Here is a 129,701-nt window from a genome sequence, read left to right as displayed (position 1 = left end):
AATATTTAAGAAAATGAAAATTTGAGGATTTAAGTAGAAGGAAAACTATGGCAAAACCAAATTAGTTTAGATTTTTTTTTTAAATTAATTGATTCATAAATATTTAAGAGACAAAAATCCTACAATTCAAATTAAATATACTAAAAACATAATACGCCTTATTTTTTTATATGTTGATAGAGTTTTTCCTAAGTTAAAAATTTTATTCTTTTCTTTGTGATTAATAATTATTGTCTAAGTTTTTCGAGAGTTGATCTATTACCTACGTTTATGTTTTTTACTTATACATTTAAGAAATTAACTGGGTTAAAAATTTAGACCAACTTACATATTACGTTGCTTATCGGTCAAAATTCTGGGTCGCACCTTTTTGTCATAACGATAAATGTCAACTGTAACTATGAATAGACTTAGGGTAATAATAAGAACCTAAAACACATGGCACTATCTTCAGTATTAACATTAACCACTACTTGTGGTAGTGATGAAGTCAAGGAGCTAGGATATATATATATAACACAGTGATATATAGCTAGCTAGTAAAACACAGTCATGCAGAGGTCGGAAAATGCTCCCACGATGTAGGATACATTTTGAGAAATTAATGAGAATTGTTTTGACATTGAAAATGCTTTGTCACACACACCTTTAGACTAAGTCTATAATTTTCTGTTATTTATTTTTATGATCTACAGAACTGTCATCAGACAAGGCATGTTCATTCAATTCGCTAAACATGACGTAAACAACATGTTAATCTGCAATAGAAATAAAGTTGAAGAATTGTACAAGGACTAAATTATCAAACAGAATGAAAGTAATGGCCACAGAAACTTTTACCACTTCCATAATTGTCAAATCAGTATCTTCAAATGTGATCGTCTCTCTCTCTCTCTCTCTCTCTCTTTTTAAGATTAACCTATCCACATCTTCTTAGATAGTCGGTGCTGATTTTTCAACGAAGAAACAAAAGGTGAATCTAATGTTCAGGAACTTCTATGACCTTATCAATCTTCTACTACTAGTTAACTACAAGGATGAAACACTGCTTTAACTACCAAAACCATCTTCTTTACTTAATTTTCAATTGTAGTTTCACCACCCCTCAAAAAATAAGGGAAAAAAAGAAACTATTGGAAGATAAAAATCGTGGGTCCCGTCTCAATTCTCATAGTTCACAGAAAATCATGAATCCAATCTGAAAAAATCATCACAAACAGATATGATCTACCGACTTTACGTTTTCAATGATATTTTAATGCTGTAATTATTGGCCAAGATAGATTTTCCATTTCTAATTGGCTGAACTATCAATCTTTTTTTTAAGGTAGGGGGGTGCATCTATCAAGTGTACATATCAATCTTTGATTAAGAATTAACGCTAAATGGGTCTGAAATTGTATTTTTTTGTCTTTAATTATTTCAGATAGGCAAGGGTTGAATCAATTAGTACTTAGGTAGCCGCAACATGACAAAAAGGGTAATTATACTGGACAATTAATAATCAAGAGGAGCAAAACAAATGTCATTATTATTATGGACGCGTGTGGTGGAGCTTAACATCTTCGGATCTTATGCTAGATGCTGTTGTTGTTGTTGGTTGATTTAACTCAAACTGTCTGAAAGTGACCGTAGCCCTCTGAAAGTACCTCTGCTATAGCTATAGCAATTGCTTCAAGTACAGACTCTACTATTGAGGTGGGACAACCATTGCTCTATATGTAAACATTTCTACTTCCACATCAAGCTTGTTAGAGAAACCTTGCTCATCAAATACTATGATGCAGACACTGCATGTGCAGGACTATAATATTTTTCTACCCAATGTACATGACCTTCTTTATTATATATATGTATATAAATTTCAAGTCCATGGTAAATATATCAATTTATGGAGTTAAAATTCACACACCAATCAATTAATTTTCCTAATATTATATGCATTTTAAGCTAGGCTTTGTCAGAAAAAAAAAGTGATACATAATTCCATGTCATATGATCATATATTCATATGTATATTTTAAAAATTATATATAGTCTATGTCTCTTATGGATTATGATTGTAGTCATCTCAATCTCATGAGGGTATTTTGCAAAAGCAATTATGAACAAAATGGCCTTGAGGTGCCCACCAGGTCCACCACTAGATATTTTTGTTAAATGAGTATAGCTATAATTCTGAGTTGGGGAGAAGGGAAAAGGAAAGGGAAAAAAAAATCCAGAATCTAGGTTTCAGTGCAAGCACCATGAGACTTGCGTGTGAAAGAGATGCAAAATTCACTGGCTGAAAGAGAAAAGGCCCATTATTATTTTAGCATGCAACATAAGGAAGAAAGGATAATCATTGTGATATGTGTATGTATCCTGTTCCCTGATTTTATTCGTTATATGTAGTGTAACAACAGAAAACATCTTACGTTTTTCACTTTTGTTATTTCTCTCTTCCACTTTTTCATAGACATGATCAGTTTTCTTGCAATAAATTCAGTCATATATTGTGGCCAAAAGCATGTAACGTACTATTCACACTAATTTGAAAGCTGCAGTTTGTCCCGCTTAAATTTTTGTTGTAGCTAGCTAGGTGTAATGTAAGTCATATATACCAAATGAAAAGAGCTAAGACAATAAGTTTTTAATTCAGGAAGCATAAAATTAACCTCAGTTCAAAAGGGTGGAATAATTAAAAACCCATCTCTGTTCATATATATATTTAGTCAACTTCAGCCAGTAAGCAAAAATGAGATCGATTGAAGTCAAAATCTGTAGTAAGTGAGATTGATCATCAATTGGTCACTATCATGGCCGGTAACCAAGTTGTGTCTATGGTGACCGGACGGCACCAGTGAGGCAGTGACCACTGACCAGTGATATGTCACCAGAGTGGTCTTAATAGGAACTAGCAATATTAACCTTCCTTCAACTCAATTTTGACTTTATTCAATTTGCTTGACATTGCTTATTTAGGGTAAAAATATCATTTTGGCAATGATGATCATGCTCGGTATGATTGTAATCTGTAAAAATATGGGGCTGGCTTTAATTAGCACTGACACAAATATTAAAATGTCATATATAGTTTCTGATCATGAACATATGGTAGCTAATTATAGTAATTAGCACTGACACAAATATTAAAATGTCATATATAGTTTCTGATCATGAACATATGGTAGCTAATTATAGATTTGTATGATATTGACAACTTTTGTATGCTTGATATTGAAATATATATAGTACTAATTTTTTGAAATATAAGATATTGTGTGACCCTTACAAATAGAGCAAAATTCTTGCGACAAATTTCAAGTAAAAGACAAACACAAACCTAAGTAGCTAATACTTTTTTCTCATCACGTCCTTTTTTAAACTGAACAAAGGAGAATCATTCTCTTTAGTCTTTTACCATCTTCTCTTGTTTTAGAGTAGTAGTAGGGAACCAAACCTTTGTGAACAACTATTTGGGGTCTCTTTCACTGAAGCTGAGACTATTGGAAGGTGAAATGGGGGATGATGGACCCTACTATATTACAATGCAATTCTCATCATTTTGATAAGGGGTGTGTGGTGGGGTTGCTTCATCAAACAAAGAAATAGTGCAAATCAAGCAAGTGGTGTGAGAGAGAGAGGTATTTGGGGCGGTTTGTGGGACTGCAGAGGAGGTTGGGCTGCTGAGTCCCACATACACATTAAATGTATTTATAAAGCATACATTTTCAACTCTTTTCATTGTGTGTATATATATATATATATAGAATGAGGACATACAAGAGAAAAATATCTTATATCAGAATGAGATGATTAAATCTAAATCGTATAATTAAATATAGATGGTTAAAATTTAATGTTATATGATTACTTAAAAGTCCTATATTTTTTTAATATTAAATCTTAATTCTACATATATAATTATACAAATTAGATTTAATCATCTCATTTTCATATAAATATTTCTTTTTATAAGATATATTTTCTATGTACCGATTTATCTATGTGCTTTTCTTGTTTTATTGTATTCTTTTTTTTTTCTTTGATCACACTACGTGCTTCTCTTTAAGAGCAAACCTTCTAGATAGGAAATTTGAAGCTTAAACCAAGTTTGATAACGACATGCCTTGTGTCGCAACCCAAGTTGTCTCCCTTAATAAATTTCTCCTAAGAATATTGTGTCAATAGAAGAATTGATGATTAGTTTTGGTGATTATGCCTTTTGTCTATTGTGAACCTATAGGCTATGGCTCTAGATAATATTTAATAAATAGCTTGGGACAAGTTTTATTTATTTTTATTTTGGGTTGTTCTATGGCCACCAAGCTACCTGGATTGTGTTCTATATATGCTATTTTCATTTGGTGACACACAAAAGACAACAGAGTTTTAAATCAGGGAGAGCTCTAGGATAAGACGCTTGAAAGCCTGCCTTCTACTTTTTTTTTTTAACTAATTGATGTACCCGTGCGATCAGAAGAATAAATTATGTGTGGGGAAGTAATTTTTTATTATTTTAAAAATTAAATCTAAAACTTGAAAAATATAAAAAAATAAATATATTTTTATAAAATTTAATATATATGAGTTTATAATGGAAATTTATTTTAGTTTCCCATGATCAAGCAACCTCCAATTCTAAGTATACATTATTATCTCAAAATTTATTTATTTTTCAAACCTTCTCTTCGCCAAATTTACTTCTTGACAATGCCAATAATTTATTTTGAAGCAAAGAGAACATTAAAGAAGAAGCAAAATTAAAATATAAAAAATGTAATTTTACATATATATCGATTAACTTGTGGAGTGATCAAGTTGGTTAAGTGAAAAAAAAATAGAAGAATTATAAAATATTCACGTTTGATGATTTTAATATTTTTTTAAAATAATAATAAATAAAAAGAGTGAATAAATAAATTTATCGTTTAATTATTTCATCATACTAAATTTTATTATTCTCACTTTATTATTTTTCAATAACATGAAGAAACCTTATTGTGAGTAACAATTTGAATTCATTTATTGTTTAATGTTTTTCAATAATTATTTACATAAATTATTGACAGGGTAATTCCTTTTTTATAAATCTTTTCAGTAATTAATAGTAAAAAGATATAATTATGATACTTTAGACTAGACTCTTTAAACTATGTTTTTTTAGATTATATAAATAACTAGATTTTATAATAAATTATAAAAAAATATGAAATGTTTCGATCTCAAGTATAAATGTTAGAACTAAGTGATGTGGTAATAACTCACAGTAAGTGCAATTTTATTTAAAATTTCTACAACTGTAGAATGTTGAATTGGAAAAAAAATATTTATCATATATATTACGCGAATTTATATATCAACTTTTTAAATATTTACAGAAAATAATCTTATTTTAAAGATTACTGGTTTTATGTTAAAAGCCAATACTATGTAGTATTATATAAATATTTGTGTCTTAAATGTACCTTGGTTTATTTAATTTAAATTGTGTTTGGTCTACAATTTTCTTACCCAATTTAATATTTTTTTTATTTAAATCAAGTAAACTTAGTTACAACATCGTTTTTCTTTCACTTAAAACTCCCAAATTTTAAATTTTTCCATGAAAATCTCTATCTCCAAACCTTTTGAAACTAAGTGGATTCATATGGTATTCAATAGAATGACATTACAGAGACAATAAAAGCTGAGTCTGGAATTCAGGGTGGAACTTTGTAGGTGGGAACGAATTCTCTCCCATTTTGAAGGCAATTGTAGGTACAGTTAAAGAAATTATAGTCGTTGAATTATATATAAATCATTATGCTTATGTAAGGTGTCTTTTTTTTTTCATCTCGGACTTCTCTATCTTCTCTCTTTACGTTCTTGAAAGTAAATTTTTTGGAGATTTTTTTTATCGATAAATGTTTATTGTTAAAATATTAATTTTGTTAATTGAAAGATTTAAATTTATGAATTTTTTTTTCTTTTTTAACCCTCCAACACGTCTTATATCTCCAAAGTCTTGGGAGAATGATCAGCCTTCACCGAAAACCTTGTTCTCCTCCACCATGCCCCCCACCCTTCCAAGTGATAGAAATTGTTATAGATTTGGTCAGAATTGAATATCCAGTAGATGCAATAATAGATCAAAACTCCAACGATGTGGAGACAATTGTGTTTATATATAAGCAAACGGGCTAAATAGAAGATAAACTAAAATTAATTTGTATGTTAGTCTTAAACTGAATGGAAAAAGATTAAACATGATGGAACTGAAGTTCAGTAACATGTTCACAAACTCCTCATAGCATTAGACTTAACTTGATTGCACTTCAAATATTTTGTAAGCTCTGCTTATAAATTAAATACTTCTATGCAACCTAAACAATATTGAAGAGAGAAAGGAAGAAATTTTGTAATTTCAGCTTGTCTTCCACAAGGTTCTGGAGCCATTCCAATTCGTATTGCTACAAGATCCATTGGATCAGGGCTTGGCCCAACTGTGAAACAAGAGTTCGGCCCAAGTTTTTTTTTCAAGAACTACTTCCTTACAATGTCAACAACACAACATTCATATCAACAACAAGGAAAAAAAAGTATTTGTCCCACTTTTCTGATTATACAATTCCGATATTATGACTTGTTATGATTATAATTTTTCATTTCAAGTTTTTTTTATATTGTGTTTTAGATATTATTTTCTTCATTTATGTTCTTTTTTGCGTATGTATTAGATTTTTATTTTTTGCTGAGTGCATATGTACTAGATATTATTTTAGGATATTGTGTTTTAGATATTATTTTAGATAATATTGTGTAATTTTTCATTTTAAGTAAAAAAAGTGAAACTTACGTTCTATACTTCTAGGTGACAATCCCCAAGTTAAGAGTGTCCACCTCCCTCTCGATCTTAAGGTAGAATCTTGAATTTAACAACATTGACTGAGACAATAAAACTGACTCCATGGTAATATGAAAGGTTATTGGTTTACATAAGCTGCCACTCAACTTTGTCATTTTTTGTGGGTTTATGAGTTGACTTGTTGAGTCAAACTTGTTTTTGCCATCTCTAGTAAAATCCATGGAAAAGATAGACACCAATCCAAAATTTTGGACCGTGAAATAAAAGATGAGGGTGAAAAAGCAAAGGTGGAAAGTATGCATTGAAGACATTGATTTCATTGACACTGCTAATTTCGAGGCATTAAACCCATTTATAGGAATGAGGTCTATTGTGAAAAAAAAAATCCAATTATCTTTGGCAAATTCTCCTTCAAATCAATGAGTGTGTCTACTGTCTAGAAAGAAAGTAATTGTGATTTGTGAGGAAGACTCTTATTACAGAAATTGATAGTGAAGGAGTTCAGGATATTAAAACAATAACCAAGGAAATTGCACAAGTCATCTAAAGTAGTAGCAACCTAAAACCAATTGTCAAATATCAACATTGAAAAACAAGTTGTGATTTGTGAAGATTCTAAAACCAATCATGGAAATGTTCAGTTCAGTGGATATTTAAGAAAGTTTGATGTTTCGTTTTCTAGAAGCAATATTTGATGCTCAGTTGTTGAAGCAAAAAACTTGCTTAATGCTGTGAAAAATAGATGGCCCTTATCTGGTCTTTTATGGAGTCGTAATGTCTAATATTCAAATTTCTTCCTGCTCCAGGATTTCTCTGTTTGGTTAAAAAATATGTTTATGAAGTATCCAAAATTGTATTCTTATGAGAGGATATTTATGTTTTGGTATGACATTCTGTTTTTAACTTGATTAATAATATAGTAATCTTTTCTCCAATATAGATTCTGAATTCTTGCCACTGCCCTATTTTTTTCCCTGTTTGAGAAGAAAATCATATACAACAGCCTTTAGTAGTTTAATGTGATTTCTATATATAAAAAAAGTAGTTTAGTGTGTTATTCATAATAATTTTGAGCTATGAGGAAAAAGCATGTATGTAATGTAATATATATACATTTACATGCAAAGTGCCTAGTATTGTTAGGCTGTTAGCCAAGAAGATATAGAGTACTTACATATAAACACAAGTTGATGAATCTCTTACTGCAAGGGTGAAACTGTAAAAATATAACATGATATTACATAAATTCATTTTTTAATAAGTTCCAAACATAGAAAGATTTGATTTCCAACTTCACTTCACCAGATCTCACTCTCACTCTCACTCTGTTTTGCTCAGTGCAGAGAAGAGAAGAAAATATGGCGGTGATGGCAGTTCACCAATTCGCGCAATGCATCACTTGCCACGCTTGGAGCCCCGATCAATCCAGTAATTACTTTCTCCTATTTTTTTTTTCTGTTTGGATTCCGAGAAAATTGTTACTGTTTCCAGAGAGAATAGAATAGGCCTTTCGATTCTTCTTTTTTCTTTTACGAATTTTAGGAAATTTGATTCGACGGTGGTTTCAATTTTTTTATTTCTTCCGTTCCTTGATGGATTGTGGAAGTTGCTCGCTTTTGTAGATGCGATTTTGATTGGATCTAATTTTTTGTTTCCTTCTATGCGTTTTAAGTTTTTCACTTGTAATCGAGCGAAGCTGTGGCGAAGTTGGCAATCTCTATGTGTTATTGCTTTGAATTATGAATCGTTTGGATTCCTAAAATTCGGAAAATTGTTGATGCTGGTGTGTTTAATCGTCTATTAAAGATTTGTAACTTGTTTGATTGTTTTGATAATCAGTTTGAGTAATTTCGTTTCTGTTTTGAATCTGATTTGAATTTCGTCTAGGAAATATTGTAATATATTTATCTCCTTCTGTAGTGGTTGCTTTATGTCCAAACAATAATGAAGTGCACATCTATAGGTTGGTTGAAGACAAATGGGAAAAGTTGTATGTTCTTCAAAAGGTACTCTGCTAGTATTCCTCCTTTTTTTCTCTCAATTAAAACAATGCTATTAATTCTGTACTCTTGCTTCTGTATGTGATCACAGTAGAAGATATTCAAAATTGGTGCTTTTGGTGCTTATAAAGTTAATTTAGATTGTCAAAAGTGATTGGGCAGACTGTGAGAATGAATGCAATTTTTTCTGCAATAAGTTATATTATAATTTTACTTTATATGATACTGTTATATGAATATCTGAGTCTAGTAGCAATTGATTCTTTGTCCATGAACTCATGTACTCATGTGATCAATTGCTGAAGTTGCTTAGGGATTTGTTTGTTATATTCAGATAATGGTTTTGTTATATAGTGAGTTGAGTCAAGAGCTTATATAATGCACTTGTGTGAAACTCACCTAGTTTTTCAATTTACTTCAAAATACATAAATTAACCTATTTCCACGGTTCTCCCTCTTTGGAATTTCTCTCAATTTTCATACTTCCTTTCACCATATACCAAAGTCTACAAATTCAACAGAATTGATTTCTGAAAAAAGCTTCTGATTTGTTTTTTTGGATTGCTCTGCAATCTCTCTTCTATGGAATAATTTCTTTGGTGTTTTTGGCATCCAAGTAAAGCAATCTATTCCTTGATAAGAAAAATATAAAGCGCGAATGGTGATTGGATTGATGATAAAATAGAATCCTGGGTCTTGAACAGTGATTCGATTGATGATAAAGAAAGAGAATAGATTGGGTTTGCCCCAAAGGATCCCCACAACCTTGATAAGAATAATATAATGATTTATTTTCTTTTTCTAATGCATTTCTGTGTATAATGGATTAACTAATTTGGTTGGAGAATTTATGAATAGTTTCTAAGTCATTTCTTGGCTTTTTTCTCAGCATGACCAGGTAATTTCTGGGATAGACTGGAGTGCAAGATCAAATAGAATAGTTACTGCATCCCATGATCGGAATTCGTGAGTGCCTATGTGATTTAGAACATTATACTTATCACCCTAGATCTTGGTGAATTTTTAGCATTGCCTTTATATATATACACTATACAAAATAACAAATTAAAAGACAAACCATGTGGTCTTTGTAGATATGTCTGGAACCTGGAAGGATCAGAATGGGTGCCAACTCTTGTGATTCTTAGACTAAACCGTGCTGCTCTTTGTGTTCAATGGAGTCCAAAAGGTTTGAAACATGTTGCCATGTTTCAGTTTCTCTATGCTTCTCTTCTTAAGTGAGGATATGTTTATATATTCATGAACCTTTGTGTAGGGCAAATAAAGTTGAGTTGTGTCTGCCTTCTAGAATTAGATAAGCATATTTTTGGTGTCTGAGTCATCTCAGAATTTAAACCAAATGTGTAGGAGTGAAATCTCTGCTTCCTTCTCCACCCTCTGCACTGTTGGATTACACTTAGTGCCTGTGTTGGAAGATGTTATGATGGCTAAGATGCTATAGTATATAAGCTAACTCTAGTCATGCCCTTGTCATGCATGTCTGGTGCAATTTTATATTTGTCATATTTTTGCCAACCCAAGTCTTCCTAGTCTTGGGTGTAATGTTAATATTGGAGGTTTGATCCTCCACTGGGCCACTTTTGCCCTTCACTACTCAGGTGCTTGCTCACCTTCTTTGTAATATCCTTTTTCTTATTTTGGTTTTTCTAGAATAGTTGTCTAAATATTTTTTGTTAATTATTCTGTGAAATTGTTGTTAAAAGTTATATGGTTCTGATGCATTTCCAAATTCTGTTTTGGCAGAAAACAAATTTGCAGTGGGAAGTGGAGCCAAAACTGTTTGTATATGCTACTATGAGCAGGAGAACAACTGGTCTGTCAGTGTTCCCTTGCACTTTATTTCCCAAGTTCATTTGCATCCTGGCAATATAATGGTTATGTCTAGTTTTTGTATTATAGATTCACCTTAGATCTGCTTAGACTGTAGTTTTAGACTTGGCTGTTTAAAGGTGTGTTTAGAGTTTAGACAATAGTTTGTTGAGTAAAATAACCTAACATGTGAAGGATTGTTTTAATTGGTTTACAAGGCATCTAGTTCCCCGCTATATAAATCTTCTATTACTGGAATAGCCGCCAGTTCATGTCCTTGACACGTTCATAAATGTTGACCTTGATAATGTTTAATAATTCAAATTGATGGGGTGTGCTACTTTGTAGTTAATTTGGGATTTATGTTGACTTTAGTTAGAGTTGTTATGTGTAAAATGTGTAATCAATTTTCCATTTTGTATTCAGTTAGAGTTCACTCATGAGTGGGTTGGTTGGATTAGGTTGAAGGAAAAAAGTATTTCCTTAATGGCCTATCCTTAACTTGACCGAATCCAATCCACTGCTTTCATGAGCAAGTTGGGTCCAAAAAATCCCAAACCCAACCTTACCCATGGACACCCATAGTCGATATATTTGGAACCTTAAAATTTCAAAAAATTTCATGGATCTTTCTTTTCTTTTCATTGGTTATTTTATATATTTGTATCTACTTTGCAGGTGGGTCAGCAAACTTATCAGGAAAAGACATGATTCTTCTGTGACAAGTGTTTCTTGGCATCCCGATAATGTTAGTCTGATTTTCTCATATACATGCATCCTTGCATACATACTTATGTAAATACATATATAGATAGATATATATTCCAAGTGTTCTTATTATAGTAGTTATTAAAAGCCTTTCTTGTATACCAAGTCAGCTCCAGGTTAGGTTGCACTTCCTTGGCTTGTTGAGAAATTCTCTGAAATGATTTTTTTTATATGGCTATATTTGTGGATTACTATTATGATTTATTTGTAATCATCAATATTTTAAATATATTATTCACCCTCTTTTTTCTAAATTGTTTCCTCTATTGTTTCACCCAAATAATGTCTTGGTCTGTTAGATCATTTTGCTTTCAGAATCAAATTTTAGATAATTGTGTTTTGAAATATATTTGTTATGTGATGTAAAAATCCCTATGCACATCATCTTTGTTTTTCGTTTAACTGCAGATTCTTCTTGCTACAACATCCACAGATGGGAAATGCAGAGTATTCTCCACCTTTATAAAAGGCGTTGATGCAAGGTATGATAAAAGAAACTCTGAATGTGGCTGACTTTTTCTGTTTATTTTTTAAATCATTCAAGTTTAAATGTTGAATTGGCACAGGGATTCGAAAAAGGGTACTTCACCAGATTCAAAATTTGGAGAGGTTCAATTTTAACTCTTATTCCTCATATGATTTTTTTTTTATATTTATGATCAGCTTAATGTATAATAAATTTTCACACATGTTGCAATACATTGCTTGTGAAGCTTGTTTATGGATATATTATTCACCTGTTGTTGATTGTAAAGTTGAAACTGATATTATTTATAAAAAAAAATTGTCAAGGTCTTGATGTCTGTATTTATATATTTCAACATTTTTAGCATATCGATCAATGACTGAATGTGGCTGAAAGAATTGATTTGAATAAGATTATAATTATAATAATGAACTGAATAATGGTTTCTAAGTAGTTTTCTTGCTAACAATTTTTCTTCCATCTCCTCAAAAACCACAGAAAATAGAGAAATAACATGAAAAGACCTGTTGGATAAGTGTAGCATCTGCTTATAATATTTTTCTTGTCTAACAGCAAATTGTTCAGCTTGATCTCTCATCGTCTTGGACATTCGGAGTCAAGTGGTCACCAAGTGGCAATACTCTAGCGTATGTAGGTGTGAAAATTCTCTCCTCTGGCTGGTTTGTGCACTTTGCTAGCTTATATTATGGCAGCAGGCTAAATGTTTCCTTTTGTTTGTTTTCATTTTTCTTCTTTCTGATGTCAAGAGTTATTAAAGATAAACATGTTGGTACTATTAGGTATTTAGGTTTTCATGGTGCTCAAAAGATTTGATTTATTTATCTTGACCCATTGTAATAAAATGTATTTATTTATCAGGCTCTTCTATTAAATCATGGGAGCTTGTGAAGTCATTATACGTTATTAAGTCTGTGTCTTTTGACCAACTGTATTTGTTGATATTACACAGGTCATAATTCTATGATATATTTTGTTGATGATGTTGGTCCTTCTCCTTTGGCCCAAAATGTTGTGTTCCGTGATTTGCCGCTCCGTGATGTGGGTCAGCATCCACTCTGTCTAACCATTTTTAGTTTCCCATGGCTTTTTTTGTGGATAATTTACTGATATATTTTTGGAATTGGTGGATCATTGTATGACATGTTTTCAGGTATTATTTGTTTCTGAGAGAAAAGTGATAGGTGTGGGATTTGATTGTAACCCAATGGTTTTTGCTGCAGATGAAAGGGGAATTTGGTACGTGCAAATTCAGATATTTTTGTTTCCTAAGATTGTCCTTATCAATGTGACTTGGCCAATTTGTGTGCAATCATTCTACTTTCTAGTAGAGCTAGAATTATTGAGGCTTTTCATCTCTAAATAACGATGCTTTTAATTATCTTTCTAGGTGGAAGAAAAGTGATTATTTTGGTTCCTCATTTATTTTTCCTTCTCTTTTGATGTGTTTTTATTCTAGGAGTTTTGTCAGATATTTGGCAGAACGGAAAGCAGTATCTTCTGGATCAAGATATGGCTCACAGGTAACTGAATTTCTTGCAAAAGATTCTTTAATATTGATTAAGCTATGAGAAACATGAATCTCCTGCCGGAAAACAATTTCATTAATCTTAATGTCTAACATGGAAATACTGATGGAGTTGTAGCATGGCTAGCTTGATATAGAGAGAATTCCTGATCCTCCTAAATCCTTAACACATTTAGATTAGACCAATTAGAAAGATCAAAGAGAAATGTCAGGGAAAAATAATGCTGTTAGCTCAAGGGGACATAACTCCATTTTGATGTCTAATGAAGATACTTTTGTCATGACTACATTTAGTTGAACCCCACAAATTATTAAAAAAGAGTTACTAAGGTACAAGGATAAGACACTATGGTTGAGATTTTTAAAAGAAAACTAAATTTTTTTTAGGAAAAAGGGGAAAATACAATTAGCAGAGGATATATATCCTCTAAAATGGAAGGGTTAAGTTACTGCTGAAAATTAGAACAATACAGTATGTAGTTATTGTTAATTGTAACACAAGCTGAAAGGTTTCCATAGCACTTCCTTTTTAATCTCATAAAAGCAAAATCACTGGTTCTAAAGAAATTGTCAAATGGAAAATGAACTGATCCATCGTTGACTAAAGCATCCCTTTGCCTTTCTAGCTACCTCATTGTCAAAAGAACAATCATAATCTTTTTTCTGAACTTCAGTAGCACACATGACATAGCATGATTCAATTGGTGGTTAGCATTGTCTAGGCTCTAAACTTGAAACACGCCTTTACGGATTATCAATGTTAATCTTATTCTGTTTCCTCTAAATCAAAGATAATATCCCTATAAACTGTAATTAATACTAGAATCAGAATATCAATTATGATTTTCAAAAATATCCTTTCTTGTGGCTAAGCACATTCTTGATGTGTTCATTACATGGCTAATTGTTTGAATTGGTGCCGTTTCATTTGTGTCCTTATTTACTTGTTGCTTGATGACTTGTTTTTCTTAGGCTTAATTGTACTTTTAATTTTTTGGTCAACAAGTCCCTCATTTTTGTTTTTATATTGCTAAAAAACAAGTCCTTCAACATTTTTGATTGCTACAATCAAGTTCATTAGTCAACTTTCTTCTACATACAACACTTGAGTTCACATTTTTTTCATCAAAATCTCCACAAACTGAACCCATTGAACCATTTTAAAATCTCATTCAAAATCTACCAATCAAAACATCATATTAACCCTAAGTTGAAAAAGTCCTAGATTTTCCCTTTTCAATATATTAAGCTCACACCCTACAAAATCTTTCAAATTTCAACAAAAATTTACTTTCTGAACCTTTTAAATAATTTTCTATTTCAAATTCATCCAAGACCTCTAATTTAAGTGAAAAACAAGGATTTGAGGGTTTTGTGTAAAGAAAAAGTGATAAAAGGATTTTGATTGTAGCAATTAAAATATTGAGGGACTAACAACAACAACAACAATAGTCTTATTTCATTAGGTAAGGTCAACTACATGAATCAAAACAAGGTCGTTAGGTAATGTTGATTTGTCGATGGTCTTAACATAGCCCTCCCTTTTTACTGAGGCTTCGGAACAAAAAATTAGTGAGGGACAAAAATTGCACACTAGACAAAAAATGCAATTAAGTATATTTTCTTATTATCTAAAACTCATATTGTGATGTGAAATTTGACAGCTAAATCAAGCTTTAGATAGGTTGGCACGAGGTCATTAGTTGGCATAGCTAAATCATGTAGTATTACTCTTTATGTTGTTAACTGGAGGTTTACTCTTTCCTTCATTTGTCAAATTGTGTCTTTTAATCAGTTCTCTGAAGCATTTGGAAAGTTTTATGGCCAATCGAAGCATGGAGTGAGCAATGATACAGTTGAAACTTCAAGAACTCGTGGAACTGTTCACGAAAACTGTATAAAGTATATATCTCCTTTCATGACCTCCGTACTTTTTCCAAATGTTATTGGTTATGTTACATATTTCTAAAATGCTGAGATTTTCAATTATATGGTAGCGGTTTCCATTGTTCGGCTCAATTTATTATGCTCCTACCCACAACACAATGGATGGATATTCCATTAACAGTGGGATTCAGGCAACTTAAAGTTCATATAAACTGTTAATGGCTGGTTGATTTTTTGGCTTGTAGTTGTATTATGCCTCTTGGGGATCATGGCACATTGCTAAGGCGTTTCAGCACATCAGGTTAGTGGAGGGTGGATGGTCATCTGAATATTTGTTATTTTTTGTGCTGATAATGTTCTTTGCTAGGCTGCTTTTGCTAATGCCTACTCATTGAATCTGCAGGATTGGATGGAAGAATTGTTGTATGGGATTTGGAAAATGAGCAAGACCTGTTGGAATTATAAGCTCATCTTCGTGGTAAAGTGTCTGAAACTGATTGTCTCATGCAGCATTATACCTTGTAAATTAATTTGGTTATGAGTGATTGAAGTGATCTCTAATCATTATAATCAAGGCTTGAAAGTGTCAGATATCAGCCCCTTGAATGTTTATAAACTGTACCTGGATATTAATGTTAATGTATTCTCTTTCTCTATATTTTGGCTGTTTTTTTTCCCATGCAACGACTCTGTCGGGAAAAGATATATAACCAATAATATATATTCTGACAATAAAATAGAAGTGTTTATCTTTAGACGACTTAAATGTCAATACCAAAAAAAAAGAAAGAAAGAAGACGACTTAAATGTTGTTCCTTTTCTCTATACATGACATTTTTTTCATTCGGTCCTTCGTTTTCCAGTTGTTAAAATTTAGCCATTGTAAAACTTTATTTCTCGTATAATTCTTGTGTTAGTTTAAGTTGTCCATTAAGTACAATTTTTTATTTACTTTTTTGGTCCTTTTAAATATAACAAATTTTCATTTGACTTTTCTAAATACTAGTTTTCATTTACTATATTTTATAGAATATGCAACATAAAAGTCAATTTTAAAGAACTAAATTGTTTTTTCAAAAATCTTGAATGACAAGAGTATAACTTTCCTTAATTTTATATATCTTCGATTATATTTTTGAATTTTACTCGTTGAGAACATTTCTTTTATACTTTAATTATCAAAGGGGGATTGAATTTTTTTTATACTTTAATTATTTAAATATCTAATTTCTAACAAATAAATATTTAATAAATAATAAATTTTATAAAATTATTTATTAGTTTTACCGATAAAGTTAAAAAAATAAAATTATTTCAAATAATGCAAGAAGGAAATACGTGTGATTATAACTTGAACAATTTTTTTCAAATTTTAAAATATCTTTTTGTCCCACAAGCACAATAACTATCAAACATCACTTACACTAATAATCTCACTAAAAAGCTCATCAAATATAATAATACCTAAAAGCATAGTTATAAAATCCGATTCGGCTCGACTGGTCAGACTGGTCAAATCGAGACCTGGTGGCATAACTAGGTTGGTTTTACTATTGGATCGGTCACGCAATTGATTTGGTCGGACCGGTCCAACCGAGACCTAGTTGGTTAGGTCACCAGATCTTGGTTGGACCGATCTGACTCGGTTGGTTTTACAAAAAAAATAATAAATAGATCATCTTTACGACATCATTTTGATATCTCATTATTATCAATTATTATTTTGAATTTTGGTGTATGGATGAACTTTTCTTACACAAATAATGTTAGTTATATACTTATATATAATAAATACATATATAATTTTAAAATTTTAATATAAATCGGGTCAAACCAAGTCAGCGACTGGCCTATCGGTTGAATCACTAATCCACTATTTCAACTGGGATCAATGATGGGATTGGGTTTCACAACTATGCCTAAAAGTCATCAAAATTTATAACAATTATATATAAATATATTTATCATAATTAATGTTAACAATTAGATATATAGATAGATAAATGAGACTTATAATAATATACAAAGCATAATTAGCCTAGATAATAAAAATTAAAAAAACCATAAAAATGTCATTCTTATCATACATATATATATTTGAGTTAAATTATAATATGTGATAATATATATTATATTTTTCAGTATTAAAAAGATTATTATATAATCAGTGCTAACATATATTAATTAATATATATATTTATTTTATTTTTACTGTAAGTAGTATTTAATTATTAGTTAGTATATATCATTACTGAAAATAGTATATTTATTATTAATTAATATTATATATTATTGTTCAAATTTGAGGGAGGGGGGCTAAAGCCCCTCACTGCCCCCACCAGATCCGTCCTTGCTTATTCCCAAAAGTATCATGCACTTGATATTCTTGAATCAAATTATTTTCGAAAATAAAATAATTAAATGTTATGATGCCATGACATCTTATAGAATTATTCAAGGAGGAATATTCCCGTAACAAAGTTTTATCAAAATCGGTGAGAATCTAACAAAATTATTCTTATTGAATTTTTTGTCTTTCTTTCTAATTTAATTTACAAACCATTGTGGTTTCCCTTAATTCTGATTACTTGTATTTAATTTATACATGACAATTAAATTTGAACTACACGTATTTGTTTGATCTCAACTCAAACTTTATATGAAAAATATATTTTGATTAGTTTTAAGTTTGTATTTTTTAGGTTTAATTAATCATTTTTTTTATATTTGTGCCAATTTTTTTAGCCCTTAAACCTAAAACCTCAATGTTTAAATTGTTATATATGAACATTTTTTTAAGTCTTATTTCTTATTAATTTTCTTGGAATTCTTTGATGCGCACATTACATTACACAAGATAAAGAGAACACAATAAATACTTGAATTATAGGAAATTTTTTTATCATGTATATTATTTGACAAACAATGAACAACATAAATAAAATAATATAAATTATACTAAAATAACTTTTAAATATTAATTATCTTATATAATTTACATTATTATTATACTGTGTGAATTCAAAATACAGAATATAATAAGATAACTAATAGATAATGTGAAAAAAAATACATGATAAGATTATTGCAATTAGTAAATAATGTGAATTCAAAATACATAATAATACAAATTATAGTTAAAAAACAATGTAAATTCAAAATTCATAACATAATAAGATGTATATAGTTAAATATACAAAATAAATGGGTACTATTACACCATTTAATAACTCTTAACTGAATCATATTTTTTTAAAAATTCACAGTCAGGTTAAAAGTTATTTCCACATGGATAGAAGCTAATTCTCAAACTTTAACCGTAGATGCCGTACTATATGAATCACGTGTGCAACAAACATAAATACTTCGGATAAACAAGCTTGGTAGATAATTAGATATACACCTGTATAAGTTATAAAATCAGTTAGCCTATGATATAGTTGATCAAGAAAAGAAAATCAACATAATATACGTGAAGAATGACAGAAACTAACCATCAGGAAAAAGAAAAATTCAATTTCTCAAAGAAGCTCATCAAAGATCAAACAGATGTGTCCAGGCAAAAGGGCTCATCATATGAAACGTAAACTCAATCAAATCAAAGGAAGTTCCTCTGAAAATTTCCAGAAGAAAACCTTGAAGATAAGTTCTTAGTCATGCTTTCTGAATCAAAATTTACAGTTTTCCTTCCAGCTGTCAGATCCTTTTCACGGTCCCATGGCTTCCATGGATGTTGACCCACCCAGTCTTCCTTCTCCGGCTGTTGCTTCACTTCCTTCAGTTCCTTGGACTTTTTCTTGGATTTGCTAGCAACCTCTTCTTGATACTTCTGCACCAATGTTTTTGACCGTTTTGCTTTATTGTATTTGTCCACCAATTCTGCATCCGCACTAGCCCTTTTCTTATCCTCTTCATTTGAAGCTAGTGCAGTAGCTTCATTGTATGCTTCCAAATAACTGCCATGTAAATGTCATTTTGGCTTTAAAGCTCTTGATTTCAAGGAGTAAACTAGATAGGTTGTAAGAAAGAGAAATTGTCCAACCAAAGCATTTCTAGAATGAAAGAGGATACATACTTCATCTTTGCTTTCTGGGCCCTGTCCAAAGGGGTGTCTGTCCAAACACTAGTATCACCTCTACCTTCCTTTGGGCCCCGGCTAAAAGTGGTTGATTGCATAGTCATACCACCAGGCTGAAACACAAATACATTAAATAAGTGGGTATTATTTAGAAGAAAAACTGAATTCTTTCTTTATTAAATAAGTCTCAAGCAATTTTTTAAAATTAGAATCAAATTTAATTAAGAGAATATTAAAACAGATTTTAATAATGAGAATTATACTATACTAAAAAAACTAACAAAAAAAGTCATAGTGTGGGTCTGAAACAGTAGGAGACATTCTGCAGGTCTAAAATTCCCCCCTCCTATTCAGTGTTTGAATAATTCTATTAACAGCAACCAGAAAGTCAAGCATATAACTGTTAAAGAAAACATGAAAGCTCCCCATGTAGATATGTCCCAATGTAGATTTAGAATTACAAGACATGTTAGATATGGTTGAGCTGTGATAATTATTGTGGGGTAGGAGAGCAAAGCACCCAGAAATTGAACAAGGAACCAGGGACTATGCTAAGGACTTGAGGCCTACGTAGGATGCAAGAAATTAGGGTTCATTCGAGAGCAAAGGAAAGTTAATAAAAAAATCCAATCAAAATCCTTCTACAATTTTAAACAGAATTCACAAAATGTGGCTTTATAGTTTCAATATGTTAAAAAGCAGGATGGATTAGTGGCTTCTACTTTCTAGAATTACTTCAGATGTATGCCCCAAAAAAGAGGTCCAGACTTGCTTGAACAAATTATCAGAAAAGCAAGGAGATGTGAGATCCTAAGCATCAGACCTAATTCTTTAGGCATCACAACTTAAGATGAAACTGTATCATATAACCCAAAGAAAATGGCTTTGCAGTTTCTTAAAATGCTTAGAAATTCATTTCAAGGATTTAGAAACATCCCACTACCAAAAACCTCAACCCACAAAGAAAACTAAATATATATGAACACTAAGCCCCAATATAACATAACCCAAGCCAGTTTAAAACTTCTAATTGGTAAGTGGTAACTACAAATTACAAAATCAACTAAAATATATCCAAGATCATATATATAAAGCTAAAGTGACTCTATATTATATCATAATCATAATTAAACCATGTTTCAAAGTTACTATATATTATACCATATAGATGGGTTACACAGGACTTACTTTCCTTTCTGGAGGTAGTGTTGTCATCCACTCATCCCTTTTTGGTTCTACTTTAACCTCTGTTTGTGCCAGAAGCTCTTCATCACCCTCCATGGAAATACCTGCCACAGATTTCCTAGCAATAAGATAACAAAGTTCACAAGTAATAGCAACCAACTGCACGTCCTCTCATTTCAAGAAAGAAAAGTAAAACCTTAAAAATATGGGGGGGGGGGGGGGGGAACATGTTTGTTCATGCCAGACCAATTTTCCAACCTCAAATGTCACAAGACAACTATTCAATACCAGCAAGAAGCAAAAGTACATCCCACTAAAGTCATTCCAAAGACCACAAATTAAGCACACTATCACCAAATTATCTGGCACTAACACTTTGTGTTGGTTTATTGACATATGACAGTAAAGTACCTTCTCCCAGCAAAAGGATGGATCATTAGAATTAAGAAGAAAATAATAATAAAATAGGCTTACAAAATGAGTGTAATCATAATGTAAAGTAAAACTAGGACATGAGGTATGACTTGAAACAACCATAAAAAATTTCTCCTTTAGTTCATGTATTACAACCTTTAAATACCAAAATATTAATACATTTTTCTTTCGTTTACATAAAAGAGGCAATATGCTTTATGAATGTCAGAAAATGTAATCCCCACCACCATTAAGCCCCAATGGAATGGACAGATTTGAATTTTGCTCTTAATTTTCCTCCACACCCACTCCAACAACCTTCTTTTCATGTTTTACTTGGGGGGACTGGTGCTACAAGTATCTCTATCACAAGATAACCCTTTCAGTTTTTCCATCCTCTTTCCAACTCTTTCCCTTATCAAAGTTAAGTTCATATCACTCATTGATATATTAAGCATGTTATGCAGAAAAGTGACCTGAACTAACTTAACAAGAATGCTCTACAATATGGAACTCACCTTGAGATCTTCTCCACAGTGCAGCCTCACGCATGGTTTTAAGTTCAGCCTGCAGTCAAACGAAGATATTAAGATTTTCAATCACCACTATTACAGCCACACAAATAAGTTCAAGGTACCTGAAATTGCTCTTGTTCTTGTTTGAGTTTGATTTTCTCATCCATTGCTTTCCTCTACAAAAACCACACAACATCTTCTTGTTAACAAAAAGCATTCAAATATATCAGAAAGGAAAAGTATCTAACTTATATGCCAAATGCCCAAACTTGAGAACAAAAAATCTTTTGAAAAAAAAATACATGCCAAAACAAAACAGCAATTTTAATTGAAGAAATTCTATAGGGAAAAACCAGAGGTAAAGGAAATATATGAGAAATAAATTAAGCAACAATCAACCAAAAAGAAAAGAAAAAAACAAAAGAAAACCCAGTCCCAGATATAGATAAAGCAATTAATCAAATATGTCACAAAAAGAAAGAGCTGTAAGCATGTCCCACAAAAAGCACCATTAACTTCAGTAATAAACCATCCTTCTAGCAGGCTCACCTTTTCTGGATCTTGTAACTCTTTGAAAGCTTTATTTAACTTAATAAAAGCCTGGTGAGCTTGTGGATGAGAGCATTTATCTGGATGAACCAATAGTGACATCTTCCAGTACCTAAGGGGAATTAATCAAGAAAACATTAGCCAACCAAATAATCTTGCTTATATGTAGTCGTTATAATGGGATAAGGTTTGGATTTCTTTTCAATTATTGCATAGAATACAAAAAATATATTTTAGTAGCTTTTCCTTTTCAGTTCCCAGTATAGACATAGAATGCCTTGAGTACATCCTTAAAAGTTAAAGAAAATCAGTTCTTTCTCATCACATCTTTAATATATTATTTACCATGATAAATTATGTTTTGAGTTCAAGACAGGCTGTTATAGTCTACATTTTGTACGTAACATGATAATACAATGATTTGGATCATGAAGATTTCCAAAAGAACTTAATAACTTCTTTGGAGCAGTAGGCGGCAAAATACTGAATAATCATCCAGGCAATGCTTTTTTAACTAATTCTGCTGTGGGGGCAACAAAGTTGAATCAGTTTTTAAAATAATTAATTCAAAAACAAAATTAACCCGAAACTTTTATTACTTAAAGAAGCAAATGAGAGAACATACTTTTTCTTCATGTTGTCACTGGACATATTATGGTTAGCTCCAAGAACATCATACGGGCTGTCTGCCTCAACTTCCATGATCCTGGTTACCTGAGAAATAAATAGGTGATGACTTGTGCCTCCACATTCAATTACAAATAAATAATTAAATATCCAAAATCTATTTCTGTAATAAATTAACAAGTAATCTAAGAATTGAACAGTTTTCCCTCCCCCATACCTTCGCATAGCGAAGAGCCTCTGGGCAATGGGGTACGAAGTTTTTTTTTTTTATAAGAAACTATTTACAAAAAGAAAAGATAGAAATTACAAAAACGCAAATGACAAATTGTGTAAAACAAAAAGATTAAATAAAAAAATATAAAGATTCCCATCTTCAAAGAGCCAAACTACCACCACTGCCACTCAAAATAATCCCGCTAAAGATGAACAGATGGAACTCCCCAAGAGACTCCACGACCAAAGGAAATCAAACTATCTTATCCCATAACAAAACTGATCATTAAAGATTAATCCAAATACAGCAATTTATGACTCATCGAATTCAGAGGACTGATTGTTCAGTTTAGCTGAAGGAGGCTATATAATCAAAGGAGACAGTAGAAGCATATGCCACCAAATTGAAGTTCTTTCTCATGTTCCCCAAATAAAATCTTTATCTTATAAGTGGAATACCATACATCAATCACTAAATCTGATTATTTTATTTTAATAATTGAAGAAACAACAAATAATCCTGATTAACGACTATTGGGATTAAATACCTCTTCAAAGCGTTCTGCTTCATTAGCTGATTCTGCTTCAGAAACTAGAGCTGGTGGTGGAGGTCCTACAAATAGTTCAGAATCGTCGTCCAATTCGGCATCTCTAAAGACATTAGTATCAAAGTATCATCATTGCCGTTGTCAGATGTGAATTGACTCAATTGAGCCAGGAAACATAATCAACAAGAACTTAAATGGGGTGGTACCTGAGCTCAGTCTGTGCCTCTGTTAATTTCGCAGCAGCAGCGAGTAATTCAGCTGATGGCATTGCAGGGCCAATCACCCTGCACAATAAAGTAAGTGATAATTTCGAAAAATAAAAAATAAATATCAACAAAATGACAAAAAAAATTATCACTCATCACCTTCTTCGAGGACCAACAGAATGATCCTCTGGAGCTGCCGTTGCATGGTCATCCACCATCTGTTCATTTCCAGAATCTATTGGAACTGAACTTGATTCAGGCAATGGTGCCGAAGTATCAGCTAGCTCATTCATGGGATTCATATTCATATAGGATTGAATCAGAGGGCCAACAACATCCAAAGTAGGGCGAGCTTTAGAACGCAGCAAGAAAACCCTATCTCCATTCTCCTTAAGGTTTAACGAAAGGAACAGCTTTTTCAAACGCTTCGCTAAAGATTTTTCTGATATACCCTTTATGTCAACAGCTTGTCCATCATCAATCATTTGCAAGAGCTAAACCCAAACACAACAGCAACAAGACCATTAAAAACCAAATGAATCAAGCATATGTATATATATGCATCATACAATACTTTCATTGACCTAAGAGCGTGCAATAATAACCAATTTCAATTTCAAATAGTGGTCACCAAAAAAACACTTAACAATGGAATTGACATAGTGTGAGAGTAGACATTAAAGTGAAACCTGTTTCAAATCGTTGCCGACATCGGGAAACTCTTTCATCATTTCGGTTAAGACAGTTTCAGGCTGAACCCTAGGTTGTTCGTGTTCCCCCTCCTCCGAAGAGTAGGAGTCATCGGAATCGTGGAGCCTCCTCTTCTTCTTTTTGCGCTCTTTGTCTCTCTTCTTACTCCTTCGCTCATCCTTTCCCTCGCTCTTTCTGCGCCGCTCCTTCTCGCGCCGCCTCAGCCGCCGCCGCCGCCGCGAAGAGTGGTCGGAGTCCGAGGACGAAGAGGATGAAGAAGACGGCGAGTCTTGCACACGACGGTGCTTCTTTCTGCTGTTACCCATTTTGGGGATTCACCGATTCGGACCAAAATCCGCACTGCATATGATTCAGGAGAAGAGAGGAACAACGAATCAAAATCAATTCAATCGATTTTTCATGGCTGATTTATTTATTTGTCTATTTATTTTTTAGAACTTTAGAATCTTTACTCGTATTTTACCGCTTTTCCCATTAATTTTCTAAATTCCCAACCCCCCCCCCCCCCCTCCTAAACGTGTGATTCAATTCAACTGTTCACAGATTAATGATGATAAGAAAATAAAAGTTTTTAGTAAAAAATATTTGTTATGGGTAAAATATGATTTCCTTTTTTTCAATGATTAATTTTTGTTACTGGACACACATACCTTATAGCAAAACGAACAAAAATTATTGATTTATAAAATTACAAACCAATATTATAATTAAAAATAAAATGAATTAAAATTATGAATTCGAGAAATTAGATCAATCAAAAATTATAATTTAATCTTCTTTTGTTTGTAATTTGTGGTAGTTTTTATGGAAGTTGTATTGATTTTTAACTCCAACAAATTTTCATGTAGGCTCAGATACAATTGATTATATTTCAAAACAAAAAACGATGTAGAATTTAATTATTTTAATATTATTAATGTTATTTTTTGTTCATGCTAATTTTATAAATTGATCTCACTCACTTCAAATTTTTAATGTAATCATTTTTTTCTATTATTTGTTAATTTCTTTCTTATGTTTTTTCTGTTATACTTAATGAGTTAGACATTTTATTTTATAGGGTATAATATATTTTTTGTCTTTATAAAAAAAATTAAGTTTTTTATTATTCTTTCTAAAATTTTCTATCCATTTTTATCCCTTTAATTTTAAAATATAGCACTTTTGCTTGTTAATGATTTAAATAACTCTTAACAGAGATCAAAAGTTATTATGCTTTCAACAAAATTGTTTAGCACTCTTCATCAAGTCTTGATAATAAAAATTGTCAACAAACCTTAGATGTAAGTATTAGAAAAGATATACTTAAAAAAAGTACTATTGTTTTTGAAACGTAAGAAAAAAAATATTAGAAGAGACTTGAGTAAGTATTTATTTATTTATTATCAGTGGCCAGTAAGTATTTATTTAAATTATTTATTCAAGGCACATTATTGCATGACTAGATATATAAGTAAAAAAATTGTATTTACAATAATTTATAATTTTTTATTTTAAAAAGTATACGATATCATTTTAAAAAAAATAAATATTAGAGAGGATATATGCACAAAATCAAACTTATTTATATATATATATATGATAAAGGAAATTTTTATGCTAATTAAAGAAGCAAACTAGTACTAACATTGACTAACATTATTATTAAGCCTCAAATTAACATCATACATTCGCTTTATCATATATATATATATATATATATATATATATGATAAAGGAAATATAGTGCAGCATAAAAATTAAAAACAACATCAAGATCTTAGTCATCCATTTTCCCACTTTGCTGGCCAAGGAGCTCGTTAATTTGGTGCTATCTATGTTCTTCCCTCGGTGCCTCATTCCTCGATCGACGACCATATTACCACGTAGTTACGTTCAGACAAAATATTATTAATTGCATTTATTTAACTGCATGCATGCATATGGTGCTAGTCTTAGCTAGACGTCTCTGATCGAGTCATCATTTCATGGGCACTTGAGCTTTCCTCCATGTGTGGTGAGTCTAGCATAGCAAGGGCACAAATCTCGGTTCCCAGAAGTGCCGGGTGGCACGCACCTGCACTTCTTGCAGCAACTATTGCATGCCCTAATGCACATTTTTTGCCTCCTAGCCTTACTGCACCTGGAATTGCACTTGCCACCGCAATCTGCACCATATATATATAATTAAATTCATACATAAGCATAATTCTTCACCCAAGTTGGGAAGATTGTGAAAGAGAATAAAAGGGCATAAAAGTTCAAAATTTTCTTTGAATAAGTGAAAAGAACATTACAATTTATATATAACACAAAATCCAATTATATATTATTATATTACTCTCAATCTTACCTATCTTCTTGGCAGCATCCATGTGTGGATCTTCACCATAGATCCCCAACTGAAATTTTTTCCACAAAGAAGAAAAATGGAAAAGAGAATATTAGCAATCTTCATATATATATATATATATATATATCAGTCAGAAAAATAGCAACAATATACTATAGTAGAAAGGTTCAAATTTAAGTTCTGTCGAGCTAGGCAAGGTCAAGAGAAAGATAGGAGGGTAAAAAGTAAAAAAATAAACAACACTGAATTCATAGCTATTCCGCATAAATTAAATAACAGTAGTATACATGAAAAACGTTTTCGGAAATTAAAATCATACCAAGATTATAATTCAAGATTTCATGACATATGAAAAATTTGTTCCCTGAATGATTTTGGTCTTTTGGCTGGTTGGTATGATATATGTTGGTTTTTGGAAAGGTTTCATGGGAGGGTCGTTGATCATTTATAGTAATGGCTGCTGAAATTTGTCTGTTGCCATGTTCTGTTACATACCAGGCTATAAGAAATCACTTGCAGGTGTTTATTTCATGTCAGAAAATTCTAGTCATATATATAGGCGTGTAGCTTATTAGGCTATTGCAACAAATCATTAGTATACTGGTTTTGCCTCCTTTTTCTCAATAATAGTTTTGTCTTATAAGAAAAATTAATGAAAAGTTGCATGAATCGGAAATAAAATAATGGAGGAAATTAATCCAAGAAAAACTCATCATGAACTGGATAGATATATAGATATCATAAAAACATAGGAACATATATAACAATGAAAAACACATAATTTGAATGAACCACTTTTTTTTGGTGGAGGTATGAATGAACTACTTTATACCTCTTGTATAAGGATGAAGCAGAGAATAACTACGACCACTGTGCTTTTTGAGATGGCCATAGTTAATTAGTGGCAAAGCAAAAACAAAGGTTTTAAGACAAAGAGAGAGTGACAGATATAATTCTGGGTCTGAAGCCATGAAGCTCTCATCACTATTATTTATATGGGAAAAGAAAGGTAATTTCTCAGAGTACAGGTTACACCTGTAGCAAGAAAACGTGATCCCCAACAAACTACCCGATTCATATGCATGCACACTTTGAAAGTTTTCTAGCCGTACGTGAATGAATGTGACTAAGCAAATTATCTATGTTATTAATTTGCCTGAAATATTTGTTTGCCTTTGTCCGAGGACACAGAAACATATTGGCATGGGTAAGGTATTTACCATTAATGGAATTTATTTTAATAATTAATTATTACAACACCGCCCTTTTCTTCATGGCCATGCATGATTTTAGTTCAATAAAGCATTGAAAAGCCTTAAAATCTTAAATATAACGCCCACTATGCTAGGTAACACACTTGTAGTCACAATAGGACAACTATGAAGAAAAATGACATTATAACTTTGACATTGAATTCTAATTTGTCTTCACTGAATGTATAACCCTAAATAATTTATTAGTAGTTTGGTAAAGTTGCACTAATATACGAGTCCCTTTTTTCTTTACAAGACCAATATATGATTCTTAAATAGGAGTACTATAAGGGTATTGGAGAGTATTTAATATATTTCAATAAATATTTTTAATTGTTAAAAGATAAATATTGATGATATGTTGTTTTTGTCATCACATTAATTATTAGTGTGAAGTATCAACAAGATCTAATTTTAGCTTTATTCAAACTAACAATATTTGTTGGTGATATGTTATGTTTCAATAAATATGTTGTTTTCATTAAATATATCTTTTATTTCTTTAATTAACCAATGTTTCAATTCTAAGAACACTCATTATATTTCTTTTCTCATAATTTCAAGAATAAGTGTCATATTTGAAAAAATAATTTGTTCCAAAATAAATGTTATATCTAACCCATTTTTATTAATACTCCTAATAAATATTACTTTAATATTTTAATCTAATATTAATACTATTCTTTTATATCTATTTAACAAGTTCAGTTTTGTAAAACTAATTATCTCTTCCATTTATTTATTAATTTGTATAAAAATAACCTAAAATAATGCTTATTTTTAGACGGAGAAATATTATACTAAGATATATTTTACATCAGCAAAATATATAAAAGAAAAATAAGACATGTAATAATAATGTAAAATGTTTTTACATAATTACTTAATCATATTATATATATATATATATATATATATATATATATATATATATGGTGATAACTGATGAATATTTTGAATATTTAATACTAGTTTGCTATAGCCTCATACACTCATCAGCTACATAAATTATGTTGTTCATGGGCACTTGAGATGTCCTCCATGTGTGGTGAGTCTAGCATAGCAAGGACACAAATCTCGGTTACCAGAAGTGCCTGGTGGCACGCAGTTGCACCTCTGGCAGCAAGCATTGCATGCCCTTAGGCACATTACGTTCCTCCCAGCCTTGCTGCACCTGTAATTGCACTTTCCAACACAATCTGCATCATATATATTCATATATAAGCATATACTATATAGTTGTTCCCTAAGTTGGGATGATTAAGTCAAAGAGAATAAATTTACACGGACATAAAAGTTCAAAATTGTTGTTCAATAAGTGATCAAAAGATTATCAATAGTAGAATTTATATATATCACATATAAAATTGTTTTTTAATTAATGAATTGCTTTCCAGATAATTAATTACTCGATCAAATGTTTAGTGTGTTTTTTGTTGAGCGATCAAATGTTTAGTTAGTTTTTTTTAGCACAATTTTTAGTTACTTATAATCACTAATAATTGTATAAACAAGAATTGTGAGTCCAATTGTATAGAACTCGCAGGTTATATTATATAGAATAAAATTGTATTTCAATCAATTATTGTATGTTTTCAGGAGTTTGATTTTAGACGAAAATAGAGAAGAGGAAAAATTTTCATTTCTAATAAATATTCTGCAATTTGATCATTTTTAAACTAAAATAATATATTGACATAAATTTAATGTCCTAATCTTTTTCTTTAAAAAAATGTACCAAACTTTTATTTGTTTTATTAACATATAACTTTCTAAATTTAAAAACAAATATTCCCCCTTCTCTTTTCTATAAAACAATATATATCCTTAGATTATTCAAACGCAGTTTAATTACATTAAATTAATATTATTATTCAATTTTGAAAAATATAAATTAAAATTTATCTCTTTTTTAGCCCTTTTCAATGATTCATTAGGCTATTAACCGATTCATATATAAACAATTGTTTTAATTATTATTAGATAATTAATGATTTAGTTGATTTAAAGTAAAATATATTAAGTTATAGATTTGTTACAATCTTCTTTATTTTTTAAAAGCAAACTATTATTTTAGTGGAGAAATTAAATCCAAATATATACATATATATATATATATATATATATATATATATATATATATATATATATATTATACCGACTAATTACTAGATTAATTTTGGTTTAATTGATCCATTTAAACATACTTTATCATCAGTAAACTAACAAATTAAACTTCAAACAATAAAATGCTCAGAATATGTAAAATATTACTCTCAATCTTACCTATCTTATTGGAAGCAACCCTGTGCGAATCTCCACCATAGATCCCCAACTGAAAATTTTCCATAATTAAGAAAAATGGAAAAGATAAAATTAGCAATCTTTTAATTTTTTTTACCAGTCAGAAAATCAGCAAACTGAGTACTATACTTGAAAGGTTCAAAAGTTCTGTCGAGCTAGGCAAGATCAAGAAAGACAGGAGATCAGTAAAAAGCAAATAAATAAGACAACATTGAATTAACGACTTTTCCACATAAATACCAACCGTATACAAGAAATTTGCTTGCTGTCAAGAAATTTAAACAATGTTATGCTATATGTTGTAGGTTTGGAAATTTGTCATGTGGGTGGGTTGATCACTGCATTTAGAGTAATATAATGGCTGCTGGAATTTGTTTGTTGTCATGTTGTGTTACCACGTGCTATATAAGAAATCACTTGCAGCATGTGCTTATTTCTTATCAGTAAATTCTAATCATCATATATAGCATGTTTCATAAAATTCTAGAGGGAGTGTTGCTTGTACATTTTGCAGGAGGAAAGCTCGCTCTAACAAGTTGGAATAGTTCTTGTAAAGTATACACGAAAGTTATTTGGAAAGGTTGATAATAAAAAACAAGTGTCATCCTCTGCTATGCATTTTAAAGTTGTCTGGAAAGGCTTCACAGGCTACATGCTTTATCTAGGAGTTTTTTGGTTTTTTAATGTGTCAAACATGGTGGGAGTGTATTTTAATTGTTATAATATGCATTCTATCTTTGGTATGTGAGGGACCTTTTTTTATTTCTATCTCATGATGATGGTGTTATTTATTAATCAGGCTATTGTAACAAAACATTAGTATTTGCCGAACTTTGTACATCTTGTACTTGCCTCATTTTTGTCATCAAAATTATGTTTTCTTACAAGAAAAATGAAAAAAGATGGGGGAATAATATAATGGCCAATAATCCAGGAAAAACTCACCATGAACTAGATAGATAATAAAAAACACATCATGAATGAACACTACTGTAATTAATTACCTCTTGTATAAGGATGAAGCAGAGAAGAGCCAATACCACTGTGCTTCTAGTGAGGGCCATAGCTAATTACCTGCTTTCTTGAATCACAAGCAAAACAAAGGTTTTAAGACAAAGAGACAGTGACAGAGATAATTCTGTGACTGAAGCTTTGAGGCTCTCGATCATAAATATTTATAAGGGAAAAAAAAGGTCATTTTTCAAAGAACAGGTTCTAGCTATAAGATAATGTGATCCCCAACAAACAACCCGATTCATATGAATGCACTTGGAAAGTTTAATTTTCTAGCCGTGAACGAATAAGATTAAGTAAATTATGATATATTACCTGAGCTTTTTGTTTGCCTTTGTCTGAGGACATAGAAACCTATTGGCTAATGTATTTACCTTAAGTGGAATTTATTTTAATAATTAATTATTACAACGCCGCCCTCTCTTGTACATATAGACTTGCATTTTAGTTCAATATATAAAACATTAAAAAGCCTGGAGTATTATAAGGCCACTATGCTAGGTAACACTTGTCGTCACAATAGGACAACTATGAAGAAAAATGACATTATAACTTTGACACCGAATTCTAGTTTGTCTTTACCGAATGTAAAGCCTAAATATCAAAATTACTATAATAAACACTTTGAAGGTATCGGAGAACATTTAAAATATTTTATTTAATACCAAAAAATACTGTTCTAAGAGCATTCATTAGAATTTTCCTCATAATATTATTCTTAAGATTTTACATTAGTAGAATATATATAATGGCAAAAAAATGTTATTTGTCACGACTTAGGCAATTAACCAATTCAACTAGTTTTAGGAGTTGAATTAGATCCCACCAATCCTAATGTTGGTTCCTGTTTTCAAATTTGATTTATTGATAAATGATCATTCTTTTGTTATTTGAATACCCTTTCGATACTTGTTGGGGTTTAATAGCATCATGTTTGAACAAAGCCTAACCGATTCAATGTATTATTCTGTGGACAGAGATAAGAATGCTAATTATTTCGGTGCCCAGGTATTCCAGACCTATGAAAATTAATCTAAGAGACATATATTTCCTAACATATATATATAGATACACACATAAGAATGACAATCAAATTCTTAATCATGTATTTTAAAAAAATATTATCTATCAACTACATCACCCCATATAAATATATTAGAATATATATATATATATTGAATGCTAATTGTTAATCATGCATGAATGGAGCAAAATGTTAATTAAACGCCCAAGCAATCACACGTGTAGAGTCACATGATACACTTTAAATAGGATTTAGATTGCCTCATATTACTTTTTTTTAATAGATTGCTTCATATTACTAACATGATAATGTTATATAATAAGAAAAAATATACAAATTAAGAAAAATCAAATAAATGAATATAACCAATTACACTGAAGAATCGAAATAACTTACTATATAGTATATGACAAATCCTAGTCACCGTGCCCAAAGTAGCTTTTGGAATTAGGGAAGTTTACTGCAAACTCTCAAGAGCAGATTTATAAGGCCAACATGCATATATGCACCGAAAAACTCAAAAGAATTGAATGAAAGAGTTACGTCAATGCAGCTAATTAAATTATGCTCCCTGTACGAAAAGTTTGGTATAAATAAATGTTCTCCCTCAAAGATGTGCCGTGATTGATGATGTGTTTGGATTGCAAAAAAACAGCGGATGCTATGACCCAACGAAATCTGCATGCAAGGTTTCAGTTTGGTTTGTGCATTGTATGTGCCAATTTTTTAAGCTTGAAAGATGAATGGAATATATTCCATTTAATAAATCTCACTTGTGATTTTATAGTTTTTAAGATTGAAATAATAAATGAAATATATTAAAAAATGTTAGAGAATATGCTTCTTTTATCACTTCTTTTAGTTCTTTATCTATGTTGCAAATATATTCTTTTTACACAAATTAAACGTGACAACCCTGCTGACAAAAAAAAAGTTGTAAACCATTCCCTTTATGCTATCTTTTAATATTTAATTATGAATAAAATCAAAATAAAAAGGAAATAAAATTAAGTTACCATCCATTATTTGCAAATATTATCATGAGAATGAAAACAAAGATAAAAAAAAAAAAATCCACCTAATACCATTGGAAGAAAAGAAAAAGAGAGGCATGAAACAGAATGAAATGCCTTACACCATGTACCATTTTATTTCACCTTAAGCAATACAAACAACAAAGACCTATAATCATTTTATTTTATTCTAATATATTCCCTTTCATAGGGAGAGGAGATCTGCATTATAGTTACAATTATATCAAGATAAGATCAAATATTAAGATTTACTTCATTCCATGGTCTGGATACTACAGCAATAATCATAATTGCAAAATCAACCTCTGTAACTTGAGAATAAATTAGTATTTCTTGCCACTTTGCATCCAAGAAAATGAGAACCTTTCTTCACATACAACTCTGCCTTCTATTTAAGTTGAAGAGTGTGTATGAATGAACAAAGAAATTGTGCAGCAGTTAAACAGTTTGCAAAAAGATACATCTCATTCAATCATCTAGAAGCGAGCCCAGCATCTAGTGCATGGTGCAATATAGTCTCCCTTACAATCAATATTGTAACCCAAAACTTTTGGATTTCTAAGGAGAAGTTTCCTAAGAGAATTTCCCTTAATACTCCACTGCTCCTCCAGGATCTTTACATTACCTTTCAACTCTTCCTCCAAATTACATCCAAGAACTTCTGGAAACTTTTTAAGCAACTTGGACAGATCATTATCAGAAAGATTTAAACTCCTCATGTAGTCTAATATTCCATTTACGGTCTTGAATTTCAAAACTTCCTTATTACGTTCTTCTCTCCAATAAGGGGAATGAATAAGACCAAATGCTTTTCCAAGTATCTAGTCCTTTTCTTCATCACTGAAGTTAAATGCAGAAAGAGCTTGTTTACAAGCTTCCCACATACTTTGATCCTAACTACTTGTGATTATATCTTCTATCTGTGCAGTTGAGTGCAATATCCATTGTTTGGGAGGAAGATTTGAGGTCCATGTTGCTGTTGCTACACTTGGCGAAAATCTACTAGAAAATCTGATATTTGGCAGTGGAATACTTGATGATGCAGCAGCAATATCAGCCTGCATGATCATTACAATTTTCAGACTCGGACAACCATTATTAGCCTTGTGTATGAAACTTTTACACAAGTTTAGGATAAAAAACACAGAAATGTAAGTTGAAATACATTTTATGAATGCGTAATAATATTGTCTGTGAAGACAGAATAAATAGCCCAACTGCCCCGTAGCTAAATTCAAACGTCTACACTGTTGTAACTCAAGGAGAATTGTCAAAACATGACTTTTGTACAGTTTAAGAAAGGTTCAGATATACAGTGTATAAATTTTAAAAAATAAAATAAAATATGGGAGCTCAATACTTAGGCCTTCAACTCTGATATTTAACTCTTAAAGAAGCAAGATGAGGATGAGACGCCATAGAACAAAGAACAGTGAATTTTACTTTTCTGAAGCTCCTACACAGAATATTTTAAAAACTGATATTAATAATTAAGTTGTGAAAAGACTAGTATTCTCTAACAACATTTCAAAGTCTTGGATTTTCAGTTCTGGATCTTGATCTATTTCTGAATGTGCAAAATATGAAATAAAGTTCCTTGCTAGCCGTTATACGACAGGGAGTAAGAAATGTAACATATGTTGGGTAATCTAAGCATTTTGTGCAAAGCCTGAAATTCCACCAACAAAAGTGCCAAACCATGAAAGCATTCTTATACACTTCAATCCTAGAAGAAAGACATCTGGATATCAAAATTCGCCTTATGGGAAGTCAAACATGTCAGCACACTATTCAATACAAAATCTCCATGATGATAGAATGAATGCATACTGACGGATTCCTCTTTTAGGAATTAGGACCAAATAGAATCCACTCTTTGGTTTATAGCATAAAGTAGTACCCATTCTCTGAATAAATAACCATCCGAAAACAGTGAGACACCCATCATTCAGCCAGCTTCATGGATTATGGACAATGAAAAGGCTAACATAGTCCTATCCAAAGCAAAGATGGCAAACTTTACACCCTTGACTTGCCAACGGCAAGCATTTTCCATCAATCGACTTCTCTCCCATTTCCACATGGCAATATCAAGCAAACACATACAGATACACAATAACCAGCTGGAGAAAACTTACATACAGTTTCTTAGGTGCTTTTGGTGTTGTTCTCCAATCAGAATTGGAGTTTCACTTTAGTAATCTATGTTAACCTTTAATGCAAATCTTTATTTCACGGAGAATTTCGATTGAAGAACAGCACCAAAAATGCGTATAGAACTGCATCTAAGTTTTGTCCTGGCAAAAATTGAAAGAAGCTGTCTTCTATACTTGCCTACATCATTACTACTTACATTTTTACTGATGACAGAACAAAAGAATCCCCCAAAACTTCCTAATTATAACACACTTTTTACTGATTAACATCCATTCTTAACTTTTTACAAAACCGTTTTCAATCTCTCCCTTGAAAGACCCATAAAGAGAAATCTAAATCTAAATTTTGTTTTATCCATCATCCCAGATAAATTTAACCAACCGTTTCCTAGCAAACATACACATAAAACTAGCCAAAAAAAAAAAAAGAAAGATGTTATAAAATGCATTTACCTTGCAATAGCAAAACTGTGCTGCAGAATCAATAGTAAGTAAAGGGGAATTCTACCGCTTTCCTAGCATCCCTGCACTAGCAAAATAACACATAAATATCTGATTATAGTAAACAATAGTAAATTGCAACATGGAAGAGATAAGAAAGTGAAAAGCAAAAACAATTTCTCCCACCTACGCTACACCGTTAAGATTAAAGCAAAGTCAACTCTTTAAAAGAGTCACAAAAAATCAATGACACCCAAAAAAAGCAAATTCAAAGGAAATTTAGTGGGGATTCAAAGACATGTTGAATTGTAGAGCTTTCACTCTGCCTTAGTGGGGATTCAAAGGAAATTTTTGTGGGAAGGGAATGAGGCAAATAAAAAATTATTTGGGTGAGTCGGAAGGATATTTGCAAGAGTAAGAAAAGGGGTGGGCTAGGAGTAAAGAATTTGAAAGATTTTAAAGAGGCCTTATTAGGGAAATGGAGGTGGTCACTTTTTCATGAAGAGGGTAGTTTGTGGTGTGAGGTGTTAAAATCAAAATATGATAGTTGGCATGGGCTTTTGAGGGAGGGTGAGCTTTTGCCGAAATCCTTGTGGTGGAAGGATTTGAAGAAAATTTGTGGTGGTAATGGGAGAGCGAGATGGTTTGATGAAGGAATTGATTGGAAAGTAGGTAGCAGAGAAAAAACAAGATTTTGGTTGGATGAATGGTTATAATTGTTTGGTTCATAGTTTTCCTAGACTATATCTTCTATCAAATAATAAAGATGTTATTGGTGATATGGGGATGTGGCGGGAGGATAGGTGGAATTGGGAGTTTAATTGGAGAAGGGTGACTTTCGAGTGGGAAAATGAACTAATACATCAATTAAATTTTACTTTTAAATCTTGTATAGGTACAAAGGAATGGATTGGATTCTTGGATTTGGAAAAGCTGCCCCTCGGGGAGTATACCACAAAATCGGCATACAAGTTGGTAATTGAAGATGCTGGAACTTTGCCACCTTCAGATTTATTCTCCTTGTTATGGCAAATAAAGATTCCCAACAAAGTAGCGTTCCTATTGTGAGATTCCTGAGGATCGTTTGGCAACAAAGGAAAATCTTTTACACAGGAATATCATCGCTAATCATCAAGATTCTCTTTGTTGTTTATGTCAGCTTCATAGTGAGTCAGTTCAACATCTTTTCCTCACGTGCCTAGTGGTGTGGCAAGTATGGACGGTCTGTTTTTCCTGGCTATCCCCATCTTCGTTATCAGTTTTTCCAGGATCTCTTGAGTCTCATTTCAACATGTTCATGAGGTTGGCATAGAATGGTCGTGATTATCAATTCTTTCAGGTATTGTGGAGTGCAGTCACTTATTGTATTTGGAAGTGTAGAAATGATTGCATTTTTAGACAAATCCAACTTGATATGGCTGCTCTGGTTGAAGATATTAAATTCCACACTTGGTTTTGGCTTCATAATAAGCACCCTGGTCACTTGGTTTTGGCTTCATAATAAGCACCCTGGTTTTCATTATTCTTTTGCTATGTGGACAAGTAATATAGTGGCTTGTTTTGGTGGTGAGGATTGATCATCACAAGTTGGCTTACAATTTGATGATTATAGTCTGGGATATGGAGATTCACCTATGCACGTGGGGTTAGTTTGCTAAATGACAGCAAGTTTAAAGTGGTGACTAATTCATATGGGTGAGGGGCACATAAATGTAAGCAGGATATTGGAAGAGGAAATTGTTGTTGCAGTTCCAATTAGTATGGAGATATAATATTGTTTGGAGTCAAAGTAGGTTATCAAATATTTGATCTTGTTATGATCTAAATATAGCATAATCAACTTTTGACTTGTGTCGTTTGTTTTTGGTACCACTGGTATCTTCTCTCTCAAATAATTTTAACTTTTTTTGTCGATTTTAAACAAAACAATACCTATGATGTTAATTTTTATCTATAAATTAAAATATGTTTTAAAGTCAAGTATTTATTTTACACATCTCTTGGACTAACTATTATCTTTAACAAGTCTCTTTAGACTCAATCTCTAAATATGTATTTTTTGAACAAGTCTTTTCTAGCTTAAACAAACTTTTCAAGTTCTTATGAAGGTTAAATATTACTTTTTGTTCATTTATATTTTAGTTTTTTTATTTATTTTGATATATTATATTTTTAAAATTTTATTTTGATTATCATTTATGTTTATAAAAAGTAAGAAGTCTATGTGATTTATGATGAGCTTCAACGTGTTCTTAGTTTGAGACCTAGGGTGAATATGTGATGTTGTTCATGAGATTGTTGGTTAGAAGATGAGAAGATAATGATTATGGTACTTGGTTAGGGTGATGTTAACCAATAATCCTTAGGATAATGATAAAGAATCAAAAGCATAAATTATTTTGGGCCTATTTTTTAAGATTTTTTAAATAAAATACTTTTTAAACAAAATAGAATTCTATTTTGTGTGCTTATCTAAATTTTTTTTTATAAAAAAAAGTAGTTTCTTGCTTTTTTTTATTTTTAAAAAGCAATTGCTATTTAGTTATTGAAATATCATATTTTTTAATAATTTTTTGATGTTTAAATAAATGGACACATTATTAGAAAATATATCAATAAATCTTTTTTTAATGTAACTTGTTAGTGAAAGAATTATATTTATTGATTCTTTAATCAATGTTCTAAGATATTAGTTAGTGATGAAAACAATATGCTCGCACAAGAGTAAGAACCTCATGCAATAGTATCGTGAACTCAAAAGTTCTGTTATCGTACCCTACAAAGAGACTGATTGTGTTATTAAATAATTCAAATCACATAAACTAAATAATTTGGGTTTTTATCTTGAGTTAGGAATTGTTTATCAATTATGTCAAAGAAATAAATTAAAGATAAATAATAGTTTCTAAGAAAGAGATGTATGCGTAGAGATAAACTTGAATTATGAGTTTGCATCTACTCGTTTTTCCTCTAATTCCTACTACAATCAAGAATCCTTGGTTAACAATCAATTGCCTATTACCTCTTAATTTAATGGTAGCCTATGGTCAAGGTATGAAAATACTCTTCTTAAATTAATCCTCAATTGATCATTTGAGACTTAATATAGGGTTAAGGATGAATTACATAGAAGTTTGTAAAAATGAATTCATGCCACCAATTTATTCATGCAAGTTTTATAAACCCTATCATTTTACATGTCAGTTAATTATGAGTAGATGACCATTAAGACATCATTAACTATGAATGGAGTCATCAATTTCAACATAGAAGAGAAAACAATAAAACAACACAATCAATTGAATAACTTTGAAAAACTTGTGACGTTAATTTCCAAATTTGGCTCTTAAGTAATACAAATGATGTTAGGTCAACATGATTGTGCTTAAATGCGTGACGCTGATTGAGAAAATTCTTAAGAAATTGGCATAGACCATGTTGGAATAGCTTGACATGCAAGCCTAGCACAGGAAGGACATGCTCATTGAAAATGCTCAAAAATTTACTTTTCTTCTATCTTTTGGTTCTTTTATCACTTTATCCACTTTCATGCTGAATTATTTACACTTAACATGTATCTATAAGCTCTAGTAATAAAGTGAAGTTAAAAACAAGATAAAATAAGATAAAAATTGGAATTCAAATATAATCAAATAATGATTTATCAATTATATTTTCTTATATGTATATAAAAAAGAGAAATATATTTGTTAGAACAACCCAAATCTTTTTTATTAGTACTAAATCCAAAGATTTAATAATTTTTTTTTATTAAAAAAATTAGATGAGTTAGGTTTCAAAAATTTATGTAGACCATGTAAAATTGTTTATCAACAAAGTTTTCACAAGATTTAATAAATTCATGCTCTTATAATATAAATATACGAGTCTAATCTTTATTAAACTTTTTTAGGAGACTAATCTTTATTAACTTGATCTACCTACGTTAGTAATATTTTTTTATTACACCGTCGGTAATACATTTTGTACTTTAAAGTTTAAACTTGACGAATGGAATATTTTTAAATAACAATAAATGACATTACTCGTGACAGTATTATGTTAAAATTATTTATCGCGTATGGTACGTCATATCTTTTTATTTTTAAGGAAAATGATGCTTTCCAGGAGTTGCTTCATTTATTATTTTACATCATTTTCAAGATTTGAGTAGAGTAAAATCCCTTCTCTTTCCGCAACTAAAATTCATCTTTGTTTAATCAAATAAAACTTTATTATGCGAGATCTTCCAAAACTGGATCAAACCAAACCATGATTAAAAAAATTAAACCACGATCTATTTTCCGAAACTAGAAATTGTTCTACTATGTGAGATCTTCTTCTAAAACTAGATCAAAACACAATATATTTAATTGAACCGAACAAACAATTACTAATAATTAACAGATTAATCAAATCACACATATTTCTCTCTGGTATATCAATCTTTGAATCCCAATCATTAAAAGATTATACCCTTTATTGGCCTCTTATTTCAGGGGAAAAATAAAACCCGTTTCCGCCCAAGTCCCCGGCGGCACGCCGTCGCCGGCCTCCCTTTCTCTCTCTTATTTACTCTTCCTCTGCTTGCTCATTCATATATATTCATTTTTGTTTGCATCAATAAAAAATTGAAAACTCAACCATTTTTTTTTCTTCTCATAATAAAAAAACACACAAATCAAGCTTCGTCTTCCATCGCTTGCTTCACACTCTTCTTCACCTCACACCCACCGAAATCCACACCACCCCATCACACCAAAGTATCCAAGTTTGAATCTTTGAGGAAAACGAGCACGTGGGTAAGTGGTGCTTGTTAGAGAGAGAGAGAGAAAAAAAAAAAAAAACAGCGTATGGGTGTGTGTGAAACTGTGAATCATTGTTATGGTATGGCTCAGCAGAGGCAATCGGGAATGGAGAGGTTTGGGGTGAGAGATCTGCACCACACCAACGGCGCTGGCGATCACGTCGCCGTCGGGATTCGCGGTTGCGCAGCCCTCAAGCAGCCGCGGCTCCGGCGATCGGCGCGATCCGACAGGGCCACGCACCTTTCGGTGGCGGCAATCCTCGTTTTCCTCTTGCTCGTACTTGTCGTCACTTTGCTCGTGTTCTCTTACATTTCTAGAGACGGTGAAGTTCTGCTTTCAATTAGTCTTTTTCCTTCTCTTTATTTATTTCTTTCTTTGATCACAATGCCTTTGTTTTTTTGGGGTTCTTGAGCACGTATGTGAGTCAACATTGTGGCTTTTGCATGAACTTGAGTGTGGCTTCTAGTTTGATTGCCGGGGTGGGGGAGAGTTGCTGAGTGGGACAGAGTTTTTGAATCTGTGATTTTTCTTGTTTCATGTTTTAGTTTGGGTTTTTCAGTTGGTTGAATTGGGGCTAGGTTTATTTGGGGAAGTAATAGATTGAGTTCTATGGTTTCATTTGTTGTGTCGGTGACCAAATGTTTGTTTTTGCTTCATCACCATAGTTCATTTTGTTGTTACTATTTTCTAGATTAGGTTTTTTTTTTTCCTGGGTTTTTAAGATTGTCAATCTTTGGTTGCAGAAATAAGTAACAATGGCGATGATAGTGATGATTTAAAGAGTGATTCTGATTTTCTTACAAATGTACCACGGATACAGAGGAAGAAAGTCCTTGACTTTGGGCATGGCTCTGGGGGACATGGCCGGGATTCGAGATATTGGGATAGGGATGATAGGAGAAGGGATGGTGATTACGACGAGGATATGATGGAGCAGACAAGTAAGGATCCTGAAGATGAAAATGCTGAAGATGATGCTTCTGTAAAGACGGACCACGATACAAAGTCTTCTCAGGATGGTTTAAAGCGGAGAGGTGATGGCTTGTATAATGAAGCTGGACGTCATGAGTTGAAAAGGTATGAGGCAGAATATGAGGCTTCTTTGAAGAATTTGGGACACTCAACTGAAGATGATGGGAAAGTGTTGCATGATACCGATCTGGAAAAGAAGAATGCAGCTGATGATATTGATGATGAATATGATGATTTTTTTGATTTTCATGATGCTCAAATGGAAGATTCTGGTGATAGCAAAAATATGAGAGCAAAACATTCTAATTCCAGTGTGCTAAGCTTGGACAATGAGGTTCAGAAACAGAAATCATCTAATGATTCTTTTGATGAGGAAAACGATGATGATGTTACTTCTGAAGATGTTGAAGAGGCATCTTCCTTGAATAAAAAAAATTCTCATGATGGAAAAACAAATTCTAAACATGCAAATCATTCTAATGGACAATCAATTAGAAAATCACATCCTGAAACAAAGAAGAAAGCCAAACGACACAAATTTTCAGGTGAATTTCATTCTTTCTGATGGTTTTTTAGTAGATCATGCAAGTTATATATGTTGTATTGAATTCCTTTCAAAAGTTATTTGTATCCGTATTCATTATCACTATTTATTTGTTACCCATATTACTTGCATGGGACTTGACTGAACCATTGAACTTTACAATTGGAAGTGATTTATCTCCAAACCAGTGAATACTTGGAATCTTTTTAGTCGAAATACATCTCATTTCTTGGATTTGTTCAACCGTAGAATTAGAGTGTGGCAGCATCATAAACTACCTTGAGTTATATATCAAAATATGCTGAAATAATTGGTCAACTGTTCTGATTAAAAATGGAACAGTCTTCAATTATAGTTGGTTTGAATTCTTATTATTTGGTTCAGTGGTTACAAATTTTGTAAGTGAATTTGTATTATGCTTCCACAATTGTTCTTCTGCTTCATTGATTACCTGCTTTATGCCATTTGGTGAGCTACAGCGAATATTGGTCCATTGATTATTTGTCTAATCTTCAGCTTATGATGTACTATGTACTATTAAATTAATGTAATACTCATGGTCTACTAATGTAGTGGTTCTGAATTTGTTGATCACTCCATCTGAACACTGGAGGCAAATATTTTAGGCTGATTATCAGTAGAAAAGTGGCAAGTTTCTGGGTCTATTTGAAGTCTAAAGACAAAACATGCGAATACTCTATTTATTAGTGCCTTTATAAGAAGTGTTTATGATTTCTTTCATTTCTAGTCTGTCAAGCAGGAGATGATTATCTAGATATGGAAGTTAAAATGAAATCACAGGCGAACACAAGTTTAAATTATATCTTACATGTGCAATATTTTGAGGACAGGACGGCATGTTCATTATATTAAAAATAACAGATAAATTGGTCTTATATATACAAGGTTTACTGAATGTGTGTTTGAACAAGATCACACAGCTCTGATACGAAAACCCACATTCTAAAATGGTATCAGAGTCTATCTTAGATCCACTTACGGGCCACCTACCATATTATCCACACACCAAGTCCAAGAGTGCTAAGCATGAGGATGTGTATTGGGAAAAACCCAAGTCCTATATCGGCTAGAGATAGTGTCAAGATAGAGTGTATAAGTTGGGGGCAATCCTCACCTTACAAGCCAGTTTTGTAGGGTTGAGTTAGGGTCAAACCCACATTCTAAGAGGTCTAATCAAGATGGTTTCTAACTTGTTAAGTATTATACAATATTTAAAAACTATGATGTTTTTCTTATTTAAATAGATCTCTGGTTTAAATTGATTGCATAGGAATGTGTACAAATATGATTTATGTGTGATTAGATTAGTTTTTTCTTTTCACTTCCTGCTGTCACCTTTTTTTCTCATATAACTAAGTTTGACAAAATTTACTAAATTACGTTCTTAAAATTGATTTAAAACCACTTTTTAGACAAATTAATATAGTTCCAATTTTACATAGCTATATCTAATTGGTTTTATTTTAGTCTGTTTTAAGGCCACTTTTAGATTTTCCAAACACTCCTAGAGGTGGTTTTGTTCATGATATCTCCATTTTTTCCTCTAAAGTATAAAACGAAGAAAAGAAAGAAGCTCTTTTTGACATATTATCTATTTTACAGGATCCTGTGATATGAAATTGTTAAACTCGACTTCACAGCTTGTAGAACCACTAGAAAGTCGAAAATTTTCAAGATTTAACTTACAGTACACAGAGACAGAAGAGAAGCCCCAGGGAGATGAACAATGGGTGCCCAGATTTGCTGGTCATCAGAGCTTAGAAGAGAGAGAAAGTTCATTTTTGGCACGTGACCAGCAAATAAACTGTGGTTTTGTTAAAGGTCCTGAAGGGTTTCAAAGCACTGGATTTGACTTGACAGAAGATGATGCAAATTACATCAGCAGGTGCCACATTGCTGTGATTTCATGCATATTTGGAAATTCTGATCGCTTGAGGACCCCAACCACCAAAACGGTAATTCGTCTACTTTATCTTTTATTTCAGTTTGTGGGCTTGGAGAGATTTTTGGGCTTCGGAGGTGAAAAATCATGTGTGAATTTTCCAGTAAAATATTAATTTTTTGTTGGTTTAGTAAAATATTTATTCCAAGTTCCATTCACATAAAAATGACAATGTTTTATTCTCTGTGCTGCATCTATAATTATTCTGATCTAAATCTGTTGTGATTTTTTATTATAAGATTGCCCAAATGTCTCTGTAGTCTGTAGGAATTGGACACCAACTGTTTGTGTTTTGGCATGGTTTTAAGCATATGCCTGTGTTTGTTGCTTGGATTATTCCTCCCCAAGGAATTTCGCTGGTCCTGACATTTGACATGATAGGTCATAGGTTGTAATTAGTAGGTTCTGTCCTTAACTTCTGGGCTAAACATTGTTTTGACTTTTGAGGATTCTGTAGTAAGCTGTTGGGATCCAATTGCAAGGTATGGGACTTGAGTTCCATGTTGGAAGTCTGGGATTTTAGTGTGAGGTGTATATGGCCTTGGACTCTCCAACAGTCCAACTATAACGGCTAACTATTGCAGTGTGGTTCTCCTAATGTTCTTATCAATTGGTAATTTTGTATCAATAGTTTTTCACCATATGTCCAACTGCAAACAAATGGTGTGGATGGCGACACTGGCATTACAATGCTAGCCCAAAACTAATAAAAGGGAAAGTGCACAGCTGGCCTGCATAGGCTCCAAGGCTGCAATGTGTGGTGGGATGTTAGGATCCCATTTCAAGGTATAGAATCCCACATTGGAAGTATGGGATTCTAGTGTGGATATAATATAAGGCCCTGAGCTCTCCAACTCTAACGAATAACTTTTGTGGTGTGGTCCTCCCAAGTTTCTTATCATAGGCCAACAAAGACACATGAATTTTTCAACAATAAGATAATAAGCAGATTTTTGGAAATTGATTGGAATGCTATAATTGCTTGCAGAAACTGAAAGGCATTCAGCATTAACATTTAGCAACACTTAACATGCAGTAGGAGAAAAATAGGTTTCCCTGTAAGAGTTGGGTATTAGATGCTGGGCTTCACAGATGGGAAAAAATGGATACTCTCATACTCCAAATTTGTAAATCGCCTAGTTTTAAGGTACAAAAGATTTTATCCTCACTCCAGGAATATTTTAAGCATCACCAACTGATATAATAATTACTTATCTTTCCCAAAATTGATTTTTTTTTTATTAGCATTGAGTGTTTTGGTTTTGAAAGTTGTTTGTTAGAACTAATGAAATCTTAAGGACAAAGCTTCTTACATGTGGCTAACCATAAACTTTTGATGTAATTACCACAAAACATGTTTAATTGCATTGATATAAGTCATCATGATTTCAGGTGACTCGATTGTCAAGGAAGAATGTCTGCTTTGTGATGTTTACTGATGAAGTTACAATACGGACCCTTTCTTCAGAAGGTCATGTGCCTGATAGAATGGGTTTCATTGGTTTTTGGAAATTAGTGGTAGTGAAGAATCTACCCTATGATGATATGCGGAGAGTGGGCAAAATACCTAAGCTATTGCCGCATCGACTTTTTCCTTTTGCAAGGTGAGACTGATATGATAAAACATGTGTTCTTTTGAATTTGCCAGAGTATGCTTTAATCATGGTAACTGCTAAGTGGCATTAAACACCAAGACAGATATGTATTTGATGTATCACTAAAAGATAAAATGGTGAAAAATTGATTTAGATGGTTTTGACATTTGATTCTTTACTATGTATGTAGACCAAACTGTTACTGTTAGTGTTGGAAGTTGGAAGGTAAAGTAGAAACTAAAGAGTGTGACAGTAGTATAGATGTAACTGTTAGGTTTTACTACTGAGGAAGTACCTTATACTTGCACAAAGCTAAAAGGTTATTGCATGATGAATGAATCCTTGATGGGATTGAATGATGAAAGAGATTTATGTAGAGGATTATGTCTATTTTGATTAATGATTTTTTGCTTGAATATACTTGGATTTATGGGTTCATTATACTTGGGGATGCTACTGTGTATTCCAATGTTTTAAAAGTTGGAGGTGTTTCTATGAAAATTCCAGACTGCCTTGGTATGTAATTACAAATTTACAATTAATGCTTAAATTTTATTGATTCTTTAAGTTCCCCAACCTTTCTAGCCTAAACTGACTTAGAAAATGAATCTTTGTGCATTTCCTAATTTTAGAATCTTGTTTTTTGGAGCAGTCAAGTCCTTATTTCACTGGGGATTAACAAAATTACAAATCCATTTTTATGTAGTGTTCTGTACATGGGTATCTGAAATCTTTAGATAGGTTTCTTATTGATTTTCTTTGTTATAAGTTGATTATTTAGTTACTTACTGTCATTTTGTATACAATTTTATTTTTTACATTTTCTTATGTGTTCTATATATGACTTTTTTTTTCTTTCAAATTTCTTTTCAGGTATTCGATTTGGTTGGATAGCAAGTTACGGCTGCAGCTTGATCCTTTACTTATCTTGGAGTACTTTTTGTGGCGAAAGGGTTATGAATTTGCAATATCCAATCACTACGATCGGCATTGCGTGTGGGAAGAAGTAGCACAGAACAAGAAATTGAACAAGTATAATCATACAGTCATAGATGAACAATTTGCATTTTACCGGGCCGATGGACTGGAAAGATTTGATGCATCAGATCCCAACAAACTTCTTCCAAGCAGTATGTTCTGTTAAGGATTTATTTTCTGTCAATTCTTCAAACTTGTTGATCAAATGTACTGAAATGACTTAATATCTTTTGACAGATGTACCCGAAGGTTCTTTTATTATCAGAGCACACACTCCGATGTCAAATTTGTTTTCCTGTCTTTGGTTCAATGAGGTTGACCGGTTTACCCCTCGTGATCAGCTGAGTTTTGCACATACTTATCAGAAGCTGAGAAGGATGAATCCAGACAAACCTTTTCATCTGAATATGTTCAAGGTGAGGAATCTTAAACACAGCTACATGTAGATAATTTCTTTGAGTTGCGTTGTAACAGTAGATGCTCTAGTGGTAGTGAGGAAAGTAGCATTTAATGGTTTTTCTTGTCTTTTTATGTCCAGGACTGTGAAAGAAGGCACATAGCCAAGTTGTTCCATCATAGGTTGGATGAGAAGAGGATAAATCGTCAAAAAACACCAGAATAACGCGAGTTTTTATTAACATTTTTATTGCTATTGAGCTTGATATGATGTACTTGGTCACGAGTCTTTTCTATATCTGTTGAAGTTGTGATTCCCTGCTGGCCATCTGCTGCAGAGTTTGTCACAATTCACTTGATGATTCAGTGACTTATGCTTCAGCACAGGTGTTTACCATGGAAGTGAAGTGAAGTGTTTCTCAAAGTATGATCTACTACAGTGCTGCTGTGTCATCCATGGAAACATAATTTTGTGGTTATGCTTTTAATCATATCCCCTTCTCTTGTATCCATCCATTAGTGACATAATTCATTTATGCCTGGGGAGACAAGCAAAGCTCCCTCACCATCACTTCCACGACTATGGCCCCAGCTCGTATTTCCTCTCTAAATTGGGATTGTTTGTATGTAGAAATTTTTGATAGGCCATTCATACGTTAGAAATCTGTCTCGTGATTCTTATTGATTTTATTACTTAAATATTTCATTATACTAGCACGGATGAGTTGTTAAATTAAATGTGTACCACTTTCTACTAATGCCTAATTCAAACTCTTTCCCTCCCCAAATTTTCCACCTTCTCTCTATCTTCCCTTGTTTTTGGGTTACTACTTGGTGCCATGCAGATAGTCTTAGTTTGCACTTTGCATCTCTCCATTTCTTTATAGAGAAGAGAATTTAATTTTCTTAAACTTTATACCTCTAATAATTTATTTGACTTTAGTTTTATTTCAATTATTTAACTTTATTCTTTTAATAAATAAATGTCTTGAATTTTAATATTATATTGATTGCTTCTTTTTTTTGTAAATAGGCATATAAGGATTTAATTTCAATAGCGATTGATTCCTAAACTTTATTTTTCTTGCAAAAAATTCGTTTTATTAAGTTAGAATTCAATTACAAACAAAATAAATTCGTACCTTTAATTTATCTTAAATATGAGTCATTCTTTATTCATTTTTAAAAAAATTACATTTTCATACATCAAGGCTATGAAAAATCTTTATTTGATTTTTTCACTTGGGGATTTTATTACGTTTTAAAATGAATTATAACTAAATGTATAATGCATAATTAAAATTTAAGGTAAATAAATAGTTTATTTTTGCCCTTATTAATCAATTACATACATAGATAGATAGATGTGGAAAGAGAGAGGTCCAAATAGATAATAGATAGGTATAAGCTTTGGTTATCACGATAATAGCTTACATATGAACGTTTACATCACATCTAAGTAGAAAGTACAACAAGGTGGTAAACTTGACCTCACATGAAGGTCTTTATTGTTACTTTGCTCTTAATACTTCTATCTTAAAATTCTAAGCTATTTGTAAAATTCCATCACTCCCAGACTAGAGAAGGCACGACAAGCAACTTGAAATTTTGAAAATCCAGAGAGCTTGCACAAATTCTCATATTGTTTCTGAGTTCTTTCCCTTCCACCAACAGTGATAAACATGAGGTTGTCAAGAGTGGAAACAAGTCGAGATGCTTCAGTTGGTTCTGGTTCTTCTGGCAATATGAACTCCACCACAATCACCTTCCCATTTGGAGACAATGCTTTGTGACAATTGCTTAAAAATTCTAAGCACTTTTCATCTAACCAATTGTGGCATACAGCCTACAAAAATATCATCAAGGACAGAAAAAGAGTTACCACTTACCACCTTAACAATTAAATAATTAGATTAATATATCAATTATCAAGTATTAAGTGATGATCATATAGAAATATGGGTGTTTACTATATGTGTACTAACCTTTAGTATTATGGCATCCCCCTGTGGAACTCTTACAAACATATCTCCTCCAACATGCTCAATCCCTACACAATTTGGTTATTTGCTGATTAGTATTTGACAAAGTTTAAAGCTGAAATTAGAAGTATGTTTATATCATTTAATATTTGTGATGAAAATAAAACACTACTATATAATAGGCTACCTGGAAGGGGTGGTGCATTTTCAATCACCTGGGGCAAATCAAAATTAATTCCTTTAATTAAAGGGTATTTGGACAATATCATTTTTAGATTTTGTCCATTTCCACCTCCTACGTCAACCAATGTTGATATTCCCTCAAACCCAGTGTATATTTCAAGTATTCTGGTCATCTCTGTTGCACACACGTCGGCCATTGACTTGTTAAAAATTTGGTTCATTTTTGGATCCTTTTCCATGTACTGGTACTTTGTTACTCCATGAAGTTTCTTGAACAAGTCAATGTCTGCATCAACCACTGCTTCCTTGAAGTTCAACCTGAAAAGAAGTTGAACAGTGGAGCAAAGTAAGATTCTTTCCTTCTTTTTTTGGAAAAAATGTAAATTAGAACCTAAATTTTGGGTCATATGGACTAAATATATGAAATTTACAAAAAAAAATGTGTATTTTAGTCTTTAACTTTTTTCCCCAAAAAAAGAACTTTTTTTTAGACCACGATATCTATTATGTTTATGGGAAGCAGTCTTGTTCATGTGGATACTTATTGTATGTACTTAAGATCATTAATTATACTGAAACAACCTCATACGAATTGATCTGATCCACACGATCAATCAATCATAATTTAAACTTTCAAACTTACTGTCCGTAATCTTTCTTATTAAAAGTTTAGGTATTAATTTTCATTTTAAAATTTACCAAAGACAATTATGATTAAATTTGTCAAATATATATATGATATATGCATGTATAGGAATTAAAATCACTTACCAAACTTGTAAGAGTGGTGGATAACAGACAAATGCTGTGAATGAAGCCAAATAGCCACTACTTCCATTTGGAACAAAGTATTGTCCAACTTGTGAGAGTCCATAAACTGTCTCAGAGGCTGCATGTTGTGTGGTGCGAGTGGAAGTAGTAAGAACAGAATAACTAGCAAGCAAACGCAGCATGCGGTCAAGCCTATTAGGCAAGTCAGGGTGTTGTGTTGGGAGCTTAGAAGCAATTTCATGGGATGATATAAAAGTACCAGCTGGTGTTGCCTTAGCTATGATCTCAAACAAGTTTAACTCAATAGCAGCATTCAGTACTGCAGGGTACACTAGATTAGTGCAAAGCAGCATTGCAGATAGGCAAGCATCATCCTCAGTTTGTTGAGGAGAAGTTGCAAACAGGTGATTCTTGGTGACATTGGAATCCCCCATGCTTGTTTCTTTTAATTTTGATGATCTTTTTTTTGTTTTGATCAATGATGTGTTTGTTTGCTTAGTTGCTCTCCAGTGTGTCCTTTTTATAGGCACAGTTTACCTAAGATGTTATGCAACTTAATTTGGTGGATAGTCCTAGTGGGGGGCTTTACCCACTCCTTATGATTTTTTCATTTTAATCTTATTTGATTGGTTTTCTGTGTGCGGTGTTGGAATAACTAGCTAGTAACCAAGTCAAGGACTCTCTATGTTATTAATTTCATGTAATCAACAATGAATAAAAAGAGACTAGACTTAATTATTATTAATGTTCTTTGACAGATAAATTGATTTTTTTTTACCAAATAGATATATTAGCCCAACAAAAATGATTTTTTGACATCTCAATTTCTCAAGATTGGATATGGAATAACGGGTATCAGAAGAGAGAAATATATAAATGAAAAGAAAAAGAAAAAAAATAGAGCGGGAGATGAGATGAAAAATAAAAAGAAATGAAAAAGGAGCTAGATAAAACAATGTGAGTATATTAAATTTGTGTAGTCTTGTTAGTTTAAAAAAGAGATCCATTAATGAAATATAAGACTTACATTTTTTGTGAAACTTATATAAATTTCATCTAATAAAAAAGTGTACAAAACGAAAATAATAAAGACTATTATTTCTCAATAACATTTAATGTTCCTGTATAGCCTCTTATGATTCCCTTGGGCGCTAATACTATGTCCTAGTCGTCGTATCACTTTAAAACCTATATACTCTCAGAATGATAGAATACTAAAGCATAACCGAGAAAAAACATGTATATTGTGTTTGACTAGAAGAAGGACATTAGGTTTGATGCTTTATTGATTGCGGCTTGTCTTAGGTTTTCTTTCTGTGTTTAATTTGAATATTGCTATGCGTCTTTGATTTATGTACCATGTTTTTCTTTCAGGGAAGAGGTTAAAATAATTATAAAATAAAAAATAGCTGTCCCCTGTGGAGCAGAGGCGGCATCCATTCAACAAAACAGCCCTATTAACTTGGGAGAAAGAAAGGTATTGCTGCTTGATTTGTGATTCTAATTTCCTTGATTCTATGGGTCAGGTTAAACAGCAACAACAAGTTCTTTTTAGGGATTAGGTGATTAAATAAGAGGGGGGTACAATGCTTCTTCTATCTACCCCAACATTATTTGCTTCCATTTAATGAATTGATATATGAAAACAATCATGACACAAAATAAGCTTCCAACCGTATTAAGGCGGAAAAAGAAAAAAAATTAAAATAATAAAAGCATCAATTTCTAACTGAAATTACATAAACAGACTTAATAAAATATAATATAACCATACAAATAGGCAGATATATTATCTCAGAAGCATGAGGTGGTGACTAGTGCTTGGGGCATGAGAACACTTAACTTTTGGTGACTAGTATACATACATGTAATTAGGTGATTGCTGCCCAAGTGCCCAACTAAAGGAACAACAATGTTAATTGAAAATAGTCCAAGCTGAAATTCAACGTTTTTTTTTTTTTTTTAAAAAAAGTTAAGCTGCAAAGGATAGAAACATCTTATTGGTAGTTTTGTTGGCTTCATACAAGGCAGTTTTTGAACTAGCCAGCTAGCTTTGTTTATTAATCTAAAGTAAATTTGTATCAAGTTGTTGCTGCTTGATCGTGTGGATTAATTCCCTCTGTTGTTACCATGAAGATAGCTGATATTAGTACCAATATTCTCGTTCTTGGGGTTCTGTGGATATGTTCCCACGTTTTTTTCATGGGTTGGCATGCAGAGGACATGGATATAAATGTTTGGCAGGAGTGCTTAAGGGAGATTCAAAATAAATTTAAAAATGAGATTTTTTATTTATTTATAAAATAATTTATTAAAATTATTATTATTTTATTTAAAATTAATTTTTTGGGTTTTTTATGATACAAAATTATTGATTAAATTGTTGTAATTAATTTTATTTAACATTTTTTTTGGTGAAAAATGGTATCAATAAAAAAATTAACAGTTACTTATAATATTTTAATTAAAATTTATTTTTAAATATAATTTTATAATAAATTTTTTTGAGATATATTAGACCTTTTTTTTGGGGTCTAAAGCCCCTGTTTAGACTGTTTGGGCCTTAAGCTGGCCCTATACAATATATATCTGAATTCTATGGATATTTATAAAAATATCTACAAATGGATAAGATAATTATATGTCTATTAAGGATGGATCGAGGGTGAGTATTTACTCATAAAAATTGAATGGGGATGGTGCGGGTATGAAATATTATAGTACCCAACCTGTCCATCCGGTACTTATTAGTTTATTTAAGATATATATATATATATATATGAGAATTGCTAGGAAACCTAAGCTTTTATTGATGCACAAATAAATATCATGCCTTTAAGTGAGTTATGGATCAATACATTTAAAAAATATTGTAGATTAAATTAGGTTTAATCTTAAATTACCACTATTTTCGTAGTACTACACAAAGTATCATATGGATTTACCTATAATATAATTTTTTATGCCTCAAATTTTAAAAAAAATCATATTTTATTTGATGTTTTTTTCTTTATTTTCTTATTAGTGAGTGAGCGTGTAGTTAAAAATTGATCTTAATCAATTAATCATCATAATTTTTGGTTTTTTAACCGTCAATAAACTACGTATATAAAATTTAGGTTATATTTAAATATTTTTAATATTATGTTTGGATGTGAATTTTTAATTTAATCGTAATATTTTTTTTGTTGATATGCTAATTTTTTATAAAAATAAAAGTGCAAGTTACGAGTGCAGATATAAATATATAGATACCTAATAAATATGAAAATAAAATTAAAGTTACAATCCACACAAATAAATATAAATATAAGGCTGAATACGGATATAGAAATAATACTACATTACTCTATCTAGACTCTTCCCATTGTCTTCCATGGACGTGTGTGAAAACGCTGGTAATGCAATACAGCTATACAATATATTTACTGTTTTTTCTTTGAGTTTTCGTGTCACGACAATTTTATAAGCTTTGGGCGCTAAACAGAATATGAAAAAATCCGGAACACGCATTTATTATTATTCAACAAAAGGTGGCAGAGAGGGGGGCAATAATACAGATGCCAAAACAAGATAACATCCTTTTTTTTTCTCTCTCTTTTTTCTTGTTTGTGACCAAATCTGCAATTGTTTTGCTTTTTCATAAAAAGGAAGGGCTGTCGTACGTGCCTAGATGGCAAAGTTTGCGCCTTAGCCTGCCAAATATGAAGCAAGGAAGGATAACCACCACATAAAAAGGACAAAGAAAAATTCCTAAGGTGGTCTAATTACACCGCATCTTTGTCTTCAAAATTCAAATAATGTCAAATATCAGATTTTCCTTTTTCATCCTTCCAATTTAGGGTCAAGTTCTTTTGAAATTAGTCAACCACAAAATGTATGGATCAAGTATTATATATATATATATATAAATTAATCAATCACAAAATGTATGGATCAAGGAGAACAAGCTTATTTCAATTTTATTAGAGATTTCAACTTCAATATTTTTTCATTAATGAATATTAATTGTTAACTCTTTTTTTTTAGTGCAATGGATTCAACTCATGTCTTCTTTATTCTTGTATCTCTTCCATCATCAAAACAATCTTATAATTCCATGTACTCAAGGCCTTTGAAGAATTTTCTTAAATGTGACGAGCAAAAGCAAAGTATTAGACATCAATATCATAGTAACATAGCTTTAAAAAAAATCATGATAAAATTATAATATTTTTAAATTTGGACATAATATTTGCAAATATACTTTGTAATGCACAAGTTTTCTGTTATTAAAAAAAAGGTAATATTCTTTAGAAAAAGAGAGGTAATATTCGAAGTTCACATTATTCATTTTCACCTTAAATTAATAAGACCAAAACATATACTTTTTTTTGTGTGAATACAATCATATACTGCAGTTCTTATGCGCATATATATATATATATATATATATATATATATATATATATATATATATATATATATATATATTCTTAAGAATAATTTCAATTCTTTTTTATAATATTTATCTATAAATGTGTTGTTATTTGTGCTATTATATAATTTTTTATAGTTTTAATTATTTTCTTATTTATTAGATAAAGAAAATATAAAATATTTTTTTATATGTTTAAAGTATTAAAAATATTTACTTTTTTATTTATTGAATACTTATTATTTTATAAGAAATAAAATAAATAAATATTTTTCTTGGACCTTAAATCGTGGATTCAAATATATTAGTTGCAAATCCAATTGCATGTCTATCTAGTGTGGATGACAAAAGTAAAGTGTTATTTTTATAAAAAATTTAAGTCTTACATTAACTAAAAATAAAATCAAATTAGAATATATAAATGAGGGACAATCCTCACTCCTGGAATTAGCGCTTTTTAAATTGAGTTAGGCCTAAACTCACGATATAAGATCTAAAAGACATAACATAATACATACACACAAATAGAAATTTTTTAACTAAATAAAAAAAACTAGCATATAATAAAATATTTAAATTAATGATAAATTTATTTTTTTAAACCAATCTTTTATATTTTTTAAGTGTTTTTTTAAACCAGCAAAATGAAAATATATTTATGAGTGTAAGGCACAAAGGATACCCAAAACTATATATAAGTATATCAATTATGTAAAAATGATTACTTCACTGTTTAAATCAATAAAAGGTAATTTTTCAATCACTAACCTAAGAAAAAATGTGAAAGAAGTATCTTAATATATTGATAAGGTGTCCAACTCGACAAAGAAATATACGTGCTTTGTATAGAAACAGTAGTGCTGAGGTCTTATTAATTTCTAGATGAATGTGTATGCAGCAATTGATTTCATGTCAGCAGAATCGCCTCCCTAATCAGAATCACAGAAGGGCCTTAGGAGAAGATATGTTGAGTGACGGAGAAGGCGTTTTGCTGCCTGCATATGAACGATTGTTGGAGCATAAATTGAGATAACTTGGAAACACAATAAGCAACATCAGGCCGAGTTAGAGCTAGATATTGAAGGGACCCAACAATTTGGCGATACTCATGCTCATAACAAGAGGGTGTGGAAACTGGTTTTGCATCATGCATGTTGTGTTTGTGCAGTAGATCACGAATTCAATGCCAAGAAAGTGACTTGGTGACCCGAGATCTTTAAGAGAGAACTTGTTTGCAAGCTAGACCTTGAAAGAATTGATGAGTTTGGGATCGTTACCTGTGAATGTATGGGAGAAGTGGGACCCGAAATGGTGGAGAAGTTGAAATTGGATCAGATATGGGTGGAGAAGGGTAAGTGTAGATAATGGTGAGGGGTTGAATAGTTTGACATATATCAGTGGGATTTGACACTTTTGAATTATCATGAGAAGGTAGATAAGTCGGTTGAAGGAGCATTTATCGTTGATGTCCAACTCTGAGATGCTATTCTCACTAACATATTTTGGAGGTTTAACCTTTCAAATTGGGAGCAGAGCCCATTTCTTCCGACAATAAATGAATAAGCTTTTTGGAGCACTTTATCGAAAGCAATTTCTACATATAAATAAGTAATTACTTCATCTTATTTATCACAAACCTTAAGAACCATATTTCCACATACAAGCTGTAATTACATAAATATTTTAACCTTATAAGCAATAGATGTCAAAAGAATCCATAATAGAATATAAAGCATAGAATTGCTTAATCAAAAGGTACTCATAATATTAAATCAAAGAAAGATTCTCCGTGATTTATATTTACTCTTATATACAACATTACATTGGAAGAGACAGCATTAGCCCACTAGGCTCCTCATGGAATTAAAACAGTTTAAAACTTCCAATTAACCAAACAATTCTGTTCTTGAAAAAGAGAAGGATCACAATCAATCTTGCCCAAAAGCCATTAGTCTGATTGCCAAAATAACTTTACATGAGAATTGTTGAGAGAAAAGAACTTCTTTAAGACTTTTACAATCACCACCATACCGGGCCTATTCTTTGTTTGAAGAAGAGCCTTGTTGGTCTTGACAACTGTTAAGGCTGTAGTAGCGCATCTGAATTCAACCATCTCCCTTGAAGAAGAGGAAGAAAACTTTACTGCTGAAGACAGGTCCTCATTGAAAGCCTCCCACAACAAGTCCATTGGAGCCGCTTCATCGGTTAATCTTGTTATTTTCTTTCGATCTTCGACACATGAAAAGCTCTTCTTGTGGCCCTTAGAGACCACTTTTGCTTCAAAGTAATCCTTTTCATCTGCTTTGCTTCCTTCTCTAGGGACTTGATTTGGATTAGAAGGGTCTTTTGGTGATATATTCCACAGAGGAGGCGAATCAATGCTATATGCACAAGTGCCACCATTTTTGGGGAAGCTGAAGTCCTCTGTATCCATTGGCTTTGGCTGGCAAATCAGAACTGTTTTCAGATATTAGAGAGATGAGAATGATGTGTGACTTTTGGGTGAGGTTTGTGGGGTGGACTTGGAGCAGGTTTTTGTTTTGGGGAGAGTTTTAGTTCAACTGCTGCACAAAGGTACACTTATTTTTTCACTACATATTAAGAATGGGGTTCATTCATCTGTTATGAAAGGCTAAACCAATTCACCCATTTTATTCAAGATTCATCTACTATAAAAACAATTATTGGCTGTTGAAACACTAAAAAAGAAAGGTAAAAGTTTTAAAAAAATTGATAACCAGGAATTTGGTTTCACTAAGTATTTGAGATCATACTTGTTCCGACCAACATCGAATAGGAATCAAGGCTAATTAACGAACTTCCCATAATTTACTGAGACATTTTTTAAAGGAGAAAATCATAAAGATCTACAAGAGTCCAAACAAACAATACCTTAAATGCAATATACATAATAACACTGCAGCAGACATAAGCAGAATAATGCTATATCTGCCTTTAATATGTGATATTTGATGTAATAATGCTAGCAGCCTAAACCTTTCGAGATTGATAACAGCAAGTGATTTCTATGCTAGTTATTTTTCAAACAGTGGTGTTGACAAAATGAATCATGAAGGGGTGTTGCATAATTAAGTCCAAGACATTTATTATTCAATCTCTATAGAACTGTGTTATGTTATCTCAACTCTCAAGTGTAGTTGGGGCAGGGCTCCACACGCCCAATGGGTCCTCAGATACACGGTTCAATTTGATCTGGTGCGTACCAAACAAGCCATATTGAATGCATGAATATCAGTATTGACAACAAACATAGTTAAATTGAGAAACTTTATTTAGCCTATGCTTGGGTGGAGAGTTAAAAAAACACATTTTTTTACATAACTAGAAAATACAGAGAAAATGAAAGAAACAAAGTTTTAAAAAAAATATTTTCAATTTTTTTTCTTTATTTTTAACTTAACTTTTTTCTTTTCTCCTTTTCCACGTTTTACTCCCTCTTATCTAAAATAAGGGAGTGTTTGGTTTGATTGTTTTCTATTTTCATTTTCACTGAAAACAAAAAATGGTGATGAAAATGTGATTGTTTGGATTTCTGAAAACATTTTTAGTAAAGATGAAAACAGGAAACAACCAGAAAATAAAAAATAATAAATTCTTGTTTCCAGTGTTTTTCAGTTGAGAACAGAAACCTCATCGGGTAAAATGAAATTACGGTGACAAAAAATGTAATTTTAAACAAATCTAAAAATACAAAAAAACAAGAAATCAATATATCATAAATTTTCAGTATTTTTATTTCATGAAAACAGAAAACAAGAAGTCAAACTAAACATGTTTTCAGAATTCTAATTTTTTAAAAATGAAAACAATTTTCAAAAAATAAAAACAAAAATTGAAAATACAAACCAAATACATCCAAATCAATTTGTTAAGTACAAATTATTCTAAGAGTTTTGGCTTTTTTTTCTATTCTCAAAATTTGTTGCCATAAAACAGTATAATTATTGGAATTTGGCTCCTCCCAATAACTCAAGGCAGCAAATCACACTTTACGCACAACCAAATTTGTGGCCATAAAACAGTGTAATTATTAGAATAATTATTAGAATAAATCATGTTGGTGACTAATCCTCGGACGCATACAGGTAGACATTTCCTTCCAACATTTATTCTATATTAAAGATCAATTAGAATTTAAATTCTAGACTACTTAATTAAGTAACATAAACTTGTGCCAAATGTGATTAGTACTCAACGCACCTTTATACAACAACAAAAACTTGGGCCAACGGCGTTAGAGTGTAAAGACTGGGCCTCCTTTCAAATTAAGTCATCTTCATGCAGGTCTGATTTTTCAAGAGACTGACCTTTCTCTTTGATGAATTGAGATCAAATTATTTAATATAATATTATTAAATAGTGTAAAAGTTAATATAATTTATATTGATCTAAATTAATTTCTCTTTTATATAAAATATTAGATTGAATTTAAAATTATATATTTAAAATATCCGATTCTCTTCCACTTAAATCAACATACGGTGACTTTATCTCTATGTATTTTTGAACAATAATATGTGCATCATCTTAGAAGTCATGTCAGGTGATTGTCAAGCCTTATTCCTGCACTTGTTAGGAAACAATCTCACTGGTTCTATATATCGATTGGCAACTTGAAGACGGGAAATCATGAGAAAAATTTACGTGTAGGTTCTTATGTACTTCTTTTATTGTTTTTGAAAAGCAAAATTGGAACACAACATAAGTGTCCAAGATTGTCGTCCAGAATGTACAAGAAAAGACAGAGCCAAAAATATGGCTAACCATCCCAAGGCAAGCACGATAGGAAATATAAGACATGTATGTACTGCAAAATGCTTCCTTTCCACCGAAGCTTCCCTTAATATGTCATATATCCCGTACAAGGAGCCACACCCCAGATAAAGCTCCTAGTGAAGACTCAAAACTCTCCATATTACACAATTCAGCACAGTTACTAATTGCCTTAATAAAATTGAAATTTACGTGTGGGTTCTTTATTGGTAAAGTACACGTAATTTGATCATGCTATAAAAAGAAACTTAATTTGGATATATACTAGAGTCTAGAGATGTCTAGGTAGCCATTATTATTATTATTATTAGAGATAAAAAAGTAATGACATTTTAAAATTTGGTGTTCATGAATCATGCTGAAATTGAACATGTCATGGTAAAGTTAAATATGATCATGCTAAAGTTAGCATGGTCATCCAGAATTGTATGTCCACACAAATTAATACGGTTTATTGTCATACATATTTGCTATGTCTGTGTAACTCATGCGGATGGCAATGGGAGCATCTAGTGTGGTTGTACATCTTATTGCGCTTCTTATCTGATGTGAGTTGGGTTTAGACTCTGCATCCTGCTTATGGTCCCGTTAACCATAGTACCAGATCTGTTTTTTTGAAAGGAATTCCTTTCATTACCATAGATTTATGTTAGTGTTATCTGTTCATAACTATGTATAACTAAAATCAATACAGGTGTTATGGTGGATCTTTGTGTTGAACTATATGTTTCTCAATTTTAATAAAATTCGTATTTTTCCTTTTATTGGGTTTGTTTTATTGTTTTTGAATTATATGTTGTGAGTCTACTACTCTCAATATATTCTTGGTTAGTTAATTGATTAACTATAATATTACAGTTGTTTGATGAAATTATACGACAGTGAAAGTTAAGGGCTGAAGAGGATATTATTACATTTTCTTTCAATCAATTATTAAGAAGTGTGATAGTTCTTTGTGTGTTTCCCGATTGTTGCTTTCGATAATCATCAACCTAGAAATATGGGATAAATAATATCAACAATGCATAATAATTGAATACTAATGCATTGGAAACATCTAATTGACATTAAATAAAAGTTTAAACAATCTTAGTAACATGGTTAAATCCAAATGCCTTGGACTTTCCATACTTAAAATATAATCTTTTTTGTTACCTATAATTTACTCTTAGAATATGTTCATATTTTTTCATTTATTTCTTTATTCCTTTCTTTATATCTTTTTTATGACCCATATTTAATCATACTCTTTTCATTTTTTTTTTTAATTTAGACTTAAGATTTAACTCAATCATGTAGAATTTTACTTATAATGTGATTATTGCTCAAGTTTTATAAACTTTATTTTATTATCTTTGTTTAATACATACCTGCAGTTGATATTGGATTAAACACCACCCTTAAGATTGGCCCTGAAAAGGTTGCAATTAAGGTGAGTTAGAAAATCCACCTTAGGACTACCAACCTGAAGTGTGGCAATGCATGTGAGACAACATTGGATTAATATAGGATTAATATCATCTTAAGATTTGGACTTACTCTTAGTTACGTGGGTTGTCTAATCTTGTTGAAAAAGTGTGTAAATCTCTACATTCTATCATTCATGATGATATGCTTTTGTGGGGATATCATGTTGATCACCTTTAGATGATAAAATCATTGATTATGCTTTCTTGCAATTGACCAGTGGGGTTCAAGGTAATCTTTAGTGCTTGGACCTTATCAAGCATAATATTAACATGATGGTTTGGTTTGAAGTGTGTTATTAAAGACAAACTCAAGTACAAATAAGTAAAGTATTCCTGGATGTAAAAACTTACAACTCTATGTGAGATGAAGCATTTACTAGGTAGTTCTTATAAAAACAAAAAAACATTTTGAAGAGACAAGGCTTTTGGGTGTTAATGGTAAGTTCCTACAACACTCTCAAACCACACTGTGCTAGATCGACTGGAAGTTTATTTCAAGTTATGTAATTTTATCTTTGGGAATAACATTCATATTTCTAAGTGTTTTAAAAATTTGTGTTTGATCAATTGTTAAGATTAAAACAGAGTTGTCAAGGAGACACATCACTCGGGTGTGCAAGGTATGCATGCTAGGCTATCCCACGATAACCAGTGTGGTTGATACATCAAGCGATGATGAATATAAGAAAAAAATGTTGAAATATATTATTTGATACATTATTATTTACTATTGGTATTTATTACAAAATACAAAATTTTTCAAGTCTCACCTCCTAATTAATAAACTATTTCATGATTGTGTAGTTTTCAATCAATGCTAATCAATGAAGAATGACGTCGAAAGGAGTGTGTTAAACCAATAACTTAGCACTCATCGATGATGAAACATTACTTTGTCCTTCTTGTTCTAAAGAGTTGTATGAAATGTTGGATTTGTGTGATATTCTTGGAACGTGATCTTGACAGTGGAATGCATCCTATGGAAATCATTGTAGAAAGATAGTCTCTTATTTGTGTGATATTCCTGGTATGCGATCTTGAAAGTGGAATGCATCCAATGGAGATTTTCTGATGGTAGAAAAAGTGGAAAATGACAAGATTTGTTACACAACGCATTACGAGGCCTACAATTAGAAAGTTGTGTTTTGTAATGTTACATTATGTTATTGTTGTAACGAATAATCAATTTGAAAGTTTGATGCTTAGACTTACTGTATATGATATTTTGAAAATCATCAGCAACTTTTTTATTAAGAACACTTTTTTCAAATAAATTTAATAAACCGGCCAAAACTCAACTTTTAAGATATCTAACATTAAAAAAAATAATTAAATTAACTACTGGCTAATAATCCCTGTAAGACGAATGTCCATCTTTATCACGTATCCTACATTGTTCAGTTGCAACACAAATTACTTGTCACTTTAGCCGATAAATACTACTATAGTATACTGGATAATTTTTCTATTTATGCAAATCAGTCCAGAAAAAAAAAAAAAAAAAAAAACTTGTGAACGAGTTAACAATTCCCATGGGATAAACTTATTAGCAAATTAAAATCTTAAATACAATATTTTTATTATATAGACAAAATAATAGAGTATACCAAAAGTATAGTGATAGTATAGTCATGTATATGAATACTTGTATGAATACCTTGTACAATGTAGGTATAGTAGTATATGCTGAGCTGTCATGCTGTTAGGCTTAGCTGTGGCAGTTACATTGCAGTTAGGAATCAAGGCTATATATAAGAGCCTTCCATCACAAGATTGAAAAGCTTGTATAATTCATTCTATGAAATGAAAGTAAAGGAAAACAGAATTTCAACATGGTATCACTGAGTCTCTAAGATTCAGTTACAAGTTTGTTACGTTTTCGGGCCAGAAACTCTTCGTCTTCCATGGAAGAACCTCCATTAATGGCGGACGATGAGCACCAGAATGTGAATTCGCTTGCTGATCTACCAGCTACAACGAAAGCATCCACCAAATCTGGGCTCACACATTCTCTCACAATCAAGCTTGATGAGAAGAATTTTCTCCTGTGGAGTCAACAGGTAAATGGAGTAATCACTGCGCATAATCTTCATCGATTTGTTGTAAATCCGCAGATTCCGTTGCAATTTGCGTCGATTGAAGATTGCGCACTTGGAATCAACTCCGATGAGTATCAACAATGGCTAATCAAAGATCAGACACTCTTCACTTGGTTGCTATCCACCCTCTCCGATGGTGTACTTCCTCGTGTGCTGAGTTGTAGACACGCACATGAAGTCTGGGACAAGATCCACAAATACTTCAACTCTGTACTTAAATCTCGTGCTCGTCAATTGAGATCTGAACTCAAGAACACGAAGAAACTCTCAAGATCCGTCAATGAATACCTTCTGCGCATCAAATCGATTGTGAACTCACTCGTTGCGGTTGGTGACATGGTTTCTGAACAAGAACAAGTTGATTCAATCCTTGAGGGACTACCAGAAGAGTTCAATTCGTTTGTCATGATGGTGTATAGTCGATTTGACACACCAACTGTCGAAGATGTTGAAGCATTGCTCCTTCTTCAAGAAGCACAGTTTGAAAAGTTCAAGCAAGAACTTACGAGTCCAAGTGTGTCAGCAAATGTGGCACATACTGAAACCAATGCCAGTGATTCAAATTCTGAGCATGAGAGTCAAGAACTGGGAACAGAGCACTACAATGTCAATACCAATCGTGGAAGAGGTCGTGGTAAAGGTCGTGGCCGAGGTCGTGGAAAAGGTCAAGCTCAAAATCAAGGCAAAGTCAAGTGCCAGATCTGTGCTAAACCAAATCATGATGCCATTAACTGCTGGTACAGGTATGATCCTCAAGCCATGAATCAAAACTCACGCGGTGGTTACCAAGTAGGACCCTCCAATAGGCCTCAGAACTTCAACCCTTACATGAGGCCTACTGCACACTTGGCCATGCCTCAGCCCTATGCCATGCCTAATATGGATCAGTTCTCCAATGGAGCTTGGTACCCTGATTCTGGTGCCTCACATCACCTCACCTATAATCCCAACAACCTGTCCTACAGCTCTCCCTACACTGGTCAGGACCAAGTTGTGATGGGAAATGGTCAAGGTGTGTCAATTCACTCTCTAGGTCAATCTCAATTTCATTCACCTAATGAACCTAATGTGAAGCTCACTCTTAAAGATTTACTCCATGTGCCTAATATCTCTAAAAATTCTGTTATCCGTTAGCAAATTTGCCCAAGATAACAATGTCATATTTGAGTTTCATCCTTATCATTGTTTTGTCAAATATCAGGATTCTAAACAAGTTCTCCTTGAAGGCACTGTTGGAGCTGATGGCCTTTATCAGTTCAAGCCTTTCAAGTTTCTCACCAACAGTGGTGCTGCCTCAAACTCAGATTCAAGCTCAATGTCTAGTTCCAGTCAATTTTCTGTTTTCAATAATCCTGTCAGTTGTAATAACACTGTTTCTGTTATGCAAAATGGCAATGTATTTCAAATGTGGCACCTTCGGCTGGACCATGCCCACACCAGTGCTGTTAAGAACATTCTAAATCTGTGTAATATACCTTTTTCTAATAAAACTGCAACTCTTCCTTGCACTTTCTGTTGTATGGGCAAATCTCATAGACTGCACTCTCCTTTATCCAATACTGTTTACACTAAACCGTTTGAAGTCATTCACTGTGACTTATGGGGGCCAGCTCCCTTTGTATCCTACTATGGCTACAGTTACTATATCACCTTTGTGGATACTTATACCAAGTTTACTTGGATATACTTCCTAAAAGCCAAAAGTGATGCACTTAAAGCCTTTACTCAATTTAAAGCACTTATCCAAAACCAATTTCAAGCATCTATTAAGGCCATACAATCTGATTGGGGAGGTGAATTCAGAGCCTTCACAGCCCTGCTCAATGAGTTAGGAATCCAACACAGACTTACCTGTCCACATACCTCTCATCAAAATGGGACTGTTGAAAGGAAGCACAGACACATTGTTGAAATGGGACTTACACTACTCTCACATGCAGCTTTACCTCTAAAATTCTGGGATCACAGTTTCACTCAAGCTGTATATCTCATTAACAGGTTACCCTCCAGTGCTATCCCACTGTTTCAGTCACCTTACCATGCATTGCATCAATCTCAACCTGATTATTCTCAGATCAAAGTGTTTGGTTGTCTCTGTTTTCCTCACTTGAGACCCTATAACAACCACAAACTTCAATATAGGTCCAGTCCATGTGTCTATCTAGGAGTATCACCTCAACATAAAGGTCACAAGTGCCTTGATGCAACTGGTCGAATTTACATCTCCAAGGATGTGATATTTCATGAGTCTAAATTTCCCTACTTGTCTCTATTTGCTTCATCATCCAGTAATTCACACATGTCTCACACTTACCCTGCACAAATTCTGTTTCCCTCAGTAAACACAAACACAAATCTGCACCCTGAGACATCATCAGCTCCTGACACTGATCCACCTGATCCAGTCTCACCATTACCAGGATCAGTGTCACCATCATCTTCCACACCTCTAACTATATCTCAAATCAACTCCCTCATATCTCAACCAATATCTACTACTTCACCAAGTGTCCCTACACCTCCTGCAGATCCTGTGCCAGCAATCAGACCTGCTTCTCAAAACATATCTCACCACAATGCTCACCCCATGATCACTAGGGCCAAAACTGGTAATCTCAAGCCTAAAGTATTTGTGGTTGCTCTTGAACCCAAATCTGTCAAAAGTGCTCTCAATGATCCTGCCTGGCTGCAAGCTATGCAGGCAGAATATAAAGCTCTCATGGACAACCAAACCTGGACACTGGTGCCTCTTCCACAACATAGAAAGGCAATTGGATGTAAATGGATATTTCGGGTAAAAGAAAATCCTGATGGTACTGTTAACAAGTTCAAAGCCCGACTTGTAGCTAAGGGCTTCCTGCAAACTGCTGGCTTTGATTTCACAGAAACTTTCTCCCCTGTCATCAAGCCCATCACCATCAGAATTATTCTAACTCTGGCTGTTACCTTCAAGTGGTCTGTGCAACAGATTGATGTGAATAATGCCTTCCTCAATGGCATACTACAAGAGGAAGTATATATGACCCAACCTGCTGGCTTTGAGGCTTCAGACAAGTCCCTAGTCTGCAAACTTCACAAGTCTTTATATGGCCTAAAACAGGCTCCTCGAGCCTGGTATGACAGATTGACACAAGCCTTACTGCAATTGGGATTTGTCAAGAGCAAATGTGATCCATCCCTGCTTATTCACACTCAAAATGGTGCATGTACTTATGTACTGATTTATGTTGATGACATTCTAATCACAGGCTCAGCACCACACCTCATTAGTGATCTCATTCACAAGCTAAATATGAAGTTTGCATTAAAGCAACTGGGCCAGATTGACTACTTCTTAGGCATTGAGGTTCATCACTTACCCTCAGGAGCTCTTCTACTTAATCAAACTAAGTACATCAGAGACTTGTTATGCAAGGCACATATGGAAGACTCTGCACCAATTGGCTCACCCATGGTAAGCAGCTGCAGACTTAGCAAATACGGCTCAGACACCATGACTGATCCCACTCTCTACAGATCCATTGTTGGAGCTCTCCAATATGCTACATTGACAAGGCCTGACATTGCTTTCAGTGTTAACAAAGTGTGTCAATTCATGGCACATCCTCTGGAGTCTCATTGGAAAGCTGTCAAAAGAATACTTAGGTACCTCAATGGCACCCTCAGTCATGGCCTACTGCTCACTCCATCACCCACCAGTCCTCCATTCTCTTTAAGAGCTTACAGTGATGCAGATTGGGCCACTGATCAAGATGACAGACGTTCAACATCTGGTTCATGTATCTATTTTGGCCCTAATCTCATCTCATGGGGATCAAAGAAACAACAACTAGTAGCTAGATCAAGCACTGAGGCTGAGTATCGCAGCATGGCAAACACCACTGCAGATTTACTCTGGATTCAGTCCCTTCTCCGTGAACTCCAAGTGCCATTTCTTACTCCTACCTTACTGTGTGATAACCTCAGTGCAGTTTCCCTATCTCACAATCCCATCTTACACTCCAAAACCAAGCACATTGAGCTTGATATTCATTTTGTACGAGAAAAAGTGCTCTCCAAACAACTCAATATACTACATGTGCCTGCCCAAGATCAACTGGCTGATCCTCTAACTAAGCCTCTGTCACCTTCTCAGCATACTGCAATTCGTACCAAACTCAAGGTGTTTCCTTTGGCATGAATCTCCTTGAGTTTGTGGGGGGAATAATAGAGTATACCAAAAGTATAGTGATAGTATAGTCATGTATATGAATACTTGTATGAATACCTTGTACAATGTAGGTATAGTAGTATATGCTGAGCTGTCATGCTGTTAGGCTTAGCTGTGGCAGTTACATTGCAGTTAGGAATCAAGGCTATATATAAGAGCCTTCCATCACAAGATTGAAAAGCTTGTATAATTCATTCTATGAAATGAAAGTAAAGGAAAACAGAATTTCAACACAAAAAATTTCAAAAACCAAAATAACATAAATAACATTTTTTAAGTAACCAAATTGAATGATTTACTCTTTCACATTTTTCTACTAACCTTCGACATTTCTGGACAAGTAACTCAGACTACAGAGGTTTTTCCATTGAAAAATGTTCAGTACTGAAACAATACCAAGTTTCCCTCGATTAAGTGCAACCAGATTGAATGCGTATTTACTCTTTTATTAGTCTTTGCCATCGAATTAATATGTTTTGACAATCATATTGGAGCACCAATTTTCTTTATCACTAACCTTTCCTGGTTCCATAACAGAATCAACGTTCATTGAGTTTCACTTTTCAAGATTTAGAATCCAAAAATAAGCTTACATAAATAATGGACATTATTAGACAATAATGAACATCCCAAAAAACAAAATAAAAAAAATCAGGCAGCATTAAAGAAAAATGTAAATGACATATTCGACTAAAAATATCATTTTAAGAAACTATAGCTCAGCTTTTCCTATTCAAAACTCTTCCGTTCTTCGCAAAATCCCGAGTGAATATCAATTGAGTCCTCGATTTCTTCTTGTCAACAATTAATAATCCCACAACCATGATGAGAGGAATCATACCCAGAAAAGGAACGCATTTTCACTGTTAGGAAAATGAGACTAGAAAGTAAGATCTTTGGGGTCCTCAATAATCTGGGTCAGGGTTTGCAAGAATGAAGCCAAATCAGCACCATAGATTACTCGATGATCAGCGGTAACATTGACCTGCAAATTTGCATTTCTTCAGTTATGGTAAACAGAAGTCTGGAACTGGATTTACATTTTTCTAACAATAAATAAGTCATACTCCTAGATACACAAATGTCTGGACTCTCATACCTGCATTTGGTTCTTCATTCCAATGCGACCATCCTTTGTAGCCACAACAGTGGGCTCCGATGCTCCAACAGCCATTATTGCTCCCTACAGAAATATATCCAGAGAAGGATCATATTCGTGTTTCCCATCACTGTTCTAAACTTCTAATTGGAACAACTAGTCAATCTCTTGCCATATTTGAGCACGAGTAAAACACTCACAGTTCCAGGTGGCAGAATAGCATCAAAGCGATCAACACCAAACATTCCCAGATTGGACAGAGTGAAAGTACCTATAAAAAATAAAAAGCAATCAGTGGGGCCTGGAAAATATCAGAATCAGACTCCTTAACTTGGCCCAATTGGATTCAACCATAACAAGGAGATATTTTCTCTGGGTAAATATCATATATCTGTATCCTGCTTCTTCAAGAGATCCACATGACAGGAACAATACAAGCAAATATATCAGGGAGAACTGAACTAGTCAACACTTATAGTCCACACAAGATGGACCAAGGCAACAACAGCACCATGAGTTCCAGTGGTTCCATTAAATTGCAAACAATGTCACAGAATAATAAGAGAAAGAGTGGGCAATAATTCTATATAGTGGTAAAAGGAGCAGTTAGTGGGCAATAATTCTATGTAGTGGTAAAAGGAGCAGTTAGAAATCCAATTTTAATTAAACTGAATTTGAAATTTCAAATGCCAAAAGAACTGATAGAATGTAGAACATCAATTACAGTTGTATAATACTATAATGTCTGATTAGGAGGGGGGGGCGCGGGAACTCCCAAAGTTTATAAATATGTTTCTTGTACTCAAGTAAAGTCAGACCTAAGATTTTAAGATGGTTTAATAACTCTGCGGGTCCCTGGACTTTTACCAATTGTTTTATTGGGTCCTATTTCTTTTTTGTTTTGATTGAGTCCTTGAACTTGCATTTGAACCTAATTAAAAAATAAATACAAGTTCAGGGATCCAATTGAAGAATAAAGAATACTTCAGGGATCTAGTTAAAAATGAAAAATAATTCAGGGATATAATTAAAAAATTACCAACCTTTGCAAGCCAGTATTCTCACCTTTGCAAGCTAGTATTCTCACTTCTAAAGGTTCTAAACTCAGTATTCTTAGGTTCTCTGACTAGTTTAGAACCTGCAGGGGTGAGGATACTGGCCTGCAGAGATTCATATTTTTTTAATAAGGTCCTGAAACTGTGTCATTTTTAAATAGGTCCCTAAATTTTTATTTTTTTTTGTTTCAATAGGGTCCTTGAACTTGAACTCCACTACTTTCATTCATTTTTTAAAGCGCTGAGCTATTCTTTTCTTTTGGACAACGATACCCTGTTAAGATAATTAATATCAAATCAACTATCAATATCCCTAGTGCCTACCTACAATTTTTAAGGATTCAATTTTAAATTGGAAAATTCATTCATTAATATACAACAGAAACCCAATAAAATACAAGTATGTAATTACTATACCAGTGTTGTATTCATGAGGTTGAAGCTGCTTCGCTCTGGCCTTGTCAACCAACTCCTTCCACTTTCTTGACAATGAATAGACATCAATCTACAATATACATCAAATAAATATACCATTTTACAATAAAGAACCATCTTATATTAGAAAAGCAGGAGGTGGGGAGATTAGAAGCTGCTTAAATTAGAGTATTGGTAAACCTTATCAGCACCCTGAAGCACTGGTGTAATCAATCCGCCATCTATAGCCACAGCAACAGCAATATTGATGCTGCTATTATATGTAAAGCTATTACCATCTCTACAACTAGAGTTCATAACAGGGTGTTTAACCAGCGCAAGTGCAGTAGCCTTAGCAAGCAATGCTGTCATTGTGACTCCCTTTGACTTGATCTGAAATTTTATAAAATAGAATCAATCAATAGACATATATTAACAGTTTGGGTATGAATCCGGAAGTCCAAGGTACTCATAGAAATCGTTTGAAAAACTGAAGATATCAAATTATCATAAACTGCCAGCAGCATGTTCAAATAACATGTGATATTAGACACAAAGTTTACTGAAATCTCAAAAGAACCAATGTGATATTCATCTAACAACAATCACAATCATATGACATGATATTGTCTTTGTGATAGGATATTCACATATAGTACTACATACAAACTACAAAGTTTGTGAATTCCTTTTTCACTTCACCAATATTTTCAGGTGAGTGTTAATCTCTAAAGGTACCAATGTGATTGCAACATCAAACAACAACACAGGAAAAAAAAAACAAGCATTGAAAAGAAAACCAACATTATCCATGTGATTTAGTCAACTAGTACGGCAACTAAAAACAAACACCCTCAAAGGAGTCAATGCATTGCACATTCAAAGCTCACCTTCTTGTACAAGGCATCGAGTGCATCCGTGGTGATGGTGTAACCAACTCTGAAAGTGGGAACCGCCAAACTCTCCAGCATGTTCCTACTCACAGCACTCTGCATTGTGGTGAAAGGCACCACGGATCCCAACTCCATCCCGGCAGGTGCTGCACTCTTCCCCGGTGCCGGTGCTGCCGCTGCAACATTACCTGCCGCCGCAAATGCCTCAACATCTTTAGCCACAATCCTCCCCATCGGTCCAGTCCCCACAATCCTCCCCAACTCCACCTGTTGGGAAACAAGTGAAGAGCCCAAACAAGCAGAGAGAATTGAAAAGAATCAGAAAAAGTATAAAATGTCCGTGTGATACAATGAGAAAAATTGTAACTAAGATCTTGTTTGGATAATTTTCTTCGTAAACACTTACGGGAGAAGAAAATAAGAAGGCAAAATAAATTAAACTTGTCGTACAAGTTAAAACCAACTTCTCCTCTCCAACTTTTAAAAAAGTTCTCCTGTTTAAATGCTAAGGTGCATACGTTAATTTTAACTTAATAAAAAAGGTTTGGTTCATTTAACTTTATAAATGTTCATGGAGAGACCTAACTAACTATAAAACTACCTTCAACTCCTTGGCAAGCTTCTTCGCATAAGGTGAAGCAACAGTCCTCTTCCCTCCCTCCGAAGCAGGATGACTGGACGCAATGACCGGAGCTGAAACCGCAGCTGCGACTGGCGCCGCAACCTTTTCCGGTTGAGATTCCACTGGCGGTGCTTGTGCTGGTGCTGGTGCTGGTGCTGGTGCTGGTGCAGGTGCGGAAGAGGAAGAGGAAGAAGAAGAGGCTTTGGACTTGGCTTGAGGAATCTCGTCCTCGGTCTCGGCAAGGAATGCGATGGGGGATCCGACGGCGGCGACGCCGCCTTCCTCGACGACGATGGCGGCGAGGTAGCCGTCGTAGAAGGTCTCGACGTCCATGTCGGCCTTGTCGGACTCGACGACGACGACGCTGTCGCCCTTGGAGAGCTTGTCGCCTTCGGATTTGGTCCAGGAGACGATTTTGCCCTCGGTCATGGTGGAGCTCAGTGCCGGCATGAAAATCTCCCGGATCTTGGCCCGAACGACGAGGCGAGAGGTCGTTTTGCGGTGGGGAATGGTGGCGGCGCGGCGGAGCGCGGAGGAGGAGGAAGGGATGAAGGGAGTGTGGAGAAGCTGAGCCATCATTGATTGAATGTGAATGTGAATGCGTTTGGATTGAAGAGAAACAAAATGAGATTGTGTGTTTGTTAAGTGTTAATTAAGTAGAAAAGGATTTCCTCGAATTCATCGAAAGAAGACGGAGGTTCCAACTCCAACCATCATAGCGCTCAATGTAACTAACGTCTATTCACTGTTCTGGACCATAGTCCATAATGGGTCATCTCTAACATTTTGATTTGGATCCTGTTACTCTCTCACTAATACTATTATTTCCTTCACTAAATTTGTTCTTATAGAAGAAAAAGAGAAATTTGTATCGAAAAAAAGAAAAGAAAAAGAGAAATATGAGAGTATAAATTATAAGAGTTTAATTATCTGTATTAAAAAAGAAATTAAGAAACTAATAATATAAGATTTTAATTATCATACATTCGAGAGTATACGAATTTATTGTATTGTATGTATAAAAAAATGTAAGAATTATTGTAATAAATAAATAAATAAATAGTTTATTTAAATGAAAAACTTTTTTAAAAAATGAGGTTTTAAAATAGTTAGTTTTGAGAAAAAAATTACTTTTACTTCTCATTTGTTCTTTATTTCATATATTAAAATCAAAAACAAGTATTTAATAAATTTTGACTTAAAAATAACATTTAAAGCAAAAAAAACTATATAATATTAAACAGTCTAATTAAATTTATTTTTAAATTCTAAGCATACATTACACAATAAATATGAATAATTTATAATACAATTAATAAAAATTTATAACTGTTAACTACTTTAGAATAATATTTCATGCTAATTTTTAACATGGTAATTATAATATAATCGTTAAGCTCTTATTTTATATTATAAATAAAATAATGCAATTTTTGTCTTTTAAAAAAAATGTATCTTATACATAAATGTTAGTAAGGCTATTTAAGACCCAAAAAAAGGGGAGGAATGGAGCTTATTATATTGAGTAATGCATCAATAAATGTAGCTGAATTGGCAATTTATATTTGGAAAAAAGCAATAATCTTTAAGTATAATCAAGTCTTAGAAGTTTATTGAGATACATCAAGATCTCACTGGATATGCAAAGGCCTTAATTAAGTGGTTACAGAAAAAAATTATCATTTAACAAAGGCCTTAATTAGTAAGATTAAGGCTATTTATGTTAAATTTGTTAAGAAAATATAGAAGGGAGGTGAAGAAGTAATACAAGGAATTACAAATAGTAACATCCTTTAACAATTACTGCCATATATCGGCTATAGATTGAATTGGGTTCGGGAGAGCAATTCCAGCCCATCGAAAAGCAGGAAGGGTTTAACCAATTTTATTATTTATATATTTATCATTAACATGGTACTCAAATATTTAAACTTCATTAAAAGAAATTAACTCTAGTAACATCAAACTTAATCTCAACCAATATAATGGAATTTTATTTGATTTTTCTTTTTAAGTAAAATCTCGATTTGAGTTTTATAAATAAAAAATCATGATTAAAGAATAATTTTTTTTTATTAAAGATGATTTGTAAGATTATTTAATAAAAAATAATTATTAATAAAATTGATTATATCTGTGATAATGTAGAATGACAAAAAAAATCAATATAATAAATTTTTTATATAAAATAATAGAACAATTAACTTCAAATATATTTATTTTTTCTTTAATACTTTTTCTATAAGTAATAGAACAATTTGTATGAGGATTTATTGAAGAATTATTATAACTAAAAAGGATAAATGAAGAAGGTAGTGTAACAATGATGTTCCCGTCCGAGGTGGCATTACTTGCTGGAGCAGGATAACCCAAACCGGAACAGAAGCAAAAGCAGAAACGAAGATGGGTGGTTCCGTTTTCACTCACTTCCTCGTTCTCCCCTCCTCTTCTACTCCTTCTCTTTCCACTCTCTTCCCATCCAAATTCCCCACCAGACCCATCAATGAATCTTTTCCCTTCACCCTTACCTGCAACCAATTCCCTTCCAAACTCACTACTTCGCGGCCTTCCCAATTCTCAGCTCCTCCTAGTTACTCATGCTCTGTAAAGTAATCTCATTTCCTATCTCTTTCTTTAATTTTCCACCTTTTTTTTGTCTCTTGGTTGAAAACGATTTGAGCTTGAGTATCGTGGGTTAATGGGGTGCTTCATTCTGCTCTTTCTTCAATGCTTCATTTAAAACTGTTAGTGTTAGTGGCTAATGTTGTTTGAGGGAGTACTGAATTGGGTAACTGTGTAATTGGCGACTACTAAGTTTTTTTCTCCAAGTTTCATTGACTACTAATAAGGATCTTGAAACTGATATAATTTTGTGATTTGTAACTAATTTCAGTTAATATTAGAGAGTATGTTAGAAATAGTGTATTAGAGTGTGTGTTGCTAGCATTTCTCTTGTTTTAATTGAGTGTTTTATGTAGGAGTGTGGAGGGAAATGAATTCCCAGACTTGTAGTGTGATATATATTCTCGTATTCAAGACATTCAGTTTTGTTACCCTCTTAGAGTCTCTTATTTCTTTAGTATGGTATGATGGCATGGGTGATTGTTAACTTGAAACTATTTACAGAAAGATAAAAGCTTCGGGAAGTCAGCAAACAGGATCCATTCGACATGGAGACAACCTTGATGCAATGAATAGCAGGAGTTTGCTGCAGGTTGTTTAGCTTTCACGTGTTTTACAGCAAAATTTAGCATTTTATTTATCAGTAATTTTTCACACCTAAGTTCTGGATACTAACTTTTCCTTCCATCGTGGACGAAGACAGAAGTTTCAGAGGAAAATGCCAACGGTATTCCTTTTCAACAAGCAATCTATGAGTAATTCCCTGTTCTCTGTTATTAATTTTCTTATTCTTAACATGTTTTTCCATAACATGAGTGAGATGGTGTCATGTATTTTATAGAAAAAATGGCAAGTTTTGTCATGATACAAAGTACTAGTATATGGTTTTGCTGATATCAAGTTTCCGTGCAGGCTGTTGTTTCTGTAAAAATTGGCCATCTGATGATTCTGATGTTATCATGCTCAAATTTTGATAAATCTCTGAAGCATTGTATTATATAATGATCAACAAATATTCCAATATTATGCCAAGATAAAAGAAAAAAAAAACATAAAGGAAATGATCATGAACCTTGTTGGGACTTGGGATGAACCACAGGATAAATTATATCGTGTCAGCTCTGCATTTAGATTGACAAAAGTTTGTAGGTTGATTTAACTGTATATAATGTAGTGAAATGGACGTACCTGTTTTCTAGTTGAGAGGATCCCCATCTGTGTCTGACCATGTTCTACTAATTGACTTGGTTTAATCTATGTTATTTAACTTATTTGAAGTATTTTACTGACCCTTTTTGTGTAATTTGATACCCCCTATCCTTTTCTTTTCTTAATTTATCTTTTGATAATGGATGTTTGAATTCTTTTTTCTTATAGCTGACATTCAAGCTGCTCAATGAGTCAACCATCCATGATACATCATGGGTTTGGGGATGGGTGGCCATCTTAATTTGCAGGGAACCATATCACCTGTCCCCATTTCTTGTTCTCTTTCCTATCCCACCAATTTAAAAAATATCTCTTCTCCAAAAACAAAAACAAAAAAATTAACAGCTTGGAAGTAAAATATTATTTTTCATTGCATGTCATGTTTTATTTGGATAGACAGAAAAGAGGACAAGTAATTCCAATTCAATTTGCAGTTCAACAAACTGTCTAACTCACCCCATTTAAATAGGTCCACCTAGATAAATAATCAAAACAATCAGTAACTATTAAAAGACCATAAAAGTATAATTCTTCTTCTCTAGGGTATTCAGTATAAACAAGAATTAGGATTTCAATTAAGAACAATACTTGAATAAGTCATAAAAGTAAATCTAAATCTAGACTACTTGGTTGAACAGGCCATGAAGTTCACCTGCATAATTGGCCTAGTTTAACCACCATAAAAATTATTTTAACATTCTTTTGTTGGATAAGATAGCCAACCAACTTGAACGACCTGTGGGTTTAGGGAGGTGGGTAATAATTTATGGATTGAACCTGTCTTTAAGAAAGGTACAAACTACAATGGGCCAAACAATTGAAATGGATTTGACTCAATTTGACAGCTCTAGGTGGCAATAAGAATTGTGATATTTCCAATTCCATTAAAATTAATTATACTGATTATTGTTAATATTAAAATTGCTGAGAGTAAAATCAATAAAAAATTTGTGCACCTTGTTAATACTAAGCATTGTGTTAAACTTGGTTCTAACATTTGGGCAAATGTCTTCAATTTTGTTTCAAAATTGCAATAGTCAATTGAGACATTTCCCATTTTAATTTTGCCTTGCTGGATTTTCAGTGAGTGACTTTACAACCAAAGATATTGATGACAGGGAAAGATCATCCAAATGGGTTTCAGCATTCCTCTTTGGACAAACTATATCAGTGATTTCTCCTGATGTTTCATGTGCAAGCAGCTCAGCAAGAATAAATGAGATATATGAGGTTGGAGAGTTGTTTGATTTAAGCATCCAACTAATATACTTGATATTGCTATTGGGTTTGCTAGGGAGTGGGACTTTCTTTGTGATTCGCCAAGTTCTTGTCCGCAGAGAACTCGACCTATCTGCCAAAGAGTTGCAGGTAAGAGCCTATGCATCTTCCTTTTGGTCCTTTAGATCTTGAGCAAGACATATGGTACTAAGTACTAACCTCAAAATATATTATACCCTGAATTTTATGTTAGACGTATGAGGTTTTTTCTCTGGTTTGGTACCATAATAGAGCTTATACACAAGCACAACTGGACAAGCCAGTTGGAACTAGTTGTTTTATGATCCTTTGTCAGTTTGTCCTTACTCATTTTCTGCCATTATCTCAGGAGCAAGTAAGAAGTGGTGATGCTGGTGCAACTGAGCTTTTTGAACTTGGTGCAGTGATGCTGCGCAGGAAATTTTACCCTGCTGCTACCAAGTTCTTGCTTCAAGCAATTGAGAAATGGGATGGGGATAATCCGGATCTTGCCCAGGTTAGATGACTTGTTTGATTGCTAACAAAGTAAATTAAATTTGAATTTACTTTAAAAATAGGAGAATAATAGCATCTTTCTGCCGTTGAGTTCTAGTCAATAATATTCTACCACTATTGACCTATTCTTATAAAGAAATACTTGTAAAACATTCTTTAGTATATATACTCTTTAAAACACACTATTATTAACTGAAATCACAAAATTATGTAGGTTTCACTCTTTATTTAATGAGTCTCCACTCATGATTTTGTAGTTTTCAATAAACTTTTATCAACAATGAAGATTCTGTTAAATAAAGATTGTGTCAGTTAGTATGTTGCTCATGATTCTGATATGACTTGTTAATAACTTTGGTAATGATCACATCATCCAACACATCTATAGGTTTACAACGCTCTTGGTGTGAGCTATGTCCGCGATGGGAAAGTTGACAAAGGAATTGCTCAATTTGAGACAGCTGTCAAGCTTCAACCAGGCTATGTCACAGCTTGGAACAATCTCGGTGATGCCTTTGAGAGTAAAAAAGACTACAAGTCTGCTCTGAAGTCATTTGAAGAAGTCCTACTATTTGATCCTAACAACAAGGTTGCCCGGCCTAGAAGAGATTCTTTGAAGGGACTTGTTGATGCAACCAAAGGAGTTACTGTCATCAAGTCAACAGAGAAGAAATAAGTGCCACTGTATCAACTCACACTATGAATATGGCTTAGTTAAATACATAGTTTTCAATAACTGGGTTGTGTTGGAAGGAATTTTGGCTCTATTGGTGTAGTTACTAATTACTAGCTGAGGCATACTAGTGCTGGGAAATGTAGTTGAAATTGAAACTTGAAAGTGCTCAATTCTCTAATGGGTTACCAAAGCTTTTTGCTCTGGTGCTGATGTTGTATTAACTCGTGAAAATTCCTTTATTTTTTTTAAATGGTCCTTTTTGTGCCTGGTTAAAGTGATTCTTTCATCATCTTGTCATTTCGTCATTGCTTATATCATATGTTTGAATCATTGATGGCCGTGCTCTGGATCTGGGCCTCCACTTTGTCCTTCAACCACTAAAAGTCTAGAATATTGTTATACTAGCAAAACAAAAGGTTCAATTTCTAGTATTTTTTTTACACCGATAATCAATTAGAAATTAGGTACTCCGTATGACTTTTAAGTAGTTTTAAAAATTAATGAACTTATTATATATTATAATTTATGATTGAATAACAGGGTAAAAGTATGAACTTTTTTTTATATGAACTTTTTTTTAAAAAAGAAAAAAGAAAAAAAAAAGTATCTCTTTGACGGATGTTTGATGTTAGTGGAACTTTATCCACAAAAATAGACTAATAGTAAAACTTAAATAATTTACAAAAACAATAACTTCACTTTTGTGTTATCTTCCTTTCTACTGCCACAAAATAATAAAATAAAGATACAATTATATTTCCTTCAGGTTCTTGAGAATTTTTAATTACATTAAGGTCTTGTAAAGTATTTATTTTTCTATTGATAGATATATAAAATGAGGTGTCATTACAAATTATAAAAACTTGTTAAAAACAAACTCACTATTTTCATATGATAAGGTTAAAATTCAATAGAAGATTATTTATTCTCACTTCTCACCTCAGCTCAACAGTTCCAGCACTTCTCAGCCTCAATCTTCGATTCCTATCTCTATCTTCCCCCATTCGGATTAAATGATTGGACATTGGCTTCTTTTTGAATCAAGACACGCGTATGCCTCAGTTTATCATTGTTTACATAATAATGGAGATGAACAGACTCTAACATGCTTGAAGAAGACAAAAATATATCTTTCACAAAGTGGAAACTTCCCATTAGGTGAGACAACAGATTCAACGAATAATGGCCAAATATTAGTGGTAGCAATTTCTTTTTTTCTTTTCAATGGACTAGTTATAGGAACACTAGTTTTTAGTCATTAATAATGCCTTAATATACTTTTAAGAGGAATGTTACCAAGGAAATATTGATTTGACACCATCAACTAGTTTCATTTAGTAGCGATGTCTCAATGAATGAGAATTTTCAACTTATTCGTTTGTTTTTAATCATATTATGTAGTATGAAATATATATATCTATCGACTTTTTGCTTGTCGTTAATCTTGCATAATCCTATCTAATTATGTGTAGTGATATATTTTTTCTCAATTATGTTTTATCTATCCACATAAATCATAATTTAATCTCAAGACATTATTTTGACTTACACAATCTATGTATTTAGTATTTACGTGGCCAACTTTGTACATGAAAAGGAGAAACAAAGCCACATTTGTAGGGAGCAACGTACCTTCATGGAAGCTCACCGCTTTCAGTTGCCTCTACAGGAACCTGCCTCAACCATTTACAACACACGCTTTCATTTTTTAAAGTCAAAAGTCAAATTATTCATATGCAATGCATGTCCATTCAAACAAACTAACCAACAATAAGACATAGAGCCTTGTGTCTCTTGGTTCTTCAATCCTAATTAATTTTAACGAAAATAATTATTCATAGAAGATTTATTATTTCTTTTTTTACGAAAATAATCTCATATCAATAAACAGGATTAAAAAAAGAACAAACTTCATTCATCCCAGTTAGAATTGTGCGGTGGGACCCTCTCCTGATCCATGAAAGACCACCCAACCAACGGCTCTGATTGACGGATGCAGAAACGAGGCGATAAGAAGTGGCCCCACACAACATTAACCCTCCAAATGGACGGTAGTAACAGTGGGGTTGACCAAATATGCTTCTGCTGTGTTTCAACAGCAAGGACACAGAGTTAAGCTTCTTCGCATAAGCATTTCACTTCCCCCTCCCATGTTCTCTTCCTCATCGCAATTTTTTTTTCTTTTTTCTTTTAATTTTCCTCTCAAGTGGAGCATTCAGGTTCCGTTGGGCTTTCAATCTGTGGCTGTAAGTTCTTTATTCTTTGGATTTCTGCTGCTACTTTTATGTCCAGGGTTTGGTCAGAAAGCATGCATCTTTTCTCTGCACCTTTTTTTTGGGGGGGGGTTGGAATTTTTATATTGGTAAATCGAATCTTTTGATGGGGTTTTTCTGAATTGACTCTCTTTTGTGGTGTCAAAATCTGAATTGGTGTTTTGTTGCAACAGATTTTGGTATTTTTGAAATAGGGATAGTTAATGATTGGAAGAACAAGATGTGAGAGTGAGTGAATGTAGAGATTTTTGAGTGCTTCCTTTAAGAGATTTGGTGATTGATTATCTACAAATGGGGTATTGGAATATGCAGCTTCTTATAAAAGAACTGAAGGGTGATGGGTGAGGGCTTGTTTATTTGTTTGTTTGTTTTTTTCCTGATTGTACGATGACTTAAATATAAATATTAAATAAAAGGGGAAAATTTTGAATATGGATTTTTGGATCTGAAGAGAAAGATAGCTAGCTTGATCTTGAGAGTTGTGGGTAATTGTATTGACTAAATTGAAGGCTTAGCTTTTACACTCTAATTGGCCATATTACCATAAAAAGTTTATTGATTTTCTAGAGTGGTTTTGATTTCATGAATCTGATGCCAATTGTCTATCTTATGGTATGTGATATTTGTATATTTGCATGGAAACGTATGTTGAATGGTATATTTCTTCTAATGGGGATCATATGTATATTTTCCCACTTCATCTTATTACTTCAGATCCTTTTAGTGATCGCATCTAGGCTAGTTGGATCTTTAAGCAAACATCTAATACCATATGGCTTTATTTTACTGTTAATTGTTTATAAAATATTTGATGTAAATCACCTGTTCTTTACACTGATACCTTTGATTGACAGGGATTTTGATTTCTCTGCGTTTAAAATGGATCCAAAAGGAAGCTTATGCGCTAAAAACTGCACAAGGACCTCTTCCTTAACTTCTCCTGGGAATGGACTACAAACAAATTTGTCCTCTGATCCTCCCTCTTTCTATGGGGTCAGGATTGAATCACCTTTCAAAGAATTCATCCAACCCTCTCCTCCAACTCAATCTGTACTTCCAGGTGAATCTAATGCAGATATTGATATCCCTGACCAGGAAAATTGTCCACTGAGTAACTCATCACATACCAGTAAACTCCAAGATTGGAATCCAAGTGCAATGTTGAATAACCTTTCCTTCCTTGAAGAAAAGATTCATCAGCTTCAGGATCTAGTGCATGTAATTGTTAATAAAAAGTGCCAACCTTTTGGACAACCTCATGAACTGGTGACTCAGGAACAGCAGCTCATCACAGCCGATCTTACATCGATCATTGTTCAATTGATCTCTACTGCTGGTAGTCTTCTCCCCTCTGTTAGGCACACCCTCACAAACACAAATCCCTTGGTTGGCCAGCTTGACCAGCTTCATGGGATTAACCTCCCTTTTGGATCAGAACCAAGTAGTGGTATTAGGCCACAAAATAACAGTGGAAATAAACTGTTTGATCAGTCCACTCAGAATGATCTACCAAATAAATTGGAAATGGAACAAAACTACAATATGGAAGAGCATGAGCCAAAAGATGAAGAAGATGCGGATGAGGGAGAAAATCTTCCACCCGGTTCCTACGAGATTTTGCAATTAGAAAAAGAAGAAATCCTCGCTCCTCACACACATTTCTGTACAATATGTGGGAAAGGATTCAAGAGGGATGCAAATCTCCGAATGCACATGCGTGGCCATGGTGACAAGTACAAAACTCCTGCAGCTCTTGCAAAACCACACAAAGAAACCGGGTCTGAACCAAAGCTTATCAAGAGGTATTCCTGCCCCTATGCCGGCTGCAAGCGTAACAAGGATCACAAGAAATTCCAACCACTAAAGACCATTTTGTGTGTCAAAAACCACTACAAGAGAACACACTGTGACAAGAGCTACACTTGCAGCAGATGCAACACCAAGAAGTTTTCAGTCATGGCAGACCTTAAAACTCATGAAAAACACTGTGGTAAGGATAAATGGCTTTGTTCATGTGGCACAACATTTTCAAGGAAAGACAAGCTTTTTGGACACATTGCTCTATTCCAAGGCCATACACCTGCTATTCCTTTGGATGAAACCAAAGGAGTGGCTGAGCCACCTGATATCCAGAACAGAGAAAGCAACAATAAGGTAGAAAGTATTAATTTCTGTTTTGGATCAAATCCTTCAAGTGAAAACGTAGTTCAAAACATCATGGACATGAAAGGTAATATTGATGATCCCATGAATTATTTCTCATCGTTGAACTTCGAAGGCTGTAACTTTGGGGCGTTTAATGAATTCTCCCAACCTCCATTTGAAGATTCAGAAGCTTCTTTCTCTTTCCCCATGTCGGGATCCTATAATTATGCTCCCAAATTTGATAGCGACAATTTATAATAATGTTACTCTACATGTCTATGTTTTCTTTATTCCCCTGTTAACGAATAATCCTTTTGTTTTTGTCTAATTTGTAAATCCAGGTAATATCTTGTACTCCCCCTTTCTTTATATTGAAAAAAGATAAGTTTTATATTTAAATTTTATCTGTATTTATAAAAAAAATATCATTTTTTACTGTGCATTAAATGTTTGTTTTCCAATATAAATCTTCAAAAATGAAGTAAAAAAAGAAGTGACACTTGTCATCATTAGTACAACTAAAAAAATATCACATGTAGGTGGACATTTGGTGTAAAACTCCATATGTAGGTGATTAATACTATTTATTTTTTTGACAGTAGGTGATTAATGCTATTAACACCAATAATTATATACTATTACATTTATTTTTAACTACTTATAAAATAAAATTAATCATATTTACACTTATAATACATACTTAGAGGTGAATATTAAGATTATATTCGATAAGACATTTAAGTAAGTTTTTAATTTTTTTTATTAATAGAAAGAATTATTTGTTTATTTGAAAAATAAGTTTTTTTAATTTTTTTCTAACTTTTTATATTTTTTATTTTTATTTTTGATATATTTATTTATTTTCTTGTTATCTTTTTATATTTATTATTTTTTTGTTATTTTATATTTTTCATCTACTTTAATAAATAATTTTATCAAATACTTTTCATTTAACAATTTTTTTTTTAATTTTAGCTATCAGTTAATCTTTCAATTAGTTTTACATAATTTTTTTACTTTTTCTTTACCTCAATTTTTCTTTACCACATTCTCTTATCACTTTTTTTCCCACCATTTACATTAATAAAAAAGATACATTTATCATTTTTCTTGCTCATGTGGATGGCATGTGCCGTAAAGGTGCCTTCTAATTTCTAAACCATTTCGGTACCGTGTTCCAAGCTCAGTCATTCATTCAGTCTTGTACTTCTTGTATGACAAAACAACGCCTTTTTCAGTGGCTTACGATTGTGGCCGATTTTTTTTTTTTAATTCAACATGCATGGGGTCAGTTGCTTAAAAATTCTGATACAGGATAAAAAGAATACATTATTAAAAAGAAAAAAAGTGAATGTGAAGACATTTTTATAAAAAGTTACTATATGAAATTAAACAATATTTTTTCCCTAATTGATATGAAGTCGTTTCCATTGAAAGTAGTAACAAATTTTCTTCGGACACTAAATGGACATAAAATATATTCTCTTTTCAACATATTTATTTCATATTCAAAGATCAACCAAGATTCAAATCTTGACCTATTTTAAAGACATAAATTGTTATCACTTGTACCAATAGTTATTGAATAACATTCTTTTAATAGAATATAACTTTTATAAAGGAATTAAATATCAATTAAAACAACTTTATCAGCTAAATTATAGAGGATATCACCACTTTCTCCCACGTCTGTCTTCGACTCTCCGTTTAGTTTGATGGATATGCAATGTGGCATGTTAAATCCGAGGTGTGACACCAATTATCAAAACTGAATCTTAAGAGTAAGTTTGAAAACTGAAAAATGAGAATATTATTATTACAGTTAAGAAACTAATCATGGAAAGTAATGAGCTTCAAACCAGCTTTTGATGGCAATCCACAATATTTCTCCCTTAAAACTAAATCATCTTGGCAAGACCAAGTCAGTCCTCGAGGAGAGCTCTTTGGCCACATGAACCTCTCAGAGAAGGGGTTCACTAAACTCTGCCGAAATTGTTGCACTGTCTCACATAGCAACCCCTGCAGAAGTGAGAGATTCCAAAATCAAGGAGTTAGGAAAATGAGATATGACAAGATATATAGTGTATTTGGATAGTTACCGGAATCAATTCAATTCCGGCTTCCAAAATCATGGTGAAAAATTCAAAAGGTGAAAACAACTATTTGTTGCTTTGGCTTTCTACGTGAAATTGGAATTGAATCCGAGAAAACTGAATCTAATTCAAACACACTAATGGTTTTTGTCCAAGAGAAAGAAGTACCTTTGCCATGGATTTTATTTTCAATGAGACATCACTACTAAGAAGGACAAGTTGTCCAACATTCTCCTTTCTTCCATATTGAAGGGCAGAGTCAAGGATGTGATCTTCAACTTTAGGTGAAGCACATTTCTTCAAGGTGAAACCAGGAAAAGCCCAACTCTCTTCAATAAACCGAGTCTGAGGAGAAGCATGATGGGTTAGAGCTGTCAGCCTGAACTCCTCCATTGAGCTTTGGATATGAATCCACCACCTTGTTTTCTCCAAGCATTCTTCAATCCACTCTAATGCCAAAGAAGCCTCTGAAGTTGTTCTGAAAATTCTAAATTTTTGCTTCATGCTGCCGAGTTCCCTTATGACTGACATTAAAGTGTGAGTGTGAGAACCAGTTTTTGACTTCTGTGAAAAACAACAGCACTTCCAATCCAAACAAAGATAATAACAAGGCATCTAAAACTCATTACCCAAACTTGGAATGATTAAACGAGTCCCCTTGAGGCCTTGTAGAAGCTGCAAAGCTTTCCTTGACTCCTTGTTCAGAAGAGAAGCAGTGTCTACAACCATGTCCCAGCTCCTCTTTTGTTCTCTACTAGTATGCTGCTGAAAACAAAACAAAAGTAAGCATCTATATGCTAAAATGAACTCTTGAGCCATCTACAATAAGAATGATATATGAATATATGTTGACTTACAGAAGTTTTAGTGCACTTATTTGAAATCTGTCCACAAATAGGCACATCATCAATGCTTTTTGCAGCAGAAACAGTCACTGATTTATGGTTCCCTCCTGAGTTCATTAGTGATGGGAAGGGTGCTACCTTTTCCACTCTGTTCTTTTTTAACTCCATCATATCTTGCTCATGGACCAAGTTGATATGACATTGAAGAGGCTTTCTTTGTGACTTCCATTCTTGAGCTACTTTTGGAGTCTGGTTCACTTTGTTTGAAACACTGCTTATTCTTTTGTCTAAATAGATCCTGGGACTAAAATAGCTCAAATTGGGTGACCTTTGTGATATGGAATGTTTAATTTCTTCTGGCTTATCTCTCTTTCTCATAAACTGCAAGTGATAGGTATTTGGGCTTAAATTTTCCTTATTTAGAATGAATGCTTCTTTCTCCTCATCAAAAACAGCAGAAAGATCCTTCGGCATTAATTTATTTATGGCAACATTCTTCTCATTACTCCTTTTAACTTCAGTGCCAACCTTAGCTGTGCTCATAAATCTACTCTTTCTGGCTTGAACTAGGGGAGCACTAGCAGGCTTACACCTTGACCAGATACTGCCAAAGGCTGAGCTTTTCTCTGTTGGTTTGACATGGTTTTCAAGGAACTCCCCTCCAGAGCATCTTGTCACAGCAGTGAGAGATTGAGGGGTCTGTTCCCGAGGCATCGAAGAATTTGGTGATTCTACTTGAAATGATGTGGAGGAGATGCTGCTTGCACATTTTTTTCCAGTATCTTCAGCTATCTCAGCCACTGACTTACCTTGTTCGTGACAGGACTTCGCATTCAGGGAAGCCGGCAACTTTGACTCCAACTCCTTCCCACATTTATCTTGTTTTTCTCCATCAGATATTGAATCCATAGCAACTTCTTCAACAATATTGACTACTTGAAATTTGGTAACAGCAATAGCATTCTCATCTAGCAAGGATGTGTTTTCAGAATTGATAGTTCTTGACTCCATTTCTAAAATATCTTCAATCCTTTCATTATCTCCGAGTGTGCATCCAAATTCAGATTCTGAGGGTATTACAGTTACTGCAGCCAAGCCCTTTCCATCAAAAGATGCAGGATCTATGTTTTTAATGCATTTGTTTCCATCAGATATTGAATCCATAGCAACTTCTTCAACAATATTGACTACTTGAAATTTGGTAACAGCAATAGCATTCTCATCTAGCAAGGATGTGTTCTCAGAATTGATAGTTCTTGACTCCATTTCTAAAATATCTTCAATCCTTTCATTATCTCCGAGTGTGCATCCAAATTCAGATTCTGAGGGTATTACAGTTACTGCAGCCAAGCCCTTTCCATCAAAAGATGCAGGATCTATGTTTTTAATGCATTTGTTTCCATTATCTTCAACTACTTCATCCAGTGAGTACCCCCCTTCCTCAACAATATTGACTAGTTGAAATTTGGTAACAGCAATAGCTTTCTCATCTAGTAAGGATGTGTTCTCAGAATTGATAGTTCTTGACTCCATTTCTAAAATATCTTCAATCCTTTCATTATCTCCGAGTGTGCATCCAAATTCAAATTCTGTGGGTATTACAGATACTGCAGTCAAGCCCTTTCCATCAAAAGATGCAGGATCTATGTTTTTAATGCATTTGTTTCCATTATCTTCAACTACTTCATCTAGTGAGTACCCTTCCTCACGGCAAGATTTACCATTCAGGTTCTCTTCATCGCATTCATCTTGTTTTTCTTCATCAGGTACTGAATCCACAGATATTTCTTCAACAACTTCCATTTGATGAAATTCAGAATCAGGAATATCTTTGTCAACTATCAAGCATGTGTTCTCAGAATTGAATGTTCTTGATCCAGTAGTTAAAATATCTTCAACTTTGTCATTATCTCCGTATGTGCATCCAAATTCAGATTCTGTAGGTATTACAGCCACTGCAGCAACATGTTTTTCATCTAAAAACGCGGGATCAAGATTTGTAGGTGAGCTTGACCCATGCATTTCATCTTGTTTTTCTCCATCAGGTACTGAATCCACAGAAACTTCTTCAACAACTTCCATTTTATGAAATTCAGAATCAGGGATATCTTCGTCAACTATCAAACATGTGTTCTCAGAATTGAAACTTCTTGGTGCAGTAGTTAAAATACCTTCAACCTTGTCATTATCTCCATGTGTGCATCCAAATTCAGATTCTGTAGGTATTACAGGCACTGCAGCAGCATGTTTTTCATCAAAAGACGAAGGATCAATATTTATTTGAAAGCTGGACCAATGCATTTCCAAGGAAGGTGGTTGTCCGGTAAAAGTATCATGTGGGGCTTGAAATTGCTGCATCTTGGTCCCCTGGACTGCTTCCACAACTGGCAGACATATGTTGTGTTTCAAATATTCCCTCAATGTGCAAAGCAAATTAGTTTCTCCAGGCATCTCCACTTCGAGACGAGCTTCAATTTTCTTGGTGTTATCAAGCTCATCAACCGGTTGTGCACAAGGGGGTGATTGTATGTATGGGGGTGATAATTGACAGTCACAAATTATGTTTTCAACACAAGAGTTTGTAGGAAAACATGATGTTTCAGTTCCATTGGGAACTCCCAATGCCTCATCTTCAGAATGGATCTTCCTTTCTTCATCACAACAAACAGAAACAATGTCTTCAGACATCGGAATATCTTGTTCTGCAGTGTGTTCCAAATTCTCATCCTGCAGGCCCAAACCAAAAGAGAGAGAAATCAAGCATTACTTAACAAATAACAAGCAAACGCCCTGAATAAATAAACCCAACTACTCCTCAAGCTTTTAGACGACAATTTTACCAAACATCTGCATCCCTTTAAATGTCTCAATTCTCAAAAATTCACTATCCTAAAAAATTCCCAAAATTCCAAACGAACAAGAAGAAAACTTCACCAACACCTGATAAAAGTAAGGTTAAACTATTCACTTAGTCCTTGCAGTTGTCCTCATTTTAAGTTTTAGTCTCACATTTGTAAAAATTAAGTTTTGGTTTTCTAATGGTTTTATACTGCCAGAAAGATGCTGATCAAAAAAAAAAAATACTGCCAGAAAGATTTGTCTAATAATATTAGCGACAAGGACCAAAAGTAAGCCTTTATACATGTGTAGGGACAAATCACAGTTTTCTTGTACAAGATTAAAACTTGTAACAAAGAGAATTATTGTACACACAAGTGAATGGTTTAGTTTAACCAGAAAGTAAAAAAAGAATAAAAGGTACCTTGATTATGTTTTCTTGTTCATCTTCTTTTTGATGTTGTTGGGGCACAACGACACCCAATTGGGTAAGAGGAGCCCAGCTGAGACGATAAATCCTAGTGGAAATCCCAACAGTGAAGGTGTCACCTTCCTTCAATTCTACACTCACTCCTGGCTCGAGCTTCCTCCCACGCACCCACGTACCCTGCACTGCCCCACACAGAATAAAAACCCATCATCAAGATTCAAAGCAAGAAAACAGAAGTAAAAACAACAAGAAACGATTCGTTTAATCAATAATCAATGACTAACAGCAGATATAAGGTTGGTTGAGTGATTAACAAAGAATAAAAGGAGGGGAAAGGTTTCGATCTCTCCTGCTAACAAAAGACTAACAAACCAATGATTAACATTTGTCGATAAAAGAAAAAAATAACGAGAAAGTTACCAGAAGCCAAATCAACGAGTGAAAGAGTGCGGGAAGAGGGGTTGGAGCGAATCCTGAGGTGGAAGCGGCTCACGCTGGGGTGCGTGAGGACGATGTTGCAGTTAGGGTGTCGTCCAATCAGAACCGTCTGATCCTCGTCGTGTTCATCGAGTACGATGAAGATGTTCTTGAGGATTGCGTTGTTCTTGAGCACTGTCAGAACTGGGAATCGGTGTTGTTCTTCTTGTTCTGGGTTCTTCTTTTCTGCCATTGAAGAACAAGAAGAAGATTATTATCCTTTTGGTTGAAACTTGGGAAGTGAGTGAGTGAGACTGTGTGAGAGGATTTTATATATATTTTTTTTAATATTTGGAGAAGGCTATGTTATGCTGTGTCCAACGGCTATCTTTTTCTCCAACCGTTACAACTCCACGAGAAGAAATTTTATATATTTGACCCATTTGTTAAAGGAAACAATATTATGAAATATGTTTTTAAATTACCTGTTAATGGGATTCTTTTTTCTTTTTGTTTTTGTGAATAGTTGTTAACGGGTTTTGATCAAGATTGACTCAAAGGAATCAAGATTTAATTGTTCACCGTATGTCTTCTTTTTTTTGCTGAGTTCATTCACTGTATTTCTTATCTTATATATATATATATATATATATATATATATATATATATATATATATATATATATATATATATATATATATATATTATTGATAGGAAATATTAATCCTAACTACTGTAATGTTTTATCATGTGAATTGTACATAAGATATATAATTGCTTTTTTATATAATTGAAATTATGAAAAATAATTTGTTAATATAAATTATATTTTAATTATAATATAAAATTATTTTAGAAACTATATATCATATTCATTATGAATAATTTAAATTGTAAATTTGTAATCTGAGGTTTCTAATTTTAATTACTAATGATTTGAAAAGAAGAGAGAAAGCGATGCATCAGAGAATTTTCACTACATAATATAGTCATTTGAAAATTCAACGCAAGAAACTTCATTCCCAAATAATGAAAACATTTAATTGTAAGAGTGAAAGTCTTCTATGTTGCCAATATTTTTTTTTTTACATAGACAACTAATTAAAAAATCAATTTAAGTAAATATTTTAAAATAATAATTATTAAAAATAATAATTTGTAACTATAAAGTGAGAAAATAGTCTATATATCAATTATGTAAAAAAAATTATATTGGCATCTAATAAAAAATTGTTCATTTTTACAATAATTATAAGTCACGTTGATTATGATTTCAAATTACAATCTTTAAAACTCTTTACACAGGAACGGATCTAGTAATGCATCAAAATGGTTGGTTTTTTTTTTACTTTAATTATTTAAATATCTAACTTCTAACAAATAAATATTTAATAATCAATGAATTTTATAAAATTATTTATTAATTTTTTAAGTAAAACAAACCATTTTTTCATTCAAATGATATAGGAAACAAATAATTCATATTAATTTTTTTTGTTTAAGTTTTGAAAGAATTTTTTATTTTACAATAGCAATCAAACAAATAATAATTTCATCACAAAAAAAGAAACAAACTCATTAGATATAATAATAACTAGGATAAAATAAGTTTTTGGTCACCTATATTTTTGATTATTTTTGATGAATTTTATTTTTAGTCCCCGAATTTTCATATCATGCAATTTAGTTTTTGAATTTTTTCTTAAAAATGATTTTAGTCTCTTGGCTTGCTCCCCAATTTTTGTACTTTTTTTTAACTTGGATAAAGAGGGACTAAAAATAATTTAAAATTTAGGAATTAAATTGCTCAATGTTCAAAAACTAAACACGAGATTGAATGAAACTATAAAAACTAAAAACATATTTTTTTCTTATAACCAAAAGTCATCCATTTTTATAACAATTATATATAAACATTATATACTAATATGTTTATAATATAATTTTAATAAAAATTGATAAAAAAAAATATAAAAATGTCACTCTTATCGTATCTATTAATTAGTATACATATTTCTTTGAGTTAAATTATAATTAATGATAACAAATATTATTAAAAATTAATATATAATCATTGATAATATATATATTATTAGATTTATTAATAAGTATATATATTTTTACTATAAATAGTGTATATTTCATTAATTATTATATATTAATTAAAAAATTTAAGAAAAGGTTACTAAAAGAAATAAAAAGCTTTTGAGAGAGAGGGGGACTGAAGCCCGTGCTACCCCCGTATCCGTCCTTGTCTTTTCTTTATATTATAACTACATAAAAATTAAACTCTAATAAAATAATCTATAATATAATGAAAGAACAAAAAATCATCATATCTTCAATATATTTTAATTAAGTTGTCAGTTAATTGTTGTAAATTAATATCACCAACAACGGACAATTAATTAGCATAAGGCATGAGACAATCCCAATTAGTGAAGGTCAAGTCGTTGGTAAATTAAATAGTTGTAAATTAATAATTCCAAAAAAAGTGTTTTTTTTGTAAGGTTATGTTCACCAATTTATTTTAGTTAGTTTTAAATTTTATTTATTTATTAAAAAACTTATTTAACTGTTCGATAAATAAATTTTTTTAAGTAATTTTTAATGTTTTTTGAAATATTCTTTTTGAAGTAAATTTTTTTAAAACACTAATTTTAATTTTTAGTTTTTCATATCTTTTTTACTTTTATTTTTAATATATCATTTTTTTATTATTATTTTTAAATAAATCATAATTTTATTATTTTTTTCTCATTTTATATTTTTCAATAATTAATTTTATCGAATCTTATAATATTTAATAAGTTAACTTCAAACGATCAGTTATCAACTAATTTTATCGAGCATAATCTAATGACTTTTCGTAATGAATATTTTAAAAAAAAAAATTGTAGTTGCTAATTTTATGACCTTTCTAGCTACCACCAACAACCCTACTCTTTCGTCTCATTCTCTTGCCTAAATCTTTCCTCTCCCTCCCAACATTTGCAGGTATGACCGCAATGACTTTTTCTTTATATTTTCTCTCTTTTCTTTACTTAATTTCTCTTAGTTGCTTTTTGTTGATTGTTGATTCTACTCTTGGTTATAAGTTTTGTGTAGCGATGGCGACAACTTGCAAGGTGGGTGGGTAGCTTTGGTGCGTGGTGGCTTGCGACGACAGTAGCTAGCTGGGTGGTGGCTCTGTAGTTTGAGGAAAGAGGGAGAAACACCATTAGTAACAACAAATTTTTTTGTTATTAAGTTAAACTCAAATTTACATTTTGACATTCAAAGTGTTATATAAAGATTAATACATATAAATTAAACATAACTTAAAGTGTTTTTAATGTGAATTTTTTTATAATGTTTCATCATTTAATCTTATTTTTTATTCTAATTTAAAATTTATTTAGGTCATTACAAAATAATGTAGTATTTATCAGTTTCAAACTATCGACACTAAAAGAGAATTAAAATTTAATCATAAAGAATAAAAAAATCATTTTCAAATTATAGAGACTAAAAAATATAAATCATGAAACTAAAGGGACCAAATAAGTAATTTAACCAATCTTTTAAAAATATAAATAAAATATCTCAATTAAAAATAAGAAAACTAAAAACGAAAATAAAATAACATTTTAACTTAACAAAAACATGCATTCTCTTTATCTGGGTTGTAGAAACAAAAAAGAAAAAAAAGAAGAAAGAACGTGCATTCTCCAAATGTCATCGTTTTGCATATACATCTGCAGGTGTAAAATTAATGTTCTAGTTATCACAGTTAACTACACAACGATAAAAATACTTGAATTAATTAACTAAAATAGGAAGATGTAAAAATTAGGTTTGAATTTATTTTACTTAATTAATATTAATTTTATATTTTGAATCAAACTATATGACCCAGTTGAGAATATATAAATTGAATCAAATTGGGTGGTTGGATTTATAAGATAAAAAAAATAAAATTCTACACTTAAAATTATTTAGTATTTATTTTTTAAAACTCGTGTGTTGTGTGTGTATCAATCAGACTTATCGAGTTGGGTTAACTAATTAATTTTATTTAATAATTTTTTAAACGGTTTAACTTAAAAAAATTTAATCAATTCATTGATGGTAGTAAATTGTTGGACTAGACTTACTGATAATTCAAGTTTGTGTGTCCTCTAAATTCAAGGTACGAAGGGTAACTAGTATATATTCTTGTAATGACATCTTTTGTAAGGATGGTAATCAGACATAAACCTAATGCATATAGATATCCGTAGAAATACATGTAATGTGCATGGTTTTATTTATTAAAGATTAAAATATTTTTTCTTTTCCTATAAAATTGGAATTGTTTACTTTTTATTCTAGTAAATTTTTAGTCCCTGTAAAATTGAAATACGTTATTGTTTGGTCTATAATTAGATTTGAATTAACAAAGCTTAACTCCAACTTAAACAGTGGTATATTTTGATTTTATAGGAACTGAAAATATACTAAATTTGTTTACATGAACTAAAAAATAATATTATACTTATTAATTATTATATTTTACAATTAAAACTTAAGTATTTATAAATATTTTTTAATTAATTAAATATTTTATTTATAACATTTTATAATTAAGAATCAAATTATGTTTGAACATTTTCAATTAAATTACTTAATGCTATGTTAGCCTATATTTTTTTATTCTTAAGAATCGATGACCATAATACAAAGAATTTTATAACACTCATGTATCTTGTTTAATCAACTGAACCATATTCCTTAATCTACATTTTCTTGTTTAGTTATTGGTTTTTATTGTTAATTCTATTATTATAATAACATTTTTATTTTATTAGTTTGTTAAATAAATACATTACAAAATATCATATTCTAATCCACTAAAATGTACCATAAAAAACATCCAGTAAAATGCAACAGGGTTTAAGTCTAGTCATTTAATCTGACTTTCAAGAAAATATGGATCTGCTGTCCAAAAAAAAAATGGATCCAAATACATTTTTTTAAATGTCGGTGCGGTAAAAACGTTATAACATTCCATCAAATCCTATCTATTACTGTCTTTAATCTTTAGAAGTAAAGATAGATTTGTCCATGAAATAGTGTAAATTCTAAATGATCCATGATGCAGTGAAAGAATCAAATGAATTTTAACCCATTAAATTTGATCTTGTGGTGAAGGGTTGGGAAATTAAGTTTACACAAAATCTTATATTCGCACAAATTTGTCGTGGGCCGTATTACCATTTCAGCAATATTTTAGCTCATGCATTACTTTATGGTCGAACTAACATTTTAACGCATACATTGCTTGATCTCAATTTTCTAAGTTTTCCCTTTTCATCTTCGTGTTAGAAATAAAATCACACATGAAGTAACTATTCTTTTAAATGAATGAATGTACATATTGTAATTTTTATCTGAATATGTGATTTGTTTTAAACGGGACAATTCCTTTAAATCTTTTTAACTATGGTCATCTCTTTGACATTCAAACAATGAATGAATGTATGCATATTCTAAATTTAATTTATGAATATTGTAATTATTATTTTTTATGAAAATATTAAAGATGAGACCAAAGTCTAGAAGAAAATCAAGACCCAATGTAAGATATGGGAGAACCCATGACAAGAGCAACAAAAAAGATCCTAGAAATTTTACATCATATACTAACTAATCTAATATGAGAATAATTCAATTGCATGAGAGGACCCAATATATAGAGGCCTCACCTAACCAGTGAGACATTTTAGTTATACTTACCATGTTGAGATTTTATTTTTGTTTTGTTTTCTACCAAATGCATAAAAATTGATTTGTATAAATCATTTTTGAAGCGAATAGACAATGAATTTTTATTGGATTTTATCATTGAAGCGTGAAAATTGTCTCTAATAGAATTTTTCCTTGAACCATTTGATCTTATCAATAATTGCTCAATTCTTATGGTGATCCTAAGACTTATCAAAATCATTGTTCATGACACCTATCTTATTCTTCCTTTCATATTTTCTGTTTTCTTATTTAATTTCCGCAATGTTAATTATGTAATTCTGTCATAATTTCTTATTTACATATCTATTGTTTTACTTAACATTTTTTGTGTTTTTTTTTTTGCCTAAATTATATTTTAGAATGTCTTTTTTCACCTCGTTTTAAAATCGTTCCAATCCGAATTCTGTAGATTGAGAACCAAATAAAAGTTAACATTATATTTCTGACTCAATTAATGTACAAATTTCATCCTATAATTGATCCAAATTGAAGCAATATAGGGGGATTCACATTTTTTTTATAATAATATTGTATTACTTTTAGTTTAGATATAAGTTTTTACTATTAATTTAGTTTCTTTTCTTTCCAAATGCTTTCGGAAATGCCTTTTGGAGCATTATTATCTATCATTTATAAGAATATTAGATTCACTACTTCATTTAATTATGATTGTGTTTAATGATCCTCTTGGGGTTATGATCATCATTACCAAAATTTTGCACTATTATAATGGTCACCCAATTTAATTGAGAAACAACTTCTTATATTTATTTTAACTATCTTTAACCATATTACATAAAATGGGTAAATTCCATGGGTAAAATCATCCGTTATTGTGAGGCTCTTGCTCACTTAACCATGAAAATGTCTTTGGCAAATACACTTTTCCTTCCTTCGTCCCCCCCTTGGAGGTAGCATTGAGTGGTCACAATAGGAGAAGCTAACTGGATTTGATGTGGTGAGATCCAGATAGATAGAGAGAGATATTTAGCATTTGATAATGACAACTCTATGTAGGAAGAAGCAATAATATAACAAATCATGCACTTCCAATCATTAGAACAAAATTCAACATGGGGGCCATAGATATATATATTGTTAAAAATGTGTTGCCAACATATAATTTACAGTATTAATTTTTATCATGTTGCCATCACATAACTAAATTTAAATAAAATGATCTATTTTGGAATATAAAGTTTTAAGGCTTACGACGATATAGTTATTATGAAAATAAATTAAAGTGATATTTGTAATTTGTTGAGAGGTCAAATTAAAAATATTGTAAATTAAATTTATAAATAGAGGTTCTGATTCAACAAAATTTCTAATGTGTCAACAAACATTATTTTCTCCCCTTATAGAAAATAAGTGAAAAACCTCAAGTATTGAGAATTTGGATATCCGCTCTTCCATTGTGTAATCATTTTTAATTGAAATATATTTACAGCAAGCTTTCCCATCAACATTGATATTCTTTTATTTTGTTGAACGAATATGTGATTAATCAAGTTTTGGATTGAAAACCTTTACCTATGAGTATAGAAAATAAGAAAAACAAATTAAACAAATTGAAGTAATGAAAGAACGTTACGGGAATTCTATCTCAAAATTAAGATTTTTTTGTATTTTGTCTGATAAAAAAGTACAATAATATTTTGTATTTTTTTTAACAATTAGGACAAAGGTTAAAAAAGAAAAAAAAAGTATAAACTAAAAGATGAAATATGATGAATAAAATTAGAGAAAAAAAATAGAAAAAAATGTTATAAAAAAAGTGTGTATGTATAACTCAACAAAATTTGTTAAAGCAATAAACATTTTCTGCACCAATTAACGAATTTATCAGGAGTACTGTATCCCTATACTTATCGGATATATTCAGAAAATTAATTAATTTACTATTGCTAACCTAATATCTGAATTCTGAACCTAGGTTGTCAAGGCAGAAGATTCACCTCCTTTAAAGCAAAAGAAGTTCTACGGGAAATTGCTGACTATTTCATTGCTTTAAATGGCTAAAAATCTTGCGTTTCTTTTTCCCTGACACATGAGAGATTCCATTAACATAAGAGAGTGTGTTTGCAACTACTCCCTCATGGGTCACGATCCCCCATAGAGATAGCAGATTGTGATTTACAAGCTATAATAAATGCAACTTTTTTGGTGTTTTTAGTAGCTATAGTATAGTGGACATGAAAATGAAAATGTTGCTATACAGCAATATGTGCTGATCATTACCACTAGTTATACATGGAATTAGAATGAGAGGTTTATAACACCTATAGTCCTATACACATCGTCTTTTGCACAAATTAACATGAGACAATTGCCAAAAATATCTTAATAGTTATAACAACCATGGTGGCATGCATTCAGAAGATATAACCAAAACAATAATACTTAGTGGGTACTAATCGATTCAACGCTGATAACCAAAGTCCAAAATAGCGTACATGCTATGCATTCGTAGCTAGGCAGAGGAGCTTCTGGAAGGCATTTCGTGTCCATTTGGGTTATGTAACATGGCAGTAAAAGAATTTAAAATTCTTTACGTACGTTTATATTTAAAATGAAACTATTTAAAAGTTATGTTAGAGTAGCTCTTTTTTTATTACGTGTTCAATTGCGAGAAATCTTATTAGGCCGCACTTCATGCATTTCTTAAATATGTGGTCATACATATTCAATGAAGAAGTAACGACATCTCTGATTAATACTCATTACACTTGATATAAAGTACTCTTAATATATTAGAATAATTTATTAAAATTGAGACTACGACAAAATATGTTATGTGTATTTAAAATATAGAGGTTCCTATAATCTTAAATTTTTAATCATTGGTTGTTATCTTATTTTATCTCTAAAAGTATATTTCATATTTTTTTTATTAGAAAGGAGTAGTATATTTCATACTTAAAAGGAGTTGAATATAGATAATATGTTATTAAATTTTTAGTTATAAATATAGCAATCCAAATTATTGCATTGATATATAATTGATTAGTCATTATTTGAACCAAAATTGCATCTTCTTAGTATGGTCTTTAATAAAGTTGTTTTATGCAGCCATGCAGGCTTCAAGTGATCAGAGTCAATTTCTGATGTGTACTGGATTTTTTTTTAATATTGATCTGTTGATTTCATGTACAAATTGAGATGGTAAAAAACATATGTTTGTTTAAACTTAAATATTGATTAAACTATTTTTTTTTAATTTTTGAAAACTATTTATTTTTAACTTATGAGCAAAACCACAAAAGTATTAAATTAATGAGTGTTTATTATTAAGTGTAAATTTTTTTTATCGATTATTTCTCGAACTCTTCTTTAACATAGCTGCCATATGATCATTTTCATCCTACAATGTTAAAACATTAAAATTGTCATATCCAAGACAACATTAAAAGGTTTATATATAGAAGAGAATGAACTCTTAAGTCTACTTAGAAGATCAAAATAAAAGTTTGTTATATACTAGTATATAAAGTTAAAGAACACTAGTCATGAAATTTTAGAAACTGTTTCTAAAAAGTTTTCAAACATCCTTTTCTTTTTTCTTTCATATTTTTTTTTACAAAAAAACACTTAAAAAAATCTAGAATACAATCAAACAGTTAATTTCTTAGGTTACTCAATTCTAAAGAATGACATGTCACTCTATTATGATTTAAATCTTTTTTAAGTTAATTAATTATGTATATTTTTATAATATTTTTTTTCTTTTAATATGTACATTTTTGTATTTTACTCAAATTTTCTCTTTCAATTTTAAATATTTTAATTTGAAAATGACCATGTACTAATTGCTAGTCTACTTTAATCATTCCAAGACTCCTCTACATTTTGAAACTCCAATTAATTTATCTTCAAAAATTCATAAATTTAAATGACTCGAATCTTGATAGTTATAAATATTTTCGTCTTTTTTTTCTTCTTGTTTGACTATCTTCCGTAATACTATTTTTTACTCACACTTCTCGTCAAGGATAATATCAGTTCCCATGTACAAGTGAAATATATATAATATTCTTTTAACTCTTTGCTGGCAGATGATTGATGAGTCATCTGCAACTTCTATATAAAATCCTTGATTATGCATAAAATTTAGGATAACAAGAAACCGCATCTTGCTCAGGTAAACCTAAGTTTCATATTAGACATATATGTTGATGACATAAACTAGGGTTTTTCCACTTTAAGTCAAAAGAAAGAGGAAAATTAGGGTTCATCGTGCTAAAACAATGAGGAAGAGAAAGCAGACATTCCGATCCTAAAAATAGATATATGCTTCATATATATAAATATTTACCGTAATCATTACTTGAACAAATCTACTAACTACTGAAAGATCTTCATAATTTCAACATATATAAATAAAAGATAGCGAGCTAAATCAAACTAATTAAAGAAAACCACAAAAATATTAGCTAATAAAATCATCATTTTGAGTGTAGATTATATTACCAAAATGATGAAAAGGGTTTGTATCTCATCTCAGACTGATTGCCATGCTGAGACAGTAAGCAGAAACCTATTTTGCCACCCTAAAGAGATAGCCCTTCCTTCATCTCTTTCAGAAACCCTGAAACCCCCACCTCCCTCTTCCTCAAACTGAAGAGGACAAAAATGAGTCCTCATCTTCAGCAACAGTTTTGCTTGGATCATAGACTTTGAGCTTATTTTTGTGGCAACAAACCCATGATTCTCCATTCTAGCCTTCCATGCTTCCATCCTCTCATACTTGGGGCAATCCACACCACCATCCACATCATTGTTGAGCATGCTTTTGATCTCTTTCCCCAAAAGCTTCTTCTCAATTCTCAACCTCTCAGCACTCTCAAGTGGAAGACAATCATCAAGTGAATCAAACATGGCTGCAAAGTAGTGCAAGGAGTCTGTGAACCTCGACAAGAAGCTCCTAGGACTCCTGCTACCTTCTTGCTCCACCACCACAACAATGGAGGGGTTAAGGGAATGAACAAATCCCAATGTGTCAGAGATCTTCATGAAACAACTCAAAGTGTTCAAATAAGAAACCAAGTTGACAGCCACGGTCTCGTTCTTTTTCTTCCTTAGGTTGATGACCCTTGAGCCTCTTAGAAGCCCTTGAAACTCAAACACGAGGCTTCCAAAACCCTTTGAGAAACTAACCAACCTAGACTCGGTTTCTTGAAGCTCCTTGAGACTCTTCCCAAAACCAGTTATCCTCAGGGATATGCGGTTTCCACTTGTTGCTTTTTCTGAAAGAGATTGAATGAGAGAGGGCCATTGGAAGCCATAGGAGACATCAAAGTCAATGACATGCAAAGCACGGTTGTTCCTCTCTTCCTCTTTCTCAAAGGCCTCCAAAATGGCTTGGTTTGCTGTGAAATGTGCAAATTGGAAGTAAGGTGAAACCCTGTAGAGATCCGTGAATGCAAGAAACTCTTCTTCGGTTGTAGGTTCCTCCATGAGCATGTCATAGAATGGAGATTTCTTTGTGAGAAGCCTTGCTGCCAAACCATCAACGAAATAGGCCACAACACGTTGAACCGAGTCACCAGTTACGGAAACGGTTTGGTATAAATCAGTGAGATTCTCTAAGGATGAGTCCATGTTGTTGTCATCAACTGAAGTTGCGGTTGAGAGCAACAAATGGATCAAAGGGAGGCCATTGCCATCTTCCACAACACCTTTCCTCCTATGGTCTTGTCTCAGCATCTGCTCCCTCATTTGGAGAAGCCTAAAGATCTTCCCTTCATGGTAGCTTTCATAGGAATTCCTAGTTGTAGTAGTAGTAGTCATGGAAACGTGATGTTCCCTAATCGTAGTCTTTCCCTTCTTTTTCCTTTCCCTATTAGCAGCAACTGAAAGGCTAAGATTCAAAAGCTCATCCTCCTCTGAATCTTCCATATCTGAAGAAAAAATAAAAAAGGAGAGAAAGAGAAGAAACAACAAAACCTGTTTTGCTGTTTGTGTATGATGAGAGAGAGTGTGTGTGAGGGAGAGTAATCTATGACATAAACCTGATATGCTTGTGGACTTTTATGAGGGAGAACTCACAAAAATTCCCTCATGTCATGACATGGGTATATATAGGACCAAAAGAAGATCAAGAAAGAGATGAGAAGGATATCAGAGAGATTTTTTTTTTCTCCCATATATTTTCCAATAAGACGGAGAGATTAAGAAGGGTATCTTTTTATTCTTTAGAATCAGTGTCTTGGGTCAGGAAAAAAAAAACACTACATTGATCTTTTCATTATTATTATATTGGACTGCTTTTCAAATCTATTAAAGGGGTTTTTTTTTTTTTTTTATGAATTATTAAAGGGGTTCCTGTATATGGGTTTTTACTCCTTTGGTAGCTGGGAAGGAAGGCTTGGAAGATGCCCATGAATTGGACAAGAGACAGCGTTGTCAATGGGGAATCAAACGTACCGTCCTTGAAAGAATTGTCTTTACACAGTTTTCCTTCTAATAAATATTGCCCTAACAAGTTACCCTTCATCATCCTATTCCTTTTCTCCCCCATACATATTCCTTCCCTTTGATCAATTACCTACTTAGAGTTCCATATGGGTGATTGAACTAGGAATTAATGCAAATACACGCTATATTTGTGTATATATGCATGGGCTATATTCTATTTCTATCTGCTGTCAAGCCATTGAATATATATAATTTCGGTCATATATATTTTAAAAATAAATACATTAGTCAATGACATGCATTTCAAGTAGCTTGTTAGTTATAAGCAACATTAATTGATACTTTATTTGTATTGGCTGTGATGGAAACAAAGAAATTTGGATCCTAGTCTTCTCAGCATGGTTTCTAATTGGCACGATTTAGAAGGATTTACAAGGATTTACAAGGATTTGGCTTTCTTTGCATATATTCCTCGAGTACTTTGGGATCTTCTGCAAGGAAACTTTTGACACTTTCTCGTCATAATATGCGAAGACAAATGGATGCTAACAAAAAGTGACACCACTTTACCCGTGTGATAGACTATATTTTTTTATGAATATGGATGCACTGTATCAATATATGCTTGTTCAACTTCATTTTTTTCTCCTTTTGGCAGTAAAATGTAGGATGAATGAGAGAAAAGGTTTACTTTAAACCACAAGGCATCTGCCATGGGGAACATTTATTAGGAACTTGACCAACGTAGGCAATGTATTTCAACGTTCTGCGCTATCTCTAACTTTTGTAGCATATATTAATTCATTGAAGACAATATAGCATGTGCTATATCCATATATATGATTTCACACTTCATTCAATATCTCTTGAACAATGATGTATATAAGATTTATATTTCTTTTTATATATTTTTAAATACATACATAATCAATTAAATGCTGTTGACTAATTAATATAGATGTATATTTAATGTAAGGGATGATAATTAATTAGTAATTTGTTTGTCAAATATTGTATTAACTAATTAATAAGTACGTATACATAATCAGTGAGTTTAAGCAAGAATATAATGGTCATAATTTAGTAACAATCAATTATATTATTTGATTAAATTAATTTATATATAGTTCTATCTATGAAGAATCTGTGAAATATATAATTGTGTGCCTATCAGTCACTTTCCAAACAAAACAAAAATATAAGATGATTTCCCGTGTACAAAGGAAGAGAATGAGTTATATTAATCGGTGTTGGTATCGGTGATTGAAATAGTCATAGGTAGCAGTGCTGGATCCTTTAAAGGTCACATCAAACATGGGAAAGTTCTTAATTCTTGATTGTCTTGTTAATGGTGGACACATAACTTACTATTAATATGCTCCAAATAGGACACACACAATGAACGTGCAATTTGAGGCTGACATATGGCAGTTTCTTGGATACACTAAGTATAATGTTATCCAAAGCTGAGCAGCTGATAACTGAAGAAAAAGAGAAAGCATCTAATTATTATTATTATTATTATTATTAATATAAAAAGTAAGAAACCTCCAATTCTGCATATAAATCCACAACAAATAATCTAGGAGTGAGGGAATATTAAAACAAGAAAAATAGCAATAACAAAGAAGACCAAAACCCAAATGCAAGAAACCTCTTTGTCTCAACTTGATGAATGGAAAGGTAAAACGAGGAAGGAAAGGAGGAAAAGTGGTAAGGTAGAAAAAACATGCTTTGGTGTCAGATAAACCCACGTGAGGCCCCTCTGCATCATTTTTTTTTAAAATTCCCTTTTGCGTGAGAAAATAAATCAGAAGGAACATAAAATTAAAAATTAAAAAAAAAAAAAAACAAAGGCGAAAGGGTACGTGTAATAGATAGCATGAAGTGGACTAAAGAGAAAGGATGGGGTGTGTGTGTTATAAACAATTAAAGGTGCCATGCAAGGACAGGTACTTGATCAATTCAATAGGGCAAGCATTCTCCTCAATCTCTCATTCGGGTTAGTGGAAAAAAAATGGGGTTTGTCAGACAACCCCACGTGAGGGTTTTTTCATACCTCTCTTTTATCAAGAAACAAACACGTCCCTCCTAAATCTATATATGTTTTTTTTTTCTCTTTAATTTCCTTTTTCCCCTTTGCGTGAGCATACCCTCTTTGCGTGCCAAGATGAAAAAGAAGGGAAGTAGTGAGTGGTGAGGGGTTGAAGAGAGAAAGGTGGTGTGGTCGGTTCTGCATAGCAATCGTGTCAGTCATCAGAAGGAAAAAATTGATGGATGGGGAAAGAGCAGTGGAGTAAGTAAGTCATCACTCATCAACCAGACTCATCCACTAGTCATTTTCATTCCCCCCCCCAAAAAAATAATAATAATTCATCACCACACCTGCAAAAATTTAAGGAAATAGATAAAATATAGAGTATGGTGGTAACTTCTTGCCATGCCATTGCATGAAATGATAAGAATATTTTTTCTCTTTCAATAATTTAGGAGTCCTAAGTAGAATCATGATAGTTTGGAGATATGTACAAATATACGTGTGCATCCATGGATCCGTAGCACGTGTTGTCTTGATCATTGTATTTTTATTTTTGTGTGTGCTTAATGTTATTATTTTATTTCAAGGTATATATACGTACTTGCCTTTTTTATTTCCTATATAAATATTATATATATTCTCACTTGGCATATATAAGAGAGATTAGTTTCTCAAAATATAATTATGTGTTAAAGCTGTAAATTAAAGATCCTTCTTTGTAGCATTTTATCATACCATACACATGGATTTTGAAATGAATTTAAAACTACATATTTAAAGAATCTAAACATCATTTTACTCAAATCAACACACATATAACACACCAATCTAGCAATGAAGAGTTTAAATAAGTTGTATAAAATTATTCTAGGTTTTCAAATTTCATTATCTTCATTATATATCAAAAACTCAAGACTCGTTGATGTTTTCTTTTCTCTTTCTGGTCTTTCAATTTTCCATATATATATGACCAGGACATATTACCCGAGTTCACTTGAAAGTGAAAGTAAAATAAAATAAAAGAAACTAAATATCCTTATTTATATAATATAATTTTAAAAGTCATATTGAAATAAAAATAATAGCATTAAGCACACACACACAAAAAAATGTTATCTATCTTGTGAGACCCTCACATTCATATTGACATGATCCGTGAAATCATGGCTATGTAGTTTTTTGAGTACAGGGAATATCTTTATTTTATTAGAGACACCAGCATCTAGATGTTAGTTGTCTGCATCCTAAGATGCAAACGTTTCGCTTCTACAGCTGTTGTCTTCTCTCGAAAACATTAATACTACTTTGATTGAGGAATATCGTGGGTGTAATTATATATGAACAGTACTGTAATACGTTTGGGGATCTTCCAGGTATTACGATTCTTGCACTCCAACTCTTTAGCATCTTTGACACTCTCTAAATAGCAATGATGACTTTGTATGTTGTATAATTATCATTAGCGAGGAAGATGCTATATATTTGTGCAAGAGGAGAAGAGTAGTGAGTTGTTCTCTCGATCGTTATCTTGGAGATTGCAATAATATTTAATAAACACTCAGAACACTTTGGTTATTTCTCACTCTTGCACACTTTCAATTGCCATGCACATTAACACATTGAAGTTTTTGTCAATCCGTTTTCCATTAATGTGTTTAAAAGATTCTCAAAATCTGTCTACATCTTAAAACTACTACATGAAATATATTGCAGGTGGCCAAAGAAGAAAGCGAGTTCGTCGTCTTTTTACAAAATAGGATCAAAGGTAGCAGAAAGGTAAAAGTAAATCAATCTACTTGAAAGCAATATAACTGTAGAAGAGTACTATATCAAAAAAGTGTAAATTAACTAGTACAAAGTTCTTTAATTTAACTAAAAATTTTTAAAGTTTTGTATGTAACTATACTAAATATTTAAAAGAAGAATTTTATTATTTATATCTAATATTAATCTTATTCCAACATAATTATCTTTTATAAAGACACATATCTGTCTTCTATTAAAAAAAAATAGAGCAACAATTACAACATTCAAAATTAAAGAAACAAAATTATATTTCATAAAATAATACATGAGTAAAGTATTTATTTAGAACGAGTCGTACTAGTTTCTATATTGACAGTACGTAGTATCTCTCATAACTAAATTGATAATATTTAAAATTAGATTTAATTTTAAATCATATTTATATATTTTAGTTTACCTAAGGGGTTGGTCTAGTGGTCACTAAGTTAATATGTAGGATAAGAATGTGTACAAGAATATTTTTGAGTGGAAGGTCTCTTATTTGGATCCTGTCAGGCAACATGTGGATAAATATTAAAAAATATTGAATGTTTAGTTTTAATGAAAATAAATGTCTACTTTTTCATACTTATATTGATTGATAATAGTTACCTCTTACAATCTTCCTCTTGAAAAGTTTTCACTTAACGAGGTAATTAGGTAATTAAGACGAATATTAATATATAAGATAACGAAAAAAGTGATTTGGATAATCATACAATAGTTAAAATTAAAATTTATTTGATAATCAATTTATCACCTGAAAAAATTAAATGACTTTATCTAAATTTCAATCTTAATACTTCATAATTTGATCTAATAATTAAAAATTTATTCCTCTCACTTTCTCGTAATTAATAAAAATCTTAGATATGTGCTCTACCAATCTCCCTCCCTCCCTCACTCTCTGTATAAAAGCACAATGTATGTCTAAGCCTTAGACAAGGGACACAAGCTGAGAAAACAATGTGACGCTAATCTATCTTATGATTTGCTTTTCTTATTTAGTTTGTTGAATTTTCTTGGTCCTCTTCTTATTTAAGAAACTTCTATTTTTTCATAAGATTTTATTAAATACTTGGATGTCATATTTGTCTTCCTCTGGTTTGATAATATTCCTTATAAGAAATACGTCACTTCTCCTACCAAATACTTTTGTCCAGAATCAAAGAGCAAATATATATCGGATACTTCATATATATGTCATGTTTCTCCAAGCAATTGTAAAATTAAAACGCCAATTTGATACAGTAGAGTCTATCCTTTCTTTTACCTAAAATAGAAGTTCCAATTCAAACCAATGACTATTATTCCGTGGTTCCAATAGTTGGCTGACATCAAACGGTGCTCGATTGAATATCTTGTAAATGAGTGAATATTTGATTTTGAAAAGCCAGTATATAGTTGTATAATTTCAAATCCATATATGATGAGTTATATATCTCAGACATTTAATTGTCTAACATCCTTTGGTTTTCTTTTTTGTTTTTCTTCTATGACTAGTCACTTGTTAGTTTTCTGACTATAATATTTTATTCCATCAATGAATCGTCTACTTTTGGGTTTAAGGAAAAACAAGAAACCACTGAAAGTGAGAATTAAGTTCTCCACAAGCCTAGAAATGCAGATTTCCCCCGATTGCAGGGCAAAGAAATGATGTGTGTATATTCTTATACATCTACACAGACAAATACAACAATAATATTAGCAATCAAGAAATTATTTTCTGACTAATCCATTTGGTAGGATATCCCTTATCTTTTTCCCAAACACAATATATAGAGCCGAACCAACCAGAGGCCAACTTGTGGTAATAGCAATATAAACTAGCAACCAGATGGACCATCGATTTTGTCGAGATAACTGGCCTAGGTCTCTTTTGAAAGGTGTTATTACATGCACTGCTGCATCATGAACACAAGCTTGAGCAATGCCAGGAGAACCTCGAATCTTTGCATTAGTCTCAAGCTCATCTTGTTTAACCACTTTTTCTTCTGGAATCATCTCTAGACCGTCATTATCTGTATCCTGTATTACCTGTATTTCTTCCACGTTGTCAGTTTTTGGCTCATTGTTCAATGCAGCCACCATTCCATCTTCCTTAACATTAACATAAGGGCCTTGATCAATTGACGAGTCCAATGGTATGGTTGGTTTAGTGATCTGCAACAGAAAAAAACAGCAGTTTCAGCCACCAGAAATGTTCTGCTTGGTGCTCCACGTAAATATTACTTAGTCTACCACAATCCTAAATTGCATCTTTTAATGCGATACCCAAACGTTTACGACTTTTTAAAATAGTACAGAACAAGAGTATGAATAAACATTCAATGGGCAACTAAGTAACTACAGTAGCTTATGTTTACCTTCTTCTGTACATGCATAAAATGGCTAGCACGTAATTCACCAAGGAATTCATTAACAGCTCTTACCCACCTGCAAGATGGAAGAAAATTGCTCTTCATTTTCTTTATAATTAGAATTCAGTTGATGTCGTGAATATTCTATTGCAACTTGAACCAGCCAAGGAATGATATAGATGATATTAGAATGTTGCAAACAAAAAAAAAATGTTGCAATAATTGAGGGACGGCAAACTGCATAAGTTGGAAAGATCATGTAAGAAAATGCCGAAGAATCAGATGAACAAAATGACTCAAGTACCAAAGGCCAGATGCAGTTATCCCTTCAAAGAATGCCAGATGTCCTCCATGTTTTACAGTAGCCAAGACAATATTTTTATTCGCCCTATCAAAATAATAGAACATTAAATTGATGCTGAAGTAATGAAAGAGAAATCAAAATAATTAGAACCAAGGAAAAACAATCAAGCAGTGTACCTGCATTCATCCCAGGGAATGGCTTCCCTGGTACAGACTGGATCATCCAGAGCACTAATACAGAGAAGTGGAATCGAAACAGATTGCACATAAGTAGAACTGCTGCAGCGTCTATAGTACGTGTCAACAGTCTAAGGAAACAAAATGCTTTTAGTTAACCTACATGAATCAAAAACAAGAGATAAGACAAGAAAATAGAATATTAAAAACCTTAGGTGATACAAACCTCATACTTCCCAACAATGCGGGTGGCATGATGATCAAAATCTCGAATGGAAATTGACTGCAAAGCACAAGATTGTATATGCACACATAATAGGTTAAAATTTAAGAACTTAAAATAAGAAAATGTGGCACATAACATTTAATAGGTTGTACGAATTAGAATAATGAAGCCCTATATGTTATGGAAAAAATTATATCCAAACAGGTAATTGACAAGTAGCAAGTAACAACTATATGACTTCTAAAAACATGGCACAATCGAAAGTATTAAAGAGTACAGAGTACACACTAGTAACTTGCCTTGATAGTTGATACCACAATAAAAACATGACTTTATTTTCCATTGGAAAACAAATCAATAAAAATGAGTATCAAATAACAGTAAACTTGGATTAAACACGTCCAAATCATACAAATTTTAAATAACCACATGTCTTGGTTTTTATACTTTGTAGTAGTAAATACGAATTCTAGAGAGTAAAGGCACCTTTTCAATCCCTTCCCAATTAGCAAGGCGAGAAAAATGAGGCTGATGTCTGCAATGAATATTTGGTAATCATATAAATTCTCACATTGCGAACTAGAGAAATTTTGTAATTTTGCAGTAACTGTTTGCATATGAAGAGTTAAATAGATGAAGGATCAAGATCTTATCAACAATATATTTAAACTCTACTGGAAAGATAAAGACATACAATTTTGCATAACCTTGAAGTCCAATTGCAAGTGCTTTATCATAAAACTTCTGCACATGCCTACGGGTTATAAATCTGTCTCCTATCTGCAAAGTGCAAACAATAAACAGGTGATCAAACTTTCTCTTACAGTAATGTTGAATTGGTGCAAATTCAATTAAACTCTATTGATCATGTTTAAAAAAAATTATAGATTATATAAAAAAATTGAACCAAAAGCATATACACCTTGTATGCTAAAATCCTTGAAGCAATGGATATAAAACCAAACAGGATTGGCCAGTTCGTCCAAAAAAAGGGCCAAACCAATTACATCACTGGTTTAGACAACCCAAAAACCACAATCGATAAAAATAAAAAATCAGTTGAGAACCAGTTCAAAATCCATAAAAACCAGTTTGAACCAATCATCCTTTTGTTTTTGAACAAAATATTTTTACAGAACAAAAAAATTCACATGCATAAGGTCCACATACAGCTGGACAACATTTAGCCTTTTATTATTGATTTTATCTTGTAGGATATGTTATATAATCATGTTAATTTAAAAATTTAACTAACTAGATTTCTTATGATTTTCAAATCAAAATACTAACCAAAAGGTCCCAAGGAGAGCAAACAGCCACAGCTCCAGCTACAGGAATATTCTCACCATCCTCACCAAGATATTTTATCTGCAAGCAATCTTCCAAATCAAACAGTGCAGTGATGAAACTAAGCTCATAACATATGAGAATAAGTTAAGAATTGTACAGTTCCAAGTTTTTCTGAAGTTTGAAAAGCAGCAGACTATGTACCAATGGCTCATAATATAAGTAAAAAATTTAAGCATTGACACAAGAGTTGCAATTTATCAATCAAATATAGCTAGGGAACCAGCAGGATGTTTTCCTTCCTTCTTTATTTTTTTTCTCTTTATCTTTTCCCAAATATTTTTTACAGTGGTTCTCTAGATTAGTATGTATTACACCTTAGAAATTGGTATATGTTTGGGTCATTTAAAGTTATTACAAAGAATAGTTCAAAATTGTTGAAGCTAACAGAGAAATGGATTAAAGCAGTGAGTCAACAAATTTACATGAATCACAGCAAGTTTGAATATCCGATCTCAATAAATTAATAAAGCATATACATGAACAGGGATGAGAGATTAATATGAGAATATCTACCACTGAGAACAGTTTTTTATCAAAGATTATGCTAAACCAATACAAGAAATTAGAAAAATTCATCATCTCCAGCAAGGAGAAAGCATATTTAAGAGGAAAATAAAAGTCAATAGGGTGAAACATTTATATCCATGACTGTAAAAAGTTTTTATCAAATATGAGATCCTAAACCAGTATGAGGAAGTGAGAAACCAGGAGAGAATCAATTGCTCCTTGGTACTAGTTATAAATGGCACTTCGAGACATATGTGATATGGAAATTTATAGGTTATCATATGAAGTGAGCAATTAAATTAATTAATCAAGGTTGCATTTGTTTATGCTTGTTCTAAAGAAAGAACCTTTTTAATTTATAACAATGATGAAAATAGAGGGCGAGCCTAGGTGCAATAGCGAGGTCGTTGCCTTGTGACCTCAGGTCAGACATTTAAATCCTGGGATTCTGGGAATAACCTTTCCACTTGCAGGGGTAAGGCAACATACATCTATCCTCTCTAGACCTTATTTGGTGGGTGCCTTGTGCACACAAGGTCTCCTTTTATGTTAAATTTTTTTGGGTAAAAAAGCAAAAACCTCAGAAAAGAAAAGTTTGTGTTTTTGTCAAAAAGTTGAAAATAATATCTTACAGAAAGAGTTATATACATAACAAATCCTTTTTTTCAAGTTTAAACAAACTCAAGCAGTGAATTTACCAGAATATTAGCTCCAATGCTAGTCCCAACAACAAACAAAGGTGCCCTTGGGTTCTCTTTGTGTAGATAATTAACCACTGTGCGGACATCCTCAGTCCATCCAGCATTGTAGAAACAATCAGACTGAAATGGTTTTAATGAGAAATTGCATTACTAGAGGAACAAAACAAGAAAACCATTAAACCACAACAGGATCACAGTATTAATATGCACAATAATCCTAATATTCTGACAAAAAGGAATGCAAAAAAAATTTAAGGACAGTTTTCAGCTGTTGCCTCTCCCATGTGAAAAATTGGGTTCCTTAGGGCAAGTTTGGTTTGAGGAAATTTTTTAGTATTTTATATTTATTTTCATTTCCACTTTTCCCTAATAATTACAAAATGTCATCTTATTCCCTGTTTAAAAGGAAATTGATGTTTTCACCATATTGTGAAGTCGTATTGAAAACAAGAAATGCAAATAGAAATCATTTCCTCAGACTGAACAGATCCTTAAACTCTTTATGGTTATTAAACAATGGCTATTTCAAGAGCTCTTTTTCTTGACATGCAATTTGATTGACAAGCTTTGCCCACCTACTGACCTTAAATTTTATATTGGTAATAGTAATTGATTGGTAGGAAGCCAAGCCTAAGTTTAGAGATATATGACCAATCCAAGTCATCATCTAATAACTTTAAATTTTAGAATGATTATGGGTAAGTACAATAAATAGATGTTGATAGTCTTCATAAGTATATTGACAGTATTCATATCTCGAAATCGAATCAAACTTGTCAATCTATATATTTCCATCTTGCAGTAAAACTAACCGTGATTGAAACACCTCCAAGTCCTCGGTGATTACTGACAACAACTTTCCATCCACACTTTGCTGTATGATATGCAAGATGTTTGAGATACTACAAAGAAAGGGGGGAAAGGAAAAAGGAATAATAAACTGTAAGACAGCAATATAATATGAATGAAACTCCTAAACAACAAAAGAAGTGAAAATTTAGAAATTAATAAAATTTCATAAGGGTACAAGGGAATGTCTAGCATACTTCAAGTCTAACAGAATAAATAGATAAAGTAAAATGATGGTGTGAGACACTTTCCCCCATTTTGGCAATTAGTATCATTCAGGGAAACAATCTTTTTAGTATTAATTCCTCAGCATCTATAAAATATCAGGCTAATATCGCTCTTGGCTCACTTCCCCTTCCACTTGCACTTGGAAAAACTTAATGGCAGGCCCAGGCTTTGTGGAGAACTTTAATGTGTGCCATTATTTTGTGTGTTTTCTCAATATGTATTATACAGGCATCAAAAAGGTGAACATATATTCTGAATTTGAGAAATTGAAGAACCTCCACCAAAAATCAAATCAACGGCACAGTAAGTCCCATTAACATGCATTGCAAAGTAGTTTATGTGGTTAGAAGAGAGAAATCATACAAAACAACAAAAAAAATGTGTATAGAGATTGCATACTTAATTATTGTGACAATGATAACAACAACAACAACAACAATCAAGTGTTTTTTCTCATTAGGTGGAGTCATCAACATGAGTCAAAACGATGTCATAATATTCTGCAGTAAATCATAACTATAGACAAATTATTGACCTCTAAGTTTTACTTGATTGTTTTGCTTATAGTTTTTCTCGGTATACCTCTGCCTCTAGTGGCTACATTATCCTCCATCTGATCTACTCTTCTTTTTAGGGCTTCTACAAGACTTTGCCACACATGACCAAACCACCTAAGGACTAAGGAGAGATTCTACCATCTTTTTTATAATAGGAGCTACCCCCAACTTTTCCGCTAAATGCATTCACTCAAAATCCTATCTTGACTAGTATGTATATAGGCAATGCTAAGTTGATAACACTAGCAGTAACACAACATAAGTCTTTGGCATAACTGCCATCTACCAAGCCAATAGGCTAGGAAATTTACAAGCCCTGACCTAGCAGTCAAGTAATTGCTCACAGGGAGGGGGATAAGTAATGTGCTTTTTCCAAATTCCAAAAAAGTTGTACAGTGAGCACCGGGGAAAATAACAACATTAAGCATACATGTAAACTGAATCATAATATAACTTACCGCAGATGAAGAGTCACTTGTTAGACCAGGAATTACTACAACAATGGGAGTGGATTCATCTGTAGAAACAACATCTTCCATATGGATAGCACCAGCAGAAACTGTACCATGATTAGACACATAAGTCCGAAAGATCAACCGTGGAATTGTATTTGTACTTAGGCTAGAGGTTTCTAATCTGATAGCCATTGTAAACTTAAGACTTAAAAAATATTTAGTACCTATAATAAAGGACTGTTTCGTTTTGATTCTCTTAAGAAGAAGAAAAAATCCTGATTTTGGCCCCTATAATTATTATTTTTCCAATTAGGAGATTTTCATTTTAGTCTCCATTAGCCATGAGATCACTAGATAGAGAAACAGAAATGAAAAATCCAAAGGGACTAATAAAACTATGAATTAAATATGCTTAGTGTCTTTAATTAGAGCAATGTTTGATTTTAGTCACTCAAACTCAAAGATGAGTCGACTCAAATAAAGATAGAGTTTTTCAACTAGTATTAATAATAATAATAATAATAATACCGTCAGAACTCAACAGCCAGTCCAAAGCAACGGTTCCGCCATCAGGAGTAGTAAACAGTTGTCTGAAAGAGAAACATAACACAAGCGCAGTCGTTAGACGAATCGAATAAACCAACCACAATCACACACACTACATATCGAGAATCAGTTGGTAAAACAATTGAATCGAGGAATGTTAAATTGTTAATTAACGACCTTCTGTATTTGAAGAAGGGAGGTCTGCCGAAGAAGTTGAGAAACACGGTCTGGAGATGAGGGCTGGAGAGCCAGGGCGTGGCGAGGTAGGTGCCGTGGAGAATCCTGCATTTGGAAACCACGGCGTCGTAGAATTGGGAAGCGGGATGGTAGGTTAAGGTGACGGAGGAGCCGGAGAAGAGGGAGAAGAGGTCTTGGAGGAAATGGAGCTCCAGGAAACGGTAGAGGAAGGAGAGGAAAACGAAGGAGGAGAAGAGGAGGTAGTGCGAGATTGGAATGAGTGATAGCGCTTGGAAGAGGAGACAGTAGGGGTTGCCGGTGGTGGTGGTGGTGGTGGTGGTGGAAGAACACGACCAATCCAAATCCATGGAAGAAAAGAAGCAAGGAAAATTTGGATTGCGTTGTGTATGAGAGGTGTGAGCGTGAAAGTTTAATCAGAGACCTCTCTGCTACGTCCACGTGACCCAACCACGCTTCTTGATCGCATTGTCGTCGTTTTACTATTTATAATCCTAACCGCATCGAATTCGAATCCGTTCTAGTGAAAATGGGAAATGGGAATCGCCGTCTTCAATAAATACTACTCCGGCTACAACCTCATGTCAAATGTCAAAGGTCAAACCGTTGAAATTTTATTTTTCAGACTTTGTATTAAAAGATGCCCTGTAGTAGTATTACAAAGTAAAATAATCAGCATTTAAAGTTAGTAGGCACGTATTAAATAGAGTTTAATAATTGTAAAATACTGCAATCACTTTAAAGTATCTTCATTTAATATAAAATTTAATTATCAAGTAACCAACGCAGCATCTACTTCGATCATAGATAAAATGCATGTTTGATTTGCTATGAATAATATTATAATGTGTGTTATAACATAAAATTCAACTGATAAAGATAAAATTAATACAAAAATAAGAATTTTTATCCGTTGACAAAATTACTTTTACCACAAACATGATTTTATACCTGAAAACTAAATATGTTCAAAGTATTTTCTAACAGGTGATGATACTTGAGAATTCATAAGCTGTTTTAGTGCTGCCATTTTCATTGGTGCGAGTGGAAATAAAGTCACCCTTAAATTTTTTATCTAGCAAAATGAATTATACAAACTTACCGTGACACAACTTCGGTAAGTAATTGTTTGCTTTACAATAATCTAAAATGTAAAAAGTATAAGTCTTAAAAATCATAATAATGCGTTAAAAAGAATATATTATTTGTTATTAACATTTTTCTTAGTGTTTTTTTCCCTGAATTAAAGATTACCGAAGTTTTTAAATCCATTGAGTTAAAAATTAATTTTATTTATGATATGGAACTACCATTGACCTAAAAAAATTTACATACAATAAAAATTGAATACAAATTATTTTATTAAATAAAATCATGTCACTCGTGTGAACATTTTTCTTAGTGTTTATATTGCCGTTAAGGAAGAGTTTATTTACCTTGCTAACGTGTGGCTTCATCTGCATGAGATAGGTGAACTATTTTTTTGTTTGAACTGATATATCTTACGTAACTCTGGTTTGGCTTGGTTTTGGCATACCTTGTGTTCAAACCTTGCTCTTATTTAATAAATTGTTTTCATCTTTAAAAAAAAATTATCAGTTGAATAAGAACTTCAAAAAAATTATAAAAGAAAGCCTTTGATGGAAATCAAAGGCATTGGAATTATAACGATTTGGTGCTTTAGTGAAGATTAGCATTTTCGTAATTTGTAAAACGTCAACGTTGTGCTGTATAATTATTAATTAATTTATCGTCAAAGTTTTACTACAGTTGCGACCATAATCTTCACCAACAATGTGATATCTGTCTATGGCTTCATTGACTGGTGATGCAATGAGATTAGAACATGCCGTTAGTGCCCATAAGAACTTCAAGTCCCGAGGAGACCGGAGCACAAGTTTCAGTGTTTTACGAAACAACGATGTGATTTTTAAGTTTCATTTTCTATTAATTCAAAAAAAATATACCTAAATATATAGGGAATGAATCAATTACACTCATATAACTTACACCAACAATTACATTAGTTAGTCACAAGCTCATCATCTTAATGAACTTTTTCTTCTTGTGGAACCCTGACATGACTGTCATGATGCATATCCTGAATTACATGTGTTTCTTCCACATTGTCAGTTGGTCATTGTTCACTGCACCCACCGTTCCATCTTCAGCAACATTAATTAATATAAGGGCCATCATCAATTGACGAGTCTGACCAGTGTTTATGTATATCAACAGCATTCAAGTTACGTTTTGAAAGTGTATCCCCTTAATTCTATATATTTCTAGCTTGCAGCTGAAAAACTAAATTGAAACACCTCCAAACCTCGGTGGTTACCGACAACTACCTTCCATCCACGCTTTGCGGTGTGATATGCAAGATGTTTGATATACTATCAAAATTAGAGCATGAAAAGAAAAAAGGAAAAATAAACTGTAAGACGTCATTACAGTATAAATGAATCTCCTAATCAAAATCAAGCAAAAATTTGAAAATTAATGAGCATTCATAAGGATACAAGGAAATGCTTATTGTACTTGATGATTAACGAAAGAATAAATTAATAAAACAATAGTGTTCAATACACTTTCTGTTTTTACAAATAGTATAAGCCTATAAGGTAAGCAATTGTTCATTTTAGCATTAACATCTCAGAATGCACCAAATTTCAACCAGAGCTGGCACTATATAAGTACTAGTATTTAACTATGAGGACAATGATATTAAATATTAATACAATTAGATCGAGTAGGGATAAACTTGTGGCTTTCCCCAATCCCCGTTAGTAGAAAAAATCAATAATGGAGACAACATTAACAATCAGGCATACAAGAATTAAATTAAAATACAATACACTGATATATTCTCATCTAATCATTAGATTGTCGGCATTAGTAATATATACTTTTCAACAATCCAAGGCAATGGTCTCACCATCAGCAGTCCTAAATAATTGCCTGAAAAAATTAATTAGCAACGTCAATTTTCAACAAATTCAATTAATCAAGAGGTTTTAATAACTTATAATGATTAATAAAGACAATTATCTTTTGGTGTACATATTTTCTTAGACCATTTTACTCTCTAACTAATTCTAAAAATCACATTTGAATCAAGCAGTTGTTAGAAAAAATAACTCTCAAATGTGACAGTTTTTAATTATTTTTATTTTTTAAATAAAGATTTTCCGTGTTTTTTTTAAATAAATAATAATGATAGAAAGTTAGCGTGTGATTTGTAAAAATAGTTAAAAGAATATAATGGTTATAAAAACGGGGACAGCAAAACGTCATGTTAGAGTGATAGATTTAAAACTAAAAAAATAAAAAGAAATTGGTAGTTAGTGGCTGATTCCAACCAGTAAAAAATAATGATAGTAATTAAATAGGGATTATTGGATAACTTGATGTATTTCAGAGGAGGAGGTCTCCCGAAGAAGTTCAAGAAAAGAGTCTGGAGGTGAGGGCTGCAGATCGAGGCAGGGCGTGGCGAAATATCTAGCGTGAAGAACCTTGCACTTGGAAACGACGGCGTTGTGAATGTTAGAGGAAGTTGTAAAGAAATGAGAAGATAATGCCAGAGAGGACTTGGAGGAGGATCCAGTAAGCGTTCGAAGACGATGCTGAATCGGGTAAGCAATTGCGATGATCCATGGAAATGGAATCTAAAGATTATTCAGATTAGAGTGAGGAAGTAGGAACAGAACAAGAGCGGGAAATGGAAGATCGCTTCAGCGTTTCATTCTCATTTATATTTTCAACTATTTACTAATTTTTCAGAGAAGATGGGAACGGAGAATTCTCATTATTCACCTTGTAGCACGAGTTGTCCTAATCGCAACGCCAGATCCAGTAGGTTCTATGAGAATAATAAGAAAACAACCAGTATTTTAGAGGTACTGTACTACCCTTTTCAGAAATTTATTTAAATGTTTTAATTTATTTTAAATATTTATCATTTTCAAAGTTAAAAATATTATTTTTTAAAAATACAAGAAAAAATGTTAATATATTATTTAAAAAGTAATGTATTTTACAATAAAAAAATATTGTGTAAAAAATATTAATGTAATATCTATATAAAATCTAAATATATAATGTACCAAAAAATCTAATACATAAATATAAGAAATCTGTTTTTCTTATATAGTATTGTTTATTATAATACTCCTACGTAATTAAATTTCATATTTTTGTACTGATTTTTTAAAACATACATTATTCAAACTTGACCAATTAATAAAGAAATTGTACCTAAAGCCGGTAATAGTCTATCACATTGTAGTAAGTCATCATTTGAATTCGATGTTTAATAGTTAATCATGTTTTAACATTAAAAAAAACATTTTCGTGTTCTAAATAATAAAATCTCTTTAATTAATATTTCTCTAAACATGTTTGATAGTGACTAACATACTAAATTTAACTCGATATACTTGTCAAATTATAAATATAAGTTAAAGGAGTAAATCTAATTTAGCCTTAATTGTAAAAAACAACAAAGAACTTATGTCTTTAGTTATAGGGGTTGCTATTAGTCCAACATCATTGCTAATGAGCTCTATCAAGTGATTGATTTTTTTTTCTTTCAAAAATGTCCTTCCGTGGAAATATATTGTTGTTGTATAATAGTGTATAAAATTCATAACAAAAATGTGTTAATGTGTTCAATCTACACACGAGGTGCAAACAAAATCTACAACAAAAATGTTATAGATTTTGTATTCGAAAATACATTTTTGTTGTTGATTTTGTGTGCACCTCTATACTAGAATGAGAATATGTTTTTGTTATAGATTTTGTATGAAACTCTCATACTACAATAAAAATGCATTTTTGTTGTTGTATACGAAGTGAGTATAACATACTCAACAAAATCATGATTTCACATATAAAATCTGAAAAGGAAACATGTTTTTATTGATTATTTTGTACAAGAAATCTAAATCTCGTTAAATATTTTGTATACATCCCCTGTATTGTAATGGAAGCGTGTTTTTGTTGTATATTTTTGTGGTTGTATGCAAAGTGCATACAAGATACTTAACAAAATCACAATTATGTTTTCAAGTTTTATAGGTGGAATTGTGATTCAGTTGAGTTTTTTTCTAAAAAAATATACAACGAAATTACAATTTTGTGTATTTTTAACACAATAAAATCATGATTCTATTGCATCCAAAAATAGAGAAGGGAAAGAGGGAAGAGGGAGGGGTGGTGGGATTTAAACTGAGGGGTAAAACAATATTTTCAATGGGTTTTAGAAATTTATAGGGACAATAGCAAAAAGTTGTAGGACCAATAACAACTCCATTAGACTGTTTGAAGTGGGGAGTGGCCCAATCTGGATTGCAGGCCCAGTGGCACTCTGACCCAAAAAGCAAAAGAAAATAAATAAAAAAACCTTTTAGATCTCTTTCGCCTTCTCCAATCAGCCGCGCCCATCCACCACATCCTTTCAGAACAGATTTTTTTCTCTTTTAAGTCTTCCTGCCTCGTCACTGAAGAAACCCTAATCTCGTTCTTTTGTCATTCTCTTCTACTTACTCTGCCTAACGGAAAGCTGTATAACGCCTCTGCCTCGCCGGAAAACTTAAAATTCGACGCCTCGACGGAAAAGCGGCTGCTAAACTGCGCGACCACCCAATTTTCTTAGCAAATCAGATCCAGAAACAGCTATGTCTGGCAATTCGAATTGCAGTGTTTACATAGGTAAGCTAACTATTTTTTTTCCAATTTATTTGGAGCTTAGTTCAATTTTTTGTCATTATAGATTTATTTTTTGTAGTCATATATTTTTTCTTAGAAATATTCAAATAGATTGTCTGATTGTAACGTTTTAAGGAGACATTCACTGAGGTAAGTGAGCTAAATTAGGGTTTTAATATGTGGATCTCATTTTGTGTATTTTGTATAACTTATGCACGTGATAGGAAAATTTCCTTAGGTTTGTGACAAAATTAACTAATGGTCAGTTATACATTTGTTAAATCATTCGTCTTCTGGGCTAATATTAACTTTGTTAGCAAATGTGAAATGTTAAGAGTTTAATTTTGGATATCCATTTGAATTCTGTCATTTTTTTTATAAAAAAAATCACTTTACTTTCTCCTGCTTTCCTCATGTAGTTTGGGAAGGGTGTTACAACTTAAACTGTTAATTCTAAATTTCTAATCACCATTAAAAAAATTCTATAACTTTTGCAGTATTTTATAATTATAACAATTATCAATTATCAATTAGACTATTGAAAATATTAGGAACACTGAGAGCATATATTTGAACATTGTCAAATGTCAATATCTTTCACCTGTTGTTTGAAACAAAGTGGCAGATATATGTGAGGTGTTCTTCACTTGTAATTTTATTTCCATGCTGTTATTATTTATGTTAAAAATTCTGGTTAGGACAAGGAAGAATAAATTGTGATCTTTTTATGGAGATATGTTGTTGAAGGGGGAGAAGTTGAAGATTAAGTTGATTCATTACATTGTCTGCACACTACTATAATCTTTGTTTGTAGTAAACAAATACAGATAGGATTTTTTTTTTGTGTTGAGAAGATTTCATTGGAAGGAATATTCAAAGGAAGAAAAAGAGGGAAAGTACTATGGGAAGAAGATAAGATAGCCTTTAAGGAGAGAGATGAAATTTCTGTTTATATTTAGTTTGCTGGTGGGATCATTGATAAATAGATCTCCACTGAAGGTCTTCTTATGTATCTATGCTATGCTATATTCGATGCATGAAGAATGGATGTTTTGCTAGCTGATTTGGTTACTTCTGTTTGACTCAGGCAATCTGGATGAGAGGGTGACGGACAGGGTCTTGTATGATATATTAATTCAAGCAGGAAGAGTGGTAGACTTGCACATTCCTAAAGATAAGGAATCAGAGAAACCAAAAGGTTTTGCCTTTGCAGAATATGAAACTGAGGAGATTGCAGACTATGCTGTCCGGCTTTTCTCAGGCCTCATAACACTGTACAACAGAACACTTAAGTTTGCGGTGCGTTCTTGACATCTCTGCTCTCAATCTGTTGAGTACTGGATATTTTTAATCTTTATTTGAAATTGTTGAATGAAAATTTAGCTTTGTTGAGTGGAAGTTTGCAAGATCTATACATCTTGGTTTCATTTAAAAGGTTGAAACCTAGGAAAACAGAACACTCCATTTTGTTCTGTTTGGTGTACATGTTAAGAATAGAACGAAACAAGAGTTTTATTCTCTGTTTGGTATATTCTAAAATAGAACAAAAAAGGATGTGGTTAAACAAAAGTAATTTTTAGTGAAACAAAGAAGAATGGAACAGAACTAATGTGTTGTTTCATTCTGTCCATGCGCCATTTGTGAATCTAGAGACGCTTCCAAGTATCCAACAATACATTGGGACATCATATAACAGGGCTTCATTTTGATTGCCAATCCACGTGATAAATAGTAATTGAAATTTTAGTTTTTTGTCCCAGTGCTGAGCTTTGTTAATGACATGTACGGTCTTCCATTAAACAGATATCTGGGAGAGACAAAACTACCTCTAATGGTTCTACAGCAATTACCCCCACATCAAATTCTTCTCAAAGACCAAGGCCATATCCAGTGTCTATAAACAATTCAGAAAATTTTCAGCACTCTGCTAGGCTATCAACTCCTGACCGATTTTCAGATCATCCAGTAAATTATTCCCAAGGTAATGCATTCACTTACTCACCTGCTAAAATTTCTTTCACGTCTAGATTGATTTTTTATTGACATTTGACAATATAAGAATCTTATTAGAACATAGTTTAACTCATGCTGAGCAATTTTATTTTTTTTAAATCCAATGCCAGTTCTTCCTTCTCGTGTAACTGACCAATCTAGTGGGTATGGATCTCACTATAGTGGCAACAATTATGAATACAGCAGGAGAGCTTTTGGGGCAACATTGGATAGCATTAGCCGTTCTAGGTCACGCCGCTTTGATTAAAGTAGCCCAATCTCTTACCCATCTTACTAATATATTCCGAAGATCAGTGACATACTAAACTTTCATTAAATATTAGTCATAAGCGCTAATAGATAGTAAATGGGAAATATTCAATATTTAGTGGAATGTATATGCTTCAAGCAATGTCATTGTTGTAGATATACCTATGCACTTAGCTCTCCAGGTGGGTTGGTGCTTACAAACTTAATGTGTAGTTTCCTTTGTGAAGAAACCTTAATATTTATTTTCTGTAGGTTGAACTCAAATCAAGTACAGATTTATTTTCTCTTGCCTTTCTTTCTGCTTTGGTTTTAGTGTGATGTGGTTTTCTCATGCAATTTGCACATGTAAAACTATCCAACATTCCACTATATGGCTTGACAAATTTAATCAAATTCCTGTGTGGTATTGATTCCTAACGGATATGAGCAAGCTGTTGCTTTGTTTTCCTTTATGACAACGGAATTTATTCTGAAGTGATTTTGTTCAGGTGTAAAACAGTATATTCAATGACACAACACGAAAACCAAACATCTTGCCGTGATGGAATACAATACTTTCATTTTGCATGTACTCACATGGGATAAAGTATTATTGTTACGTTTTTGCCCTCTTCTAAATTGTGTGATTCTTGAAGGGATTCAATTTTGATTTGTAAGTTCTTGGTGCTCTTACATCATGATGGCATCCTGAAGAGGTCCACTGCACTACGACTGAGGCCTTGTTGTCTTTACCTGATTTATGATGGTAAAACAAGGGAAGGGTCACTCTTCATATCTGCCAATGAATGAGTTTAATTTGGACTATTCCTTTGATGCATTTTTCATTGGAGCTGTTCGGTTACAACATTATGCATTATCTGGTTCGTTTCTTTTGCAGAGTAATTATGAATGGCAGAAGAAACAATTTTGCATTCAGAAATTTTCCCCAAAGAAAGCGTGGAAAGATGCTTGGCTTGAGAAAATAATTTTTTTATTATTTGTAAAAATATTGCTTTTCTTTTAATGATTTGTAAGTGGTAAAAATGACATTTTGCTGCTTTTATCAATTTTTTGTATAAATAATAGAAAAAAGATAATAAAGTAAAAATAATGATACTTCTATAATTATTAATAAAATATTTAAATAGTGTTCTTAAATTATATGGACCCGCAGTTTAGTTTCGCAAGTAAATGCTCAAGAATCTGATAATAATTTATTAGCAAATCTTTGTATTATATGAATATTTAAAAGAACAAAGCATAATAACATACGTCTTCATTATCAAAATTGAATAACTTATATTAATGTAGGAATACTTCAAATTGGTAAATTTTCTTAAATAACTTACATAAAAAATAGATTGGATAGGCAAGATTTAAGAAGAATAGAAAAATATATTGTGCGACTTAACTATTAATTTGCTAAGTCATTTTAAAATTATGGATTTTAAATTTGTAGATATGAAACATTATGGTATTAGTTACATAAAATAAATAATTAAATTTAAGCTATAGTATTTGAAAAATAAAAATATGTGATACATTATATGTTAAGACAAATTAAAAGAGATGTGTTAGAGGAAGATTTTAAAAGATTATTTTAGTATTAAAAAGTAGAAATTTTATATGAATATTATAAATCATGTAGAAATTTTATGACTTATCATATTTTTTTATAAAATTTTTACTATTGTTTGGATTTTAATAAATTTATACCATAAAAATTTAAAGGATTTGAAAAGATTTAATAGATTTATAAAATTTAAAAGGACTGTTTGGATTTTTTAAAACATATTTAAAATTGCAAAAGTTATTGAAAAAAGTAATAAGAAATAATGAGGTTTGAATAAAAAAATTAATATAAATTTTTTAATCTTTTAATAGCTAAATTGGTTCTAGCTTTAAATCCTCCTATAGTAAATCTTCTTGCTATAACATCTTTTTATTTTTGTTTTTGAAAGATTTAAAATTATATAATGATTTTCTGATTTTTTATTTTTTCAATTACTATAATTATTTTATAATAAATCCAACGACGTATTTAAATGGGATGTAATAATAAAGATCGAAAATTTGTATGAATGTTATTGAGTTATAGTGAGGATAAAATCAAGGATGATAATTGAAAAACATTGCATTAAATAGATGATAGACATAATCTGATTAGTCGTAACATATAAGGCAAACATTAATTTAATTTAGAAAACAAATAGAAAAGTACACAAAGGAAGAGTATATTTAATAATATTTTTTTTCAAAAGAATAGGAAAAACATGTGGCACACATATTGAAGAGTATTTTTTTTTTTTTTTACAATTGTTCGTCACCTCTTTCATTTTAGTAGATGTCATCTTTGTATTGGGTATTGAAGAGAAAAGAGGTTATATATGGTGAGAGAAAAGAAAATATGATAACAAATAGAAAAAAAAAGAGTAATAAAATCTCAAGAATTTAAGTGAGATGGTTATACTAAAAAAATCATATGAAATCTATCAAAATTCATCTTAAAAACACAATCTATCAAAAAATTTATATTTTTCAATACCACAAGACTTTTTTTTAAGTCATACAAAATGTTAATTAAATACCATCATATTTTATTGCATTCCTTAAAAAATTCTAAAAGTTTTAATTGAATGACACAAAATTTATTTATATTATCAAAAAATCTTAATTAAATATCATGAGACTTTTTCATAAAAAAAAAATATATATTTTAAAATTCTAATTCAATAAATCCCTAAGCGACATATTGAGAATCAGAGTAAATTAAAAGAAGAAGAAATTACTCAAGCATATAACTAAAAAGCTGCGTATCTATTTGGGCCCATGTTATTCTTGCCTTCTTTTTCTCTAAGTTTACATCTATTTATTTTCTTAAAAACAATCCTTCAAGAATACCCTTGACGAAGACAAGTTTTTATCGTGTATTCTATTTATTTATGTTATGTATACAGCAGAAAGAAGCTTTCGTTGTATTAAATTTTTACGAGAAAAAAATCATTGTGTATTATTTTTTTTCTTTTTAATATAATGAAAATTTATTTCCTGAGTGTATTATAAATAGTAACAAATTGATACCCTTGTGTAATTTACTTTAATATAATCAAATTTAAGTAAAGGATGTAATTTAGTCTTTTATTATAATCAAATTAATTATAATATAAATTACTTTTTTAATATAATTTAATTTTTTAATATAAACATAAATTGTCACAACTAAAAGCCGCCACAAATTACAAATTGCTCATTAAGTAAAAAACAAATATGTCTCTCATTTTCTAACTATTAAAACAATAATTGGTAATAACTTTTAGTGTCTTTAGTGCCACAATTTGAAAAAAAAAAACTGACAAAAGTAAATCATCTTTTCAAACACTATTCTTTTATATCTGAAATTATTTTACAAAAGACGACATACCATTTTCTGATAATTGTTTAAAATCTATCCATTTTGGTAATAAATTGAAAAATTACACCATTCTGATTAAAAAGAAGGGGAAAAAAAAGCCTAATTTGCATCTTACTTAACTCATTTTTCAAGTTTCGACATTCATGTATTCATTCTCGTTTCACATTTCAATGTTAGTCTGGTAGAATGATAAATCTGTCTCTTCAAATTTTTTTTTTCTTGTGGTGCTCTATCCTCATCATTCAACGATGTTTTTTCGGTTATAGAGGTGATGGAGCCCGGTTGAGAATGAAGGATTGTGGTGAAGGAGGAAAAAAACACAGATTTTCTTCATTTTACAAAGGCTCATTTAGCAAAATATTTAGTAAGGACTCTAATAAATATATAAAAAGATTCCACTTCAAATATTCTTAAGTTACTTGTAAACACAGACATTTGTCCACCGGAATTCAGCAAGCAAATACGCCCATTCGTTACCTAAACTTTTATTCTTTAGATAACGAAGAACTTTGGACCTTGCAGCATCCAAAATATATTGGAAATATTATTAGAGTGGATACAAGAAGAAAGGGAAAATTTGCCTAAAATACATTAAGGAACAACCTCTACTTTACTTGAAACTACCCATCGATTGATTCACAGCCAAAATCAAACTTACAAGTTAGCCTAATGAAAAAAAAAAAAAAGTTTCGATAATTTGCCTAAAATTTTAATTTCAAACTTTAATGATGTCATTGTTCATGCTTGACAAAGTAAGGGTGTGCTTGTTTTATAATTAAGTTCAATTTCACAATCTCCATCTAGTATCAAAAAGTATTTATCAAACATCGATCTCCTAAACTAATTTTGGATATATATATATATATATATATATATATATTTCATATTATTTTTCATACATTTTTCTTCACTATGTCACTCGTCTAAATTTATATTTATACTTTTCTCTTTATATTTACCTCTTATTTTATAAGAATTAAGTATATGTAAGAATGATAATGTAAAAGTTGAACTTTTACAAAATCATTCAAGGATTCTACGTGTAAAAGACATAAAAGAAAACAAAGTCTAACTAAATCATATTCTAATTGTTATAAATTGGGCCTAAACCTTAAGCCCAATCTCAGTATAAATTGGATTAACTTGTCATAAGTAATGACATAGATCAATACTAGGAATGGAATTTCCCTATAAAAAAAATACTAGGAATGAAATCTTAACATAGCAAGGTTTGATCAATATTCATCGAGATTCAATTTAGGTCAATAATTCACATATAAATTTGATCCATCTTAGACATTTCAATTTGGTTAACCTCAAACACATTAATTCAATCCATCTTAAACATGTCAATTTGGTCCACCTCTCACACATAAACTTAGTTCTAATTTGAAATTTTCTGTCTATTTTTTTAATCTAGAAATGAAAATTATATCTACCCCAACATAAACATTAATTTAGGATGGGTTGGGTTGGGCCTTCTAGCTTTGGTAGGAGGATGCCTCATGGCCACGCATGCAAAGTTGCAAAATGACTAGTTGTTGCTCACGAGTCATCACGATGATGATGATAAAAAACTTGCAATGATGTGAGCCTTACTTAAGCATAGATTAAAAAAGTGGGTCATCTTTGTTGAAGCATTCCATTCAAGGATGGTACACCAAGTGGGGTAGCCAACCGGCCATTGCAGTTAAGTCTTCATGGGAAAAGATGGTCACGTTTTTTTGTTCGAGATATCAAAGTCAACACTTTCTTAGAGGCAAAGCTTGTATTCCTAGAACTTTTGCCCTTTCTTGAACGCTTCATTTTCGGTGTTGAAGAATAAAGAGACATACTCATATGCTTATGCTTGCCTTGGTAACAGGATGGATAAGAACTCCAACTCGTCCCTGACTATATATCGTGTGTGCATTTTTTTTAAAAATAATTAATGCATCATTTGACAATTGTTGTTTGAATTAAAATTGGGCATTCCATGAAACAGGGAAGGTGGAGAATTAAACTAGCGTAGGCGTGTTTCATGGAATGCAATATAGAATATATATTCATAGTGGTGGATCTAACCTTTTCATTTAGATTATTCTTTTAAAATAAAAAACCTCACGATTCGGTGCAGATAATTATTTTTTAAGGAAAGGATTACAAAAATGATCTAACATGTAACAAACGTGGGAAAATAGTTGGAGGAAAAATAGTTGGAGGAAGAAATAGACATGACAAAGAAATCCGTACCCGTGAATGCCCGTCCGAATCCATCCTGACTTTGATGGGTAATATCTGAGTTGATCAGGTATTGGTTCGGGCTTAGGTTTTCTCCAATAACCAAAAGTCGAGTACGAGTATGAGATTATTAGACCCGTCCCAAGCCTGAACCCGAACCCGCCCTGTCATTTAAAATTTTTAAAATTTTTGCATAATTTAATCAAAAGACATAGATTTTTTATTATTAGTTAATTTTATTTTAGAATTTTTACATAATTTAATATTATTTTCTTAACTATTTTTGTAGATACACGCACTATAATAAATTTACTGATATATAAGTAGTTAAAAATAAATGTTTAACAATTAATTTATTTTTTCTAAAATCAAATTTTTAATATTTTTTTTACAAATTTTTTTTTTTTTAATTTGAATCGTATATGGGATGGGATCGGAGACACCTGATACCCGACGGGTATAAAGATGATAAGGATATGTTAGGGAGTTGAAATAAAAGAGATTAGAAAGACAATACTGATACCCGCCCCGCCTTATTGTATGTCTAGGAAGAAAGAAGATAGATATTTTGAGAAAATATCACTTCCAAAGTTCCAATTCCTTCGTGACCTTGCTGGAGGACCACCGAAAGTTGGAATATGAGTCTCTCTCCCAACGTGCCCTTCTTCCTAACACACTCCTTCAGTCCTTGTCCATGACATTAGTCATTCTTAAAACTAAGTAAAAAGTGGTACGGAGGCACTTCCAAATTGCTAGTGATTTTATCTCCTCCTACTTATTCAATCACCACCACAACAACAAAAATCTTATCTCATGAAAGTGAACATATGAATCATACAATGTCATTCCATTTAATTAAAAATTAAAATTTTGATAATATTATTAAATTTAAGATTTCTCTTGATGATTTCATTAATGTCTTTTGTTTATCTCTCTTATATTTTTTTATAATACTAAAAATCATGTAATCTATTTTTATATTTATTTAATTTTTTAAGAAAACAATATACTCTTCTAATATTGTCTTTTGCAACTTTCTTTTTTACATATCTAAATTGCTTTAACTGTTATTCAATCACTCCTTAAACTTTAGAAATTTTCTAAAGAGAATTATCCATTCAATAGGATTTTAGTAACTTTAAGAAAAATCGAATCCACAAGACGAAAGTCAACTCTAAATTGTTGACAATCAAACCGCACCCTTGTCATCTAATATCCGGGCTATGTGGTCCTCCAGAGTCCAGTTTAGCCTTATAGGCTTGCTGACTGTTTGGCTTTTAAAATCACGTTTTCAGAAAACGAAATTACTCTTTTTTCTAAAAAAAAAGAAGGCAAAGGCTTATATATATATATATATATATATATATATATATATATATATATATATATATATATATATATATATATATATATATATATATATATATATGGATTGCATAAAAAAATAACAAAGTACTATACCCCATCAAAAAAGGATGGGTTACTCTATTTTTTTATTTAGATTTTGTTAAAATTGATTTTGATAAAATCATCTTTTAATTGTTGAAACTTGAATGCGATTGAGATACAAGTTTAAAGAAATATAAATTATATTGCAAACAATATACTTTATTTATAGTTATACTGCTAAATGTTTTTATTTTTTAGCAATAAAACAAAAATATTTTTTCTCCATCCACTTAGTTTCGTCCGTGAAGCTTGACACGGCATAGGCTTGGACCAAGGCTCCTCGATTGAGCTATTATTGTCCAACAGAGACAGACTGAGCCCCTCTCCAAACTTTTGAGTTGTGATTTTACTTATCATCGATCTTTTTTAGGTACCCACTCAATAATAATTGCCCAACAAACATTAGATGCATCTCATCTAAACAAATTAAATAAGGATAATTTTTCATATAAATATCATGTTGCCATTATAAGGCTTCTCAATATTTTAAATTTTCACATGCTTGACATATGTTTTAGCTTTTACACTAAATTTAATTCAATTGTTATCAACTTGAGTGCAATCATATTTGAGTTGTTAAACGTAACATTTTGTAATTCTTTACTATTTTATGATTTATATATAGTCTTTATTATTTTGAGTAAGTTAACCATTTTTAATCCAATAACTAAAAAATTAAACACGTGTTTTAATTTATTATTGAATTTGTGAATAATTATGAGATTATTTTAGTTTAATCAATCATTTTCATTTGAATCCTAAATATCTATCATTCAAAAGAAAAATTTTGTCATTTACCATAATTCTACTCAATCATGGTTATACTCGTGATAAAAACACTCAGATATATTTTATTATTCATGTCAATTACTGAGATACTTTTACTTGAACAAAAATGTACAATAGTCACTAATTGAAAAGGCAACCGGTTGCTGCAGGTAGTTTTACTGTAGCCAACTTGGCATATTAAATGCAGTCTCATAACTTAAGTGATAAAGACAAATTGCATTACTGGTTTGGCAACCCAGCGACGGAGATAGCCATATGTGTTACTCCAACAACCTTGGACCAGTGAAAATAAAACCACTCACTTCGTTTCTTTCGTATAGGTCCAAACAAAACTAACAAATGTACTCCAATTAGGAAGGACTGAGTGAAAGCAAAAAAATTGAGAGCAAAATAAACAAGCATAATAATATTTTTTTTGGTTGAAGAGAAAATGAAAGAAAAATCAGAAAAAAAAAATTGACATAAAAAAATAATTTGTTTAAAAAATAATTCATTTTCTCTTTAATTTTAATTTTAAATTTTAAATTTTTTCCTCTCTATCAAATATAGGATTAAGGTTTTGAGTCTTTTGACAAAGTAATAGCAAAATGTAATTAATACTTTAAATTTTATAAAATATACCGTATTATGTAACTTAGTATATTTTTATGCATCTAATTAATTAGATTTTTTTCATTTACTTGTTATTATTCAATAACAACTACTTTCACTGAGAGTACTCTATGGTGCAGTAAAAAAAAGAATGCTCTAGAAAAAAAATATTAAATGTTTAATTAGATAGCATTTTAAACAGTGAAATAAAATTATTTAAATAATACTTTATAGACAAGAAATAAAATTTTAAATTTATCAAGACCAACAATGATTTTTTATATTAGAGACCAAATTTTTTTTATCATTTATCATAGGTCATAATATATACAT

The 129,701-nt window shown here is 31.9% G+C and overlaps 14 protein-coding genes, 1 long non-coding RNA gene and 1 pseudogene across 24 annotated transcripts; 6 read left to right on the top strand and 10 right to left on the bottom strand.

Annotated features, from left to right (window-relative positions):
- The first annotated feature begins 7,978 nt into the window (after nucleotides 1-7,978).
- LOC114369752 (actin-related protein 2/3 complex subunit 1B-like) lies at nucleotides 7,979-15,984 on the top strand. Of its 3 annotated transcripts, none has more exons than XM_028327003.1 (16): nucleotides 7,979-8,047; nucleotides 8,168-8,257; nucleotides 8,793-8,835; nucleotides 9,719-9,795; nucleotides 9,924-10,018; nucleotides 10,594-10,663; nucleotides 11,338-11,407; nucleotides 11,836-11,909; nucleotides 11,994-12,036; nucleotides 12,467-12,548; nucleotides 12,864-12,952; nucleotides 13,065-13,150; nucleotides 13,371-13,434; nucleotides 15,235-15,341; nucleotides 15,572-15,627; nucleotides 15,730-15,984. In XM_028327003.1, exons 2-16 carry the CDS (start codon nucleotides 8,220-8,222, stop codon nucleotides 15,789-15,791), a joined length of 1,056 nt encoding a protein of 351 aa, XP_028182804.1. In that variant the 5' UTR covers nucleotides 7,979-8,047; nucleotides 8,168-8,219; the 3' UTR covers nucleotides 15,792-15,984. The 3 variants fall into 3 exon arrangements, with proteins under 3 accessions (XP_028182804.1, XP_028182803.1, XP_028182802.1); XM_028327002.1 differs by having other exon boundaries at nucleotides 7,980-8,047; nucleotides 8,750-8,835; XM_028327001.1 differs by lacking the exon at nucleotides 7,979-8,047 and having other exon boundaries at nucleotides 8,093-8,257; nucleotides 8,750-8,835.
- Nucleotides 15,985-18,738: 2,754 nt separating this feature from the next.
- LOC114372192 lies at nucleotides 18,739-24,808 on the bottom strand. Its single transcript, XM_028329643.1, has 11 exons — nucleotides 24,351-24,808; nucleotides 23,821-24,155; nucleotides 23,662-23,739; nucleotides 23,456-23,558; nucleotides 22,693-22,781; nucleotides 22,068-22,179; nucleotides 21,641-21,694; nucleotides 21,522-21,570; nucleotides 20,593-20,693; nucleotides 19,402-19,517; nucleotides 18,739-19,282 (listed from the first exon to the last, which is right to left on the bottom strand). Exons 1-11 carry the CDS (start codon nucleotides 24,675-24,677, stop codon nucleotides 18,925-18,927), a joined length of 1,722 nt encoding a protein of 573 aa, XP_028185444.1. The 5' UTR covers nucleotides 24,678-24,808; the 3' UTR covers nucleotides 18,739-18,924.
- Nucleotides 24,809-25,995: 1,187 nt separating this feature from the next.
- On the bottom strand, nucleotides 25,996-28,151 carry LOC114369419 (gibberellin-regulated protein 2-like). The gene is made up of 3 exons (XM_028326653.1): nucleotides 27,537-28,151; nucleotides 26,705-26,753; nucleotides 25,996-26,519 (listed from the first exon to the last, which is right to left on the bottom strand). Exons 1-3 carry the CDS (start codon nucleotides 27,594-27,596, stop codon nucleotides 26,338-26,340), a joined length of 291 nt encoding a protein of 96 aa, XP_028182454.1. The 5' UTR covers nucleotides 27,597-28,151; the 3' UTR covers nucleotides 25,996-26,337.
- Nucleotides 28,152-28,896: 745 nt separating this feature from the next.
- Nucleotides 28,897-31,439, bottom strand: LOC114369443 (gibberellin-regulated protein 2-like). Its single transcript, XM_028326677.1, has 3 exons — nucleotides 31,266-31,439; nucleotides 30,244-30,292; nucleotides 28,897-29,156 (listed from the first exon to the last, which is right to left on the bottom strand). Exons 1-3 carry the CDS (start codon nucleotides 31,323-31,325, stop codon nucleotides 28,975-28,977), a joined length of 291 nt encoding a protein of 96 aa, XP_028182478.1. The 5' UTR covers nucleotides 31,326-31,439; the 3' UTR covers nucleotides 28,897-28,974.
- A 1,990-nt stretch (nucleotides 31,440-33,429) lies between these two features.
- Nucleotides 33,430-36,106, bottom strand: LOC114370824 (annotated as a pseudogene).
- A 4,215-nt stretch (nucleotides 36,107-40,321) lies between these two features.
- Nucleotides 40,322-47,974, top strand: LOC114372098. Its single transcript, XM_028329497.1, has 7 exons — nucleotides 40,322-41,060; nucleotides 41,482-42,255; nucleotides 43,878-44,230; nucleotides 45,610-45,821; nucleotides 46,686-46,942; nucleotides 47,028-47,206; nucleotides 47,329-47,974. Exons 1-7 carry the CDS (start codon nucleotides 40,784-40,786, stop codon nucleotides 47,410-47,412), a joined length of 2,136 nt encoding a protein of 711 aa, XP_028185298.1. The 5' UTR covers nucleotides 40,322-40,783; the 3' UTR covers nucleotides 47,413-47,974.
- Nucleotides 47,975-48,573: 599 nt separating this feature from the next.
- LOC114370915 (isoliquiritigenin 2'-O-methyltransferase-like) lies at nucleotides 48,574-50,634 on the bottom strand. Its single transcript, XM_028328318.1, has 4 exons — nucleotides 50,123-50,634; nucleotides 49,356-49,669; nucleotides 49,172-49,236; nucleotides 48,574-49,032 (listed from the first exon to the last, which is right to left on the bottom strand). Exons 1-4 carry the CDS (start codon nucleotides 50,554-50,556, stop codon nucleotides 48,736-48,738), a joined length of 1,110 nt encoding a protein of 369 aa, XP_028184119.1. The 5' UTR covers nucleotides 50,557-50,634; the 3' UTR covers nucleotides 48,574-48,735.
- Nucleotides 50,635-56,306: 5,672 nt separating this feature from the next.
- Nucleotides 56,307-57,624, bottom strand: LOC114370924. The gene has a single exon (XM_028328325.1). It carries the CDS (start codon nucleotides 56,971-56,973, stop codon nucleotides 56,488-56,490), a length of 486 nt encoding a protein of 161 aa, XP_028184126.1. The 5' UTR covers nucleotides 56,974-57,624; the 3' UTR covers nucleotides 56,307-56,487.
- A 9,975-nt stretch (nucleotides 57,625-67,599) lies between these two features.
- On the bottom strand, nucleotides 67,600-72,005 carry LOC114372144 (dihydrolipoyllysine-residue acetyltransferase component 5 of pyruvate dehydrogenase complex, chloroplastic-like). Its single transcript, XM_028329569.1, has 7 exons — nucleotides 71,174-72,005; nucleotides 70,570-70,839; nucleotides 69,881-70,072; nucleotides 69,683-69,770; nucleotides 68,411-68,481; nucleotides 68,211-68,294; nucleotides 67,600-68,096 (listed from the first exon to the last, which is right to left on the bottom strand). Exons 1-7 carry the CDS (start codon nucleotides 71,771-71,773, stop codon nucleotides 67,992-67,994), a joined length of 1,410 nt encoding a protein of 469 aa, XP_028185370.1. The 5' UTR covers nucleotides 71,774-72,005; the 3' UTR covers nucleotides 67,600-67,991.
- A 1,502-nt stretch (nucleotides 72,006-73,507) lies between these two features.
- On the top strand, nucleotides 73,508-77,734 carry LOC114372508 (tetratricopeptide repeat domain-containing protein PYG7, chloroplastic-like). 4 transcript variants are annotated; one of them, XM_028330095.1, is made up of 6 exons: nucleotides 73,508-73,803; nucleotides 74,321-74,408; nucleotides 74,516-74,571; nucleotides 76,144-76,393; nucleotides 76,632-76,778; nucleotides 77,166-77,734. In XM_028330095.1, the coding sequence occupies exons 1-6, from the start codon at nucleotides 73,598-73,600 to the stop codon at nucleotides 77,451-77,453; spliced, it is 1,035 nt and encodes a 344-aa protein (XP_028185896.1). In that variant the 5' UTR covers nucleotides 73,508-73,597; the 3' UTR covers nucleotides 77,454-77,734. The 4 variants fall into 4 exon arrangements, with proteins under 4 accessions (XP_028185896.1, XP_028185897.1, XP_028185895.1 ...); XM_028330096.1 differs by having other exon boundaries at nucleotides 73,509-73,803; nucleotides 74,520-74,571; nucleotides 76,320-76,393; XM_028330094.1 differs by having other exon boundaries at nucleotides 73,509-73,803; nucleotides 74,520-74,571; nucleotides 76,110-76,393.
- A 1,776-nt stretch (nucleotides 77,735-79,510) lies between these two features.
- Nucleotides 79,511-82,275, top strand: LOC114371278 (protein SENSITIVE TO PROTON RHIZOTOXICITY 1-like). Its single transcript, XM_028328760.1, has 2 exons — nucleotides 79,511-79,699; nucleotides 80,581-82,275. The coding sequence occupies exon 2, from the start codon at nucleotides 80,606-80,608 to the stop codon at nucleotides 82,127-82,129; it is 1,524 nt and encodes a 507-aa protein (XP_028184561.1). The 5' UTR covers nucleotides 79,511-79,699; nucleotides 80,581-80,605; the 3' UTR covers nucleotides 82,130-82,275.
- A 1,174-nt stretch (nucleotides 82,276-83,449) lies between these two features.
- On the bottom strand, nucleotides 83,450-88,802 carry LOC114369388 (FHA domain-containing protein PS1-like). 5 transcript variants are annotated; one of them, XM_028326618.1, is made up of 7 exons: nucleotides 88,498-88,802; nucleotides 88,072-88,259; nucleotides 86,186-87,536; nucleotides 84,822-85,930; nucleotides 84,594-84,729; nucleotides 84,133-84,488; nucleotides 83,450-83,890 (listed from the first exon to the last, which is right to left on the bottom strand). In XM_028326618.1, exons 1-7 carry the CDS (start codon nucleotides 88,745-88,747, stop codon nucleotides 83,702-83,704), a joined length of 3,579 nt encoding a protein of 1,192 aa, XP_028182419.1. In that variant the 5' UTR covers nucleotides 88,748-88,802; the 3' UTR covers nucleotides 83,450-83,701. The 5 variants fall into 5 exon arrangements, with proteins under 5 accessions (XP_028182419.1, XP_028182420.1, XP_028182417.1 ...); XM_028326619.1 differs by having other exon boundaries at nucleotides 84,822-86,215; nucleotides 86,483-87,536; XM_028326616.1 differs by having other exon boundaries at nucleotides 84,822-87,536.
- Nucleotides 88,803-98,631: 9,829 nt separating this feature from the next.
- LOC114369502 (scarecrow-like protein 21) lies at nucleotides 98,632-100,290 on the bottom strand. The gene has a single exon (XM_028326735.1). The coding sequence runs from the start codon at nucleotides 100,159-100,161 to the stop codon at nucleotides 98,764-98,766; it is 1,398 nt and encodes a 465-aa protein (XP_028182536.1). The 5' UTR covers nucleotides 100,162-100,290; the 3' UTR covers nucleotides 98,632-98,763.
- A 5,723-nt stretch (nucleotides 100,291-106,013) lies between these two features.
- On the bottom strand, nucleotides 106,014-113,507 carry LOC114372645 (embryogenesis-associated protein EMB8-like). Its single transcript, XM_028330324.1, has 13 exons — nucleotides 112,940-113,507; nucleotides 112,745-112,806; nucleotides 112,220-112,320; nucleotides 110,940-111,029; nucleotides 110,125-110,247; nucleotides 108,860-108,937; nucleotides 108,264-108,349; nucleotides 108,056-108,104; nucleotides 107,570-107,626; nucleotides 107,344-107,474; nucleotides 107,168-107,251; nucleotides 106,870-106,939; nucleotides 106,014-106,666 (listed from the first exon to the last, which is right to left on the bottom strand). The coding sequence occupies exons 1-13, from the start codon at nucleotides 113,305-113,307 to the stop codon at nucleotides 106,223-106,225; spliced, it is 1,743 nt and encodes a 580-aa protein (XP_028186125.1). The 5' UTR covers nucleotides 113,308-113,507; the 3' UTR covers nucleotides 106,014-106,222.
- Nucleotides 113,508-116,272: 2,765 nt separating this feature from the next.
- Nucleotides 116,273-116,850, top strand: LOC114369733. The gene is made up of 2 exons (XR_003657692.1): nucleotides 116,273-116,589; nucleotides 116,738-116,850. It is a non-coding gene; the product is annotated as an uncharacterized LOC114369733 (long non-coding RNA).
- Nucleotides 116,851-118,365: 1,515 nt separating this feature from the next.
- LOC114372481 (RNA-binding protein 7-like) lies at nucleotides 118,366-121,345 on the top strand. The gene is made up of 4 exons (XM_028330054.1): nucleotides 118,366-118,669; nucleotides 119,754-119,965; nucleotides 120,470-120,647; nucleotides 120,790-121,345. Exons 1-4 carry the CDS (start codon nucleotides 118,636-118,638, stop codon nucleotides 120,924-120,926), a joined length of 561 nt encoding a protein of 186 aa, XP_028185855.1. The 5' UTR covers nucleotides 118,366-118,635; the 3' UTR covers nucleotides 120,927-121,345.
- The last annotated feature ends 8,356 nt before the right edge of the window (nucleotides 121,346-129,701 follow it).

Source organism: Glycine soja, chromosome 10 (assembly GCF_004193775.1).
Source record: "Glycine soja cultivar W05 chromosome 10, ASM419377v2, whole genome shotgun sequence".
Classification (NCBI taxonomy): Eukaryota; Viridiplantae; Streptophyta; class Magnoliopsida; order Fabales; family Fabaceae; genus Glycine; species Glycine soja.
The sequence above is the reverse complement of the archived record's forward strand: the minus strand, read 5'-3'. Positions and strand labels throughout refer to the sequence as shown.

What these genes read in the sequence shown, in the direction of transcription:
- LOC114369752 (XM_028327002.1), top strand. Translation starts at nt 8,188, where the DNA reads ATGGCGGTGATGGCAGTTCACCAATTCGCGCAATGCATCACTTGCCAC. An exon ending in GCATCCCATGATCGGAATTC is followed by an intron (nt 9,796 to 9,923) that starts GTGAGTGCCTAT and finishes TGGTCTTTGTAG; the next exon opens with ATATGTCTGGAACCTGGAAG. An exon ending in GATCAAGATATGGCTCACAG is followed by an intron (nt 13,435 to 15,234) that starts GTAACTGAATTT and finishes TCTTTTAATCAG; the next exon opens with TTCTCTGAAGCATTTGGAAA.
- LOC114372192 (XM_028329643.1), bottom strand. Translation starts at nt 24,677, where the DNA reads ATGGGTAACAGCAGAAAGAAGCACCGTCGTGTGCAAGACTCGCCGTCT. An exon ending in AGTGACAACATGAAGAAAAA is followed by an intron (nt 22,180 to 22,692) that starts GTATGTTCTCTC and finishes AATTCCCCTTAG; the next exon opens with GTACTGGAAGATGTCACTAT. An exon ending in AGTTACAAGATCCAGAAAAG is followed by an intron (nt 21,695 to 22,067) that starts GTGAGCCTGCTA and finishes TGGTTTTTGTAG; the next exon opens with AGGAAAGCAATGGATGAGAA.
- LOC114369419 (XM_028326653.1), bottom strand. Translation starts at nt 27,596, where the DNA reads ATGGCCATCTCAAAAAGCACAGTGGTCGTAGTTATTCTCTGCTTCATC. An exon ending in GCTTCATCCTTATACAAGAG is followed by an intron (nt 26,754 to 27,536) that starts GTATAAAGTAGT and finishes AAAAAATTTCAG; the next exon opens with TTGGGGATCTATGGTGAAGA. An exon ending in GGATGCTGCCAAGAAGATAG is followed by an intron (nt 26,520 to 26,704) that starts GTAAGATTGAGA and finishes TATATGGTGCAG; the next exon opens with ATTGCGGTGGCAAGTGCAAT.
- LOC114369443 (XM_028326677.1), bottom strand. Translation starts at nt 31,325, where the DNA reads ATGGCCCTCACTAGAAGCACAGTGGTATTGGCTCTTCTCTGCTTCATC. An exon ending in GCTTCATCCTTATACAAGAG is followed by an intron (nt 30,293 to 31,265) that starts GTAATTAATTAC and finishes GAAAATTTTCAG; the next exon opens with TTGGGGATCTATGGTGGAGA. An exon ending in GGTTGCTTCCAATAAGATAG is followed by an intron (nt 29,157 to 30,243) that starts GTAAGATTGAGA and finishes TATATGATGCAG; the next exon opens with ATTGTGTTGGAAAGTGCAAT.
- LOC114372098 (XM_028329497.1), top strand. Translation starts at nt 40,784, where the DNA reads ATGGGTGTGTGTGAAACTGTGAATCATTGTTATGGTATGGCTCAGCAG. An exon ending in CTCTTACATTTCTAGAGACG is followed by an intron (nt 41,061 to 41,481) that starts GTGAAGTTCTGC and finishes CTTTGGTTGCAG; the next exon opens with AAATAAGTAACAATGGCGAT. An exon ending in CAACAAACTTCTTCCAAGCA is followed by an intron (nt 46,943 to 47,027) that starts GTATGTTCTGTT and finishes ATCTTTTGACAG; the next exon opens with ATGTACCCGAAGGTTCTTTT.
- LOC114370915 (XM_028328318.1), bottom strand. Translation starts at nt 50,556, where the DNA reads ATGGGGGATTCCAATGTCACCAAGAATCACCTGTTTGCAACTTCTCCT. An exon ending in CCACCACTCTTACAAGTTTG is followed by an intron (nt 49,670 to 50,122) that starts GTAAGTGATTTT and finishes ACTTCTTTTCAG; the next exon opens with GTTGAACTTCAAGGAAGCAG. An exon ending in AAATGCACCACCCCTTCCAG is followed by an intron (nt 49,237 to 49,355) that starts GTAGCCTATTAT and finishes CAAATTGTGTAG; the next exon opens with GGATTGAGCATGTTGGAGGA.
- LOC114370924 (XM_028328325.1), bottom strand. Translation starts at nt 56,973, where the DNA reads ATGGATACAGAGGACTTCAGCTTCCCCAAAAATGGTGGCACTTGTGCA.
- LOC114372144 (XM_028329569.1), bottom strand. Translation starts at nt 71,773, where the DNA reads ATGATGGCTCAGCTTCTCCACACTCCCTTCATCCCTTCCTCCTCCTCC. An exon ending in AGCTTGCCAAGGAGTTGAAG is followed by an intron (nt 70,840 to 71,173) that starts GTAGTTTTATAG and finishes GTTTCCCAACAG; the next exon opens with GTGGAGTTGGGGAGGATTGT. An exon ending in GAATGAAGAACCAAATGCAG is followed by an intron (nt 68,097 to 68,210) that starts GTATGAGAGTCC and finishes GCAAATTTGCAG; the next exon opens with GTCAATGTTACCGCTGATCA.
- LOC114372508 (XM_028330094.1), top strand. Translation starts at nt 73,598, where the DNA reads ATGGGTGGTTCCGTTTTCACTCACTTCCTCGTTCTCCCCTCCTCTTCT. An exon ending in TATCTGCCAAAGAGTTGCAG is followed by an intron (nt 76,394 to 76,631) that starts GTAAGAGCCTAT and finishes CCATTATCTCAG; the next exon opens with GAGCAAGTAAGAAGTGGTGA. An exon ending in ATAATCCGGATCTTGCCCAG is followed by an intron (nt 76,779 to 77,165) that starts GTTAGATGACTT and finishes ACACATCTATAG; the next exon opens with GTTTACAACGCTCTTGGTGT.
- LOC114371278 (XM_028328760.1), top strand. Translation starts at nt 80,606, where the DNA reads ATGGATCCAAAAGGAAGCTTATGCGCTAAAAACTGCACAAGGACCTCT.
- LOC114369388 (XM_028326616.1), bottom strand. Translation starts at nt 88,747, where the DNA reads ATGGCAGAAAAGAAGAACCCAGAACAAGAAGAACAACACCGATTCCCA. An exon ending in ATAAGTGCACTAAAACTTCT is followed by an intron (nt 84,730 to 84,821) that starts GTAAGTCAACAT and finishes TTTTGTTTTCAG; the next exon opens with CAGCATACTAGTAGAGAACA. An exon ending in AAATAAAATCCATGGCAAAG is followed by an intron (nt 83,891 to 84,132) that starts GTACTTCTTTCT and finishes TCACTTCTGCAG; the next exon opens with GGGTTGCTATGTGAGACAGT.
- LOC114369502 (XM_028326735.1), bottom strand. Translation starts at nt 100,161, where the DNA reads ATGGAAGATTCAGAGGAGGATGAGCTTTTGAATCTTAGCCTTTCAGTT.
- LOC114372645 (XM_028330324.1), bottom strand. Translation starts at nt 113,307, where the DNA reads ATGGATTTGGATTGGTCGTGTTCTTCCACCACCACCACCACCACCACC. An exon ending in TTGGAGGTGTTTCAATCACG is followed by an intron (nt 110,248 to 110,939) that starts GTTAGTTTTACT and finishes AAACCATTTCAG; the next exon opens with TCTGATTGTTTCTACAATGC. An exon ending in CTTCAAGGTTATGCAAAATT is followed by an intron (nt 108,105 to 108,263) that starts GTATGTCTTTAT and finishes TATTCATTGCAG; the next exon opens with ACATCAGCCTCATTTTTCTC.
- LOC114372481 (XM_028330054.1), top strand. Translation starts at nt 118,636, where the DNA reads ATGTCTGGCAATTCGAATTGCAGTGTTTACATAG. An exon ending in GAATTGCAGTGTTTACATAG is followed by an intron (nt 118,670 to 119,753) that starts GTAAGCTAACTA and finishes TGTTTGACTCAG; the next exon opens with GCAATCTGGATGAGAGGGTG. An exon ending in ACAGAACACTTAAGTTTGCG is followed by an intron (nt 119,966 to 120,469) that starts GTGCGTTCTTGA and finishes TCCATTAAACAG; the next exon opens with ATATCTGGGAGAGACAAAAC.